Source organism: Neltuma alba, unplaced genomic scaffold, assembly GCF_004799145.2.
Source record: "Neltuma alba isolate B1F8T4 unplaced genomic scaffold, ASM479914v2 tig00013081_pilon, whole genome shotgun sequence".
NCBI classification, from domain to species: domain Eukaryota; kingdom Viridiplantae; phylum Streptophyta; class Magnoliopsida; order Fabales; family Fabaceae; genus Neltuma; species Neltuma alba.
In genome coordinates, this window is record NW_021637411.1 from 247,455 (window position 1) to 361,560 (window position 114,106).

General features: G+C 37.7%; 14 protein-coding genes and 1 non-coding gene across 26 annotated transcripts; 9 read left to right on the forward strand and 6 right to left on the reverse strand.

The window, feature by feature from the left end:
- Window positions 1–5,013: 5,013 nt before the first annotated feature.
- Window positions 5,014–7,470, reverse strand: LOC114734160 (uncharacterized). The gene is made up of 4 exons (XM_028921707.1): window positions 6,710–7,470; window positions 6,473–6,525; window positions 5,920–5,984; window positions 5,014–5,841 (listed from the first exon to the last, which is right to left on the reverse strand). Exons 1-4 carry the CDS (start codon window positions 6,980–6,982, stop codon window positions 5,183–5,185), a joined length of 1,050 nt encoding a protein of 349 aa, XP_028777540.1. The 5' UTR covers window positions 6,983–7,470; the 3' UTR covers window positions 5,014–5,182.
- A 4,382-nt stretch (window positions 7,471–11,852) lies between these two features.
- LOC114734161 (peroxidase A2-like) lies at window positions 11,853–13,926 on the forward strand. Its single transcript, XM_028921708.1, has 4 exons — window positions 11,853–12,247; window positions 12,382–12,576; window positions 12,683–12,848; window positions 12,974–13,926. The coding sequence occupies exons 1-4, from the start codon at window positions 12,032–12,034 to the stop codon at window positions 13,390–13,392; spliced, it is 996 nt and encodes a 331-aa protein (XP_028777541.1). The 5' UTR covers window positions 11,853–12,031; the 3' UTR covers window positions 13,393–13,926.
- Window positions 13,927–16,847: 2,921 nt separating this feature from the next.
- LOC114734159 (uncharacterized) lies at window positions 16,848–18,612 on the forward strand. The gene has a single exon (XM_028921706.1). The coding sequence runs from the start codon at window positions 17,128–17,130 to the stop codon at window positions 18,403–18,405; it is 1,278 nt and encodes a 425-aa protein (XP_028777539.1). The 5' UTR covers window positions 16,848–17,127; the 3' UTR covers window positions 18,406–18,612.
- A 10,756-nt stretch (window positions 18,613–29,368) lies between these two features.
- On the forward strand, window positions 29,369–31,372 carry LOC114734162 (homeobox-leucine zipper protein HOX11). Its single transcript, XM_028921709.1, has 4 exons — window positions 29,369–30,023; window positions 30,161–30,477; window positions 30,573–30,652; window positions 30,768–31,372. Exons 1-4 carry the CDS (start codon window positions 29,795–29,797, stop codon window positions 31,111–31,113), a joined length of 972 nt encoding a protein of 323 aa, XP_028777542.1. The 5' UTR covers window positions 29,369–29,794; the 3' UTR covers window positions 31,114–31,372.
- A 2,072-nt stretch (window positions 31,373–33,444) lies between these two features.
- Window positions 33,445–36,868, reverse strand: LOC114734132 (protein trichome birefringence). The gene is made up of 6 exons (XM_028921669.1): window positions 35,576–36,868; window positions 35,088–35,280; window positions 34,761–34,954; window positions 34,448–34,606; window positions 33,978–34,335; window positions 33,445–33,806 (listed from the first exon to the last, which is right to left on the reverse strand). Exons 1-5 carry the CDS (start codon window positions 36,547–36,549, stop codon window positions 33,978–33,980), a joined length of 1,878 nt encoding a protein of 625 aa, XP_028777502.1. The 5' UTR covers window positions 36,550–36,868; the 3' UTR covers window positions 33,445–33,806.
- An 8,563-nt stretch (window positions 36,869–45,431) lies between these two features.
- On the forward strand, window positions 45,432–47,049 carry LOC114734236 (thioredoxin-like 3-1, chloroplastic). Its single transcript, XM_028921811.1, has 6 exons — window positions 45,432–45,525; window positions 45,627–46,057; window positions 46,248–46,322; window positions 46,426–46,492; window positions 46,592–46,609; window positions 46,780–47,049. Exons 2-6 carry the CDS (start codon window positions 45,753–45,755, stop codon window positions 46,876–46,878), a joined length of 564 nt encoding a protein of 187 aa, XP_028777644.1. The 5' UTR covers window positions 45,432–45,525; window positions 45,627–45,752; the 3' UTR covers window positions 46,879–47,049.
- Window positions 47,050–47,178: 129 nt separating this feature from the next.
- Window positions 47,179–47,260, forward strand: TRNAS-GCU (transfer RNA serine (anticodon GCU)). The gene has a single exon. It is a non-coding gene; the product is annotated as a tRNA-Ser (tRNA).
- A 366-nt stretch (window positions 47,261–47,626) lies between these two features.
- Window positions 47,627–49,889, reverse strand: LOC114734147 (activator of 90 kDa heat shock protein ATPase homolog). 2 transcript variants are annotated; one of them, XR_003739138.1, is made up of 4 exons: window positions 48,808–49,889; window positions 48,644–48,723; window positions 48,265–48,558; window positions 47,627–47,992 (listed from the first exon to the last, which is right to left on the reverse strand). XR_003739138.1 is itself a non-coding variant. In XM_028921691.1 (3 exons), exons 1-3 carry the CDS (start codon window positions 49,678–49,680, stop codon window positions 48,465–48,467), a joined length of 1,047 nt encoding a protein of 348 aa, XP_028777524.1. In that variant the 5' UTR covers window positions 49,681–49,889; the 3' UTR covers window positions 47,627–48,464. The 2 variants fall into 2 exon arrangements, 1 of the variants encoding a protein (XP_028777524.1); XM_028921691.1 differs by having other exon boundaries at window positions 47,627–48,558.
- A 2,878-nt stretch (window positions 49,890–52,767) lies between these two features.
- On the forward strand, window positions 52,768–56,468 carry LOC114734242 (E3 ubiquitin-protein ligase SINAT2). Of its 7 annotated transcripts, none has more exons than XM_028921819.1 (5): window positions 52,768–53,056; window positions 53,165–53,192; window positions 53,454–54,674; window positions 55,513–55,899; window positions 56,045–56,468. In XM_028921819.1, the coding sequence occupies exons 3-5, from the start codon at window positions 54,456–54,458 to the stop codon at window positions 56,372–56,374; spliced, it is 936 nt and encodes a 311-aa protein (XP_028777652.1). In that variant the 5' UTR covers window positions 52,768–53,056; window positions 53,165–53,192; window positions 53,454–54,455; the 3' UTR covers window positions 56,375–56,468. The 7 variants fall into 7 exon arrangements, with proteins under 7 accessions (XP_028777652.1, XP_028777658.1, XP_028777655.1 ...); XM_028921822.1 differs by having other exon boundaries at window positions 52,769–53,056; window positions 54,353–54,674; XM_028921825.1 differs by lacking the exon at window positions 53,165–53,192 and having other exon boundaries at window positions 54,353–54,674.
- An 830-nt stretch (window positions 56,469–57,298) lies between these two features.
- Window positions 57,299–59,930, forward strand: LOC114734248 (probable protein kinase At2g41970). Of its 2 annotated transcripts, none has more exons than XM_028921831.1 (8): window positions 57,299–57,514; window positions 57,872–58,039; window positions 58,259–58,518; window positions 58,621–58,747; window positions 58,843–59,116; window positions 59,216–59,348; window positions 59,431–59,517; window positions 59,610–59,930. In XM_028921831.1, the coding sequence occupies exons 2-8, from the start codon at window positions 57,946–57,948 to the stop codon at window positions 59,733–59,735; spliced, it is 1,101 nt and encodes a 366-aa protein (XP_028777664.1). In that variant the 5' UTR covers window positions 57,299–57,514; window positions 57,872–57,945; the 3' UTR covers window positions 59,736–59,930. The 2 variants fall into 2 exon arrangements, with proteins under 2 accessions (XP_028777664.1, XP_028777663.1); XM_028921830.1 differs by lacking the exon at window positions 57,299–57,514 and adding an exon at window positions 57,693–57,747.
- Window positions 59,931–64,507: 4,577 nt separating this feature from the next.
- LOC114734200 (uncharacterized) lies at window positions 64,508–72,595 on the forward strand. Of its 2 annotated transcripts, XM_028921748.1 has the most exons (9): window positions 64,508–64,734; window positions 64,835–65,029; window positions 65,612–65,980; window positions 66,081–66,340; window positions 67,605–67,746; window positions 67,924–68,295; window positions 68,425–68,556; window positions 69,541–69,669; window positions 69,779–72,595. In XM_028921748.1, exons 2-9 carry the CDS (start codon window positions 64,907–64,909, stop codon window positions 72,032–72,034), a joined length of 3,783 nt encoding a protein of 1,260 aa, XP_028777581.1. In that variant the 5' UTR covers window positions 64,508–64,734; window positions 64,835–64,906; the 3' UTR covers window positions 72,035–72,595. The 2 variants fall into 2 exon arrangements, with proteins under 2 accessions (XP_028777581.1, XP_028777582.1); XM_028921749.1 differs by lacking the exons at window positions 64,508–64,734; window positions 64,835–65,029; window positions 65,612–65,980; window positions 66,081–66,340 and adding an exon at window positions 66,605–67,045.
- Window positions 72,596–75,087: 2,492 nt separating this feature from the next.
- LOC114734144 (calcium load-activated calcium channel-like) lies at window positions 75,088–76,049 on the reverse strand. The gene has a single exon (XM_028921689.1). It carries the CDS (start codon window positions 75,953–75,955, stop codon window positions 75,386–75,388), a length of 570 nt encoding a protein of 189 aa, XP_028777522.1. The 5' UTR covers window positions 75,956–76,049; the 3' UTR covers window positions 75,088–75,385.
- Window positions 76,050–77,484: 1,435 nt separating this feature from the next.
- On the forward strand, window positions 77,485–79,570 carry LOC114734187 (metal tolerance protein 4-like). The gene is made up of 7 exons (XM_028921736.1): window positions 77,485–77,653; window positions 77,795–77,967; window positions 78,078–78,276; window positions 78,407–78,585; window positions 78,709–78,859; window positions 78,984–79,117; window positions 79,385–79,570. The coding sequence occupies exons 1-7, from the start codon at window positions 77,485–77,487 to the stop codon at window positions 79,568–79,570; spliced, it is 1,191 nt and encodes a 396-aa protein (XP_028777569.1).
- An 8,952-nt stretch (window positions 79,571–88,522) lies between these two features.
- Window positions 88,523–100,349, reverse strand: LOC114734163 (kinesin-like protein KIN-7K, chloroplastic). Of its 2 annotated transcripts, XM_028921710.1 has the most exons (24): window positions 99,922–100,349; window positions 99,137–99,402; window positions 98,949–99,046; window positions 98,723–98,812; window positions 98,024–98,076; window positions 96,659–96,724; window positions 96,519–96,572; window positions 96,329–96,388; window positions 95,705–95,783; window positions 95,154–95,221; window positions 94,936–94,998; window positions 94,701–94,805; window positions 94,276–94,380; window positions 94,014–94,121; window positions 93,588–93,731; window positions 92,763–92,945; window positions 92,492–92,650; window positions 91,816–92,043; window positions 91,211–91,351; window positions 90,968–91,090; window positions 90,837–90,887; window positions 90,570–90,617; window positions 90,281–90,481; window positions 88,523–89,457 (listed from the first exon to the last, which is right to left on the reverse strand). In XM_028921710.1, the coding sequence occupies exons 2-24, from the start codon at window positions 99,382–99,384 to the stop codon at window positions 88,909–88,911; spliced, it is 3,024 nt and encodes a 1,007-aa protein (XP_028777543.1). In that variant the 5' UTR covers window positions 99,385–99,402; window positions 99,922–100,349; the 3' UTR covers window positions 88,523–88,908. The 2 variants fall into 2 exon arrangements, with proteins under 2 accessions (XP_028777543.1, XP_028777544.1); XM_028921711.1 differs by lacking the exon at window positions 90,968–91,090.
- A 6,296-nt stretch (window positions 100,350–106,645) lies between these two features.
- LOC114734168 (regulator of MON1-CCZ1 complex) lies at window positions 106,646–114,051 on the reverse strand. Of its 2 annotated transcripts, XM_028921714.1 has the most exons (14): window positions 113,982–114,051; window positions 113,689–113,790; window positions 113,235–113,386; window positions 112,946–113,132; window positions 112,460–112,719; window positions 111,612–111,765; window positions 111,375–111,484; window positions 111,197–111,284; window positions 110,276–110,611; window positions 110,128–110,202; window positions 108,807–109,345; window positions 108,198–108,306; window positions 107,930–108,109; window positions 106,646–107,215 (listed from the first exon to the last, which is right to left on the reverse strand). In XM_028921714.1, the coding sequence occupies exons 4-14, from the start codon at window positions 113,111–113,113 to the stop codon at window positions 107,039–107,041; spliced, it is 2,196 nt and encodes a 731-aa protein (XP_028777547.1). In that variant the 5' UTR covers window positions 113,114–113,132; window positions 113,235–113,386; window positions 113,689–113,790; window positions 113,982–114,051; the 3' UTR covers window positions 106,646–107,038. The 2 variants fall into 2 exon arrangements, with proteins under 2 accessions (XP_028777547.1, XP_028777548.1); XM_028921715.1 differs by lacking the exons at window positions 113,689–113,790; window positions 113,982–114,051 and having other exon boundaries at window positions 112,946–113,149; window positions 113,235–113,372.
- Between the last annotated feature and the right edge of the window lie 55 nt (window positions 114,052–114,106).

The window sequence follows — 114,106 nt, forward strand, 5'->3', positions numbered from 1 at the left end:
CTGAATCGTTAAAATATTAATCTAATAGTTAAAAAAAATGGAGAGAGAAGGGAAGAGGGAGAAGAGAAGTTATCAACAAAGTGGGATCACGTACGGCAGAAATCAATGTTCCTTCCGATGGAAAATAAAAATGACAGAAAGCAAAACCAGCGGACAATTCCGGCGTTTAAAACAGATAGGTTAAAACACACAGAATTAATTGCATACGATAGTTATACTTGCATATGTATATCCATGTCAACTTTGCCTTCAGCGGCATTTATTTCCCAGCGATCAATGCGAGTAACTTGGGAGCGAAAACCTCGAACAAAGTGGTCCTCTCTCTCAACGACGCAACCAATTGCCGCAGCAGAAGAGGAAAGACGCAATAAACTATGGCTCTCGATCGGAAGATATGGACTTCATGGTGCAAGAAAATCGGTATCTCCCTTTTGTTTTTTTGGGTGTTGGCAGTCAAGATTCAAAGCTGAGGAGAGATGAATATGGCTTGGAATTGAAAAGCCTTCCATGTTCCGTGACTGTTCTGTACTTGCTCTGATCATGAAAAGCCAGAATAATGAATTGTTTAGAGTAAAAAAAAAAATGATGGCCAAAGACAGTGAGAATATTGAAACACGACAATATTAGCCAACTCCATCACGTCAACAAGATACAAACGTATCTGCTACGTGACAGTGGCAACCAGCCCCAGCATGTGCCTGTTGGCGTTTCCATTGTCCACTCCATTGCTCAACTTGAAGGGTTGCATTCTGCGCATGAAATCTCCACACACTCACGCACGTTATAACCCGATATATTTCATCAGATCAGAATCGAATTAAAATGCGGTTTATATGCTTTCATTTTGATTTTCCAGAACTTACAAATATGTTTATATATGTTGCATTGATGAATTAATTGCGAATTGGCCAGCCTGCAGGATTGAAGTTTTAAATGAAAGCGAGTAATTCAAGCCTATCACTCTCGCCACCACAGAAAGCTCCGCAAGAATATCGGTAATATAATTCTACTTGGAGATTTAGATACGCATCAAACAGTTTTAACTCTTGTTTAGATGAGAATGTGATGGCTAGCGATTATGGGTGCGTAGCCCAGCTTACGATCGAGAGTGAGGAATCAGCAATCTCAACTACAATTCGGCTTCGGCATTTACACGAAGCCCGAACTTTAACGAAGCCAGTTAGCAATTGAATATGTGGCAGCACGCCTAGAAATTACTATGTCGATGCTTCTTGATACTCCTCCTACTGATATAAGAAGCCTATGCTACGATGATTGTTTGGGATTTGGTCCCCATCCTTCTTAGTTTTATTTTTGGTCTTTAAGCCCTCTTTTGTAACCTTAAAAAAAAGTGGCAGCACGCCGGCAAGGTCTTGAATTCTTGTACTCTGCAAAATGAAGTGCTCTCCACGAGAAACGGCAAAGGTTAGTAATCATAACGTACTTTCTGCGGCCTGAGCTATTGTGATATCATCATCACCATAATGTTGTCATTATTGCAGAATCAAAAGACACTAAGCCTGCACAGCCATGACAGACCTATATTAGCCGGACTAGCTACGGGGGAATCCCCCAAGAATAAGATCTCATTCCCCTCTTTGAAGCACTAGTGGTTCTACAACCACTATCTCACTGTTTCAATAAATTTGGCAACACATAAAGGAATCCTTCAGTTTATTAATTCTGCGTCTGTATTACACAGAGCCTAATGCTGAGCCGGCGGGTCCCCTCCCTGCTCAAAGCAACCAATTATCAAATCATGAAGCAGCCACATAATACAAATGCAATTCAAATGCTAATATATGTGTGTGCTCGAAAAGCTTGCGCCTTTGTGCTGTACGCACAACAGCCTGGCCATTGAGAGTACTATATACTCACTTCTCTCTCTCTCTCTCTCTCTCTCATCCTTTTTTTTTTTGGGGAGGAGGGGGCCGGGGTTTCTGAATAAACCCCAAAAAAGAAATGGGCAGTGGCGGTGGCTTTTGCCGTTAATGGAAGAACAAGAATTTTAAAACCTTAAACAAAGGCGAGCACAATCGAGGGCATTGAAGGTAAAAGAACTGGCCCGGCGGGGGTGTGTGTGAAGGAACATGAGTGTTTGTTAGCATTGAAAGGCCATTGGTGGGGGCGCCTACCCACATGCCATTCAATAATTCTGAGATCTCACTGTGTAAACCAAGCACGCCAACCCTCGCTTTGCTGTCTGGGCCCCTCTACCTTTACCTCCCTTTCTGCCCTTCCCCCATTTAACTAACCTCCCTCAACATCAACCAAACATGGCTTGTTGTAACTCCACATATCATAATTCTTCTAGTATATATCCCCTCTGATCTCTCAATTATATATGGCTTGTGGCTTTTGTTGAAATTCAAATTTCAGCAACCAAAACAGAACTCAACAGTATACGGATTAAGTTGGTTACTTTGCGTTCGGGGCTGCCGGGCAGTGGCGGATTGTGGAGAAGGACAGGGATCTGGATCCGTTGATTCGACATAAAATTTGTTGTAAGGAAAGCACAGTGTTTTTAATGTTACAGAGAGATCATTAATTAATCGACTTGAGGAGATAATAAGCTAAGAAAAGAGAGATACACACACACACATAAGTGAAAAGCACGGGAGTGGCTGAGAAAGTTGGGAGTCAATTTAGTGGGTAGGGAGGCAAGGGTAGCGTCGTATTCATCACACCATTGCCTTTTATTTATTCTTACTAAAACGCCCCCAGAACTCAAACCAAGTGATAACAACACCTCAACCACGACCCTGACTTTTAAACCCCCCAACGCTTTTCTGTTAAAAATAGTGTTACGTGATAATGATTCCACCCATTTCCCTCCATACCTCTCATCTACGTCCCACATGCCTTGTCCTCCCCTCATACAATATCGCCACCCACGATTCCATGTTCATCCATCACGTACGCCTCAAAACCACTGAACGTAACTCACCAACACTGCTCACACTTAATTTGCTGCTTCATTACATTCAGCTGTCTCAAACACAACCTCATCACTACATTACTTGTTACATTCCGCGATCGCGCAGACCTAAACCTTGGGATTCTCGCACCACAACATCACATCGGAATGCAAAAAGCAAGATGAGTCCAACGTTGGAGAGACCCACCAACCCCATGCTATAATATCTGTATCTATTTTATCTCTCCAGTTGAGTTCGAAAACTATAATCTGGGCGAGGGGAACAACAGGAGATGAATGAAAAGGTAACTCAAAAATTCTATACAAGAGTCACGGATATCATATCATCATATCATATCGCGCGCGCGCGCACAGATATACTGGATTCTGACATCCAAGAAACTTTTGACCGAACTTAAGCTTAAATGATTGTGTTGCCGAGAATTCTGCGTCCAATGTTATCGTAAAAGCAATTGGTACTGGCTAGGCACACAAGCATAGTGCTGTGTAGGGTTCTGCCTTAAATAACTATGCATGGATCGGACCATGCCATTACTCGTCACTTTTTCATGGAAATCACGGCGAAACGACGGTCACGTATATGCATTTAATTAGCATTCGGCCTCCTCATCACCCCTTTTGTTTCCACGTACTGTGTGGTGTCTTCACTGTAAATATATAGAAATTCCCGATGACTCCTGTCTACTCAACCTGAAATGCCATGTGTGTATATATATTATGCAAAACTCGAGAAAGTGACCTCAAATGACATACAATAGAATGGCCCCGAAGTCATACGGCGCAAGTACGTATGACACAACAAGCAATCCTGTTGAGAATATCTGATATCAATTAATTTGGCTGTATGTCTATTAGTCCCTCATTCCAGCGATGCTCTTCCTTCGATCCTTCTTTGCCTTTGACTAAAATGGTTGGTTTTCTGTTCTTTTCATGAAATTAACTTAATTAGGGGACACTCCATATGGATGCTTCTGAACAGGGATTAATCACGCTATTCACAGGGATGATGAAATTTGGAGTGCTTGATGTAAGCGGCAACAACCGGACGAAGGTCATATCACGCAGACGAAAAACAAAGCAGATGGGGTCCATTATCTCCATCAAAAGCTGCTCTCCAACGCAGCTCCCTAAATCTTTTTTTTTATTTTTTTATTTTGTCTTGTCATATAACCTGCGGAGTACATTACTGTGTTGCCAAGATATCCAGTCAATATCTTCGTTGCACAGTCAAGCGAAACAAGGTTTAATTCCAGATTTTGATATGGATATACTCTGCATCTCCAAATTTTTTTCAAAGAATCCTAGCCTATCACTCTAGTCCACCGCCATATAAATATCAAATGGTCCTATCACATATATAGTTCTGGAAACATCATATTTTGCTGCCATTGCTGCTTATCTGATGACCATCTCTGGCTAATTTTTTTTAGCTAAAAAAAAAACTGGCATCTTTTTCTTCAAAATTGTCACGTACAAACGTTTTAACAAAATCGCGTTTCAAAATTCAATTCATTTTTTAGCATGATAAACAAGGTTCCCGAATTAATAATAAAACAATTAATTTCTGTAACTCGTTTTTTCGTGCCATTTGGCGGCCCCGCCAGACACCTGAATACACAATATAATATCCGTAATGCAACTACGCAAGAAATATAAACGCCATTTTTGTTCACGAGCCATATATATTTCTGCAAAACAGCAATATGAGCTACAATGGCAGCTGATCTCCATTCCAAAGTGAAAAAACATAAGCTTCGTATTTCCAACTATGCAATGTAAACACCAGCAGGCTATTAATGATTCGCTTCTACATGTTTTTGGTAATTCTAAAACCGGGGATATTTGGGAGATTAGTTGCATATGAATTCGAAACCATGTAATTATTCGAATAAAATCCCATTCTACAATTTTTCGAGCGATTTGCTTGGTTAATGGTAATGGACACACACTGATCATGATCCAGTCCATCGATCGGGAAACTACATACGTATACTATATATAGCATCACGTTAGTGCCAGACAAAACAATGCGCTCGCAAAGTAACATAAATATATAGTAATTCTATCACGAGAGAGGAAAGGAATTTAACGAAGTATACGCAGGAGGAGGATGAAGATATGGCATGCTCACGGAAAGAAATAGCACGCAGTTGCACTGGAATATAAGTTATAGTAATAAACTTTGTTTGGAGGTGTCGAGACTCAAATACATGGGATAACAGTTCACGCTCGGTGCAATGGACCTTACTTGTCATTGTCATGTAGAGTGACTAGGGTGTTTGTCTGTCCGAGCAAGCTGCTGATGGACCGTGCTTTCACCATTCCAAGCTTCATTCTCTTCTTCGTAATCACTGCCGGCTTCTTCTCGTCAATGTCGTTGTGAATGCCTGAAGAATCACATATACTTCTCTTTTCAGGAGACGAAGAAGATGAAGCTGCGCACAATGAAGAGAGAGAATCGTTATTCTTTGTCGACGCAGTAGTTGCAGAAGGAATAGATCGGCTCCTGACGCTGGTGATGCTTCTGAGCCTTCCCTTGCCCAAATGATGCTCACACAGAGAGTAACCCACCAGTGTTTGCTGACAACACCTCCATCCCCTCCCGTTCACTCTACTGCACCGCGACCCCTCCACCATTACCAAACTTCCCCTTCCCCTTTTCTTGCTCGTATTCACATCCATATTCACTTCCCCTTTTCCTTCTTCTTCATCCTCCCCATTTCTCTCATCATCGTCATCATCATTATTCTGCGTGCATTTCTTGTTCATCTTCGTCTTCATCCTAGTCTTCATCTTCTTGCTGTTATTACTGTTGCTGTCCCTCGTGTTCATCATGTAGTCACCGCCTCTCCCTCTTCGTTTCTTCGGCGGAATCGCTTTCTCTCCGTCGCACCATTTCCCATCTGCATGCCGCGCTCAGCATGTTATATATGTGGCGTTAACAACACCGTGCACAAGCCGTCACAAGTAATAACGCTTACCTAGATTAGACGGTGAGGGTGGGATGACTTCGGATACGGTACCGGAACCCGAGATGACTCCTTTCCTAGCAAGTGACAAGCGACGCCCAGGATATACATACGAACAACAACCACATAATTACATAAATTTTAAGGAAGACGAAAGATAAAGTTGGGTGTAATGTAATATATATATACATAGAAAGAGCAACAAGTAGTAGAGATGATGGGGACCAGCATATCCGTGCTATTTGTGAGCCTGAGACGCATGGTGGTTAGCCAATTTAGAGAAAAAACACGATCCCCTACTCATAGGAGGGGTGTGGGTGGTGGCTACCAGTGCTCTCACAAATGACACCTTCCACAGTATTTTCCACTATCACTATTTTTTCTTCTTGCGCCTCCTATTTTTATTATTATTTCCCCTTTTCGATGCCGGGTAAAATCAAGTTATGGGTCTCCATGTTTTCTACCTTTCTTTTTATTTCTTTTCCATGAAACAAGAGACGACGACGCATATAATCCTATTTTAATTTATATTCATTCCTAACTTTTTTCTTGTCATCTTTCTTACCCGGTATCATTACGCTTCTCCCCTCCTCCGTCGCGCCCTCCCCCGGCCTCGTCCTGCAAAATCACGCACCAAATATTAGATCCGGAGATATAGGATTGACCCCGAAATGCGCCCCTCAGCAACTGTGAAATCTAATTCGTGTGGCTTGCGTGAGAGATTGGACATAAAGCAGTGCAGTCGTACGGAACTCAAAAGGCAAACGGAAATAGCAAACTCAAAGGAAATGAAATCACAAACCGAACGATCTGCCTTGGTGTGGTGATCGTGCGCTCCACTCTCGGCGACGATAGCGGCGGAGTGCCCGGGGTCCTCCGGTTTCCCCATCGGCGGGAGAGGATGAGTATGATCCAAGAGGGAGGCAGTGAGAGCAGCAGTATCGGGTTGTTGCTGGAGAAGAAGAGGAACAGAAGATTTGTGTGAGGAAGCATGAGGGAGTTGCACCATCGGCGACGGATGGATCGAACGGGGATCTGAAAGAGGGGGAGGGACCTGCCTTTTGCGGATCCTCATGGGGGGCGGTGCAGGATAGGATTTGAGGGTAACCCCACCAGATTTACGCCAGAAAGAGGGAAAGATTAGGAGCGGTGGGAGGGAGGAGAGGCGATGTAGAGGAAGAAGGTTCAGATTTGAGAGGCGAAAAGGGGAGAAGGAAAAGAGAAAGACACGAGGGAGAGAAGGGGAAGGAAGACATAGGCTACATGTAGAAGCTGCGAAGACCGAGAAAAATTGGGGCTTGGAAGGATTGAGAGCAGAGAAGCACAGTGTGTGTGGCTGGCTCTCGCTCTCCAAGGCTCCATGGGAGAGTCCACATATATTGATGCCAGATAGGGGGCTTGTGGGGAGGGGGGGTTTCTCTCTCTAACTTTTATTTAGTTGCACCAAAGAAAGAGAAGATGCAAAAGGAGGGGGAGAGAGAGAGAGAGCACGTGAGAGAGAGGGGGGGGCGAAGGAGGAGGTGGCCGGATGAGAAGGCAAGGAGAGTACGGACGAGGGAAGGCAGGGTGGAAGAGAATTGATGCGGAGGAGCAGGAGGAGGGAGTGGGTGGTTTTATCATTCACCCCACCCTCTTACTTTTATGACCGTGGGGGCGTGTGGGCCCCCCCTTCTTCCCCTCAACACCCTCCTCTTCTCTTGCCTTTTTCCTCACAAGTCACAAGTCCGTTTTTGTCTTTCCCTCTCTCAAACGATGCGTTTCCGTCCCCTCTTTCTCCATACAGGAAGGGACACGTTACTGTTGTTAATTAAATGCCCCTTTTGGTCCAACTCATCTTCATCTTGGTCTTGGCTCTCCCATAAACCCCTCAAAAGAGGAAAATCAAACCAAACCACTTGTGAATGGACTTTTTACACCTAGAGCCGCTTGGGGATCCCTTGACGAAACTTCATGTCTAATAATAGTGAGTGAACAGGCGAGGGGGCACTATTATTTGAACACACCCTTCTTTTCTCATGTTTAACAGCTACAAGTTGACAGCGCCCACCCCGCTTGCTTATGGCAACCGGGAAATTGAATATATGCGATCAATGACGTGGTGCCAAGAGAAGTGAGATAGAAATGGTGTGTGTGGACTGTGGAGCAGAAATGAACGGTGAAGGATGCTTTTCTGGAAAACCATGGTTGGATTGAAGCGCAGTTGATTTGGTCCGGTTAGGGAGACCCAGGGGAGAGGATGACAAGGGAGCGCATTAAGGCGTTGACACGACTTGTTGCGGCCCTTCACCTCACTTTACTGCTCCTACAGTGCGCCATCTGGTGGACTAAGTTATGCTTATCAATGATCATGTCATAACTTCTCTTTTCTTTGCCACACAATATCCTAACTGTTTGCACTCCGCACCCAACCGTGTGCTTCAACTTTAGACGGAGAAGGGCATATTCTTATCCTGTTAATTTCTGTTCACAATACATTATACGACCATCAATAACCACGCGGCTGACTGCGTGCCATGAGAGGGGCCCATTTCTAATATGATTAATGATAATTTAATTTGTAATGCATTTTCCCAATGGTTTTATAGATCAGTGATATAAATAAAAAAAATTTCTATGACACAAGGCCTTTTTTTAATCCCAAGCTTTTAGTATCTTTCCCTAACTGAAAAATTTTCTGTGCATTTTTTTTAAACACCTCCATAATTCTTGATCCACCCTATCATAATCGGTGTCTATAATTTGACATGTCAAGTTTTTTCACAACGGCAGCCTTAAAATTGATTGTCTTTATAACTAAAAGTCCCTTTAAGTAAATTTAACTGTACTAAACAGGACAAACATGAATGTCAGGAGAGTATAGTCAAAGCCCATCAGGATATTAGTGTGGAAAAGTGACTTGTTTTGGCAGAAAACAAGATAGTCAAGCTAATGGAACTTTGGTAACAGAATAGTCAAAGCCCACCCGGATTTGTATCCCACCCCATGGGCCAAATAAGATCCGAACTTGGGCTTCGACTATTCTGGCACGTGCAGCCCAACAAACCCGAACCCGTGAAGGCGAGAACCAAAGGACTATACCCGTCTCTAATACGTTTTTGTGCGAAGTGAAACCCTTTTGTCTTGGTTGTTCAATTGTAGTACTTTTCTTTGAGTGCAGTGACCAATACTAATTTAAAATTTTAAAATTCAACAGTTTTTTTTTAAAATTTTTTTTAATTGTGCGTCTGAAGTCAAGAACATGATTTTAAGCTACCATATAATGCCGATTCATAGTATTATTATTAATTACTACGTTCGGTCCCAATTATGAGACCTCATTTGTAGTCTACAAACAATATTTTATAAATATAATCAGAGGTATTATTAATTTGACTTATATCTGGATTCTATGGCTTTTTTTTTGGTGAATACGATATTGGTTTTGGTTTTGGTATTTCGTTACTGCACAAGGATGTGCAGTTTTGGTCCGAATATTAATTCTCTAATTTAGCATTTGCATGATTGAATACACCTAATTATAAGATTTCATTTGTAGGCTACAATGAGATCTCATAGAGATAGTAACATATAAAACATTTGGTTCGCGCTTAGCTGTCAACACAGGAAAATATTAAATATCGAGTGGGATTTTCGCGCAGTTTTCATGTTTACGCAAGAATATATGTAACGTTCGTCTAAATTAAACGTTCACAGGTGCATATCCGTACATATACGGACAACACTGCTGTTCGTATGGTTGGAGCGTTTAGTGCCATTTAATTAAATCTAACTAATGATTAGTTCGGATATAAAGCTACTTTAAACATGATTGATATCTAGTTAGGAAGTTACTACAGGTGACAGAGACTGGTTAGCTGCAAAACATGCACAAATAAAATAACTCGTGATTATGTGAAGCGATTTCTGATAACTGAACACCAACCAACGGCTTTATCACCATAATTATCACGTAATTAGTTTCTTCTAACTCAAATCAACACTGTCCTTTTCTTGGTGTCTTAATTTTTCCAGCGATACGCAGACAATATAAACAGACCTCGCGTATAGATTTCTAAACGCGAATATTACTAACAGTAATATATATACTTATAATTAACGTACAATCACCCAGTTATAATAAATAAATGATATCGACACATAACAATACATTTTTTAAGATGGGCACGCGTCTTCTAGATGAAGGAATTTTTGTAGGGTTCTGATAACACCAGAGGCCAATAACACACACGCGCACACACCAACCACCCACCCACACCCACACACACACACATTATCTATTCTTGTCCAAGACTACAAAACTTTATGTCCTATTTATTCGCTGGCCTGTGCACTTCTATTGTTATTTCTACCACCATCGCTGACATATCAAGAAGACAAGGAGTACAACTTGAAGACCCACTAGAAAGTGAAAAATTTTATATTTTGTAAAGGTGGAAGATCTGCTCCGCTAAAAATGAAAAGAATTAAATATGTGCGCTCGAGGAACACAGCACAGCGTTATTAGATCCAGATTAATTAAGTCCGGTCCGCAGCGAATAGGGGCTTGATTGATATAAGTTCAGGCTCTTCAATATTAATTAACAATGGTCAAATCAGCGCAGCTGTTTGAAGTATCTTTCTTCACGTGGAACCCAATTTTTGTGAGTATATATATTTGTTTCCTTTATGGTGAGACTTGATCACCATACCCACCGCCTACTGCTTTTTTAATCAATTATGCGTACTCAAGCAAACATTACATTATTTAAAAGGGTGTTTGAGAAGCATGGTCTTGGAAGTGCTTTTATGGTATACGAAGTAAGTATGTGGATGAGTTTGCATCGATTTGTGAAAAAATGCTTCTGAAAAGTGCTTACTGGTTTACCTAAACGCCCCGTAAGTAACTTTATTTCAGCTGTGTTATGCATATATATTTGTCTTGTATAAGTACGAGGTCTTAAGTTTAACTTTACCTGTAATTTCAAATTGTTACTATTTTTTCTAAATTTTTTGTAAAAAGAAAAGTTTGGACGTGGTTTATTGTTTCTTTCGGCGTGAAAAAACCATATATGGGGATGATACCTTTTACATTTAGAATAAAAGTTAAAAACAAAACCACAATAAGATGACATTATTATTGATTACCTAGATATCTAATAATGTTCTGTTTTTGGTTTGGTCTTTTTTTAAAATCTTTTTTATTCTGAATTTGTGGCTCCGCACATATTGGCCAAGTGACCTGGGAAAGAGAATTATCTAAATGTTCCACCAGCTGGAAACCAAAGTAGGGCGTCGCTAACCAATATTGACTGGACAGATATTAATTAATATAACGGACGTGTGGTGGTACTGCTCTGTTTCCTTTGGAGGGCGAGAACGATGCATAGTACTCCAATCATATCACGCACTGTTTTGGACTAGATGTCGTACCCTGCACCAAACCAAAACACAAAGTCAAGCAATCATATGAATTATTGACACCTTTGTAGCTCTTGGGTTACTTTCCTGCCTCTGGGAAGTAGGCCCCCAGAATCTTCTCTCTTAATATGGTTCCGAAATTGACTTCATATCAAACAGTCTCTTTTACTTTTTTCGGTGTCGGAAAACGCCTCCTAAAATGAATGAATCCAGGTACTTTCGGAATGCAAAAGTAAGAGGCAAAGGCAATTTGTGTATTATAATCGATTAGAAGAAAGAGACACGCGGTTGAGGAAATTAAATTACCGGTATTATCAACCCTTTGCTTAGTGACGAAGCAGAAGCTTTTGAACGAGCCGCTGCTAATGCACGAATCATTACAAGCAGCCCATATGCTCGAGAAAAAATTATTCAAATTGCAGGAGATCCCAATATCATATTTGATCACATATAGAGCACGACGAGTTTGTTAAGTGGGAAATGATTGTAGTTTGAATTTTCAACTCTGTTTCCGGGAATGCTGTACTTAATACGCATTAAAGATGATGTATGATTCATACATGCTTCTAAGCAATAACCAAAGGACGACACTTTATCAGCAAGGAAATAATAAAGCTGCAAAGACGCGACGTGCTTCTTATCATTTAGCAGTATATATAGGCTTCCTGCATATCACTCAGTGAACCCACCATTTCCTGTGAAGAAGGAAGAAATCAACAACTCAAAAATGCCTTGCTTTTCCTGTTACAAGCTTGTGGTTACCATTTTGCTTCCTGTTGCCCTAATTTATTCATCAAATGCTCAGCTGACTTCAACCTTCTATTCTAACACATGCCCAAATGTATCTTCCATCGTGAGCAGTGTGATTCAGCAGGCTCTGCAATCTGATCCCCGTATAGGAGCAAGCCTCACTCGTCTTCACTTTCATGATTGTTTTGTCAATGTAAACACCATACAAACATATATATATATATATTCAAGAAGAAGAACAGGCAACTTTTGATTATAGTCTAATGTGAAGACTTGTATATATATACTACGAATAATAGATCTTGTTGCTTATTTGTGTGCGTCCAGGGATGTGATGGGTCGGTGTTGTTAGACCAGGGCGGTAGCATAACGCTGAGCGAGAAAAGTGCGGTTCCCAACAACAATTCAGCTCGGGGCTTTGACGTGGTTGATAGAATCAAAGCCTCCATTGAAAACTCATGCCCTGGGGTGGTGTCTTGTGCCGATATTCTTGCCCTCGCAGCCGAAGCATCTGTGTCTCTTGTAAACTATATCAGTTTATCTTCGTCGTCGTTCACGTTCTTGCATATATTTCCTATCTCCGACTGAAATATTGCTCATGTTTTCTGTATCCTTGTGATATTTGCAGACAGGTGGTCCTTCGTGGAACGTACTACTTGGGAGGAGAGACGGCCTGGTAGCAAATCAGAGTGGTGCCAACACCGCAATTCCCACCCCTTTTGACAGCCTCGCCAATATCACGGCAAAGTTTGCGGCAGTGGGCTTAAACACCAACGACGTCGTTGCGTTGTCTGGTAATACTGATTCACCATTTTTCATTGCATAAAAGAAGTACTTTTTATCTTGGTAGCTGGGATACACACACACACACATGTTATTATATAGACACGGCTGAGAAAAAAATGGAACTGGTTTGAAGGTGCGCACACGTTTGGTCGAGCGCAGTGTCGATTTTTCAGCAACAGGCTATTCAACTTCAGTGGAACGGGAAGGCCTGATCCGACTCTGAACACCACCTACTTGGCCACGTTGCAGCAGAATTGTCCTCAGAATGGCAGCGGAACAACTCTGAACAATCTCGACCCTTCTTCTCCTAACGCTTTTGATAACAACTACTTCGCTAATCTTCTTACCAATCGGGGCCTTCTTCAATCCGACCAGGAGCTCTTCTCCACAAACGGTTCTTCCACTATCTCCATCGTTAACAACTTTGCGGGCAACCAGACTGCTTTCTTCGTCGCCTTTGCTCAGTCCATGATCAATATGGGTAACATTAGCCCCTTAACGGGAACTCAGGGAGAAATCAGATCCGATTGCAAGAAAGTCAACGGAAGTTGACGCATCAACTTCCAATTATTTGGGTACTCATTCATGCCTTCTTCCTGCACTGTTATTTACGTACGGTTGTATTTGATGACGTTTATATCTGCCTTCTACGTCGTATTTTGGGACTTGCTTCCTAAGTTATTATGCAGAGTTCTTGAATGTATGAATTCCTGAATAAGATTTTGTTCTGATAACTGGAAGATGCAGATCCTTCTGGCTTGTCTTGTCTGCCAAAAATGGTTGTCTGACAGATTTCCTGATTCCATCTGAATCTGATGCTTATCTTCTACATAACGTGAAGCCAGGTTGTATGCTTGCGCAGTATCAGTCAACCTTGCATCCGCAATTTTAATCCCTCAATTTGTTTTTGTCTCAATTTTAATTTTTAACCATTGGAAAGATGGAATGGGGACGAATTGTGATGGTTGTACGAATTGAGAGGATCATTTTTTACTTATTTATATTTATCTCAACGAAGATTTCAAATTATGTAATTGAGGTCCGAAAAGAAATGCAAATAATCCTCCCAGTTTTTATTAACATAAATTTTTTTCTGACATTATTTGTGTCATTACCATACGATGCTTTGGCCCACTATATAATTTACGTAAAAAAAATTAAATATTAAATATGAGTATTAGACAAGTCTAAAAGTCTTGTCCTCCAAGAGTTAAGATGTGGGTATTAGAATCACCATACGCTTAGATCGACTGATAAGGGAGTCGTTCTAGCTTAATAAAAAGTCTCAAATTCAAGTCCTGAATATGCAGTAGCAACAATATATAACTTGATGGAAACGAGTTGCCCTCTACAGTGAGCCTCATTCGGTGGGGGGGGGGGCGGGTGGGGAAGGGTTTGGGCACTAGAGCATGGGACATCTCCTAGCCCTGCCCTTTATTGCGTTATTTTACTCTATCATCTTTTAAATTTTTTCATTTATATTTTTTTGCTGCAAGGAACCTACTAAATTATTATCTGTTATAGGAGGAAGCAGGAAGAAATAAATTATTACCCGTTATTCTTTTTTGGGGTGCGGGGGAACATTTTCATTTCGTAGCCTGATGCCAACTCGTGGATTTGACGGCATGGAGAATTTTTGTTTGATATAAATAAATACATTTTTTTAAAAGATTATAACTAGTGTGCTTGGCATGCATCCCTAAAAAAATCATTTTAGATTTTCAGATAAAACTCTTTTTTATTTGATTTTAGATTTTGAATAGAACTTTTCTCACGTGTACAAAAAAATATTTAAAATAAGTTAAATCAAATATTATGTTTGACTTTAAAAAAAATACTACCTCTGGTCCTAATTATAAGAGCCAGTTGACTAATTTAAGGAGATTAAAGAAGTAAGTTGAGTTAGTTATTTGTCCTAAATAGGTGTTGTCTTTCCTAAAATATCCTTACTAATCAAGTATATTAACTAGAACTATTATTGTTAGAAGGACTACTTTAGAAAAAAATATAAAAATATGAGAGACAAATGGGTTGGGGTCTTATATTTAGGACCAAAATAAAAATCAAACAGGATCTTATATTAAAGATCGGAGGTAATACATATCAACCGCTCAACTATCTTTTACAGATATTCTCTGTATAGAAATCAACAGGGGATAGGAACATAAAAGTAATTAATACGAGAATACCTCATCATGATTGACGAACCTTAAGGCAGCAAATTTAATAAAACCAAAATAACAAGGGACAGTAAAGGGGGCAGGGTTTGGGTTTGAATACCTCGTATCCCCAAAACACTGTTCAGTCCCATGGTCCGTCGTCTGTCCTATCACATTGGAGACGTACCTGCCCACAAAAGCTTCATCGTACATCCACATCACTTACTCCATACTTCGCATTCACATTCTCCGTTCATTGGGACTTGAAATTTTCAGCCGGACGACCCTTAATAAAGCAAGCTCCTCGGCTCTTACTTCTTACTCTGCTTTCTGCCCTTTTCATCGCACCCATCTCTCTCTTAAACGCAGCCTATAGTTTTAATGCCTGTTTCTTTAATGATTTTTGACGTTAGCTGGGTTCTTTGAAGTGCCTCACATGCTTTCCTTTTTGTTCATCTTATTCTGAAAACCAAGCTGCCTCTATGTACTCTTTTGTTGCATCAACGGCAATCATACTGAGCTCTTATTCCTTTTTTTTTAAAAAAAAAAATTGAAGCAGATACAGCAGTTTTATTTTCTTAAATAAATTAAACAATTGCATTTTGCAAATCAATTTTATCAACAAATGTGAATCAAATAGTAATTTTTTATGTAACAAACAGCATCAGACATTTAAAAACAATAAATCATATTTTAAAAGTGCAAAATATCTTATACAGCTGAATATTTACTGGATGTGAAAAAGAGCAAGATTTGTACTACTTCCTCTTGTCTTTGTTATAAGGTTCAAATAACTAATTCATAAATAATAAATAATTAATTAACATTAGTTTAAAATAATAAATAGGTTATAAATATATTTTTGGTTTCAAATATGCCTTTATAATAAGTGAAAAAAAGATGAAAAAGAATGTGTAGGAAAAATATAAAAATAAAGAAATAATTAAAAGTAATATTAAAAAATATATTAAATGTTAAGAAAATTAAAATTAAAATTTATAAAATAAATCACACTCTTTATTAAATTTAAAAATTATAAATAAGATTAGAGGGAGTAATATTTACGGAGGCGGGTGGGGGAAAAAGTTCTGCAAGTAGCCAAATAGCTTGCTAATTGGCAAACTAGTTGGTCCAAAGTCCGAACTTGTATGATTATTATGAAAGGCCCTGATTCCGCAATGTATAGTAAAGTTGAGTCACTCCGAGTTACTATGTGCCCCTGATTCTGTTTTAACCCGAGCCACTCGTCACGACCGTGGACGCACCCTTCATCATGGCCGTTCGTGTCAATTTTTTGGGTAGGATCATAATCGCTCCCTCGTTACCTTCCCTCTCCTCTCCTCCCCTCCTCCCAGCCCCCTATACCCTGCGTGGTGGTGACTTCTCTTTCATTCCAAACACCCTACCTTCTAAACCCTCCTCCTTGTTCTCGCTTCCTTCGTTAGATCGCTGAGCCAAGGAGACCCAGAATGCTCGGCTCTACTCGGACCTAGCTCGGCCTAGGTCTCCCCCTCCTCCCCTTCGTCACCATTGGAGTAGGTCTGAGCTGATCGTCAACCTTCCCGGGTCACAGCCCAGGTTTTATCTCTCCCTCGCACCTTTTGTACTCATCCTTTTTTCTCTTCCCAACAATAAAAATTCCCGTCTTTCCTCTTTTTTCTATTCATCTGTTATCCCTAAACCGGTTTTCGCGAAACCCATTTTGGTGACTCTTCCACGTTGCTTTATTCCCTTCCGGAGATTTCCTCCGATGGCCTTTCAACACGAGGTTCTCGTAATTGAGTTGAATTCGAGCAATTGGGCATGGGGTTTCATTTCGATTGCGGTCAACCTTGGGTATTGGATCTGATTTCGTTCGTGTTTGTGCGGGAGTTAGGGTTTTTGACCAAAGTTGTTGCAAATTTGGGCTATTCTAATTCCTGATTGTTGAATTCTGTCACCAATTGAGGGTTTATCGAACCTTTTCTTTTTTCCCCAATTTGTAATTTGTAATAAAGTTGAGGTTCCGTAATTTAATTCTCTTTTCTTAAAATTTTCTCTGGTGGTTTCATTTCGTTATCTTCCTGACGCTGCATCGTCAGAATTCGTAATAAAGTAAGCCTTTTAAATCTTGGTCATTGAAATTGTAATGGGGGAAGAGACATCGGACGCGATGAACCTTGATTTGAATCTGGGTCCTGATCCAGAGCCAACCAACGAATCCGTCGGCTTAGAGGATTGGATTGAAGAGCCTAGGGTTAGCGAAGCATTTAGACATAGGACTCGACAGAGGTGGAGATGGCGGCATCTTCACATTAATCCTCCTGAACCTCATCGTAGGTTTGTTATGTTGCCTGAAGCCCATGATATCTCAATGCGATTGAATCATTTGCTGGCCAACCCTGGTAATGGAAGTGCGTTACAGGCTGGAGAAGGTAGCGTGGCAGCTGAAGAAAGAGCAGAGGTGGCACCAAAAGCATGCGAAACAAACAATGGTGTTATGGATGATGAAGCATCAGATAAGAAGGATGCTGTTGAAAAGGGTAGTGGCAATGATGGGAGTTTTTTTGATTGTAATATCTGTTTGGACCTGGCTAGAGATCCCGTTGTGACTTGCTGTGGTCATTTGTTTTGTTGGCCATGTCTCTATCGGTGGCTACATGTCCATTCAGATGCTAAGGAATGTCCAGTTTGCAAGGGAGAGGTAACATTTAAAAATGTTACACCAATATATGGTCGGGGAAACAATGTCCGTGAACTTGAGGAAGATCCTACTCTTAAAGTCCCTGTTAGACCCCATGCTAGGCGCGTTGAAAGTCTGAGGCAAACAATTCATCGAAATACATTTACATTGCCAGTGGAAGAGATGATCCGGCGTCTTGGAAGTAGATTTGATCTCTCTCGTGATGTAGGCCAGCCACCTGAGCCTGACGATGCCCGGGAGGCAGCTGACAGAACCAGCACCTTGTTAAATAGATTTTTGACCTCTCGGGCATTACGGAGAGAGCATATTCATGGGGCACCTGCAGATGATGCAGTAGACTTAACTCAAAACAACATTGGTGGCCATGAGGTAGGGGATAACGGCAGGGTCGAGTCCCTTTTACTTCGAAGAACACAGTCACATAGAACAACACTTTCTTCTCTTTCATCAGCTCTGAGTTCTGCTGAGAGATTTGTTGAGGCATATATCCGTCGCCATTCTAGAAGTAGAAACCAAGAGCAGCCTCCACCGGTGGATGATAGAGATTCCTTTTCAAGTGTTGCTGCAGTTATACACTCAGAGAGTCAAGTAGACACTGCTGTAGAAATTGATTCCATGGTATCCTTGTCAACATCCTCTTCCAGGAGGAGAAATGATGCGTCTCGGATTTCTGATGTGGATAGTGGAGATTCTCGAGCTCCCAGGCGTAGACGTTTGAACTGATAAAAATCTTTTTGATCGTTATTATCTTTCCTGTAGTGCACAATTTTATAATATTCCAACAGCTCTGTAAGTGCTACTTGCCTTTATATGGCTTTATATTAATTAAGTATTCACCTTTTACTTCCACCCTTGATAGTTGTAAGATGGTTTTAGAAGCTTCAGAATTGTCACTCATATCTGTTTAAGGATAGAGCTTTTGGGAGTCAATCATCTTCGGTTTGCCCCGCGAAGTAAGCTATGCAATTAAATGGCCATGGTACTCTTATATCCATATATAAATATTAGGTTGATTGGTTGATTATAGGGTACTGTTATATTTATAAGCATTTATGTTTATTCATGTTTAATTTACCCGTTGCAAATTTTGCACACAAATAGTTAATAACACAGGGTTCTGGCCAAAAAAATAATAATGATAACACAGGGCATGCCTATGTGCTCGGTGGTATGTTTTTGGCAAAGATTCCATCTGTTGAGTCATGAGCGTTGTAAGTTCGTGTAAGGAGGGAAGGCGGTCTTATAATTATTTTGTGTCATTACTATTGAGGCTATGTAATTCTAACCTTGTTTTTATATGTCCCAGCAAGCATCCTAATTGTTCTCAGTACTCAAGCATTTGCTTGGCTTCACTATTCAAAATAGAATTAATTAGGATAGAAAGTTCTCTTGAAGAATTTCCCTGGGGTAACCACAACTCGTTTCAAATAATTTGATCCCTATGACTGATAGTATCGGAAGGATCTCTTCTTGAAACTATAATCTGAATGTTTATTTATATTAAGCAGATATTGGATCATTAGGCTCAAGTGTTTTTTTTTTTTAATTACCTGCATATTTGACAGTCCCGTTTATCCTTGATGTCCAACAAAGGATCTGATGATCTTGCTCGTACCAACGAATGAGTTCTTGGTCTTCAATTTCGTTGTCTCAAGCTTGATAAGAATCTATCTTCAATTTCATTTTCGTAAGCCTGATCGGAATCTAAAGTATCTAAAAAACCCTGCGGTTTGCATAAATGTGTTTCTTTGAGCTGATGTGGTACCCTTCTGCCAAAACTTCTGTAAGATGACGAATGACCAGTCAAAGCCATGGCGGGGCACGTTTTCTGGTGAACGTTTTTTTTTTTGGGGGGAGGGATTGGAACAGGAAAAAATAAAGGGGAAAAGAGAATAGAAAAAAGAATGGGAAAAGGCGATAAAAATAGATCTTGTGTGTGACAAAAATGCAAATGCTTGTTGAAGTTGTTTAGCAGTGCGTGTATAAATTAATAGAAGAATGAAATTTTTAAATTTCACAAGATAAAAATAACTTTCTCACTCTCTCTTGATTCCTCTTATTCGTTGTGGCAAGCTCTCTCAATTCTTCTTCTTCTTGCCTATGGTGAGGGTAATATGAACAAACGAGCAGGCCAAGATCCAACTCCACTGACCACGGTGAGCATGGTTAAAAGTGGTTTATCGTCCATATTTGCAAAGGTTGAATTTAATAACATGACATTCTGGCGTTTCTTGATCTGATCGTCGGATAGACTTCAGGATGTGAATGCATTTACCCGTACGGCCTTTCTGTGTTTCACTCGGAATGGAACTCTTGCGAAGTGTTACGTCACTTGAAGAGCACGAGCCATTGGGTCATCGGCCGTCCTCTGTTCAAGTGCTGTATTAGCCAGGGGTTCAATCAACTTGGTTAAATTAACGAGTGATGATCAAATAATGCACTGTGATAATTATTTGAAAAAAAGGGCTATTGATTCACTGTAGTGGTAGGCAAATAAATAAACAAAAATTTGATATTATGAAAGAGTGCAAGTAACAAAAGAAGACAATTTTTCTGGCCAAAATTAAATGGGATAGTGGTTGAAAAATAATATTATAATATATAATTATATATTATTTTGGGCAGGACCAAATGGGCAAGGGAGTATATCTTACCTGCTGGTCGGCCCGAAAATATCTATTTTTGTTCGAGCCTCTTGTTATTAAACTAGATTAGGCTTTTTTTTTTTTTTTTTTACAGACTTGGACAGGTATAGCAGGTATCTAGCTCTCATGAACACCCCTGGGTTAAATGATGCGTTTTATGGTAAACTGTCAACAGGAATGCAAATCTTTAAAAAATGAGTAAACCTGAGGCTGAGCAAATACGAGTTTTGACGAGCCTTAGAGGGTATTTGTGTATCATCCACCCAAACCATGGTTTGGGAAAAATTTGTCCAAACACTCATAAAAAATCAATAACCATGGTTTTGGGTCAAAACCATAGTTTTGTGAGAAGCATTTTGCATCTGCTTCTAGAAAAAAAATGGGAGAGTGTCGGCTGGTTTCAGGGAGAAGGATTTTGACCAGACATATATACCCTTCGCTCCTTCACTGTTGAGAGGTAGTATATTGTCTTCGGTCCTTCACTGTTCAAAGATAGTATTTGGTCTTCGGTCCTTCACTGTTCGAGGGAGCATATTGTTTTTTTTTTTTTGGACCAAACAAGAGGTAGTACGTTGTTATTTATTGTTTTTTCAGCTTTTTTTTACCAGAAAATATTTAAAGCAAATTAATATTTTTCGAAAAAAATAATCATTTTTTATAAACATATTTAATCTTATAATTTATAAATATATATACATATTAATTATTTATTAATTATATTATCTTATATATTATTAATTATGTTAGTAAAAATTTTATTCCTTCAAATTAAAATATTATTAATTTGCACATGTAAAAAATGCTTCTGGTAACAACTATCCAAACACTCTCGCTTCTCAGAATCACTTTTTTACAAAATCTATTCTTCACAAATCTATTCTTCTCATAATCTATTCCAGAAACTATTCTCCAAACCATGGTTTGGTTTTATTTAAACACCCCCTTGGTCATAATTAATCAAGGGGGGCTTTTCAAATGGGCTGCTTCTGTTCTATGTATGTTCTGCTAACCACATTGAAATATTAGGGAGCGACTTAATTAATGGCATCATTCATCCTTGACCATTCGGCCGGGTCAATCAGCGTACAAGGGTGAGTGAGACTTGGAGGTATGAACAGACTGCGACATGGCAGCTTATTCATCCAAGGCCGCGGCAATGAACGTTAACATTCACCGAGAACAATGTCCAGTCCTGTAAGCCCAATACTTATCCTCCTCAAAGTAACAGGCCCAAGTTGCTCACAGCACACTAGACTCGCATTCTACAGATTGGATTCGTTATCCCTCTGTTTTGTCGCCTAGGGTTGTGTCGGCGAACTATATAGGGAAAGAAATCACAAGGGCCCGGTGCGGCACTATCGTTCCAATCAATATTTCCTAAAACTTCTCCAACATTAACCAGTCATTATTCGCCCATGTCTGTTCTTTTTCACATCAAGCAGTACTCACGCACTGTCTGCTGATGGAATCCACAGAGGCAAAGGCAACACTTTCGGAAGCACGAACTTGAATAATTTTCATCGAATCCAATTTTAAGCCGCCCAAACATGCATTTTCATTTCATTGCCCATTTTCAGTACTCATACCTTTGGTGAGCACCATAAACTCATCAGATTTGAATCATTCATATCTTATTTAAAAAGTGTAGATTTGATTTTTTATTGTTATTTATTTAAAATAAATATTTTAATATGTATAAAATCTAAAATAGTGATGATCTTTTAACTATCATTTTTTTTAAAAAAAAAATTCTATTTAAAAATAATTAATTAAAAATTTTAAACCTAAACTGTTCAAATCAGAAATAACAGTTCAGATCTGATGAGTTTAGAGTGTTAAAACCGATATTATTTCTTTTTGTAACGGCTGATGTTAATTATGACATGTATCCAGCACAAATGCAAGCCCTCAATACACTCCATTAACTTATGGCAACAGTTTTCAGCCTTTACTGCTCATCACCACACACCAGCTGATGCATTTTCCGCAATTTTCAAGCATGTTTCTTCTTGAGCGATCAAACTTGTTTCGTTTTCCTGGCATACTTGTAAACATAATTAATTTAATACCCTTTATGCAAAGGACAGACATTCCTATATCATTATGTACGCACGTATATCATTCATTACACCAAAATGGAGGGACTCTGCAGGCGCAATGGTTTGACGCACCAATGACAATATATTCACATGATGAGTGAACCTCGTTCGCAGAGACAGATGCTTGGACTGAAACGGCATACCAAGTTTCTCGATCGTGTAAAGATGCCGCTCCCTACTAAAGAAGCGGTCTCTCTTTACTCTGTGGGGTTCCAATTAGAGAGAGGCACTCATAGTTATAGCTCCAAAAGGACTCGTCCCCTCCCCGTCAGGAGCCTGAAAGTCTAATTCAAAGCAGCATGGCCCAGTTGCATGGGTATGGAACTCCACCTAAAGCCCAAGTTGAGGCTCAAAATCGACGCCGTGCGTCATGGATTAATTAGCAAGACAAGACTGTTACTCCAGTGAAACATCCTCATGGTTGCTGATGAGGTAGGTAAAGTCTGAAGGTTGTAATCGTGCCCATCGAGAAACTGTGTTGGTGATTTATTCTTTATCATTGCAGGCATGTTGAGGTATGGGAATTGCTCTGAGAGAAGGAGCAGGGAAGAAAAAAGGCATGATTGGAGTTGGACACGCACACACAGAAGCCAGTCATTTGGTGCATGGCATTTCATCTTCCGTCGCGTGTGGTCACTGGTCAACACTCAACACAATCCATACGCATCGCCGTTGCCAAACATCATGTCCTCTTTCTTCGTGCCCGAATTCTCTGTGTAGTATATACATATTGAAAAGCAAGATTCTAATATTATTCCTTTGATTTATTATGTCATGGTTATCTTTTCTGACAATCTTTAATTATTGTAGTCATTGTCGTTATGATTGTGGTGGTGTGCTTGTGCCCACTGCAAATTCAGGGATGCATGCCCGCGATTCCCTGCCCGCGATTCAGAAAGGGAGACTTTGCTCATTTAATTTGATCATCACTTCATCTTGATTCAGGATATCGACATTTGAGAGCGCTTCTAGTCAATTCACGTTTGAGGAAAACAACTTTCTCTGGTCAAAATAAACTTTAGACATTCTCTTTCGTCACTCGCTCCTTCCCCGAAAATCATGGTTGAGATTACTTTGAGATTGAAAGAAACATCATGACAGCGTTTCAATCTTGCTGAGAATCTCTGAGCGGATCCTATTATCTGAACATTGACGAAATGGATTGATCAGTCTCATAGCTCCCCAAATCATGAATTCCCATAATCCGTTAATACTATAGTATCCCCGTAAGTTACCGGGAAACAAGTTCATGTAACCCCGTAACCCCCATAATTAGTGGCTGTAACTCCAAAAGCTCCTCCACCTAGTGTTAATTCCATGCCTGCCCTAAACTAAGCATAAATAGGCCTCTTCTCATTGCGTTGAGGCATATTACCAAGCATGAATAAGAAACTCTATCAATCTCTCTCTCTCTCTCTCTCTCTCATATACTGAGAGTCTTCTCTCTTTTAGCGCTTCTGAGCCAATTGAACACGGGAAAGAATTTGGATGATGAGGCGGGCGAAGTCTGGTATTTGGTTGGGACAGAAAAAAATTAAGGAAATGAATATGAACCCGGCCGGTCGCCGCTATTGCTTATGAGGCAGCCATGATAGTTGGCTACCGACAATGAGGTCCATCATTATCTTTGGCATAAGGAAACGCAACTGTTTGTTTTCTCTGTATGGAATAATTTGACGAGTAATTGCTCATATCAGAAAACTTTTAATTGGGTGCACACGTACCTTTAATTTGCGTTGGATGTGATAACACTAATGTGTTATTATCTAGAAGAACGGATTAAGTTTTGGCCACACACAAAAAAAAAAGTTTTGAAAATGAGTGATTTGAGAGAAGCCAATAGAACAGGAAAAGACATCGTAAGCGCAGAATAATGATGATGTTGAATAGTGAGTGAAGGGCAAATAAAGATGTTTCGGGGTACGTTGTCCCACCCTTTGCCGGCATCACACAGCACCCCCGACGAAGAAATTGAAGATTATGATGGTGATGGATATCATTATTAATTATTCATGACAAATACTGTAAAGTAGTAATTAGAGAGAAAGAGAAAGACAGAGAAAGCAAGAGAAATGTGTGATAATGATGTGCGAGAAGGAAGGCAAAAAGAGCATGGTTTGTGGATGATTGCGTGCCATAGACGTGCTTTATTTATATACCCTGTATATGCATGCTGGCTTCATGGTCAAGTGGCAGAGCACACGTACAGATTAAACAATTATATATGCTGGATATCAATCAATCAGTGCAAAATATATTACGCTCACCATGATGTGTTTATAGTACTCCATATATGCAGCAATCATCATGCTGTGAGAAGAAGCATGCGGTCTTGATTCATACTCAGGGGCCCCGCACTGTGTGCGTACGTAGGTATATATACATATGTATGTATGTATACATACAAATAGGGTTTGTGAGGGAGCGGCGCCTGAACAGAGAGCCCCACCCGTGAAGCTTTGAAACATTCATCCATCACTGACTGCTGCTGACAACTAATGATCGTTAATGGGTGCATTAAAAGGTGCCTAGTCTTGTTTGGGCATCTCCATGACTCTATCGTACACACATATAAGAATAATAAATGTCAAATAATTAAAGCATTTCAGAGGAGAAGAATTATTGGAGATAAGGAAGGGACATGTATCTCAGCTACGTCCTGTGTGGGTTGATTCGTTGCTAGCAGCTATTCCTGGAAATCACAACCCAGAAATCACAACCCAGAACTCAGAATATAGCTGAAATCATCTGAGACCGATTGCCAGAAAGTGGCAATGGAGCCGAAGCCCCATTACCAACCCACGTGCTTTCACGCTGGCTGCACTTCAAATTAACAAACATGCTTCGATTATTATTCCCTGATCTTTGTCACGTATGAACTGCAATGCGCACTTTAACACCTCTCATTGCTAATACTACATTCCTGAGTTAATTTAATCAGTAAATGACACAGCTCGATTTGTAAATATAAAAACTGGACTTGCAAATATTAAATGTCTTACACTTATTAATGTTAAATAAAATTTCAAAATTTTATCATTTTAATTTTTTCTTTGAAATGCATGAATAATATTTTTTAATATATTAATTACTAAATGTGGGATAAATAATTATTCATGCGTGATGATAGAGCGATGCGGCCATTCTTTAAAACTTGATTAGTGACGCCGTAAAATGATTTGGTACTGGTTTCCTCAACCTTACCCCTCCCCTTTTTTTTTTCAAGAAAAAGACAAAGTGATAAATATTAAATGATAAGGGTCTTACAAGGAGCAAGTTAAAATGGGAAAGGAAAACAAGAAGACGTGAGACCGGAAACAGAATTGCAGGCAGGGCAAATGGGAACAGAGACTTATTTTTAGTTCCCCATAGAGAGTACTAGGGATTTGTTTATTTTATTAATTTCTTAAGGGATGAAATCAAATCCCAAATGTATCCGAAAAATACGAAGCTTTAATGGTTGAAGCCTATACTTGAGTTTCGTGCCCCCATCCGTCACGTCAGGCCTTTCAGCCTGGGACGAACCTCTAATCATTAGCCCCGCACGCCGTCCTCACGTGATTCTCCTAGCTCGGCAGAATCGTCAGATTTAATACTACGTACATGTCTCCAACAAAATCTTTGTAAATGGAAGAAGATCCCCGCCGGTGGCCACTGGCTAATATAGTAATATGACATTTAGTTAATTTATTATTTAAAAAAGTTAAACAAATTATTTATTTATAACAAATAAATATTATATTTTTTAAAATATTCTTACTAATTATATATCTGAGTTATAAATTTGATAATAACTTCTTAACATATATAGTTATTGTAGAGATTACTTTAAAAAAAATAAATATCACAACCAAAATAAATTACCAATTCTTATATTGGCGGGACATGCTTTCATCCGGAGAAACTTGAGTCCGTTGTTTAGGTATTCTTGAAAAGCCCTTCCGCGCAAGGGAGACATAGTCAAAGGACAATAATACCCCGGGGAATCCCGAAAACGTACAAGTAACGTTAGTTCAAACAAAGCGTTCCCACGTGAAGAACCAAGTCTTCGCTTCCATCAGGCTGTTAACATAAAATATAGCAGCAGAGTTAAATTGTACATTGAATTTGTGGCTAACGCTAAAATGTAAAATCTCCATATCTCATCAAGGTAATTAATTTATGAAGCGCTCTTGGTCAAAAAAAAAATAATAATAATTTATGAAGCGCCACCCAGTCTAGCAAAGAAGGAAAAGAGAGCGTGACTTCTTCATCCAGCTACTCATCCTGTTCCCTTCAGTCTTTTTCAATCCGTTTCCCTCTTATCACAGCCTGGATATATATTCAAAGTCATTATTCTTCATTAGTTAACGGACAGCATCAATCACTATTTGAAGAGTTAGACATATGAATTTTTAAACACACTAACACGACTTTCAAAGTCAATCCCATCTTGAGTAGTCATTAGTTGAGATGTCATCGATTCTCACCTCCAGTTTGCGTAAGTTCATGAACTCAAGGCTAATCTTTGACTAATCACGCACTAATTTATCTCCTACGAGAGCAGTATTTATAATACCAGTACATACTGACATAGGAATGAACGATGACATGGTACATTAAAAGATTGAAATCGTGTATACATTTTTGGCTCTAAATGGATGTTTGCTAAAAACTCCAATTTATCTTTGTGGTTTCGAAATTCTCCAAAATCACCTCTGGTGCGGAAAGTAGCCCGTTGACGAGGGGCAGGGGCACACATGTCCCTGTGTAAAAGAAGAAAGAAAGAGTAGTCAAACTGTGTCGGGGGGAGAGAATGGAAAGAGGGGAGGGGGCAATTTGGGGAATGAAGAAGGGGGAAGGGAGATGATGAAGAATTAAAGATGACGGGAATGGTTGGGTGAGGGGGCCACCCAATAATGCACACATCCTTCTCTGTCTGTGCAGCATTTCATTAAAGCGCTGCTTCTGCTTCACTTCAATTATTGCTCCCATCTCATTTCTGACCCATTCTCACTTCCCTCCCTCCTTTCTCCCCAATCCCTCCCCACGCCTCTACCTCTGCACTGCGGGACCACCTACTCCCCCCCCCCCCCCGGGTCTTAAATACCCCTCTCTCCTCTCCGGTGTACCCGTTTAAGAAAAAGAGAGATAAGTATTTCTATTATCCAAATCACATTAAAAATTAGTTAAAATAATTAATATACCAATGAATATTTTATTTCCAAAAAGAAAAATTCTTATTTATGTAGGGTGAGAGTGATTTTGAGACTAACCGCTCTGAGAAATGATATTAAAAGTAATAAATGTTTTGGATATTAATAAACTGGAATCATATTTTGATTGCTTAGAGACGTGCCCACGCTTCCTCTCATTGGATGCTCCCTCGATTTTATGATATCATCATTCAGCCGCTTCAAAAAGAACCTTCTCCTTTTGTGTTCTTAATTACTTTTACACTGCGCTTGCTTGTGTTGCCCAACCAAAATCAATGCATATATCCTCCCATGCCAAAAGCTGATAAAGTTGGTCGCCTTGTCTCCCCACCTTCTAATTTCATCTCTCCAAAAGTAAACCACAGCCATCAGTATTCCATACTAATCATCGGACCCAGCCTTCCCAATCATTTCTTTTTTTACTTTTTCTTCTTCCTGTTCTCTTTTCTTTTTAAATTCTCACATCACGCTTGTTTATTCTTTTAACTTCTAAGAAAAGATGGTAGGTTTTCCTGTTTATAGTGGATGACAAGGCTGATATCTGCAAAAGCAGGTGGCACCGCTGCGACTGGCCAGTTAGTGGCGGTCGTAGGTGGAAGCTACCACAGAGACTTCATTTTGAATTAAGGGGCCTCCCTCTCTAATCATGCTTAACCAATCTCACTCCATCGAAGACGGCAAAAACTCTTGGGTTCATGGTTTATTAGCCCACGCGCATGGTAGGAGTATATCAGCCAAAGGGAAAATTAGAGTCGGGGAGACCCATATGATTGGTTTGTTGTGCATTTGGGACCAAAGACAAATCGTCGTATTTGAAGACTTTTATCGTATCGTGATGCATGATGATGACAAGGATAGAGTAGATAGTTATGGGTTTAAAACCAGCACATATACGAGCTGCTCAATAAGACAACAGGTCTCTATATCTCTCTCGCGCCCTGCTGATATATCATTGTCCATTGTCATCATTATGCTTTCTGGACTTTTGTTTGGTAGAACCTCTTAAATTTGAGTCGTTCTTGTCAGTATCCAACGCATTTATCAATTCATGCTCAAGCAGTGAGCCCTGCTATTCACCCACCCAAACTCTCTCCCTCCATTATTATCTTTCCTGCATTTATATATATGCACATCATCATCTGCAGTTGTCTATCTAGCTAATTCAACATTTCTGTCCCTGCGTATTCGTAGGATCCACGTTGATAAGGCTTCTGGAAAAAAATGTTTATACAATTAACTTGGTACTGTCTCGATTTCAAAATCATAATTAATCAATTACCAGTAGATCAGAGCATGAAAAAGTAAATATGCTAAAGAGACGGGACTAGTATATATAAAACGACGACGTGGATTCATGCGCTTAACTTGAGAGATACGTAAATTCACAACTAGCATTATAGCTTTTCACGAATGTCATTTATACAGCTAGTGTGAACGAAGACATGATTTAAAATTTATGGCGATGTATATCGGATACGTCGCCCTCAAAATATTTAGAAATACGCATACAAAATGGGAGAACCGAATTAGACAAAGAATGGATATAAAAGAATTACTTAAAGGGTGTTTGGCAACCTCTAAACATGGTTTCATAAACACTTTTTCGTAAAACGAGACAAATTCCTTCACATATCTATTTCGTAAACTGTAAAAACACTTCTGAAACTATGATTTGATTTCTATTCAAATATCCTTTTAGTACGCAGCTGTCATACATTGACCCCTTCCTCCTCAATAGTGTGATACGATTTCCTCCCCAACCCAGTAGTGTCATTAAAAAGATACATTTAGTGCAGCATTAAAGTGAAACATGAAAATATGGTTCTGCCGTTTTGATACGCGAGGCGAAGGGGCTGTGCATTCAAATAACTACAAGTCACGTGCGCTTGTCAAGTTGGAATTGTGGGTCAATGTGTTGGCTCCCAGAACGAGGCAGAGCTGAGCAGAAATAAAAAGGGGGGCTGTTGGAGAGGGCCGGGGTTTCTGCACTCTCTACTTGTTGAGTTCCATCGCTTTTTGGTTTTTGGTTTTTGGTTACACTCCAAAGATAAAAGAACGTCTACTAGGGGGTAGCCTTCGCCTCCCGAAGCCTAAACCCTCCCCCTAATTCCTTCCCTCGCCGCTCCCTCTTATTTACCAGTACTAGAGTTTCCCCTCTTTGAAACAGATTGATATGGAGTTGGCCTTGAGCTTAGGAGACGCACCGAAGCCCTTCTCTTTTCTTGACAAGCTCACCAACATGCCCCTCGCCGCCAACCGATGGAATCATCACAGAGAAGGCAATGAAGACGCTAGGAGTTCGTCGGCTCCGCCTGTTCAGCTTCATCTTCTTCCCTTGACCCCTCTCCCTCCAAACCCTCCTCCACCTCCGCGCCTTTCAATTCCTTGGCTCTCCCGTCCATGTAACCTATCCCTCTCTCCCCTCATCTTCTCCTTCTGCTTGTTTCGCTGGCAACGTTGTTGTTGTTCTCTTTTTGGGTTCATGTGATATATGGTCATTCCTTTTGTCTGAGTCTCGTAATGTTTTCTGTAACGACAGTGGGTGGTGAAGAGATTTCGTCAGATAGAGTGGTGACTGCGAGGAGTTTGGATGTGAACAGCGCGCCGGCAGACGTAGATGAGGCCGACGACGCTACTGCACTCTCATCTCCGAACAGTGAGATCTCATCATTCCACCTGGACTTCCGCTTCAGAAATAGTCATGGCACCGGCGGCTACAAGAGAGAGCTCGAGGTCAACGCCGACAGAACCAGCGACGATGACGAAAACGGTTCATCTCGCAAGAAACTCCGACTGTCTAAGGAACAGTCTGCTTTCCTGGAAGAGAGCTTCAAAGAACACACCACTCTCAATCCCGTAAGTTTGAGTTTCCGGCTCTATGGCTTTCTTTCTCTTCGTGTTTTTCATCGTTGACCTGTTATAAAAGCAAATTTGTTCAACCTCATCTGCAGAAGCAGAAACTTGCTCTGGCGAAGCAGTTAAACCTTCGCCCTCGTCAAGTGGAAGTTTGGTTCCAAAACAGACGGGCTAGGTAAATATATAGAAACTGATTGACTTTCCCTTCATCCTTGTATTAAAAAAAAAAAAAAAGATCAATAGGCTGACTTGTTTTGCTGGTCCATTATCCATTAATGTATGTAATGAAGGACGAAATTGAAGCAGACGGAAGTAGATTGTGAGTATCTGAAGAGATGTTGCGAGACGCTGACGGAGGAGAACAGGAGGCTACAGAAGGAGGTGCAGGAATTAAGGGCTTTAAAGACATCGCAGCCGTATTACATGCAACTTCCGGCCACCACTCTCACCATGTGCCCCTCGTGTGAAAAGGTCGTCACCAAATCTTCGGCCGCCGGGACCACATCCACCGCGACGGCGACCGCCACTTGTACCAGCGGTGCTTCTCGAATCCCAGTAGCTTTGTCTCTGGGCGTTTCACTCTCCAACGGTCAAGCCCAAGCTCACGAGGCCCAGGCCCATCATAAGGCTTCGTGATCCAATTCTAATGGATCCACTTTTGATGTTTGCTTCGGTTATAATATGTCATAGATTCGGAACATAGAAGGAGCAAGGACAAGCGCTCGCCTGTTTTGCGCTGTACATAGTTTTTGTTATCTTCGTCTCTTCTTTTTTGTTTGCGCTAGCTCTTTGGCGATGGACTCACCAGGGATGTATGTACGGAACGATATTTTTTCCTTCATCACCGAGAAAAGACACCAACATATTTTTTATGTTAAAGGCTTTACGTGAGCAAGTCTCCTGTCTTTATTTTGGTTGGCGATTAAATGGAATTGGGATAGGAGTAGCGAAGTTGAAAGGGATGATTTAAAGGCTTGGGTTGAGGGAAATGGGAAAGGAAGATGATGATTGCAATAATGAACTGGGATGGGTAAAGTTCTGAAGAAAAACGAAAAAGCTAATAGGGAAAGCAGGTCTTTCTACAGGCTTTTGTTAGGTTGACATTTAAAAGGGTTGGGGGGCGTAAATGCAACGGACGGGTGGCACCATAATTATTTGAACGCCAGCGATCTTCTGTATATCACACTTTATGACTCGCATCATAGTTCGTAGGGTGCCTTTTGCAGATGGGGAATCTATATCTACATGAAAATAGGGTATCCAATAAATAAAGTCACGTCACTCACATGCCAATGAAATTTTTAAAATGCTTGGCATATGCAAACACGTGTTGAAGGATAATGCTGTTTCAAGAACAAGCGAGCAATTTCTTTTGCCGACTATGAATATAAAACGGTAAGTGTGAATCAAGATCAAAACCACATTTCAAAAACTCGATTTATGTTTGGGTGCCAAGAGACATAAATAAAAGACAGGTTAGCTCGTGAGAATAAGTCCCACACGATCTTTTATTATATTTCTCCCCTGGTTTGAGCAATTGAGGAATTCAGATCCAGGTGAAAATTTTTAATATCATTGCATCTGGCCAAAGGGAGCCCCTAAGCCTCTATATACAGTAACATACCATATATTACATCTAGACGATGTTACTTGATTGGAGGAATTGAGAGGGCATCACCGAAAGGGCTTCTTCGCGAGAGGTGAGAGGTCCGCATGGGCGGCGGTGGTATGAGGAATGGTACACAGAAAGTAAAACCTTAAAAAATAAACGTCAAAATAATCTGCAGCTGCTAACATTTAGCCTTATTTTAATTTTGCTCTTCGAAATTTACTCTACTTCTAATCGTTAGTCCTGCAAGTTAAATACAGTTTTAAAATATTAGAACTAAAAACATTAGTTTTAGATTTCAGAAACCAAAATCAAAACAGTTTTACATTAACTTTTAAAATAATGGCCTATAATTTGTTTTCCTTTTCTGTTCAGAGACAAACCTTTTCAAGGATTTTAACCTTCACATTCTTGTTTCCACGTTAAGGGAAAAACAACCCATTTCTTTGTATCAAGAGAAAACCCCATTTCCACGTATGTAGAAATGGGTGTTCTCATTTCAGCGCCCCCCCCCCCCAAAAAAAAAAATCCAAAAGCTAGAGAAGAAACAAAGGATCATTTACAGGCACATTTGAAGTTTGGGGAACAAAGGAGGATCACCCGCCTTGAATGTGGTCGTTAGCATGATGCTAGTCACACTATGTCCACATTCAACATGGCTGATATCTACAACAGCAACTGATAAGACTAGTTGAACTGCTCGTAAATGAAGATTGAAAAGGGCATTTATCCATTCTCTATAAGAATAAATCTCAAATATCTATATCAACATTACTACATACATACATATATTAAAATTTATAATAAATCAAACCTTCATTTATTATAAACAATGAAATCTTTAAAAATATGCTGTAGCAGTAGCGCTCACGGGTGGACGTGTCCAGTCGGAAGCACTTGAGGAGTGTCATGGTGTTCAGCAAATCAAAGGTGACATGAAGAGCGCCTAGTCCAGTCCACAGGACTAAATACACATTTCATCCAAGTCTACATGTATTCGTTATAAGGATACGTACCCTGTTAATCTAAAAAAATATATACTCCTCCGGTCCTAATTATAAGACCCAATTGACTTATTTGAGGAGATTAAGGAAGTAAGTTAAGTTGGTTATTTATAATAAATAAGTGTTGTCATTCCTAAAATATCCTTGCTAATTAAGTATATTGGCTAAAACTATCATTATTAGAAGGATTATCTTGGAAAAAAATGCATAAATATAAGAGAGAAATGGATTGGGTCTTATAATTAGGACCAAATAAAAAGTCAAATTGGGTCTTATAATAAGGACCGGAGGAGTACTAATATATAGTTATGCACAGATAATTAATTAATTATCACAGAGAGAGAGAGAGAGCTGTAACTACATCTCATCACCGTAAGTGATGTTTCGGCTTTTAACCGTCCTAAATAAATGGCCAGGGCCATCTTAAAATATCGAGAAGAATAAAATAAATGGGTGCACAATCAAATAATGTCAAGAATCTGTTTCAACATCAATTGATTAGAGATTTACAGCACGACTTAATCTTTCAGGAGAGGAGAAAAACTGGGAACCCAAGGGATTTACAACAACAGACAAAATTGCCCGTCTAACTCTTCCCTTTAAACGGTAGGAACTTCTATGGAAAAAAAAAATAATATTACAAATTTTAACGGTGCAATTCTCTCTCATTTTGTTTCCGCTGGCATATCCACTTGAACTTTCCAAATTTCTATACACTTTAAAAGGAAAAAAGAAATTAAGTAAAGATCGTTTCTTATCACCATGTATAAGGATGGTCCAAAAATAGGGTATTGCTATTTTTTTCTTCTTTTTTTTTTCCCCTTTTTCTTTTCTAATTTCTTATTTGGCCTTGCCTTAAGCTTGAAGAATTGAAATTAAAAGTTCACCTATTGTCGGTTTTGCTGCTGATGCTGATTTCGATGTTGTCTCAAAAGAAGCTCCGCATAAAGAATCTCATTCCATGTATCAGGAACACCTGGCAGGCACCAATGACTGCAGTCTTGGAACATATGTGGCGATCTCCTTTCTGCTGGCGATAGCTTTTGCTTCCTATACATTGAGGGATGCCCGTCCTTCCTGAAATCTGTCATTCTCGTAATATTTAGGTACGTCACATGGGTTTTCATATGCTTCAAAACCTTTTCCAACACCATCATTTTAGGCGGATATTCTCTCAAGTACTTTTCGTTCTTAATCGGCTCTGTTTCATTGTCACATTGCCCACCTGAATTCCATTGTCCACCACTGCAACGACATCAGAATTCCAAGGTTTTGTCAAAAATCAGTGCTGAAGAGATGCTTTCTCAATGGTCCTGAATTTATAACAAAATCCATCAGTGATTCAATATGAGTTTACCTGAAATGAGAGGCAGAGTAGCCTCTGAAGAAGACCAAAGACTTGGATGGATTTATGTTGGCATCAACCCATCTGCTCCAAGTTGTTATAGCTCTTCGAAACGCCTCCAGCACATCTAGTTCTTCATACACGTGACTACCTTCTTGGTAATAATCTTTCCTGTAATTTTCACGGGAAATTTGTTTTATGTCAGCGAGTTTTGGACTGAAAAATTGTCTCAGCTGAATTGGGGAAGAAGCAGGAAACTGGTAAGGAGATGAGACTAAATAGCAGCAGCATGCAGTGAAGAGAAAACAGCACGGCATTTAATTACCCTCTGGAAGTTTTTTCATGGGTCCACCAGTGGCCAGTGTTAAAGATGATAATATCTGCATCTTTGTATTGATCAGAAGCCCTCGTAACTAAATCGAGACGAAGAGTTTCCTTCTTTGTTCCTTTCTTGTCTGTTACCTCCCATTCCCGAACTAAGAATGGCGATACGAAGAACTCTATGGAGAATTTGTAATCCTACTCCATAATCCACAACCAAATAGCATCAGTGAGACATTCATGGAATGACACATGGAAAAGCATCTGCTCTAACCCAGAAAGAGAAATGAAAATCAAATTACGGAAACAAGCAAAAGAAATTAATACTCACTTCGAATATGAAAGAATAGAAGGCCTCGCCTCGGAAGTGAACCCTGCCATTTGCTTCGTAAACTTTTCTTTTATCTTTTGCAGAATTTCTCAGTATGCATACAAGAGATTCCCACATATTCCTATTGAGAGAATCGCCCACGAAAACCAGTCGCTTGCCTCTCAACAAGTCTAGCATTCGATGCCCATCCAACCTAAATATGCAAATATTTCCTCTCTTCATCAAATTGGGATCCCGAATAAAGAAAATGCAAGAACAATTTTACAAACTGACCCTAGTGCCAATCAACAAACTGAATGACCAAGATCAAATGGAGCAATGGGCAAGTCTTATCGAGTTTTACTGACGCAAACATTTATCAAATAGAAAAAGCGTAATGCCTACACACCTCCGGCTAATCATAGAATAACAGAATTCAGATAAAACCCAAATCGACCGTTTCATTCGAAATAATCGACCAGGCTTTAAATTTATCAAGATTAACATACCTGGGGAGGGTGCAGCCCTTAGGTTTCCACTTGTATTTCTGATAATCTTTATCAGGCCTGCCATTCCGAATACATTTGAACTGTTCATCGACCAGATCGCAAAAACCGTAAAGTGGATAGGAATCATCCTTCACCCATTCTCCATCAAAGAAATCACAATTCATCAGAGATTCCATCAAGTCATCTTTCTGTCTCGTACTAGTCCCATTGCTCGGTTTCTTTGCCAGGGAAGACCTATAATCACTCGATTTCCCGGGACTAGTATTGACTGGCGAGTTAGATTTCAATGCAGAGCTAATATTTTGAGGTGGGGTGTCTGCAGGGGCTTTTCGAGGAGGAAGAGCGACTAAGATTTCAGGTGGAGGTGCAGCAATTGTAGTTCGATTAGCCTTCAAAGACGCAGCTACACCAGACTCTCCTGAAGTCTGCTCATGACTCTGAACAACGGGTGGCTTCACCGGCGAATCTGCTGTCAGATTACTTAACTTGGGAGCAGTTGAGCTAGAAATTACAGTGTGATTGAAGCTCGGAAGCGGATCCTTGGACGAATTCCCTGAGCTTAGAGTCTGGTTGACGAGAGAGACTGGTTCGGATGAATCTTCCATAGTGCTGGGCAACTGAGAAGTGGAATTAGCAGATCTAGAAGTAAGGTTAGTTTGCGGGATAGAAGGGGAGGGAGGGAGAGGGAATGAAGTGGTGCTGGGGGAAAAGAAAGAGAAAAGGGGAGAGAAGTGAGAATTAGAGGAAGTAGGAGAGGAAGAGGTGGAGGTAGAGGTGAATATGTTGGTGAACCAGGGAGAGGAAGCATTCGGGGAAGGAGAGAGAGCAAGGAAAACGGTGAAAGCAACAAAAGCAAGCATGAAGCCATAGCCAAGAGCCACAGTAGTTCTGGTTTTGAGAAAAGAGAAGAAGGTCTTGAAATCGGACGGCGGGATTGCCCCACCAACAGGAAGATACTTAGCGGAATCAGCCATGGAGGATGAGGTTTTTCGGTTATTGGGGCTGAAGAAAACAGTAAAGGGGAAGAGTATCTGAGTGACTCAAATCAAAACCGAGCAAAGGAGAGAAGGGGCCATCATGTCTGGAAGTATGAATGTGCGAGAGAGGAGGGAGGAGAGATAACACAAGGATCTGGCTGGTATGAGCAGCGGTAGGACCAGGAGGATACGTTTGTCGCGAGCAGAATAAGAACAAGAAATTAGAGAGTAACAATAACGAATTTATAAAAGGATCGCACAGATCGGCGTCATTTGTTCATGTTTAATCATATAGCCGAGAAAATGCCACTGCTCGCGGGGACTGTGGTACGCATCAGCCAATCTACCCGCTTCTTCCTTTGTGCTGGAGTCCAGATATTAACAGCGTTTATTTTCTTCTTCAAATTAAATAATCAAACATGTTTTGCTGTGAATAAAACTGTTACTTTTACAATTTATTATGCAATGAACCCGATCCACAAAATTAATGCTGTAAAATTAAAATAACAGCATTTCCTGTTTTCTTAGCCCGGCCCAAGAGTGTTGGTGTGAATCCCAATTCCTCGAATGCAACCGTACCCGCACTTCCGTACGCGCCTATGCCCTCACCATCAGCGGCTTCCGTTCTATTCGACAGAAATAGTAAAGATTCGTCGGATCTCTTTTTAATTTTGAATGATCAAATCCACTGATGCGGCGGTAATCGAAGTGGTAATCCAAGTAATCCAGTAAATTAATAGAATGACCATATGTGAAGAGAAATACATTTAGTTAAAAGCTTTTGGTGTATGTCTTCTTGAGAAAATAAAACGTAAAATATAAACAATCTACTCAAAATTATTTTCATTGAAAACTATAAAATGTGAGCACTGAAAAAAAAACATATAATAATTTTCAATTCCGTAATTATCTGCGCCCTTTCTCTTTATAAATTTTAAAAAATAAAGAAAGCTGGATCCGGTAGCCGCATCGTCCTCATTTTGAAGTGTGTGGTCCCCCAATGCGCGTTGCGCTTCACTGGTGTCTCACACTCCCAGGCACCCCCGCATCCTTTTGGCCAAAAGAAATGAAAATAAAAATAAAGTATTTAATTTTCTTTTAAAACAGCTATTTAGTGGCGAAAATACGAAAGCACATACAGCATATATCAGCATCCCTTCTTGTGGGGGGAACTCACCTCAATTAGGCAATTAACTTTAATCAGCTTGGAAATTACTGATGTCTATATTCGATGTCCCAATTTGAAGATGCGTGCATTATATTAGTTAGTTTCTATCTTTGTTTTTCTAGTGTCTGATCATATCTGAATCTGAATCATTCATTAATAGCAAATCACAAATAGGTATAGCAAAAAATATAGATTAGTTTAAGTTCTAATGATATTATCATGGTTTTAACTTAGATCCAAACAGCTATGTTTTCCAAGCTGAGCGGAGAGTGCAGAGTGACCGAGTGAGCGAAAAGCAAGCCCCAAGGATTATAGATGTCGGCATAAGAGAAAATAAATAAAAGCAGCGTCAGATATCCGCAAAACCTTTTTTTCCTTTAAATCTCCATAATTAGCCGCTAATGATTAATTATATTGCTGGTGTTTTCCTCGAAAGTGGTTGCATTATAGTAGTATTTTTGTATCATTTCACCCATTCCACGTCGCCCCTCGCGTCTTTTACCCTGCATGAGTTGATATGCCTCTCAAATTTATGTTACGTGCACGTCAACCTTTGGAAGCCACCTTTCCACTACTGGATTCTCCTAAACCGATGAATGAATAGATAAATTCACTTCGTGTTCGTTGTCCTCGCAGAACATGCATTTCAGTATCATAAGTTTATTTATTAAATGCCATGTAGTTTGTAATTGGAAAATATAAATTGCATAAATTGGGCCGAATCCTGAAATAGATTTTTCGTTTGGCGCTTATATGGCGCTCATGCATGTATATAATTTCTTGTGGGTAGTACAGAATGTACGTTGACAAGATTTTTCAACGGAAAAGATACCACTCCCAGGTATCAGGCATTTGGTAATGAGAAATCATAATCTCTTGGAATTGTTTGTTAAACAAAAAGAGGCTGTTAAAACAGTGATAAGAAGAACACAGGAAGGGAGGAGCCTGAGCCTGAGAGGAGGAACGGGGCGAGCCAGCTCACGGTATCATTGAAATGAAAGGAGAGAGCATGGGAATGGTGGTGGAGGAGCATGCAGCTGATCATATTCTATAGTATTTGAAAAAAGAAGAGAACAAAGGGGAAGTAAAGGGACCGTACAGCTCTGGGAGTGCGTGGATGGACTGAACCGGACTGACTGTCAATACGCGTCAACTTTTGAATAGGTTGTTAGTGTGTCGGTGATCGCTTCTCTCGCCCTTTTCACTTGGGGCGGGCTTCCAATTTAATTTTAAATATAAAATATTATTATTATTATTATTCAATTATACCGTGCGGGCAAGTTTGTGGAACGCAAGTGAAAGCATCGGAAGGAAAGTGTCGTTTTATGACCCGCGAAATTAAGCACGGAGGAAGAGGGAAACGTTGAGATATACAACGGCACCGTCTAAGGATATGGTTGAAACAATTTATAAATAGCTTATAAGTAATTTTTTTAATAGTATTTCACGGAATATGAGGTAAGTATGTAAGAAGAGTCTTGTCTTAACTTATATAAAATGTGTTTATAAGGGATTTCTTAAATCCTCCCAAACAGACCTGAGTTGCAGGAGAACAGCAACGGAGTGTATTGTGGGGCTTTGAAATTTCAGGAGGTGCAAAATTAAAGTGTGGAATGGAGGAGTTGCAGTATGATATGGCTATCCTATCCCAACCACTCTAACCAAACCTCATACAAAAGTGGGATGGCAACTGGCAGGCATAGTGAACAATATATTGCGATGTTGAAAAAAAGTCACAGAACCATTGAACATGACTCGCTTGTCATTCATCCACAGCCGACCTCATGTGCTCCGCCCACTGCTACCCACATCATCATCAACACCACATATTACTGTTCTGGTCCTTCTGTGTTTTGTTAAATGACTAATCGCCTACACTATACATAACCTCACCCGCGTGCACTTACATATCATCATCTTATGCCAAACGCATACCTATAGCAATAAAATAATAAACACTCTTATAAGTTACATTGGATGCGTCATTCGATATAATAATACAGATCTCGTATTGTTTTGTTGAAACAAGGTATATTTACCCGTATTCTATAGTGAGAATTTATTAAATACCACTGGTTAATTAGCCACGTGCACTACATATTATTTCACTTCCCCTCTAACGATATTCCATCCCAGGCCCGTGGGAGGGCATTGTCCCCCCAAATAAACCAATGCCACTTCTGCCTACTTAATAGAAAAGTTTGTTGACTAATTTAAATATATTAATAAAATTTGTTAATTTAGTTTTTATAATAAATAGGCATTATATTTTCTAAAATACTATAGTTAATTATGTGTATTGGTTAGAATTATTATTTCATAGAACATTTAATATGTATAACTATTATAAAAATTAATTTAAAAAATAGATAAATATGAAATTTTTGTTTTTAAAACTAAATTGAATATCAAACTAATTCTTATACTGAGGATCATAAATAGTACAAGGTGATTTAGATAACAAAAGGAGGGCAACATATATCGTGCGCTATCAAATAAGACTAAATTCAAAAGAAAAATGGAAACATAGGCTATCGATCGTGTTACAATTAATCCAGACGGGAAGTGAAACTAACCAAAGGCACAGTGGTCATTAGTCATTAGTAAGTCCGACTCTTCTCCACCTCTCTTTGTCTGGGTCCGACCCTACCTACAAAGGCCTTTGACCCTGCTTTTTTCCAACTGCCTTGGATGACGAGTTCTTAATCAGATTTAAACAAGTGCGTAGTCTGCACAAGACCAATTAAACGGAATATATTTTAATTTACTCGACATGGTCAGTCAATTTTTTTTTTTTAATCCTATGCCGTTGCTTTTAGATAAGTATAGCATTTTAAACTACGTGTAGGAAGAAAAAGCAATGCCAACTACTCATTTTCTTTATTACAGCAACTTTAAAATAATTCATTATTAAATTATGTGCGTCTGTTTAATTTAGAAATTGAACACTGCCCAGAGGACTGTTTCCAAGGAGCAAAGCACAATTAATGCCAGTGTTGAGTGGGACGTACGACCAAGAAGAGGAGGATAAGCAGGCATGTGAAGGAGCACCTCCAAGGAGTGCTCTTAGCCTTATTCAACCATAAGAATATAAGATACTGACGTAACAACCAATAAGTATTGATTTAAGTAAAATAAGTTTGAGCACCTTAAGCATAATGTTTCAGGTTCAATTCTTAAAATAGTGTGTATGGAGAAAAAAAATTGTAAGGAGAAGTCCCTGCTACGATGCTTAACAGTACTATAAGAAATTGCTTGATGTGCAAGCTAGCAAACATTGAATACCTGGGCAATTTTAGAAAGCTAGGGCAAGGGAAGCAAGACCTGGATACAAAGAAGGATACCGAATGAATGGTGGGCAAGGGAGTGGGGGCAAACTGGCAATTCTTGACTTAGAAACCTAGATGTATCGATCGTTACCTCAATTTGATTTCAGTTCAAGTTATCCCCACCCCACCTCCTTCTTCCCCAAATGTCTAGATTTGCTTACTGATTTTGAAACCGATAATCAGTTAATTAAAATCAATTACAGCAATCAAGTCCGGGATCTTGCTTTTGTCCCGTCCGCTGCATTCGCTTGGATTTTAGTTCTTATTGGTATCGATAAACACACTTGGATTATGTCCATTATCGCTTAAGATGGGACAGGAGTTGAAACGGACGTTTATTGTATTTAATTTTGACGACGAACATCTCCATAGGCCTGGCGTCGACGTCAACCCAATAAATACCTGGTTGTTCACATTACATTGAATAACGGGCTTGAACTTGAATCGATCAACAATAAATGCGTTGGATGTATTCTGTCAACTTGGTCAAATTGTTTGACTTGATGATCGACCCAGATTTGGATTTTTCACACAATTCCTAGATCTATGCGGTGTCGGAACAGTTCTAAAGTTAACCAGTTTAAATTATTTTTGTATGTTTACCTAGCTTAGTTTCAATGTACTACTGTTTGATTTCTTTCCAATAATAAGCTATTCTTCGGTGCCATATAGATTTACTGCGTTATGCTCTAGGACACCTATTGCTGAAGTAGGTCTCCACCAGATCTGTTTTTATTATTAATTTCGCGTCTCATGTTGTCGTGTAAAAATAGCCTTCTCCTTTATCCTACAAAGAAGAGATATGATCCGAGCCTTCTTTCCTGCTATTCTATGAACTTTACCACAACAACGGCAATTGCATGTTTCAGAGGCAGAAGAAGCATCATGATTCCAAATGAACTTGTTTTTATCCGTACAATTTGAATTAATAATCCATCGCCCCCATGTGATCAGTGTCTGCCACAGTCACTAACAAATTAAAAAGGTTTTAAATAATAAACCGACCAGTTTTGGACTTTAACAATGAAAAGCAGTCAATTCAATGCACTCACCATCCTCGTCTCTACTGCCACCCTGTCTCTGCCTGATATCCCTTTCTGGCTCCCCATATATAATTAATCTAATCAAATCATCACCCCAATTATTATCTTCCTCATCAGTCCTTCTGAATCCTCCTTCATCCCTAAGTTTTCAATATAATTACTTCTACGATATATGTTGTCCATGCCTCTGCTACTGCATCCCAAAAAGTGCACCATAAGTCACAGGTTTCTTTCTTTCCTTTTTGTCTTCTCCCCATATTTTTAGTTCATCAAATGCGAGTTGCAGTGGGAATCTTCAACTAATTTTGGCATGTGATGTATATATATTAATATTGCTGCCTCCATTTCTTAATCCAAAAGCTATTTAATTAAGGGGTGTTTGGATGGAATCGAAACCATGATTTTAAAAGTACTTCTACTATATACGAAATAAATACGTGAAGGAGTTTGTTTCGTTTTGCGGAAAAGTATTTCTAACACCCTCTAAGTTGGGTAGATTGGAGAAGTCAAATGACTTTATTAATTATAACAAATATTACATATATGCATCAATTTATAAGTCACGTAAATTGTAAATTAATTTTAAAAAATAAATATTAGAAAGAAGGCAGATTAACATATCATATATTTACAGCTAAATTCAACCTGAATTAATTTTTTATATTAAGAATTGAATGTGATATAATTTTGTACTGAACAAAGCGTGTTTCTCTAAGACCAGCCCTTCGCCACATTTTGTCCCCGCGGAATATGAGTAGTCTATTAAAGAGCTAATTAATTTACGATAATGCTATTGTAGCAATTGGATAATACAGGCAAGGCAGGACCACTGATCAATTATACAAGTGCATTGTTGCCGAATTAGTTGCAAAATAACATGCATGGCTTTTATCACTACATAATGATTAAGTCGTTTATAATTATAATTATAGCCCGGGTTTTGTGGCTATTGTATTGGCAAAATTGGATCCTTCACATGTATTTTGAATTCCGGTAGTCTTACTTTCTTTAGATCTCATGATCTATCAAACAAACATAAAAAGTTTGTCTTTCACTCCAACGTGACGAATAAATAAAATATGAAAACTTCTTCAAAATTCTGCTAAATTCAGATTCGTGACGAACTTAAATAGAATATATCCGTCCCAGCAAGAGCAATTCTTCCTGGTGCATTACTTTTGACGTTTTACGTTGGAAGCCGCGGGATGCAGGAAACCGCAATCTGTTCTGCCATGACACTATACAAGCTTATCGACTGGTCCACGAAAATGTTTGGAATCATAATTACAACCATTTATAAGTCAAGGCAAAACTTTCATTGCTTATCAATCACTCAATCATCAATTATATTCTTAAAAACTTGTAATACCAGGTTTATTTTAAAAACAGGTCGGGTATAACATTAAGACATCCGAATATATTTAATTGATGAGATTTGAATAATATTTTGGTTGAGATTTATATATATTGAATTAAATGAGAAGTGTCACTATTAAATGGGATTTCAATTTGAGAGTCAAATGAAGGAATTAATAATTAATTTTGAATTTGAATGATATTTTAATTGGGATTTAAATATATTGAATTAAATGGGAAACATCATAATTAAAATAGTACGTCAACTGGGGACTTAAATATAAAAATAAATAAATAAATAAATTTAAATTTTTATATGGTCTTCTTAATTTTGGAATCTTTAATTCAAATCTCATTTGAATGAATAAAAAAAATTACACTTCTATAAAAAGTGAATATACTTTTGAGCTGTCTTAGATAATACAATTTATTATCATTTAAAATTTAATCAAATATTTTAATCTGTGCATCGTACGAGAAATAAATCTCTAATTTATCTTATATTCTGTAAATTATAATTAAAAAACTGTTTATAAGTTATTTCAAACCAGTCTAACATCCTCTTATTGTTGGCGCACACTATACGTGTGAAAGACTTTCATAAGAATATGCGTTTAGGCTGATTTTTCCTGTTGATTTTCTTTCTTGCTGCTATTTCTCTCATGCATTGCCTCTATATATATTTTTTAAGAAATACTACCTCTGGTTCTAATTATAAGAGCTAGTTGAATAATTTGAAAAAATTAAGAAAATAAGTTAAGTTAGTTATTTATGATGAATATATGTTGTCTTTCCTAAAATATCTTTGCTAATCAAGTATATTGGTTAGAACTATTATTATTAGAAGAACTTCTTTGAAAAAAAATGCATAAATATGAGAGATAAAATGGATTGGAATCTTATATTTATGATCAAAATAAAAATTAAATAAGATATTATATTAAAGAGCGGAGGTAATACATTTTTTTTTTTTTTGGTGTGTGAAAGAAGAATATATCGCCGGTCAATTGAGAGAGCGGCTTTTCGTTCACTCCTTTTTCTCTTTTTTTTTTTTTTTAAATGCAAGAACCGTAATGCAGAAGCAGAGCCAGCGCACTTTTGAGACTCTCATTAAATGGCCCGTATAGTGTTAAAATTAGTATCGGGCCTCTTTTTTGTTGGCCCATTTCCTTCATACAATATTGGCCCACTAGTTCATCCATGAAACAGGGAAATAAATGAGTATCATTTTTTTAAACAAACAAAAAAATGAGTATCATTTTTTCACCACCTCAGACCAGGCTAGACCAAGCCACGACCTCCTCGCTTCAAGGCAGATCTCAATGCCGCGATGACACCTGGTTATTGGCAATGGCAGGAGTGGATATTTTGTTTTTGTTTTTTTTCTTTTTGGTTTTGGTGAAAGAGGAGTAGATATACTCCTCGGTTCTTATTATAAGACCCAATTTGAATTTTTATTTGGTCTAATTATGATCCCAATCCATTTTATGTCTTATATTATACATTTTTTCCAAGATAATCCTTCTAATAATGATAGTTTTAGCCAATATACTTAATTAGCAAGGATATTTTAGGAATGACAACACTATTATTATAAATAACCAACTTAACTTACTTCCTTAATCTCCTCAAATAAGTCAATTGGGTCTTATAATTAGGATCGGAGGAGTATTGTTATATGGTTGGTCTACAACGGAATCCTATATTGTTAAATTATCCCGTGGAATCAAGGAGATTGTCAACGTCACGTCGTCCTAAATAAGAACTTGCAAATCCAAACCATATAACTGTAATAAAATCACAAAATAATCTAAACTTCCATCGTTAAAGGCAAGAAGCCTGTTCGCCTGGTCTATTAGTCAAGTACAGCAAAAAAATATCTTTTCCTTGGGCCCGAGTAAGGATATTTTGGTAGAGCTATTGGGGGGCTTTATCCGAGTTGTGTTGTGTGGACCCTGATTCCTTTCCCTCCTCAGAGGTTTGCTTTCCCTTCAACTAGAGTATGCAGACACATTTTGCCCGGATAACCTTTCCCAGCAGTCGCCCTGTTTTGCCGGTTTCCCCAATAACCATAACGGTATAACCCTTCTCTTTCGCCATCGTTACTTTTCCAATCATTAGTTTAACATATTTATGTTCTGAACGGAAATTCAACACCATCAGTTTCCCGTTTTACAGCATCCAATTCCACGAAAATGATTCTTGTTCAACACTTCTTATTTGTCATAAGCCCGCTAGTCTAAATTCCACTGGTTTCAACCATTTTCTGCCGATTTAAACTGAGAAACTCAGAGCGACAAGGCTATGTCTGCGATAGCGGTTTGTTCACATATAATCTGCAGAGAGAATTACCAGCATCAGTGGATGATCAGTAGCGGAGGAACTACTTTGTTTTCGTTGAAGAGTACGACTGGGACTAGTTGGATTGAACGCAGAAAGAGAGAAGGAGAAGGGAAGAGGAAAGGAAGGAGGAATGTACGAGTAGAAGCGCTCTGGCCAGATTTGTCAAGACCCACTGTACTTGAGTTGGAACCCATCACAGATACTGATCATCTCGATCAAATTCTTCTAAATGCTCAACAAAATTCCCAGCCCATTCTCATCGATTGGTATTTACTTTTTCTCAATTATTGTCATTCTGTACCATGATACTTTGTAGGCGGTGTCTCTCTCAGCTACCGCTTACAGATATTTTGGCGTGGGTGTCGTTTGCAAAGTTCTTGATGTCGTTTAGCTCTTGGGGTTCGGTGGCTTAGTAACTAACTTGAACCATTATTGTTACTTTGTTTTCTGGGATAGGATGGCTGCTTGGTGCAGGAAATGCATATACTTGAAGCCCAAGTTGGAAAAGCTGGCTGCTGAGTATCACAATAAGTGAGCCTTGTTTTAAAACTTAGTCTCTATGAAGTACAATTCCTACAATATCAGTCTATACATAAATCTATGGAGCTAAATTTGTCGTTTTGATGGCTGGTAGGCTCAAATTTTATTGTGTGGATGTTAACAAAGTACCTCAATCCCTAGTAAAGCGTAGTAACATCTCTGTAAGTCACCTAGTCTTTTGCTTTATTTGTTTTCGTTCTGAATGATTGTGTTTATGGCTCTGCTAAGAAAGGTTTGATTGGTTTCTTTCTTCCTGCCAGAAAATGCCAACAATTCAGGTGCGTCATTTACCATATTGATCTCTCTCTCTCACTCTCTCTCACTCTCTCTCACTCTCTCTCTCACACTCACACACACACACACACACACAACACACAAAAGGATGGTAGAGTGAGTAGTTTAGGGAGAGCTGGAAATGTGGAATTAGTAATGGGTGAATGTGATGCAGCTGTGGAAAGACGGAGAGATGAAAGCAGAAGTTATTGGTGGACACAAGGCCTGGATGGTGATTGAAGAAGTGAGAGAAATGATCCAAAAGTTCGTATAAGATTATATAGCATTCGTTGTCTTCTATTCCCAAAAGAAAACAGCATTCCTGTAATGCCTTTGACTGCTTTTCTATATGCCAGTGTTATGAAGCTGTGTATATCAAGGACGAACCTTGCAATACCTCGAGATAATTGAACATGGAAAAGAAAAAACAGAGTTTATATCGTAATTCTGTTTCTGTTTGACTTCGTAAGTCACATAATGCAGGATAAAATCCGTCGTCGTGCGGCTTTTGAAAAGTCAACAGGTAGCGGCATGATGTAATATTTTTAATAATGCCGGGGGCCGCAACAACCAAGTCGCTTTGGCCGAGTGGTTAAGGCGTGTGCCTGCTAAGTACATGGGGTTTCCCCGCGAGAGTTCGAATCTCTCAGGCGACGTTTGATTTTTTCACAATTTCCTATTTTATTTTCATCAACGTCTTTACAGTTTATACCAGTTTCCGAGAATCCGTCGTCATTTCATCACTCCTCTAACATATCTCCAATCACACGAGGAGAGATAAAGTTAAAAAGATGCGAGCCCCCCAAGGACCCAAATCACACAGAAAAAAGCAGTGTTAAAAAAGATGCTAGCCCAGGAGCGTTGGAGCTTGGAGGCCGAAAAATAACTCGGATTAAAATTGCTGGGAAGTGAAAAAATCAGATTAAAAAACAAAACAAAAAACAACAACATCGATGCTCAGTCAAGGTACAAGTCGAAAATTTCGTTGCAAATAAAAAAGGGACGGAAAATTCATTGGACTGTTTGAGAGATCATGTGCGTTATTGATTATTGAATCTAAAGATGCTGGAGGATTCCAATTTTCAACGTTGCTGGAGACCTCTCAATAATAAACATTTTCACTATGTTAGACTTCTAAAGGATATATACTCCCCACCTCAGTTCTTCTGGGGAAAGATTGACAAGTTATCTTGCAGGAAAAAGACACTGTCAATTGTCAAGGCACCCATCTCCTCTCAATCATCTTGTTTGCCTCATTTGTCAAACCCTTGGCACCATTAGTATTAGAGAGATCCTTAAACCAGTCCTTGAAATGATCATCAAACATCATTCACAAATTTGGGATTTGTGGAATGTCACTTGCAAAAACGTCAGCCAATTTTTCTCCTCTGCAAATATTTTAATGCGTGTTTACCTTCAGTTAGAATCTCACAGCATCAGATTGACAGATAGGGAGCTTTAATACCCACAATCACAGAAGCTTGTCAATCTAATTTTCTGAGGACAAGCTAAACCTTACGTCAGAGCTACGTTTTTCTGATGGTATCATCGTTTTTTTTTTAAATAAAAAGAGAACACTCTTTAGCTGGACACATATGATAGAGTCATTGACGACAGTTGAAACTTCTACAGAATCTCGTTTAAATCGAACCAAACTTACCCAAGTTAACTAAATCAGAAACAATGTGCATGGAAGCAGAAAACAATTTTCATAGGCTCTGGCAGCATTAACCAGGATTGTGGTAGTTCGCAATTCCGATGCCAATCCATTCATCTTTTATTGAATGGATTAGAATCCTTAATTTTTTTTTCTGTAAAAGAAAGATAAGAACATGGAAATACAACCGGAAAACGAAAATGCTACATTCCAAAGCCAAAGACAGTCTTTATCCTTTGGAAAATGAGATCCCGCCATCCCCTCTCTGTGTTCTCCACCACGGTTGCGTTGCCATATCTGCATTTCCAAGCAATCGGTTGAAATCCAAAAAAAATTCCATAGAAAAATCTACAAACAAATACCAAAGTTTTCAATTGCTCACCTATCTTCGATGGGAACATCAGTATGTGTCAGCTTGATAACTGTCACTCCTGGTTCAGGCTCCTCAAACACAAGTCTTACCTGCAACATTATCGACACTTAATCATATGACGCCTAATAACCCCACATTTGAAGTCCCGAACTGCTGAAGATATTAAAACTTACCAGAGACTGCACACCATCCGGCCAACTCTCAAACCTCCATTTTTGCACAATCAATTTAGCTTCCTGCAACTCCACATTAGTTCCTTTCACAGACCCATCAAAAATGCTAAACTCCCCCCCAACTTCTTTACTTATCATAGCATTGCTCTGCGTGAAACCTTTCCACCTATTCTCATCCATCAATATCTCATACAAATCGCTTGCCCTGCAATTTAATTTCTCCGTTAAGTTAATTGTTTTACACCCCTTCTTACTTTCTTTCGTCACTTCATGCTTCTCCACCGCATTCTTATTCTTCGCCGTAGCTTCGGCAGGGGACGAAGCATGATTCTGAGGCGTTACTTTCTTTTTCTCGAGGTTGTCTTGGACCGGTCCTCCTTTCGCCATGCTTTGCACCCAAACCTTAACTCTCTCCAAAATCAAGGGCTTCCCCTTGGAAAGCATTGCCTCCTTCAGCCTCTTCGCAACGGGTCCTTCGTCCTTAACAGAGACCTTGAGCTCGGGGTCTTCATCTGCGTTCTCGTCGGATATATAAGGGATCTCCACTGTGCCATTGACCTTAAGCAAGGATTTGCCGTCGGAATCTTTAGCTTCTCCTTCCCAAGACAGGGTGAGGCTGATCTCATAGCCGGGTATGATTTTACCCTTGCGAATGTTAACGTAGGCCTCTCCATCGAGCCTGTCGACTTTCTTGGTCTTGATGAACAAATCAGCCTCGCCGTTAAGAAGGACGACGTTGGACAGAAGGTCATTGAAGAAGTTGCGAGACCATTGGAGACAGTCAGTTTCGGCCCAGTGCCAATTGTGAACGTTGGTGCCATCAAGTCTCTCCTCCACAATCCAGCGCTTGTCGCCCTCACCGTATCTAGCCATGGAAGAAGCTGCTATTTGGAAGCCACTAAGCGAGATGACGGATCTGAGAGATGGAAGAAATAGGTAGGCTACAGGAGGCTGAATCTGGTTTGTTCGGTCCACTTTGGAGGGAGGAAGGGTCTAGAATTAAACAAGACAGAAACAGGTGACGAAGCTTCTCCTCAGTCCTCCAATTGACTAGGAATACCATGGAAGAATCTAGAAGACATGGAATTCATTCAGTGCCAAAATCGGGGGTTCAACAGGCCCAGAGCCAGAAGCATGACACCCCCCGGGCCCTCTATGAGCGATCTCCTTGTAGAAAAAACATTTTCACACACGACTTTTAATAATGGGCACAGCACCATGACCATCTAAACTCACACAATCCTCCATTCTTCCTGGAAAAAATCACCTACAATCTGTCAAACGACATTATGAGAAACATGAAAAAAGATTTAATGAAACGAAGGAAAGACGGAGGATTATTCCCACGTGAACAATGACCGATCCAACGGCACAGGCACCCCAGATTTTCAACTTCCTTTAGCATTTGTTTCAAAATTTGTTTGTAAAAAATTTGAAAAATTGATTTTAGCTCTCCCATATATAAGTAGCTTTTAAATATGCCCCCCATGTGTGCTACTCTAGATCCGTCACATTAATCAGAGTAACATATTGCAATATCCCATCAATGATCCACCAAGCAGACTTCTGGTTGTAGTTTTGAATCAGGGGTAGAAGAAAGTGCAAGTCAAAATGTCTCGCAGCGTGAAGGAATAATCGAATATGTCAATGGTACCAGAAGAAATATGCATGAAAGCAAATTTCAGAAAAGCAAAAGGTTTTAACTTTAAATGGAAAGAATCAAAATAAGTTGAGAATGAGAACAACCTGCGGTTCTGACTGGAGCTGGTACTAAACCGCAGGAACAAGTTGATAACGGGGAAAAACATGGGAGATTGCAAAATGCAAATTGCAATTGTGGAGGGTACTTGGTTGGAAGTTAGAAATTCACAATGGATGATGGAAAGCCCGGTCTAGCTGGAGCCACCGTCGTCTTTGGGCAGGAAAACCCTCAGCCGGCCCAAATGTTTGGCCTTGTACGTTTACGATGGTATTATGCGGATTATACAGTCGCTTTCTATTTATTTAAACATCTTTTCTTTATATCAACGCAATCTTCATCTGGCAAATGTTCTCGTCTATGAGATTCTCGCGTCATACTAAAATTTGAACTAATAGTTTTTAAAATATGGATAATATTTTTACCAATAGGACAACTTTCTTTATCTGATGTCATGTCTAACCCTCACAAGTAATAAATATGAATATTGAAAACCCTTAAGTTTCAGCAGCATAAAACATCTTCTTCTTAGTTTCAGTAGTATAAAGGATCTTCTGCTTGCAAATTTTTTTTTATTAAAAAAAAGGTGATAGGTCCAATCATGTGCTTATACGTGTGGATACGTGTATTTGAGTATTTACGCAGGTGGTTTTTTCCCCTACGGGCATCTCTTATCAAAAGTATTGTTAGACATGTAGGCATTTCTTTTAATGAAAATTTAAGTATTAATTCATTACGATATAAAATATTAGTCTTTTTTACAAAACCCAATTGTTGTTTTTATGAATTGAATTGTCAAGTTTCTATGAATATGCATGTTAGATGCTGGTGGGTCAGTGGTTTTGGCCCTCTAAGTTACCTTTGCCACTAGATGTCGGTTTTCGTGTGAAGGTGGAATGAATAAAAAACGATCACTCAGGGTTGGAGGTAGGGGTGAGCAAGTAATCTGAAACCTGGTCCCTCAGTCAACAATCCGTAAAGATTGGGCCCGTTTGAGTTTGCCCAAAAAAATAAAATAAACAAGTGGGACTCAATAATAAATAGGCAGGCTATGGGCATAGGCACAGGCCACCCGTACCTGCCCATTTAGTATTTATTTTTTGTTTGTTAAGAAATTAAAAGGAGAGGGAGACATAGTGCAAAAAGTGTCGTTATAGAGTATGGACTTTGATTAGTGAAGGTTATCCTATTTCATGACTTGATTGAAGTTTGAAGTTTGAACTTTTAATTTCAAGAACATGAGACCTTGGCTTGAAATTTGATTGTTGAATGGTTATGATTATTATCATATTATGTTATGATTGATTGATGCTTTAATTTGTTATTTATTGTATTTAAGCTAAACAGATTTAGCAAGAATGAGAATATAAGATAATATTTTAATATCTTAAAATTTAAAAGGTTTTAAAATTTTCTATATTAAACAGGTTCTCCAAAACCCGCCCGTTTAAACTCGCCTGTTAACAGGACATTTGTGAGTACGGACTAAAACAGGGGATCATGGGTTAAAGGCCGGGAAGCTCAACCTGCTCGTTACTCTCCCCTAATTGGAGGTACATGCAAGTGGGGTTGCCTAGTTTTCTGAGCAACATCCAACTTTACTTTTACCCCACTTGTATGTGTATTCATTTAAATTCCAATAATAATTCAGCAATGAAAAAGAACCTTTTATTGAAACAAAAATTACCATGATCAACACAGCCATTTTACGTTGTTTTCAGGAACAAACTACTATAACTACCATAATTTATCAGTATCGTGGTAATTTGAAGCATCAAAAGCGAGGTTATGTATAAGCTAATTTAGAATAGTTTATAAGTAATTTTTTAATCATAATTTATAGAATACAGGGTAAATATATAAAAAGAATTTTATCTTGATTGATATAAAATATGTTTATTAAATACTTAAATACTTATACAAGTAATGTCAAACAAGTACTGTGTGTGTTTTTTTCACGGGAAAATAACCTAAGGTTGTTTTTTTATAAGATCTTATCAAGTTGCACTGTTTAGTTTTATTTGCCTGACTAGCCGGCCAAAAGAAAATTTTGTTTGCCTGATTAGCTGGCCAGTTTCTATTCTGTCTTGAATAAAACCGGAGTTAAATTAATTTGATTACAAATATGGTGATACATGATTATTTTCGAAACAGGTCAAAAAGAGCGGAAGAAATATAAGACGATGGTTACTAATTTCTCCTATGGATTCTGATTGCAAAATCACGGGAAGGAATTTTTGGGGAGCAGATACCAACGCAAAAGAAATTAATGTCAACGGCCAAGACAAAAACGAGAAATCATATAAAAAAGCTGCTTGGTTTTTAAACGTCGCGTGCGGGAAGGGGCACTGCTCCACCGGTGGCAACGAATCGGGAGGGTCGACGGACAAAGGTAACAATATTCCTAGTTTTCAAAATCTCAAACGAGAACAGGGCCCGAGGGACAACGATGAGCGTTGCTGATTCGGCTGGCAGCACCGATACCGACAAAAAACCTCTTTACTTCGATCTCCATAGCGGGGCTATTCTGCGCAACTTCCGGAGCTCTTGGTACGAAAATTTTCTCGCCTTTTTCTTTGATTTTGTTTGCCCCTTTGGCCCCTTTCATATCTTCGAGCAGAACCCAGGTTTTATAGTTTTCTTTTGCTTGGGATGCAGACCTAGCGGGCTCGAGATTCTCAACTAGGTATTTATGTTTTTTTTTGTTCTTATTTCTGTTCATATCTTCTGCTTTTGTTTTTTCTTCTGATGGGTAATGGTTTTGGTGCTTGTGTCGGAATTTGTCTTCATTTTGCCTGTCATGTGCCGGATTTCATTGCACTGTGTTTCGATATATGGGCGTGACTTAATATTGGAGATTGTCAGTGTTGCAGATCATGAATTGGTCAAAGGGCGGATGTTTTCCGTTTTAAAACAATTCTCCCTTGCTTTTCCTTATCTGCTACAGTTTTTTATTTCATGGGTCGAGCTGGGAAAGATAGTTTCATGGCAAAGCCGTTCGGAACCATGTTGCTTGATTGAATCTCAAAGTTATTGTTTTCTTCCTGAAAATTTCTCCCTCGTTCGCATCATTGTGATGTCTACTTTAATTAAAATGGGAGAAAAGAATTCGCAGAAATGAGTGAGTAATTTCAAGCATAGCTTAATTCTATGAACATTTACCTTTGGTTGCACTGGCATTGCTTTGTTGCTATGCGAAGTTGGAGTTGTTTGCTTTCTCTTCTTCTTCTTCACCTCCCTTTATCAGGGCGATGAATGCTTTATTGGGGAACATCAAATTGATCTCGGGTTGTCCTTGGTTTCCTACACTATTCGTGAGTGTGCACTGTTATTCCTTAGGGAGCATCAATTTTTGTTTCGTTGGTCTTATTAACTCTCTCATCCATATTGAAGCTTAAGCATTGAAACCAGTAATCTCTGCAATTTGATAGCAGTTTAGCCCATAGAATTGCATGTAATCTGTCAGCTAAAACATATAATACCCCCAGATAAATGCAGAAAAAGATTATGATTTTGTTGTAATGCTTGTGATTTTCGAACAGAAATTAGAGGTTGCATTAATGTGGACTAGAAACACTCAAGAAGTCAAATAAGAAGTTGGTCTTAGTCCTTTTGTCTAAGAATGCAAGTTGGTTGGGTCACCATGTTGAAATTCTTGAGGGCAAAATCTGTAAGGTAATAAACATGGCTGAAAAAGAAGTATTGTCTTGAGAGTCTTCCCAGTTGTTGCACTTGCACACCTTGTTTTCCTAGATTATTAATTAAATATGAAATTTTGAATACAGCACTGGACTACTGCTTATCAATTTTTTATGCGCTGACCATTTTATTTGTGAGTCATGACAGATATACCACGCTTTTAGGAAACTCAAAGCAGATCAGACTAGACTAAAGCAGACTTTTGGGTTCGAGTCATTTTGAGAGAAATACTGTCAGGCCTGGATCAAAAATGGCTCCTGGAGTCAATGCTTGCAAAGAATTTCAATCTCATCTGACAAGTTCAGACTATGACATGGCCAAGTCCAAACACAATGCTAAAAGTAATAGTCCTCTTACAAAGTCTAATGCTGACTTTGGTGGAAGACATGGAAATAATTCGAAGAATGGTGTTCATGACTTACTTCAGTGCCCTAGTTGCAGGAATTTGATGTATCCCCCAATTTACCAGGTGAAGTACTTGAATTTTCATGCTGGTACCCCTTCTTTTTAACATATCATGCAAGCCCGTTGTACATATAAACATGATGAAAGTGTAATTGTTATTTTTAATTCTCATATTCCACATAGGGTAACTTCATTTGCATAATCTAGTCTGTCTCTGCTGCAAACTGAATGGCATAATGAATGGAGAGTCGTTGTGAGTAGGGTGAACAACTTTGATTGACGTCTTGGATCTTTGGGGAGTTTTGATTCGCTATCATGTTATGCTCATTACTTCACTAATTTATTGGGTTACCTGGTGACATTCTAACTTAGAGAAAAATTTTCTCCATCTCCTGTTAATTTTCCTCATTACATAAATGAATATTGCGGAGCAATATTGCGACTTTGTTGGTTATGATGTTGTGTATACCTTGCAAAAGACTGGTTGGTTATTCAAGTTTTAGATTCTGAAATTGTATGCTTAATTGTTAGTTGAAATCCTATGCATAGTTGTGTCAATTATTCCAAAGAGAGTGATTCTTCAAAGAGGTTTCTAAGTCAACGAACAAGTTGGATAAGAACCGTTAAAGAAACAGAAAACTGAGTTGTTCTTTGGACTTTAGCAGCTGCTATTTCAGTATTGTTATCAAAGAAGAATTGGATTGGTACAAACAACCAATGATGCTAAAGAATCTGAATTCCTCTGTATCTGTTCCTTGTATTCTTCCTTCCATTTACTATAAAGGATGTAATATATCAAAACCAAGGGAAACGCTTGTTTTCTTCTTTGACATGTTACTGTGAAATATGTTCTGTTTATATTCTTCTAATCTTTTCCGTAACGGATGAATTGTTTGTTGCAGTGCCCAAATGGCCACACTTTATGTTCAAACTGTAAGACTAGAGTGCATAACCGCTGTCCGACTTGTCACTTTGATCTAGGAAACATAAGATGTTTAGCCCTGGAGAAGGTGGCTGAGTCATTGGAACTTCCTTGCAGATATCAGAGTTTAGGTTGTCATGATATATTTGCCTGCTATACCAAGCTTAAGCACGAGCAAAATTGTAGATTTCGTCCATATGGTTGCCCCTACGCTGGATCTGAGTGCTCTGTGGTGGGCAATATTCCCACTCTTGTCAGCCATCTCAAGGACGATCATAATGTTGACATGCATGATGGATGTACATTCAACCATCGATATGTCAAATCAAACCCTCATGAAGTTGAAAATGCAACATGGATGCTAACTGTGAGTCATTATATGTCTTGTGCCATATATGGTTTGTTTGAAGAATTGTTCAACCATTCGTCACATGATGTCCTTTTGAAGCCAAATTCTACTAATCCTTTCATATTGTAGGCTCTCTGCTTACATCTTGAAATCTCCTCTGCAGGTTTTCAGTTGCTTTGGAAGACATTTCTGCTTGCACTTTGAGGCTTTTCAGATTGGCACAGCTCCAGTTTATATGGCTTTTTTACGATTCATGGGTGATGATGATGAGGCAAAGAAGTTTAGCTATAGCTTGGAAGTTGGTGCTAATGGCCGCAGGCTGATATGGCAAGGAATTCCGAGGAGCATACGGGACAGTCATAGGAGAGTTCGCGACAGTCAAGACGGGCTTATTATTCAAAGGCGGCTGGCCCTCTGTTTTTCTGGTGGGGATGGACAGGAGCTGAAGTTGAGGATTACTGGGCGTATATGGAAAGAAGATTCACAAATGTAAATTATTTTGTATGTCTCTGTGAGTGTACAGAGCCACAAACGATGATCTTGTTATTTAGCCCCTCTAGCAGAAAATGAAGCTTTATTTACCCCCATGTCTAGCTTTAAAATTTCGGATTTAATTTAACTACGCTTCTCGTGATTCCCTTTGAAGGGAAATAAATTTAACAGAAAAAAAATAGGGGTGCTCCCTCCGTCCCTAAATATGCTTCATTCATTCCCTTCTATAACAAGCAAATGGGAGTTTTTTTTCCCCCTTAAATAAGAAAACATTAAACCATTGTCTGTTTTATTTATTGTATTATTCTCATTATGCCCCTACTAATTATATGGAATGGTTAAGTTAGTGTAATTAATAGGTTATTATGTTGAACATTTAATATGAGTTTTTTAAAAAGAATTTTAAGTTTGTTGCACATTTAAAATGTTTAACTAATTTAATGTTTAACTAATTTTAATCATATCTCTCACTCTTGATAATTTGATTATTTCTTTGTTATAAAAAGTAACGGAGAGAGTAATACGAGGTTCAAATTTTTATGATATCCCATGTTTAGTAAATGATATATTTTTTTTGAAAAGTATATCTATTTAATCAGTAACAGATTTGACAAGGGAAAAATTTAGACAGAGACAAGTTTGTTGGTCTGACTGCTATTGACATTTGAAGGACGGACGGACGGAGCAATTCACTTTTCGAAGGAGAACCGTAAGTGGAGGGAGGTGTGTGTGTGTGTGGGCATTTGATATGGAGGAAAGAACGTGGGTCGGCGTGGTTTGACGAAATGACGGAGAATGAAGAAAAAGATAAGAAATGGGTTAAAATAGTAAGAGTAACAAGCGAAGGACGTGCATCGTGGGGGCACGTCCAGCCCCGGAAGGTTGGGACAGATATGTGGTTTCTGCGGTTCATCTCTTCACCACTTTCGCGACCTTCACGCCTAATACAGAAAGTTGTGCCTTTCTTCCCTTCCGGAGCTTTCTTTCAGGGGGTTTTGTTCATTCTAATAAAAACTCCCTTCTTCTTCCCCCTGCATTCCCTTCCTTCCCATTCATTATTGCTTCGTCATTTTCCACTTTCTCATCCTCCTTTCCTCCATCCATTATTTAGCTTTCTGGGTTCAGCAGCAACTCCTTAGAGGTCTGCATTTTCATAAGCCGACAAGGCTTTTTTATTCTTTAACGTGCTTGTTTCTTTATCATTCGTCTTCGTGCTTTTCTCTTCTTTTCCGGGGGATTTAATCAACTTCTTCCAAAAAAAAAAAAAACTAAAAACTAAAAATATCGCAGAAGTGCGCCTCGTGAGATTTTTTTTTTTACGACAGAAATTCTTCGGCAACCCACGACAGATTTAAGTCTTCTCCAGTTTTACGTGTGAGGGATATTCTTCTCTTGATGATTCGATTTGAATAGTAAATGGAAGCTTCGGTCTCGTATCTATGCTTTTGTTTTATTAACCCAAGAGGTTGAAAATTGTTGAGGCACGAAATTCTTGCAGGTAAATCATTTGATATAATTTCCTCTAATTAATGGGTTGCTGAGGCTGCTGCTGCTACGATACTAGTTTGAAGTATGTTGTGCTGCGGAGGTACAGAGGAAGAGAGCAGCGGCCCAACTGCAAACCAAAACCCTGCACCACTCAGAGGTGGTAATGCGTATGGAGAAGGTAACGTCTTTACTAGCATATTTTCAACGTTGGTTTTCACTAATCCCGCAACAACCATCGTTGAATAATATGCATGCGTTTCTCCCTTCTGATTATTTGGTTGTTTCTTTGTTTGTTTTGTCACTAAAACCATATATTCGACTGAGAATTACGATAACTGAGGTTTAGTCTCGTAATTAAATATAAAGCAGATCAATGACGTAGTCGAAATATTTACAGGGGGTGACAGAGGAGAGCCAAAAAGCAATGTTGTGAAGGCTGGCGCTCCCCAAAAAGTATTGCCAATTGAGACCCCTGCAATACCATTGGAGGAGTTAAATAGGTTAACGGGCAACTTTGGCTCGAGCGCTTTGATTGGAGAAGGTTCGTACGGACGAGTCTTTTATGCCAAGTTAAGCGATGGTCAGGATGCAGCGATCAAGAAGCTGGATACCAGTGGTTCTTCTACACCAGAAGAAGATGCCGATTTTGCCGCTCAGGTGAGGCTAAGACGTGAATGGCTGTATTCATCTCTTTAAAATGGGAGTTTTAGATTAAAGACACAACTTTGCATTATATATGCTACCGTGTGCACCATGCAGCTATCTGTCGTTTCAAGACTGAAGCACGATCACTTTGTGGCGTTGATTGGGTATTGTTTGGAGTCAAGTAACAGAATTTTGGTTTATCAACATGCAAGTTTGGGTTCTTTGCACGATGTATTACATGGTAGGCTAGCTACACATGCAACCAACTTTTCTACGAGGGAAAAAAGGCGTGTTTTTAAGAAGTGCTTAATTATTCAAGGCTTTCGGTGGGTGCAGGAAGAAAAGGTGTACAAGGGGCCGAACCAGGTCCAGTTCTGAGCTGGAACCAAAGAGCAAAGATCGCATTTGGGGCAGCAAAAGGCCTCGAGTTTCTTCATGAAAAGGTTCAACCTTCCATAGTCCACCGTGATATTAGGTCCAGCAATGTCTTACTGTTCGGTGACTATGATGCCAAGATTGCGGATTTCAGCTTGACCAGCCAGGGTTCTGACACAGCAGCTCGCCTGCATTCAACTAGAGTCTTGGGAACATTTGGCTATCATGCTCCAGAGTATATAATGCCTTTCATGATCAATTCTTCTCCCTTCCTCATTATTTCAAGTCAGTGTACTCTGAGTTTGTATCTGAAAACGCTTGCTTTCATACTCAGGTATGCCATGACAGGGCAGATAACCCAAAAAAGCGACGTTTACAGTTTCGGAGTAGTTCTCTTAGAACTCTTGACAGGAAGAAAACCAGTAGACCACACAATGCCCAAAGGCCAACAAAGTCTTGTGACTTGGGTATGTCATGCAGTCTTCCTTTCCAAGGCCCACCATGTTCACTCTGATCTTCTACTAATATGTGTTCTAATTTCTGTTACAGGCAACTCCAAGGCTGAGCGAGGACAAAGTGAAACAGTGTGTGGATCCCAAACTCAACAATGAGTACCCGCCAAAGGCAATTGCTAAGGTACACTCTCCTTTATTCTTCCTCTTAATCTTTATCAGTCTGCAGCCAACAAACTTAGTTGGAGGTATCGTTGACGGCGGTTAATGCTACAGCTGGCGGCGGTGGCAGCATTGTGTGTTCAGTATGAGGCTGACTTCCGGCCCAACATGACCATTGTGGTGAAAGCTTTGCAGCCACTTCTGAATGCAAAACCAGCTGGCCCAGAACCAAGCGCTTAAAACACTAATCTGAGTCACCATGATCATGTTCTGTTTCTGATCCTATTTCGTTGTTTTAGATTTTTATCAGCAAAGCATCATGATGTTCACTCTGCTTCACCTCCTCTTTTGTTGGGATGGGAACATATGTATATATTGTGTGCATGATGTATGGACCAGACCTGTAATTTTGGCCTGTTACAAGTTTTATTTGGAGATGCCAGGAGTTAATCCAGTTTAGTGGCCAGCAGAATGTTTCTTCTTGGTTTTTGGGTTTATGATTTTGCCCCCGACTCGGCTCCAATGAGTATCCAAGGTGATGGATAGATTGTATTGTGACCTTTCTGACCTTTCTTTATGAGTGACCTTCACTTCCACTAGTCGCCCATGTGCCTGTCTTTGACAGCTTAATTTCACCTCAGTGTGTGAATTCTGTAGAAAATTTGGGCGCTGGATTTTTCTTAAAGATTTTTATACAACAGCTTTGATATTTTATATCTAGCATTATTGAATTAGATTTGTTAATAGAGGAGCTAATTTGTTTAATTTGTTAATATAGAGCTAATTTGATTTTCAACTTGATTCTAAATATAAAACTACAATCCATTTTATCTTTTATTTTTATTTATTTTTTCAAGATAATTCTTCTAGTAGTTGGACATGATAAATTTTTCATCAAATAGTAGTTTTAACTCATACATTTGATTAGCAAGAAAATTTTGAAAAAAACAATATCTATTTATTTCAAATTATTAACTTAACTAATTTTTTTAATATATTCAAATTAGTCAATTAATTCTTAGTATCGAAATAGTATCATATTATTGTGCCCAAGTAGAGATATTTTTTCAATTTAATTTTCTATCAATAAAGATTTAAACTTATTATCATGCTTATCATCTAAATTTTTCTTGAGATCTTTGTGAGACGTACAAATTGGAGAACTTATCCTTTGTTCTCATGTCCTAACCCAACCCATGCCTCCCATCATACTTGAGTACATGGAAGCTCACGTTTGTAATTTTCCCTCTCGTCTCCTGTCACTCGTACTAGTTAGTTTATCTAACCCAGTACACTATTTTTTGTTTTGACTGCTATCTCCTATTTTAATTATAAGATCCCAATTGTGAACCTAGGTTAGATTAACTAATTAGTATGAGCTTTCATCTGTAAAGCAAGTAACTAGAAGAAGTTAATTCTGATTTTGACTGAAAATACCCCTGATCTCACAAGATATACATAATGATTATTTGAATTAAAATTGTTTGTGATATATAATAGCTCAGAGATATACTATTATTAATCTTTGCCAACTCTGAGTCTATGACCACGAATTAAAAAAAAAAAGTTTTAAAATCAACATATTAAGATTTAAATCTTTTATTGTTTTACACAATACACATCCTATTCGGTGTTGAAAGTTTTTTCCTCCTCTCTCTTTATTATTTTTCTTTCAAATCTTCCTGATTAAAAAAACGCCCTGAATGCTTTGTGGAGATTATGATGTGGCAATTATGTTTTTACTTTTACCAAACAAAACAACCATGATTACAGCCTTTCTTTCGAGCCCGAAACATTGTTTTATGCTAAAAATGTTATATTTTTCAAGATATACATACCATAATCAACAAGCACAGCATAAATCCAATAAAACAATATTTATAATTAAATTATTTTTAGTGAAAAGAGTAGATGATGGACATTTCTAAAACATGTCCTCTGTTTTGCTAATAGGAGATCAGTTTATCAGGAAAAGATCTGGGAAAAAAAAAACTCCGTCTTTTTTGGCGTTTGGGAAGTACTCTTTTTCTTTCAAAAAAAAAAACGCTAGAGAATTTCAAGAAAACAGTAATTATTTTTAACTCATCTTACTCTTTACCAATAAAATATCAAGAAGTTATAAATTTCATGAATGTAAAGAGGAAGTAAATTATAAGAATTGCAGGAGTTGCGTTTTTCCTTTTGAGAAGTTTAAATTGAAATGAGAGATATATTAACGCTCACATAAACGTTATATTGATAACAAATACTACCTCCGGTCACTTTATTTGACTTTTATTTTGGTTCTAAATATAAGACCAAATCCACTTTGACTCTTATATTTATGTATTTTTTTCAAGGTAGTCATTCTAATAATTGTAGTTCTAGCCAATATAGTTGATTAGTAAAGATATTTTAAAGATAATACATATTATATATATAAATACTAACTTAACTAACTTCTTTTTTTAATTTTTTCAAATTAATTAATTAAGTTTTATAATTAGAACAGGAGGTAATAATATTTATATAGTGCTCATAAGTCAAAACTATAAAGAATAGATTGTCTTGACAGAAATGGGTGGACATTGAAGAAGAGAAGGGAAAGTGATGAGAATGATTTAGATATGCAGCATGAGATTAAGACACATGGAGAACCAACAAGTGTTGGTCCAAGTGGAAGGGACTTGGGCACCTTAAACACATGTCCTGGGTTCGATCCTTGGGTAGTGTGTATGGAATAAACACTGTTGGGAGGGGTCCCCGTTACGGCACCCTGACAGTACTCCGAGAGATTAGTCTCTCACCGTTCGGGTGGGAGGATACTCTGAGCAACCAAAAAAAGACACATGGAGCATGGATAGCCGAGGTTGGAGAAGGACCACCACCATCGGTCGTAGCTTCTGGGATCTATACTAGCATAGTCCGGCCTAATATTGAGCTTGGAGATCCTACCACTCCAATTAGGGCATATTTATGCCCCGTTTGTTATCGCAATAACAAACATGTTTTATATTTCATATAGATTGAGACAAAATTTTTTATATATTTATTTTATATTATGTAAATCATGATTAAAGAGTTATTTATAAATTATTTCAAATATATCCTTAATTAATGCCAATATCATTTTTATTATTCCTTACATAGCTAGCCTAATATTGAGCTTGGAGATCCTACCACTCCAATTAGGGCATATTTATGCCCCGTTTGTTATCGCAATAACAAATGTTTTATATTTCATATAGATTGAGACAAAATTTTTTTATATATTTATTTTATATGTAAATCATGATTAAAGAGTTATTTATAAATTATTTCAAATATATCCTTAATTAATGCCAATATCATTTTTATTATTCCTTAACAATGAACGCTAGCCCAATTAATATGAGTATTTTTGGTCAAAAATTTAGTTGAAGAATGCATCGTTTTAATTAAGTCATATATTTTTTGTGAATAATACAGCATATTTAAATTTGAGAGATTCGTGGTTGTTCTAATTAGCTTAAATAAAGACGAGAGAATTACAATCAAGTCCAAAAAAAAATTACTAAGAGGTCCCAATAATAATATAAGCAGTGTGTAATGACAAGTTTTAGAGTAAAGAATGACAACTATTTTATAATTGTTTTTCTTCCTGAAAACCTTATTATAATTCTTCTAATAGACATGATAACGCGCTTGATTCGTATGGCTTTCATATTTCTAAACATGCTTAATAGAATTTTTTAATTTTTTTTGGGGGTCTTGTTATGTGATTTAGAGGGCGTTTGTTTGTTTTGAAAAAATCACTTTAAGACTGTGAATTTCCGTGTTGCCAAGTATTTACTGGCAGGCGACAATGTTAAATAGTCACTATTTGTTTATCAATCAAAAGCCCAGGTTGTTTGACCAAAAAAAAGAACAGAGAGAGCTCAGATTGGTACTATTTCTTTTTAGAACTCGATAACTGAGTGCGTGATTAATTATAAATTCGCAAATATTCCAATACATGCGAAACATGATTCTTATTAGAAGGCAAAAGTTTGAACTGCAATAAAAAAACCAGCACAATCAATTTTGTGTGTTATATTATGTACCAAAATATAAAGTTGTGGTTGGCAACAAAAAGTTGTGAATCTATGAGTTCTTCCAGTGGCTTGTAAATTTATTAATTCATTTATCAATTAACCTCACCTATAGATAATTTCAATTCAGGGCCTATTTGGGTGATTTCCAAAACCATGGTTTAGGTGGAATATCGCCTAAACAGCATCAATTTTGATATTATAATTGAAATCATGGTTTGGGTCAAAACTATGGTTTTGGAACCCAAAACCATGGATTCAGGAGAAGTGAATCCATTTTGCTTCTGGATCAAATTGGAGAGTATGATTGTGTCTGTCAGAGTAGATCTCAATAATAATATGACTTTAATATCCCTCAATTAATTTGTTATAAACATATTAATCTTATATCTTATAAATATATATACACATATTAATTATTTATTAATTATATTATCTTATGTGTTATTAATGGTGATGCCTGGCCTTTACATGGTGAAACGGGGAACTTTTTATTCATCTCCCCATTCCCTCCTGTCCCAAAAAAAGGCCAAAAACCAAAAAAAAATAAAATAAAATCATTCTCACGATTTTCCCCCCTTCTTAATGGTGATGAGTGATATAATACATTTTTCATCATTTAATAAGTCATATTCATGTCCTTAACAACAATGAACTCATCAAAAACATGTCTCTCGTAATACTGGTCCTTCGTATATTTAAGTTTCTACAAGAGTTCATATTCTAAATCATTTTTCCGGGGTATAAAAAACATTATAAACGAGACATTTAAAAGAGGGACTGGCTATCATCATCATACACACACGATATGATATTTAGTCAAATGGGAGATAATGGTCAAATTTTTTAAAGAAAATAAAATAAATTTCTCTCAGATTTAGTTATCACCACGTTAATTATGTGAATTGTGCTGTGAGTAACAGCAGAGGGCACAGACTGGGCCTCCATTTTCACCGTGCCTCGTTGTGCGACCATTGCCAATCCTGCTTCTCTCCCCACCTCGCTTCCCACATATACAACGCACCAACAAATCTCATCTTCTTCATCAACCAAAAACCCCTCCCTCCATCCGATTTCTCCCCCTAAATCTCTCTCAATTCTCACTTCGCTCGCTCTCCCTTTCTCAACCCAACTCCAATCCTATTCCCATCCAATCTCAACCATTTCGATCCTACCTCAAACCTTTTTCGGTCTGTGTACTATTCTTTTATTTGTTCATTATTTTATACTCTTGATTTGTATCCGATTCAGATAAATTTCGGAATATCAATTAAATTAGATCCTTGTTAGGCCTTATATGCGCTGGAATTGAGGGGTGAGTGCATGGAAGCATCGGTGAATGATTCTTCCAGAATTTAAAAAATGCCAGGATTAGCGCAAACAAACGACCGATTTAGTGATAAATCATCGGTGGTGTACTCGCTTTCAGCCAATGGATTTTGGTCTAAGAACCGTGACGACGTTAGCTACAATCATCTCTCCAAGGTAGAGATTAATTGTTTTTTGATCAAATTGCGATGGCGCTAGATCACTGTCCTGTATGTGTTTATATGTGGATATCGATGAGCTGTTTGACCTTGTATTGGATCTTGCAGTTGAAACCTTTCTTTGATTGCATTCATTTGTTTCATAAGGAATTATATAGCATAACTGCTTGCCATTTCCATTCTGCTTCATTCTCTTACGTTGGATGCATTTTAGTCTTGTTTATCTTTTCATCCATGCTGGGTAAAGGTAATAAGAAACTGATGTTGGTCATTTCAAAATCGTCAAATTTTTTATTCTAATTTCTCCTCGTCTAATGTGCAACAATTTTACGAACTTTAACAAATCCTGATGTAATTCCGGTTGAGACAATGAGGTGTCAATGCTTGTAAGGAGCTAACTAAACTTGTGGCATGAAGGGGAAGGAAAAGAAAGAATTAACTGAAACTGATATTTAAGTAAGAGATTTGAATATTGGCTTGAAAATCCATCACATATGTTTCCTTGTTTTATAGATAAGATCGCAACTAGTAACCTTCTTAATTTGTCTCTTATGTGTATTTTATGACTCTTGTGGCACAGTTCTGGAGTGAGCTGTCATCACAAGATCGGCAGCAGCTCTTGAAGATAGACAAGCAAACCCTTTTTGAGCAAGCTCGGAAGAACATGTACTGCTCCCGGTGTAATGGGTTGCTGCTCGAAGGTTTTTCGCAGATTGTTATGTATGGGAAATCTCTGCAGCAGGAGGGAGCCAGGGCACACTTTCCTTGGAATGGATCTCCAGGTGTGAAAAATCAACATAATAGTGGATCGAACAGTATAAGTGGGCACCAAGATGAATTTCAAGATCCATCTGTCCTTCCTTGGGGAGGTTTGACAACGACTCGTGATGGTTTGCTGACGCTTATGAATTGCTACTTGAATTCGAAGTCTCTGAAGGGACTGCAAATTGTAAGCACGGTTCACTTGACACTTGTGTTGATTCTCATTCAACTCTTTTCTCTCTCTCTCTCTCTTTTTTTGGTGGCAGCTTAACTTTTGCTCTTGCCAGGTCTTTGATGGGGCACGTGCAAGGGAGCGTGAGAGAGAACTACTTTATCCTGATGCCTGTGGTGGGGGAGGCCGTGGCTGGATAAGCCAAGGAATTGTGAGTTACGGCAGAGGGCATGGGACAAGGGAAACATGTGCTCTGCACACTGCCAGACTTTCATGTGATACATTGGTGGATTTTTGGTCAGAACTGGGAGAGGAGACTCGGCAATCTCTACTAAGGATGAAAGAAGAAGATTTCATTGAGAGACTTGCATACAGGTGTCCATCTACTAGTGTGTATTTCTCATATTGCATCTGACTTTAATAAGTGACATGTTATGACTGCTATGTTAAGATAAATGCAAGACCTGGAGCAGTTAAGCTCTTGAAACTGGCATGCAATGAGTGAAAATTTGAGACGCACTTGAAGACTTAAATATCTTGAATATGGATGTGTTCTTTGGAATCCAATTTTTCTATTTTGTGCCCCTAATAAAGGTGTTGGATGTATGATATTCCTTAACATTCACATGCAGGTAATTTGTAATGGACTAGCTATCTGTCAGATTATAGGACAGATGTTCTTCTGGCTTGATAGTAAAAAGTTGAATGGGGAACCCTCTGATAGGCATGAAGTTAAAAATTTGAATAGCATCATGCTTCAGATCAGATTGAGCTATGTAATGCTCCATTAATGGATTAGTTTGCCTCAGTTACATAATCAGGCGGATGAATGGATTTTGATTGAAGAAGTTTAAGGAGAACCATTAAAACAATGTCAAAGGTAGAATGTAAACAGGAAGCTGCATTGAGTGGTCAATTAGATGTCTCTCTCACTGACACACTGTCTTCAGTTAATCTCTTCCGAATGTGCATTTATTCTATCTGCTTACATATGGCACTGCGGCTCACTTACCCTGGGAGCAGCCACAGGCTGGATTTGTTAACTCACATGCCTTGTCCAAGCCCATCTGAGTTTTTAAGGTTTTATCCTAATTCTTGCTTGGAGTTGTTTAGGTATTGCTTGATATAAAGTGTTGCCCAAAATGGTTTCATGTTAAGAGTTAAGTGTGACGTTGAGGAATGGAGAAGCAGGGTGATTCAGACTGTCACTTGACACTCTTCGTTTGTGACACCTTGGATGGTCTTGGTAATTGGATAACAGCGGTTATATGTGAACTTAGACGCAGACAATTAGATGAAAAATTACAAGTTTGTAAGCGAATCATTGTCATGCAACATGAATTAACTTATTGTCTGTTTTGATGTGTTCTATGACCGGTCAGTAAAGGATAGATACTGAGCGAAGCTTTATGCTCCTTGCTTTTTACTCTAAAATTTTGACGACTTCTTTTTTTTCCTTTTTCTTTTACAACTTGATTTATAGCATGAATTAGTTTATTTTGTCATTATCTGAAATCCTTTCTTTTGCTTAATATTAGTCATGTCCTCGCTTATGAACTTGTTTAAATGTTTGTTTTTTTGTTGAGATTTTTTATCCCATTCTTCTGGTTTTACTAAAGAGCTTCCCTCTATCTGTCAGGTTTGATAGCAAGAGATTTTGCAGAGATTGTAGAAGAAATGTTATTCGTGAGTTCAAAGAGCTAAAAGAACTGAAGCGCATGCGTAGAGAACCTCGTTGCACCAGTTGGTTTTGTGTTGCTGACACGGCCTTTCAGTATGAGGTGCGACTTCCATGTTTCTATGCCGTGAAATATTTTGTGATCGAGGCTGTGCTCAAAAAGTTTATAGTGACATTCTTCTGGAAAGTCTTCTTTTATCGAGTCTATGTCAGGACTCAGGACTAGTTGCTAGAGTGGTTATTGTCTCTAATATAACATAGATCTATTTGCTTTTATCAGGTTTCTGATGATTCAATCCAAGCTGATTGGCGCCACACATTTGCAGATACCATGGGATTGTATCATCACTTTGAGTGGGCTGTTGGGACAAGTGAAGGAAAATCTGACATTTTGGATTTTAAAAATGTTGGAATGAATGGATCTGTTCAAGCCAATGGACTCAATCTTAGTGGTTTGAGTGCATGTTTCATCACCCTCCGAGCTTGGAAACTTGATGGACGTTGTACTGAACATTCTGTCAAAGCTCATGCATTAAAGGGTCAACATTGTGTACATTGCAGGCTAATTGTAGGGGATGGTTGGGTTACTATTACAAAAGGTGAAAGTATTAGAAGATTCTTTGAGCATGCTGAAGAGGCAGAGGAAGAAGAGGTACTTCAAGTTCCAGGAAAGATATCAATTTTCTTGGTCATGTTCATAATTAATGTAATTGAACAACCATCTTTGAGGAATATTGTTAAATTAAATTTCTTCTCTTATCATGCAAATGTGTGCTTTTAGGATGATGAGTCAATGGACAAGGATGGAAATGAGCTTGATGGAGAATGTTCCCTTCCTCAGAAACATGCAAAAAGCCCCGAACTTGCTCGAGAATTCCTTCTTGATGCTGCTACTGTTATATTTAAAGAACAAGTATGTTTAGATTTCGCATCGTGTTTGTACATCTTAGTCAATCTCCTTGCTTCCTTTCCATGCATCTTTATACATTATCATGTGAGGTATCTTTAAAAATTATCTAAAGACCCCCCGGGGGGGTAAATTGGTATTATCAAATATCTGTTGGTTTTTTTTTATTATGTTAAGGTAATGGAAATCGGTTTTGGCTTTTGGTTAGCATTAGGAATGGTAACTTTTACCTATGATACGTTATCATCTTCCTTTTGGTGCACTGAAATTTTAGTTCATGCAATTTAAGTCTTGGATGATTGGGTTTGTTAGTTAGATGTAATGAAGATAAAATGTTAATTGATCTGAAGTTACCCACTTATAGAGTGTCAAAGTTAGTTATGTAATCGTTGAATTTAATAAATTAGATCCCTTTGTAAAATTTATATTGCACAATCACAATATGTAAGTGGGAGAGGTTGTAATAGTAGAGCCTGGTGTTCTGGAAATGGTTTGAGTGTTACAGCAAGCCATCAGCAAGAGGGGAATTACCAGGTAATCCACTATGCAGTTAACTCCATTCTAATTCAAGATTAGAGGATTCTGTGTGTTCTGATTAATTTAAAATGGTATTTCACTTGGACTTGAAGATCAGAATAACTTTAGTACAATCTACGTAAATGTAATTTGAAGATAATTAAATGGTATTTAAGTACAAAGAATAGATCGTACATAGGCTATTGGATTTGATGGTGGTCGAAACAAGAACTTGTGAAAGCCAGAGTATTTAACTTTATCCATATTTTTTTGTGCTTTTTGGAGGAATGCTTGTGAGAAAATTGTGAATGGTGAAATCATGTGTTCAAAATTTGGAACATGCTTTGATTAGTAAGCAATGATCAAAAAATAATTTTCTTTAATGTTCTATTGGATCTGTTGCTGCGGTCTTGTCAGTGCGCACATGTGAACCTATCTGCCGTTTCAACTGCTGACTTTGTCCTATTCTTTTAGGTTGAAAAGGCTTTCAGAGAAGGAACAGCAAGCCAGAATGCACACGGCATCTTTGTCTGTCTTGCGTTAAAACTACTGGAGGAACGTGTCTATGTAGCGTGCAAAGAGATCATTACATTAGAAAAGCAGGTCTTCCCTTTTGTGCTTCTAGGAAAAGAATGATTGGGACAAAATGAAGAGGCAGAGTGCTAACTTATCTTATGTGATCACTTTCTAACGCAGTTTTTTGCCCCTGCAGATGAAACTTCTTGAAGAAGAAGAAAAGGAAAAGCGTGAAGAGGAACAACGCAAGGAGAGGAGGCGGACAAAAGAAAGAGAGAAAAAACTTAGGAGGAAGGAAAGACTTAAAGGAAAGGAAAAAGATAAATCAAGAAAAAGTTCTGAATCAAATGATGTTCCTGGATCTCCTGAAGCCCCAGAGGAAGAATTGTCAGCTGATATGGAGCAAACTAATGCTAATATCTGCAGGGATTCATTTATTGAAATGGGCGATGCTAATCTGTTGGAGGATGGATCTCCTGACATTCAAGATGATGAACCCTCTACTGAGTGTGCTACTTTGAGAACACAAGACCACTCTAGTGATAGATGTGATGGAGAAATAACCTCTCCAAAAGATGGGACTGATACTTTCACGACGGATCAATCCAATATTTCTCGGCAGAGGCTAAGATTTAGGAAAGAACATCAATTAGATTTGTCTCACAAGTGGTTTGACAGAAACCGATGTGCAGTTGTTTGGGAAAATGGATCAATGGTAGGAAGATCAGAACCAAGGCATTGTGGAGATAGTTTTGTGACATCATCCAGAAGAAATAATGGGTCAAACAGGCAATTTAGAATAAATCCTCCAAAGTCCTATAGTCGAAATGTTGGTATTAAGTATAATGAGAAGTTCCATAGTCCCAATAACCGGAATATTGACAGATATGATTTCCATTCTTGCAGTTGTAACCTAAATAACAAGTATAAAATGAGGGTTGATCAAAACTCTCCTATGACTCAAGTTAGTCACGAGATAAGACCTGCTGGTAAGTCTGAGTCTGCAATAAATACTTCTAAGCAGAATTATCGTGGTAGTAAGTATAATCAAGTAGACCATGTGCATGAGTGTTCTGTGAGACCCAAAAACAGAGCCATCTCAGGGAACTATCCAAGTAGGGAGTTGTTTCACTCGAAGAAAGTTTGGGAGCCTATGGAATCACAAAAGAATTATCTTCGTAGTAATTCAGACACTGATGTGACATTGACGTCCCCACCTTCTAAGGTTCAAGGAGTTCAATCAGATAATAACCTGATCAAGTCATCTGATGGTGAAGTTGGTGTCGACATTGATGATGATGATAGTAATCTGAAGATGTCCAAAGGTGCGGATGAAGGATCTAAGAATGAACTTCATCTGGAAGTTGCAGTTTCTTACAATTCCAAAGAATTGGCTGGTGAGGAACGTGGAATGATTCCAACTAGAAGTTCTACCTTGAGTGGTTCTTCTGATCAGAGTCAAGGTAGCATGTCCAATTCCGATAACTGCTCATTGTGCCTAAGTGAGGGTGACAGTAATACCTCTTCAAATCGTGGAAATACAGAATCATCAACCACATCCGATTCGGAAGATGCTAGCCAACAATCTGAAGGAAGAGAAATTTCTGCGGGTATTGAGAATGGTCTGTCTGGTTGTCATGAAGTTGGGTTGGGGAAAGATTACAATGCAAGTAGAGAGGATTTGGCCAGCAGGTCATTATTTGTTCCCTTTTCAGATGGAGCAGGGAGTGATATATCAGGGAATCCTGGGAGAGACAAATTTATTAAAGGTTATTCTGCCAGCAATCTGTGTTCTGAACCTCAAAGTATGCTTGCCCCAGGGTCGAACCAGAACATACAATTTCCAGTGTTCCAAGCTCCTTCAACAATGGGTTATTACCATCAAAATCCAGTTTCATGGCCAGCGGCTGCCACAAGTGGGTTGCTGCCATTCCCACATCCAAATCATTATCTATACGCTAGCCCACTTGGATATGGCTTAAATGAGGACCGTCAATTCTGCTTGCAGTATGGCGCCTTGCAGCAACCAATGCCTTTCTTCAGCGCTGCCGCTGTTCCAGTCTATCAGCAATTCAGCAAAGTTAAAGGCTTAAATGCAGAGGAACGGTCTCAAGCTACTAAACCTGCTTCAATGCAAGAGAATCTCAATGGAAATACTGCAGAAAGGGGTGTTCCAGCTGGATCAAAAACGGCACTGAGTGGAGAAGTTGGGCATGAAAGTACTGCCAAATCACAAGCGAATAACGGTAGTTTCTCCTTGTTTCATTTTGGAGGGCCTATAGCTCTTTCAAATGGCTGTAAATCGATTCCTGCATCTTCAAACGGGGGAACCGTTGAGGATTTAAGCTTGAATAGTCGAGTCGATTACCCTTGCAATAAGAAAGAGACAAACACCATGGAGGAATACAACTTGTTTGCAGCAAGTAATAGTTTAAAGTTCTCTATTCTCTAATTATCAGAGAAGGATAAGATGGCTATTTGGGAATTTAGTCCCCCACCTTTTCATATAAATGGAGGTTTGAGCACCTTCTAATTCGGGAAACAATAACCATCCTCCAGCAATTTCCGATTTTGGCCTATAGTTGAGTAGTGTCTGGTACACAATTTATCTTTGCTTTTCTTTTGATGTGGAGAGAGATTGGGAGAGAGCCTGTCATTTTTAAGGTTTTTTTATCTTCCGTGTGCGTTCAAAAATGCCTCCTTCCTGAGTTTCAGTGAAGCGTTTGTTTGTTTGTTTTTTCTTTTCCCCCTCTTTAATGCTTGAAACGAAACCATTTTGCATAGTGAAAGTGATGTCGGGGTTCTTGGACACAGTACCATCGTGCTTAAACCTATGATTCAGCTAGACCGTTCTTCTCACGGCAAATTAGCTCAAGACTTTTAGTGATTGCGAGGATATTTGTAGCGAGTATAAGATGAGTTGTATTATTTCATTACGGGTCAATAGTGCAGTTCTTTATGCTTCGTTTTATATTAATGATACAGGAGAATATCCTCTGCAATTTACAGATCATTCCAAAGTTGAGTGAATTTTTATTGATTCAATTATTTGAAATATAGTATCATGAGGTATTATTCAAGTACTATTGAGTCTAGTAGCTTTTTAACGTGATTTGTTATTTTACATATATCTATATATATTGATAAAATTTATATCAAACTAAAAGGTTTAATATAATATTTGGCTCAAGTTTGTTTTTATTTTAGTTTTAGTCTCTTGAATTTCAAATCATAAGTTTTAATCTCTAAAGAAATAAAATAGTTTAGATTTTTATTAGATTATAAGAATTAATGGTATAAATGAAAAAAAAAATTGAGAAATCAAAACTTAAGTTTTATGATTTAAAATTTGAGAGATTAAAACCGAAAGTAGATTTGAAGAAAAAAAATTGTATTAATCCAAATTAAAATGTTGACCCTTGTGCCAGGGAGAGAGCAGCAGGAGTGACCCATCTGTTGCATGGTAACTCAAGGTTAATCCATCCTTCATATACCCATAAGCCAATGGTTTAATGATTTTCTTTAAACAACTACTGTTTATAAATTACTTTCAATTAAAAAACTTTTAAATCTATTTAAATCTTAAAATTGAATGACTATATAACTCTATACTGGAAAATTACAATATATAATTTACACAATGATACATGGAATATAAAATTATATATTCATATGAAAAATTTAATATGATTTATAAATAGGATAACACAAGTCTCTAGCTTATAGGACAAGAGGAGTGCACATACAACATTGATTATGCTGTTTATATCTGGTGAAAACAAAAAGATTATGCTATTTATAAAATAAACAATATTTAGACGTTATCACTGAATGACCATTTAGGCACTGTTTGGTTTGTAAAATCATTTTTTAGGTTATGAGGAAAAGAATGAAAATAAAATGATAATGAATCTTGGTGAAATAAAAGTGCATAAAAGCCACTTGAGAGCAATGATGCGAGCAGTCCTAAACATATTTTCTATATTATGGATGAAAATAATATAGAAATATAAATAAAATATAATTAATTATAATCTTAAACATCCCTTAAAAACAAACTAAAGCATTAACAACAGGGCAGATAACAACCCCCCCCCCCCAAAAAAAAAAAAGATCAAGAGGTAATAACACTAGAGGATGGTGAGATGAGACCAAAATGAAAATGAGGAGTTAAAAAAGAAACTGTATATTCGCCGTGGTTGAGGTTGGTGGTAGAAAGTTTAGGGGAAATCTACAACATTCGTTTTGACACACAGTAATTTTACACAAGAAGAATGAAAAAAACTCGACTCCTTTACAAAATTAAAATCCCCATGACGAAATCCTCCATAGAAATCACCTGCTAATGTAATATGTCTAGGGTCTAGTTATATGACCATAGTTCGCCTATCACCACTCCCGTTCCAAATACTAAATATTCCAATAAGTAGTATGAACAAAGTAGTCATGCATCATAGCATCTCAGCCTAACCAAGCCTGTTTTCTAGTCCACAAGTGAAGACATATGAATATAGCACAGCTCGACAAGACTGTTAAATCCCTAGACTCAATTAAAGGAGGAATAAATTCCTTTCTCCCCCGCTCTTTCTTGTTTTCGTCCATCCAATCATTCCATTTTAAGGATAAAGCCTAAAGTGAACTTTAAATGCATAGTGCCAAAGTCATCGAGTAATTTCTCTTCAGCAAAAATAATTCTGCCTAAACCAGCTCTGGATTGGATGACATAAGGATGAGGTGTAGATGTGTATATAATGTAACAACAATGAACAATGATGCCTCCACCATTCCCAGTCTTAAGGAAGGAAAATACCTCCAACAAACAGATTTCAACATCTAAAATTATAACTGCGTGTGCCAGATGGTAACAGTATTTACACACTAAACAATGTGGTTAGCCGATAATTTCTGCATTTACGTGACTTAGATGCGACAGGCTCCCCGCTCCTAATAACAAAGTGGTGCTATTCTGTCCTCCAGGGGACTCCAACAGGCGGTTCTTTCTCTCCATGTCACCCCCCTTCCGCTATGGACAAGAAAGTTGTTCTATATGTTTCCAACACCTTAAACCAACCACGAATCCTTAATTCCTTATGACATAAAAGAGTCTATTAGAATTAGGTTCTAAACAGGCCAGTGAAGGCACAGATATTAACATGCACTACTGAAATCACCTATGATTATCCCAACGTACTGTCAGGATGCTTTTCAACCTACAGCATAATTCTTTCACCCCAAAACAAAAAAAAGAAGAAGCACTCTAACTGATAAGATAGTGAACGTAGTGAAATTCAGGGCAAGAACCATGCCTAACCAGTTTGTATTAAAACATGCAAACAAGCATTATATCCTAAAGATGAAAAGATCCATGTTCAAGCACAAATTGCAGCAGGCAATAAAATCTTTATAAGAGCTAAGAGCCAGCATATAGACTAAAATTCAACAACAAAGAAAAGCTTGCCGTATATGATTCATTTAAGAGTGTAGACCACGTATTGGGCCAGGAAGGAAAAAAAGAGTTTAAACCACTTAATATCGTTAACAGAAAAGACAGCGGGAGGAAATCAAATCACTGAATCACTAGTAACTTAAAAAATGATTGCCATTATTACGAATATATAAAGTTTCTAAAAACAAATTGTGATGGTAAAACCGAAGTAGAACATTTTAAAGATAAGTCATAGCAATTAACAACTGAAATTATACTCGGTTCCACTAGTGAATTGACCCACAAAGGTTCAGTGCGATTCCAAATTACCTCTAGCCTAGCGACATCGATAAGTTTTGCAAATAAAGCATATTTCACTCAGTTGGTCTTCGGATCCGGCATCGGGAACAGACCGGCACTCGCACCTCGTGGCGGTGCGAAACCCAAGAACTTCTGCAAATTTGTACGAATACTAATCGAACACAAAAAGTATAGAAACGCCATGGAACAATCGGTGGGATCGTTACCCTGCAACCCTCGATGGCTCATCTTCATGATAAGCCCAAATGGTTGAAAGGGTAATTTAGCGACTACCTTGCCTTCGAAGAGGGAATTGAGCAGCCCAAAGACGACGAAAAGAACGAGAGCGACGACACCGCCGGACTTGAACTTAAAGAGGGACAAGTCGCGGCTGGATTCTTTCAGGCTGGTCTCCACACGATCGATCTTTTTGGTCTTGGACTTCTTGGCGTTGATCTTGTTGCTGTCAACCTTCATGGTCTCGAGCTTCTTGGAGGCTTTGTCAATAGAGGATCGAAGGTTCTTGTAAGAACTGGTGCGGTAGATAAGAACCCATGAGATTGCCTCGCAAACAATCGCAGTGCAGAGAGAGATACCCACCACGGTAAGGCTATCCGCGTACTTGAAATTCGAGAAGGGAGATGCCATTGACTGCGAAAACCTGCGAGAGAATGCCGAGACAAACCCAGCTGGGATCTTGAATCTCAATTATTCCGGCGGTTTGGGACTACGGTTCAATTCAATTCTAATTCTAATATATTCATATACTGATTACTGAATCGAACCAACTGCCCTTTCGTGTTCTCCTGATCGGTTCGGTTCGGGTCGATGATTCCTGACACTGTAACGAACAGTCCAGCAAGATCACTGGATCAGCTTCTTCTTCTTTTGTAGGCACTTGGAGCCCAATAAGGCCCAATGACTTATCTAGGGCTGTACGGTCCATAATTTGTAAACAATTGAAGAAAACTAGAAAACCAGCCCAACGGAATGCATTAGGATGCTTTTAAAAAAGTTTGAATTTTACTTGTAACAAAATGATATCATACAAAACAGTTTACTATATATTGCCAGTAGTAAGTGACTTGGTACCACTTAAGTGAGGTCTTGAGTTCAAGCCTCAACATACACAGAAATTCCCATTGGGAGACTCATCCACTACAGCCAGGTGCACGACATGGGTCAGATCCAGATATAATTGGAGTAAGGTTCCGGTGAATTGGGTAGGCAACCAAAAAAAAAAGTTTACTATATTGCCAAGAAAAATCAATTATTATCACTAATTATTAGCAAAATTAAAGGGAATGAATAAATATTTATGCAGAGTCTAGGTTTTTGTTGCATGCATGGCTAATGAAATTAGATCACGAGTGCACGTATGATACCAAGTCAGAATCTCGTTATAATTTAAATTCCCGAAATTCGGTAGTCATTTTTGCTATATAGTATGATGTTAACTTCTTTATGAGATTCTTAACTGTCATTCTCTCTCTCTTAGTTGCCTGCGGTTAATAAATAATTGAAGATCTGATAAGGCTTAAGGTGGATGCGCAATTATATTGTTGTGATCATTGTTATTATAAAACATGTAATTATCTCTATTCCATAGTATACCACAAAATTGCACGAATAGTAAATGACTAAATCATACGTAGCCATAAAAAATTCCAAAAAAAAGACATGAATATTTTTTGTTTATTCAAGACAACGTTAATATTTTTAAATTATGAAAATGATTCAAAAGTTTTAAGATCTTTTTTGTTCTGTGAATTTTACAATATTTATATATGTGTCTGAATGTAATTTTACTGTCACTTTTTCCCAAATGGAGAGTGAGATTTGGCTGCTTTGCACCGGAATTAAGCGGTGAGCTGCGGGTAACGGCAACAACACACCTGGACTCAATGGAAGGTGTCTTAGGCTAAGCATTACCAGGCAGGCATTCTTGAACTTTCTTTCCTTGCGCCATCCCTTTCACAATTTCCCAGGAACACCCTTATCTGACAAGCGAACCCGTAAACTTAAAAAAATATATTTCATTAACCGACGACTTTCGGTCAGTTCCCAAAACATAAAGCAAATGAATATCTCATACGCATAAAAGCAAGTAGCGGGGCTGGGGTCGATGTACGTATCAGAATATATTTGGTGTTAGAGCTTGTGCAGGGGTATTAATAATGGAAGGTCATTTAGAAACTCCATTTTTGAGTGCTAAAGGAGAGAGCTATTCGGCGAGTGCTCTGAAAAGCGATTTCTTCTCCAGATTGCCTGATAAGCTTCGAAGTGCTCTCGACCCCGACCTACCTTTTCACCTTGACTTCTCCAAAACTACTTCCCTGACTAAAGGTCACTCTTCAAGTTTCAAGTTCCCTCCTCCAACTCTATTGTATATTACACCAATTTTCGCATTAGTTTGTTGTGTCGTCCTAATCTTTTTCTCCACACCGTTTCTGCCTCATATTTTAAGTTGGTATTTAATTTTTCTAGGGGAGAAAGAGTATTATGAAAAACAGTTGGCGACGCTGAGGTCTTTCGAGGAGGTTGATTCTAGTGAATCATCCCATGTGATCGAGGACGAGCGAGTGCATGGAGAACAAGTGCAGCGTGAGAGGGCAATAAACATATCTAATTGGACTAATATTTTGTTGCTTTGTTTTAAGGTTCTTCCCTAACTTTTTTGACATGGTTGGATCTATTTCTAATAAGCTACGTTCATGAAGTGTACGGTGCCTTGCTTTCTCTTCATTTTGTTTCTAGTTTTGTCCTACAGGTAGTGGCAACAGTGAAGAGTGGGTCCATCGCAGTTGCTGCATCAGCACTAGATTCTCTGCTAGATCTGATGGCTGGCGGTGTGCTGTGGTTCACGCACATTTCCATGAAAAGGACAAATATCTACGAGTATCCCATTGGCAAACTGAGATTGCAACCAGTAGGCATTATCATCTTCGCAGCTATCATGGCTACTCTGGGTATATTATTATTCCTATTTAACTATCGCTGGATTATATTTCCCTTTTCAATTAACTGCCCAGATAGGAAATTCGACGAAGAACTCATAATTCCACATTTAATAGCTAGAATAATTGTTCCGTTTTGAAGGATTTCAGGTGCTGATTGAGGCTGTGGAACAATTGGTCAAAGGCACACCATCTGAGAAGATGAACTCAGATCAGATGGTTTGGTTGTGCGTAATCATGCTGACAGCCACTGGAGCAAAACTTTTACTCTGGCTTTACTGTAGAAGCTCAGCAGACAAAATAGTTCATGCCTATGCACAGGTTTAATATATACTTCCTGTTTACACAGCTTGTGTGAAATCTTACTTGTACATTAACTTGATCGTCTCTATATAAGTGTTGGAATTTCATTGCTTCTCTTCAATGATTACTAGCTACCTGCAGGATCACTTCGTTGATGTGATCACCAACGGACTGGGTCTGGCTGCTGCTGTGCTTGGCGATAAATTCTATTGGTGGATCGACCCCATTGGTGCTATTATGCTCGCAGTCTATACGATCTCAAATTGGTCCGGAACAGTACTTGAAAATGCAGGTTCTCTCACTCTACACACACACACACACACACATCTAGAAAAGGAGAGACAACTGTAACTGTGATTTCTATTCTGTAGATTTTAATTATCTGTCTAAAAGTGGTTACCATTTGATGTGTGTAGTTTCTCTGATTGGACAAGCGGCTCCTCCACAAGTGTTGCAGAAACTGACATACCTTGTTTTGAGATACCATTCTCAAATCAAACGCATCGACCCAGTCCGTGCTTACACTTTCGGATTTTTGTACTTCGTTGAGGTAAGTTCATCTGCTCTCGTAAACTGCTTTTAGTTTGTTCAAAGAACCGCGCGCTGACTTCGATCTCATTCTGGGAGAGCAAATAAATCTGGCCAAAAGGCACCCTCAAGGCCTCAAGGCTTTCAAAAATGGGAAATAGCAGCAAATTATCAGATCGTTTGTTTACATATATAATTTAATTTTAACGTATTTTATTTAGTGGATGGTGTAAAGCTAGGGTTATTAGAATGACTATGTACGTACGTCTAAAGAGGATTTTTGGATAAGGTGGACATAGAACTACCAGAGGATCTACCGCTGAAAGAAGGACATGAGATTGGAGAGTCATTGCAGATAAGGATTGAAGAACTGCCAGAAGTGGAGCGAGCATTTGTTCATCTGGACACTGAATGCGATCATAAGCCAGAGCACTTTATTCTTACAGCGCTTCCCACCATCCACGCATCACACTAACCTCGTCTGCCACCACTTCGTCATCAACTCTCAGATGGTTCTAAGTGTTGCAATTTGAAGAATTAATAAAAGATTATAATTCTGTTAACTTCTTTTATCTTTGTTTGAATAATTTTGGGTTGCGGTAGCTAGATAGAATAAAATAATATTGCAAAATTAAATGATCTCTACACACACACACACGGGTTATATATTCTAGCTAGAATCAAATCAGAAGACAAAATCTCATTTGAAAAAGCAGAATCCTAACGGCTAAATAAACTTTTCTTGTTAATATACAACGTAACAAAAGGCTAAAATTTTTATTTTGGTTCTAATTAATTAGAGAAAGAGCAAAAAAAAATTCTGACTTAAAAAAAAAAAAAGAGCATGAGAAAGAAAGAAAGCTGAAATTCTCAGGTCTTGTAACAAACAAGCGTAAAACCCAGATGAATTATCAATTTTTTTTAATCTTCTCAATTAATATATATGGATTGTTTAAACTTTTTTTCCCAATATAAGATAAAAGATCCGGCAACGCGATATAATAATTTCTCAAATTTATCCCTTTCAAATTAATTGTGGTCTCAGCGAAAATGCACGTGACACTCAAGGACCCGTTATTAATCACTTAATCATGTATTTTGTTTATCTGTTATTTATATATCAAACTATAAATATAGTAAAATTTATTTCCTATAATCCTATTTATAAGACAATGAAAGATTGTATTTTTTATGCAATTTATAAGTCACATTATTAGATCTTTTACACGAATATATAATTTTACCTTTTATTTATTACTGTATATTATTATCTCATTAAAAATATGTAATTAAATATTAGTAAAGCTGAAAGATTATTATATTTTAAGACAAAGTCAGTAATGTCTTAAAATTTTTTTATTATAACAAAATATATTAGAAATGTCTCATAAATAAGACTGAAAAAATATGTACTCAATATCTTTAATTAATTAGACCTAATGATTCATTATTTGTCTAATCATCTAACGTGATCCCTAAAACACTTTATCAGAGGATGAATATAGGCTATCTTATATTTTTAGTTGTAAAAATAAGAGTACAATTAAACAAATGAGAACTCAGATTATTTTTTTGAATTATGAATAAATAAAAATAATTAAAAAAGTGATTGTGTGTGTTGGAATTAAACTAAATTCATTTTTGCTGCGTGAATTCAATTCAATTGATGGCAAATTCGTAAGCCATGCCCCGTCTATTTTTGGCTTTTTGGCAAACGTCAATGGTTGAGTCGGTGCTCGCAAACAAAAGTTGCAATTGCTATGTACATCCATTGGTGTCAAATGAAACCCAGTGGCCATAGAGGTGAAGTTAAGATTTAATTATGGGGAAATTAAAGTCAAAATTTTTTTAATATATATTTTTAATATAAAGTTTATACTCTTTCAGTTCTTAATATAAGACCTAGTTGTTGAATTGATTTTGGTCTTAAATATAAGATCTATTTCTTATATTTATCAATTTTTCCTAAATTATCTTTATGAATACTCCCTCAACTATAATCAACTAGAATAGAGAGAAAGGATATTAAGAAAGATGATTATGGTGTTTTAAGAAAAATATATCATATTTTTTATAATTAAGTAACTTACCTAATTTTCTTAATCTAATCAAATTAGTTAAATAGATCTTATACTATCTCCGGTTCTATTCTAAATATAAGAGCTAGTTGACTAATTTGAATAGATTAAGAAAACAAGTTAAATTAGTTATTTGTAATAAATAGGTGTTATCTTTCCTAAAATATCATTGCTAATCAAGTTTGTTGGTTAGGATTATTATTATTAGAAGGATTATTTTGGAAATAAATAAATAAATATGATAGACAAAGTGGATTTGAGTCTTATATTTAAGACTAAAATAAAAATCAAATGAGGGCTTATATTAAAGATCGAAGATAATATTAAGGATCATAGGAATATAAACTTTGAAGGTGGAAGAAAAATATTTTTTTAAAAAAAAATTGTGGCCACATAAGCTTACTCAATACTTTCCCTCTCTTTGCCGCCTACGGTTACTTAACCACACTATTGGGTTGAATATAATTCAGATTGTGTACGTAGTTCTCCCTAGAGTTTATCCATATTTAATACACTTAATAAGCATTCACTTGCAATAGACACCCCGCATTTATAATGAATCTTTTTGGAGATTTTCTCATTTTCAAATTCTCATCCTGGATTTTGGTTTTACTCTATACATTGTTATGCATTTCCTCACAAGGATGCAAAAACGGAACATTCATTATGACTAGACCAAATCAAATCCAACGAATGTAAATTTTTGGTGGCTATTGAAACTTTTATGTGAACTTTTTTTAAAAAAAATAACTTTTTATTAATATAATACAAAAAGCAAATTAAATTAACTTACGCACTAACTTTTTTAATGAGTTTATCATAAAACAACAAATCTGTTGTTAAATACTTCTTCCGTTTTTTTTTTTCATAAACAACAACTATCATTCTCCTCTTGTTCCAAAAAATAAACAACATTTACAAGTTTTTGTAGCAAATTTCTTATTTTATCCTATTAATTACTCATTTTAATACTCAATATATTTATTATTTAATTTTTCAAATCATTGCCTCTCTTCATCACCCATTCTCTTTCTTTCATAATTCTTGTTATTATAATAATTTTTTTATTCTCTTTCTTATACTTTCTTTCACCTATAAATATTTTGGAAAAAGAATTTTTAATTTTTACTTATTTATTATCTTTAACTAACTTTTTTATCTACATAACCAAGTCCAAGATTACTTATAAAAAGGGACGGAGGGAGTAGCAGCAAATTTCTCCCCAGCCATTAATCAACACACTCTCGCAATTTACAAAAATTTAAGCTAGCAATTACAAAATTTAAAAATAAATAATAATCTTGTCAACACTAAATATGTGCTTAGTAGCGAATAGACCTGGGAAAGTGGGCTGGCGGTGCGGATACGGGCCAGCCCGCCGCGGTGCGGGCTGAAGTAGCCCGCACCTTGAAATGCCAGCCCGAGCCCGCCAGCCCGCCTAAATTTTTTTTTTTTAAATTTATTATATTAGTATGAGTTAAGCCTAATTTGAAATGTTGAAATTAGGCTCCGAGTTTTAAACTTGAGTAATGGATTCTAATAAAAAAAAAAGAGAATTAATTTATAATATTAGAAGAAATTTAAGAAAAACTAACATATATATTTTTTATAAATAATTAATTTAACTAGTTTTTTTATCCAAATTAATTAAGTAAATCTTTTATGTGTGTGTATGTATGACTATATGAAAATCACATATTTATCTAATCTTATGAAGCCGTGCATACTAACGACAAATAGATATAAAAATAAAAGATGGATAGTGCTCTTCATATAACCATACATATATATGACTTCACCAAAAAAAAAAAAAACGATACATATATATGAAGTGCTTAATTAATTATATATATAATGATATGGATGAGATAATGTCCATATGAAATTTAATGGTCAAAATCATCTAACTATATTATATAATGTATTAAAAATCAGAAAAAAAAAAAAAAAAAAAAAAAACGGGCTGGCGGGCTGGCCCGCCAACCAGCGGGCGAGCCCGCGGCGGAGCGGGCCAAAAGCGATGCGGGCTAGAGTAGCCCGCACCATGGCGGGCTGGGAAAACATCAACCCAAACCCGCCTTTTTTGGCGGGCTGGGCCCGCGGGCCCAGCCCGTATTACCGGCTCTAGTAGCGAACATACCTCTTAATTCCCATTACACATATTGATATATTGATAAATTGTAAATAAGAAAATAGTAGCAACTCTGTTTTCAAGTTTTGCGTTATCCCCAAAAAAAAAGTGTAATTAAAAAAAAACACACACACACGCACACACACAAGGACTTAGACCCCGGTCCACACCTCCAAAACCCAATTCCTCTCGATAAATATCCGTATCACTTGGCTCTTCTTCCCCACTCAGCCACCTTGTCTCTCTCTTCCTACACAGAGAGAGCGTAGCTTCATCGGTTATCCTTTTGCCTTCCTAAAAGTCTCTCTTCAGAATGAAGCGCGAGATCAATTTCTTCGGCGACTCAAACATGTCCGATGCCCACCCTTTTGGGTCCGAGACCCACTCGAACTCACCGTCCGAGATGGGTATGTCTCAGCACCGTGGCGACATGAACTTCATGGCCAGACAAATGTACAACATCGCAAGATCACATGCCATGCAAGCCTATGAGACTGCGATGATCAGGCAAGAAACTCAATCGATCCATCATCCAGTACTCGGGTTTCAGCAGCCCGCAGCTGCATTTGGAGCCCCGGCGGTGACCATGGTTGTGTACTTTGGAGGAGGTGTTGCGCATGCCGCTAGGTTCGCCGGCGACGTCCCCTTCATGTCGGTTTGGAATGGGGTTCACGCTGCTCATTCGTACCACATGGATATGCCGAACCCAACCCCCTCTGATGAAGAAAATGACGACTCGGGAACGGGATTGGCCACCAGGAATTTTCTTGGGGCAATGGAGCAACCGCTGAATCCAGATTATGCGAACCAGGCGCCGCGGCCCGAATCTCCAGAACTGATGACGGTGACTGACCCAGTGGTGGACCTGGATACTGAGGAAGTCGACTTGGATTTGAAGCTCTAGGTCTAGGCGCGCGGGAATTAATTACAGTTCATAATAATGTCAATATGTCGCAGTCCTTTATTTTCTGTCTTTTAATTTTCCTGCGTCTGGCTTTATGAATATATATGGTCCAAAGTTATATATATATATATATATATATAAATATATATATATGTGGTGTCTACTATGTCTGGTGTTTGAGCTTGCCTGCAATGATCTTTCTTCTCGTTCAAAAGAAAATGATCGATATGGATGCTGTGAAACTGTGTGTCAGCCATGATAGTGCAGAAGCATACATGCTGTGCAGGGGCAAAGAAAGGCATTGATGGAAGAAGCAAAATGGTGGTCGTTGACTAATTATAGCTAATAAGGACGGCGTTCACCGATCCCGATGGAGAATATATATGGCTTTTATGTTAATGGTGTTTGGATGTATTTGGTTCCAGAGGGAATTAAATTAAATGGACTTGATATCTGCAGAAGAAGCTGTAATAATAACTATTCAGAAGTAATATACTAGTGTCATTATCCATCTTTGCTGCAGCATCATCAATTGCATAACACCGCTGCTCTTACATTGATACAACACAATTGAAAACTTACGATGAAAGAATCTCAATCAATCTCAAAGCAAAATTATTTATATTATTTATATTATTTACACGTGTTGAGTATTCAAGAGAGTTTCAACTCTCTACACGTTTGGATCTTCTCACGTGTTTGGATTTTCTTGTGCATACGTTCATATGGTGCTTGAGGTGATGCAAACGCTATCCCAAACCAGAGAGCAAGTTGTCTGCCAAAACCTTGGTTTAGACTGCAAAACTCTATGCCATGTTTGACTTTGGGCAGAAAGGCGTGCGACTGCGTAGTCTTATATATATAACTCTACACATTTTAACTCAAAGCCAGTGCATCCACTGAGTTTGACTCCAAAACTACTCAATCAACCAAGAAAAAAGAATATCAAGAACTAAGACAACCACGAACTATAACATGTTCGATTTTTCTCTTCAAAAAAACAGGAGCGCGCAGATATATATAATCAACACGTACATAATACATAAAACAAAGCATAAACGCTCACCTTATTGTGTTTTCCTTATGTGCATAAATTTTAAAACGCGAACATTATTTTCGTCTTAATTATTTATATACAGAATACACATACGACTCTGAACCCAGCTTATACACCCCAATTGGTTTCGTGCATATATTGTCGTCTCATTAATATCTGGTATTTATGACCGGCCGGGGACGCTTACGGTAAGAAAGCATGTGAAGTTTGAAAACGTGCACGTGTGCGCTGCACAGTTATACCGGATATCATTTATAAGCAACATAATTATAAATATAGAGAGATTTATTTAGTCTTTAAAACGATGGACATCGTCTGCTAGCTGGCCGCAGAACCTCAGGCTATATATCAATCTACGTATAAGAGAGACCAACCGTACCCTTCAATTAGATTGAATATTGTGAGGGGTGGGAGATTAACTATATTTGTCATTTGTTTATTTAAAACATCAATGAAGTACAAAAATGGTTGTTGATGTATAAAAAATCATAAAAAATCATGGCTTATATATGGAATGAAAGCATGAAACCACGAATTTGCTACGTACTCTCTCTATATATATCTTGCATGGCGTTTCGATGCAAATCAAGAAACGAAAGACGTACGTGAGATTCATTCAAGTCGATTGATTGTAGCCTGCAATATCTGGCAAAATAGATAGTGGATTCAAAAGTCCCAAGTTCGAGTGTGTGTGAAAACGAATGTGAAAGTTCTTACGGTGATTGGATCTTCTAATTGTTTTTTTTTTGTAATGTTCCATATTAAGAGAAATAAAAAAGAGGTACTTTGTGTCTAGGACATAGCCAGTTGGTCTCTCTCACTTTTATTCTGCTCTTATTCTTTCTCTAAAATTCATAGAAAATTTAAATAGCGGATCTAATTTCATTCTCTCGGTATATTTTCAAATTTACATAAATTATTTGACAGAAAACGGTCTTTTACGGTAAAAAATTGCCATGTTATATTTTGGAAAACATTGAATATTGTGGAAGTTAACTTTATAATTTAGTCATAGAAAATTTTTTTCGCAATATTTTAAATATTTGGGAGACAAAATGATTTTTTCAAATTATAAAATAAATTTAAGTTAGTGGAATTCGTTGAGAAGTTTCTATAATTATGGGAAATTTCAACATGTTAATTGATATGATTAATATCAAACAACAAATTGATCCCCATGCAAGAATTTTTAAACAAAATTATTGTTTAAAGTAGCTACAGCATCATTGCCCGTAATTCAGTCATTTGCACACCAATCCGTTCGATGATGTCATGGCATGACGCTAAACAGTCGGGCCGGGGAATTTAAATAAATAAAAACAATAACGAAAACAGAAGACATGCCTCAACTGAGGCAACACAAATGCTAAGATGGAACCTTGAAAGCCTAAAATCCTAAAGCATCGTTGGAAACTAGGAACTAGATCCTTCGGGTAAAAAATCCTAAAGCGAGACGCACAGGCAATTGCTAAAATGGCATATCTTTTTTTAACAAAAGCAAACCAAATCGTTATTAAGCAATTATAAGAAATATATTGTTCTTAGGGTATGATCCACAAAAACAAAAAAAACGCCATCATCCATGCCCACAAGTATTTTGTTCAATTTTAAGGGTTGTTTGGAACAAAAAAAGTAATTTATAGAATACCAAATATATATATATAAAATGTTTCAAATTATGTGAATAAGTGTTCTTAAAAATCTCAATCATAATCTTAAAGAAGCACTTAGATGTTGAAATATTTACAAAGCATGACGGGCCAAACTATAGAAAGGAAGGAACGAAAGAGGCGAAGATAAGACCTGCGCATCATTGGTTAGGATTAAAGAAACCAAGGTCACGAAAAGGAAGCAGCCATTATTTGTATACACAAACAGGAAGCCCTTGCTATGAACCAAAATCGAAAGCGATGGCGGGTGAAGAGAAACGCACACTTCCCTGCTAACAACAATCTTTACACACCCCTCTCTCCCTACACTACTGCGAAAAGCCATCTATCACAATGGATCAATTGAAATCCACTATATCACAAGATTACATCAGATGTCAAAACCGTCCACTTGCAAAGTCTCTCTAGTCAACCTAGAATCGTCAGTTTCTGTTCCTTGCGACTTTTTCAACTTTGCCACGAGAACCCACATGTTGGCAAGTTCATTTTCCAAGTACGCTTCTCTTTGTTTTGACTCCTCAATCTTCCTTTGAAGCTCAGCCTCTTTGTGGTCCTTCTCCAAAAGAGCGGCTTCGTATGACAGTTCCCTCTCTTTGCTCAGCGCCAGTTCTCTCTTAACATCCGAGTTTGACACCCCTTGATCAGTTCGTTTAACATGGCTTTCCCTCCGTCCATTTCGGACTACTGTACTGTTCCTACGTTGGGTGGGGGAACTTTTGGATGCAGTCAGCTCAGCAGCAAGTTTCTCATTATGGTTCATGAGTTTGGCTACTTCTTCTGATAGTGCCTTAAGCTCAACCGCGGCAGCTGAGGCCAATCCTTTGGCATATGAACTCTCTTCTGCAAGTTTCTGGTTCCGAAGTTCCAGCTGCTCCTTTGATTCTGTTAATTCTGCCACCTTCAGCTTCAACTCTTCTATCTGGTACACCCAATCAGTAAGTAAACAGTCAGTAAAAATGCCGACTCAACATACAGGAACTAAGACCACTTTATATGATAGAAGCATGACGAGAGATGGAAACAATTTATCAATTAATAAAACAAGAAAACATCTCTCCAAGGTTCTTTCCTCCCTTCCCTCTTTCTTTCTAAGAAAACATCTCTCCAAGGTTCTTTCCTCCCTTCCCTCTTTCTTTCTTTCTTTCTACAGCATCATTGCCCGTAATTCAGTCATTTGCACACCAATCCGTTCGATGATGTCATGGCATGACGCTAAACAGTCGGGCCGGGGAATTTAAATAAATAAAAACAATAACGAAAACAGAAGACATGCCTCAACTGAGGCAACACAAATGCTAAGATGGAACCTTGAAAGCCTAAAATCCTAAAGCATCGTTGGAAACTAGGAACTAGATCCTTCGGGTAAAAAATCCTAAAGCGAGACGCACAGGCAATTGCTAAAATGGCATATCTTTTTTTAACAAAAGCAAACCAAATCGTTATTAAGCAATTATAAGAAATATATTGTTCTTAGGGTATGATCCACAAAAACAAAAAAAAAACGCCATCATCCATGCCCACAAGTATTTTGTTCAATTTTAAGGGTTGTTTGGAACAAAAAAAGTAATTTATAGAATACCAAATATATATATATATAAAATGTTTCAAATTATGTGAATAAGTGTTCTTAAAAATCTCAATCATAATCTTAAAGAAGCACTTAGATGTTGAAATATTTACAAAGCATGACGGGCCAAACTATAGAAAGGAAGGAACGAAAGAGGCGAAGATAAGACCTGCGCATCATTGGTTAGGATTAAAGAAACCAAGGTCACGAAAAGGAAGCAGCCATTATTTGTATACACAAACAGGAAGCCCTTGCTATGAACCAAAATCGAAAGCGATGGCGGGTGAAGAGAAACGCACACTTCCCTGCTAACAACAATCTTTACACACCCCTCTCTCCCTACACTACTGCGAAAAGCCATCTATCACAATGGATCAATTGAAATCCACTATATCACAAGATTACATCAGATGTCAAAACCGTCCACTTGCAAAGTCTCTCTAGTCAACCTAGAATCGTCAGTTTCTGTTCCTTGCGACTTTTTCAACTTTGCCACGAGAACCCACATGTTGGCAAGTTCATTTTCCAAGTACGCTTCTCTTTGTTTTGACTCCTCAATCTTCCTTTGAAGCTCAGCCTCTTTGTGGTCCTTCTCCAAAAGAGCGGCTTCGTATGACAGTTCCCTCTCTTTGCTCAGCGCCAGTTCTCTCTTAACATCCGAGTTTGACACCCCTTGATCAGTTCGTTTAACATGGCTTTCCCTCCGTCCATTTCGGACTACTGTACTGTTCCTACGTTGGGTGGGGGAACTTTTGGATGCAGTCAGCTCAGCAGCAAGTTTCTCATTATGGTTCATGAGTTTGGCTACTTCTTCTGATAGTGCCTTAAGCTCAACCGCGGCAGCTGAGGCCAATCCTTTGGCATATGAACTCTCTTCTGCAAGTTTCTGGTTCCGAAGTTCCAGCTGCTCCTTTGATTCTGTTAATTCTGCCACCTTCAGCTTCAACTCTTCTATCTGGTACACCCAATCAGTAAGTAAACAGTCAGTAAAAATGCCGACTCAACATACAGGAACTAAGACCACTTTATATGATAGAAGCATGACGAGAGATGGAAACAATTTATCAATTAATAAAACAAGAAAACATCTCTCCAAGGTTCTTTCCTCCCTTCCCTCTTTCTTTCTAAGAAAACATCTCTCCAAGGTTCTTTCCTCCCTTCCCTTTCTTTCTTCTTTCTTTTTTTTTTTTTGGGGGGGGGGGGGAGGGCGGTCAAAAGATTCCGATGAGTCTACCAGCTATTGACTACTGTTAGATTATGAGTTCAATGTAGTCTCGACTATTATGGTAATGCTTGAAAAACTAATCAAAAGAAAATTAAAACACAAAGTTGACACATTTCAACTTTGACACTTCTCAAAAGGCCCCCAAGCTGTCAGTTATGATTGATGTGCTACAATTCATAACACACGACGACATAGACTATTTTCACACATCAGTTGATACCATTTGGAAATCAAAGCCCACCTGAAGTAACAGATTTGCATGACCTTTTATAATGAAACTGAAATTTTGTTTTGCTACTTTTACGGAAGAAGCCATAGCGTTGATCAGTAAATATTGAACGCTCAGTATACGCTCAGCACACTTTGTCCACACGAAACTTGTGGCCTAGCATAACTCATTCATCTATTTGGGCCCACAAAATAAGAAAGCACGAGTCAAGTTGGGCAAGACCTATGTAACTTGACAAATTTCAAACAGGCCAACAGCCTAACAGGGAATGCGTTTCAAATTGCTACGGGACAGTCTAAAAATCACGTATCTCAAATCACGCACCTGTGCTTGTAAAAGAAAACCTTCGTTGGACTGGTTCTTCATCACATTTTCTTTGTCCAAGTGACTTTCACCATGGTGCTCTTTCGTTATAGAGAAATGTTGCGAATGATCTACAGGGAGAAAGCTTTTTAACTCAAGTGCATCTGCAAGCTGCTTTTTCAGGGAGTCAATTGTTTCTTGAAAGCTTTCACATTCACGTATCTGATGATGGCAAACAATTAGCATAGCTGATAACATTGCATAATACGAACAATTTGAATTTCATAGTGACTTGGGCAAGATTTTGCACCTTTTGATTGAGCTGCTCTTGAATTACACGGTTATCTGCAGCTTTAACCTGAAAATATGCAAAATAACGTAGAGCATTAGATAAACACATTGCTCATGCGCTGCTTTCATATTTGACATTTACAATGTCCATGCTAGATAATCACAAGATCACCACTGCCTTGCATTATCAGAGCATTTCTTAAAATTCACTCATAAATTGAAGTTGACAAAATTTCTGTGCAATGTAATGATTAAGTTGGCAAGTATTGGCAAAAAAAATGATCACCTCGAGTTCAAATGATTTCTCATTTAATTGTGTCATTAGTTCCTCAACAGTCTGCAGATGAAATAACCAGCATTAAGTAGGTTCGCTAATAACACATGAAACAGAAAAACAGTGATGTCAACTGAACATACTTGTGATATTCCTGATTGATCTATCTTATCTGAAGTAATGAAGGAATCAGCAATTTGTTTTTCAAGCAAATCTATTTGTTTGTTCTTAGCCTTTATCTCATCTTTCAGTCTATTCATCTCCACCTGAAGTTTAAAACAGCGACGGATGTGTAACTTTCAGGCATACTAAAGTGATAGTATCAGTGAGTCCCACACCCACAACCACACCCCCATCACAACAGACAAAAGAATATAGAAATATACTTGAATCTGATCCTTCCCAGGACTTTTTGCCGCTTCCTCAGATAGTCTTTTCAGAGCACTTGAATGAAGTGCCACCTCTCCGTACAAAATCTTTTGCTGCTCCCTCAGAAGATCAATTTGATCAATCGATTTTATGCTCGTCTAGACAATAAAACAAGAAAGTGACATCTGAGAAGAAAAATTTAGAGGTTCACAAGTAATACAGTCTCCACAAATGTCTGTCAAAATGATCACCAGGATGAAGAGCTAAAAGTATGATTACAAACCAAATTACGGGTTACTCTCCACATCAGGACATAAAAAATACCTTGCTTCATACTCATCTCTTGAAGAATGACAAGGGTATTATATGCACTTGATGATGGCTACGCTCAGTACTTACAAGCATATATGCGTTACTAACAGAATTCAGGTCAGTTGTGGTTGCTTTATAAAATGCAAGCGCTTTGTGATACAATAATTGCTGTATCGGTTTATGACAACACACATAGGGCATAGCATGTGGTGTTTTGTTCTGTCCATTATGATAGCGAATATGAGGCATTAATGCTAGAAACTAGCATTTCTCTGCAAAGCTGCAGTAACAAAAGGAACTAATTACATACCAAAGGTGTCTCTTGTCCCAACAAGCTATCCTCATGATTTTCTTTGTCCTCTTTAGCCTCCAATATAAGATCCGCAGATGGAGAACTTTCCGTAAGTAAAGAATGGGAAAGCCTGGACTCTGTATGATTGCCACTTTCTGCTTGAGGGGTGGAAGGTGTACTAACAGATTTTGCCCCACTGGATTTATCACTAGTGCCTGTCAAGGCACTAGATCCACTGTCTCGTTTCTGATCATGACAATAAATGCACAAGCTTAAACAAATAGAAAACTAATCCTCGAAAATGAGTTCATTGTGACGAAATCAAGCGAAGAGCCATTTTATTAAAACTTCACTAAATTTATTTATTTATTTATTTTTTTAAAAAAAAGATATATGTAACCTCAGGCCCTGCTTTCCCACAAAACCAAATTCACCAATGAAGATGAAAAAGTCATCGGGAGACCAACCAAATATTAATTATTTTTAAAATCATGATCTGATGATCCGCAATCCCTAAAATTGGTGGTGTTATAAATATAATGGAGAAGCAGAGAAAAAATGAAGTTTGGTTTGATACTTTTTAAGATGAAATTAATAGATGCATTCAATATATTGAAGACATGCAAGTAGCATTGTTAATGAGTTGCCAGGTAACAATTTCCCAGCATTACCAAACACCCGTGGAACACCTCACCCGTAACTTCAACCAATTTAGGAGTCCGTGCTTCTTTGTCTTTTTCTCCTCCTTAAGAGAGTCATCAGCTGATTCTGCATTTCCCTCTAGATTAACATATAAATCAATATTTTCCTCATCTAGGATTAAATCCCGCCTTTTGTATGGAAGGTATGCCAGCTGTAAACATAATGTATAATTAAAACATGTATGAACAGGGAAACAATTAAACAGAATGTCATTATATAGCCTGTGTTAAAACATGTAATGTAAACTACTAATTTCAACTGACCTCTTCCTCGCCAAATGAATGCCTTCTTCGTGGACCAGACCGGTTAGGAAATCTTGATGAGTGTGATGCTTTTGTGGAGACCAAAATTAACTTGGTCAACCGTTGAATCCTGCTTAGTAAAGCAGCTTTAGCTTCCTCTTCTTGCTCCAGTCGAGATTGCAGGGCAACTTGACCATCTTCTAGCTTCGCATATCACATGACAATAATTGAAGCATTCAACTTCAGAACGTGGCATTTCAAAGAAGAACAATGATGAGAAGTCCAGAAAACATTAAACAATTTCTGATTTCCTCAAATCTGATTACAAAACAATGCACAGTAGGATTAACATGCCTCAAGGACACCCTAATGATTACAGTCTACAGGCCAGTGTTAATCACAAAATGGTACCTCCATTGCCTGGCTAATTGGCTACGTGTGGTCATATGGTCACACACTTCCTAAGCTGATTCAGCAAAGTTCCAAAACATGGATACTCGTGTAACAAAGAAGCATAGAGAACAGCAGCATAGCTAAAAACACACAAAAACATAGAAATGATAATTCCCACTCATCGAACAACCAGTTGTAACATAATTTCAAGTTATAATCCACCACACACACAGAAGTTCATGCTAAGATTACACAGTTTTCCAAATACATGCAAAATGACTTCTGCTAACTAGAAGAAAAATAAATTTATGCTGGACGTTTTAGAAAACCACTGGATTGTTCACGTTCAAATCAATTTTGAGCCATGGTAAAGCCGCTATGTGTGCCAAGGCAAAAAAAAGGGGGGGGGGGCGCACAACGAGCAGGACTCTGAAAATTGTGATATAACATTACCTTTTGTTTTAGGAGCACGATGTCAGCTTCACCTGTACCTTTTGGCTGAACTGTAACAATGCCCCTCTTCAATTGTTCTAACTCTTCTTTCAAGCATCGAATTTCATGTTGGTATTTCTTAATAAGCGACTTCTCATCAATTATCTGCGCAGGTTCAATGTTTTATGGTTCAATGATATGGAAAGGTAAAAAGAAAAGGACTTAATAATGCTATTTCTCAAAGCAATGAAGGGGGGAAAACAAATGAAGTGATTGGCACCAATTGAAGCAAAGAATTTAATCTTATTTCCAAGCACATGAAATGGTCTAACATTCTGAATAAACCTTTCCTCCAAACACACGCAGGTCCCTAAGATTTCAGCCTGAGGGAATTATAAGAAAGAACTTCAATAGAAAGGAAATTTAAATCCCATGAAATGTGCTTACCTTGTTTTGGGCTGCTTGTATTTCAATGTGCTTTGCCCGGTGTGCAAACTTCAACGTATTATGTGTTTCTTCACCACTACTTGATGAAGGAGTTATGGTGCAAATGAGCTGTATTTCAAATGCCAACAAAAGAATAACCAAGAGGATTGTCAATTTATTTCAAGTTCCTCAGCCACAGACTGATCTCATGTCATGAAATTATTTTTCACAAAGAAATCCATGCATAGTCATTCTGCAAATTTATAAACAGGGAAAGCCTTACAGAGACACGTCCATGACCACTGAGTGAAGACTGTAATAATCTGGTCAACTTGGAGTCCCTGTAAGGTATGTGACTAGCTCTCCCTTCAGTCAATTTCGAAATAACCTGTACAGCAATGATGCAGGTATCTCGGTTAAAAAATTCAAGTTCTTCAGTCAATTTGAAATACCACCGCAACATGTCTAACCAGTTCAACAGTATAATTCACTGAAAACAGGGGCCCATGAATAAAAAGATAGGGGCTTAGAAATGAAATCATAGCAGATAATTTCCAGGCTCTAGCCAGTCATGTATAAGTTAATTAAAAGAAATAAATCGCTGGCAACAAATAAAAGAGTGACACCCTCAGATTAGGCTCATCTAACAATAAGGTTTGAGTCCAGGCCAAAAAAACAAAAAAACACCAACGAAGTTTGAGGCCTCACAGTGCCAAGAGTTAGCAGACTCTTGTTGATATAAGATCCTTCTCTCCTTCTCATTCCGGTTGTTTCAGCCTTTGAGCTTTCAGAACCTGCCAGATCGATGAGGTTCTGCATGTATAAGTAAAAGATTAAAATAAAAAAAATGTAAGAAACAACAGACAAATGTCAAGCATTCACATAACATGTGCAAGCAAATGAAGTGCAACCAAAAAGTGATAAAGCAATGTTCAATAATTACCAGTTGTGACAGTGTTACAGCTTCTCCTTCACTATTTTCACCACATGGACTGCTCTCGACAGTCTGTTACAAGATATCATAGAATTACAACTCATATGAATGAAATGGTATTTTAGATATGCAAACAGGTAGCAAGAGGTACTCTAAGAGCATAAGATAAAATCCCTGTCAATCAATTTAAACAAGACCAATCTTCCTTGAAGGTCCAGCAAACCCACCAGGGTAAATATGGTATGGCTCCTGCTGCTAAGTATGTTGAAGTTTGTAGACCCAACATGTCTATGCTCTGTCAGCAAATAAAGATGGTCATGGTAAGCAAGAAAGGAACATATAAAATGAAAAAACAAAAAGTTGTTTTATCAAGTAGAATTGCAGAACCCAACTATGATTATCATTAGGAAAGTAGCAAAATAGATTAATTAGTTTTGACCAACAACCCATCAAGAACATGACATAAAAACAACATCTTTCACTATATGCTTACTCTTTTTTACATGTAAAACCTTCCCAAAAAAATCCAAACAAAGCAAAAGCAAGGAGATAAGTAAGGAAGGTTGTGTCTTCTACCAGGCTCCTTAAAGCAAAACCCCATATTAAAATTACTTAAACAGCGCCTAGTGATAACACAAGACAACAGGACGAAATTTTTATTGCACATACAAACAAATTAATTAGGGTATCTCACAAGATTTTAACCCCCTAGAAAAAAGCAATTCAAAAGGATGACAAAAAATTAATGACAATAAAATAGAACTAGTCAATCCATTACCTTCTCCAGCTGCTATAAGGGAAAGTGCGTGAGCAGGGGATAGAACAACCTCTTCCTTTATTCCCTCAACAAAGGTGCCCTGCGAGTCAATCAAGATATTGTTGAGAAAACTTTTCTTGAAACAATAGCTATTTAGAAAACTCCAAATAAACTATGTCCGACAGTGCCAACACCAAGTTTTAGGTAGCCTGTTTTGCCAAATTCAGCTATCTTATTTAAAGTCACCACGTACCCTTTTAGCAGTCTCTAGCTAAAGGACAAAAGGAAATGGAGATTCAAAAATGTTACAAGGCAAACAAGTTGTTAAGAAAAGATGTAGTGCTTTAATAGCCAAATTATCGTGAAGCAGTTAACATGATAAAAAGAAATCAAGCTACTGACATAATACACACTAATAAGTGTATATGTTCGATATCCATGATGCTACATACACCCAGTGTCTTAAATTGAAGACACATGATATATAAGTTAACATTTCACTTCGTTCAATGAACTTGGCTATCAAAATTAAACTTGAGTAAAGCAAACAGAAAAAGTCATCACATTCAACCTTTATTCCTAAAATAGCTATGCACAAGAAAGATAAAGCATATAAGAAAAAGGGAAGAAAATTCAAGTCAATACCTGAGTATCCTCTCTGATTCTTAAGTTCTGTCCGGCTGGGTTTAGTAAGTCATTAACCACCTGGAAGGGGGGGAAATTAATGGACAGTAAAGCCACAGAGAAGTAAAGCATCAATTAGAAGTCAATTTATGTTGAACAGTTTCATTTGTGAAAAACAATATTTACATTATTAGAGCAAAAAGAAGTGTACCTCATTGTAGATCTCCAAGTATGAAACTCGAAGGAGAAACTCTCGGTTTGGAGTCTGGGGTGCCAAAACAGTATACATAGTAATTTCTACTATAAGAAATACAACAAACACAGGCAACAGATAGCTAATATCTAACTTACCTCTTGGATAATGCTAAATGCATCCTTCACAGCAAGAGGTATAATTCCAGGAGATCTTTGATCACCCTACAATTGTGGACTCCATGAGCATATATTCAAAACATTCACCAATCCCAGCATTAACTTTTTTTCTCTCTTTTCTTTTCAAAAGAAGGAAAATTATGAGCGAAAAGAAGGATGCCAAAAGGAAGGATATGAATTCCTCCAAGAACCAAAATAGAGAAGGGGGGAAATTAGAAAAACAAAAGAAAGAAAAATATCTTAGAAGAGCCCTCCTAGTTCCAGGCTTATTACTATAGCCATGGGCACAAACCAGACAGTATTTGTTAGCACCACACATATTACTAAGTAGCCACGAAAAATGATGCAGAAGTTTTGCTCCGCAATTTTACTATGCTTAATGTTCAGATAAAGAAACGAGTATGGGAATGCAACCTTAAACTTGAACTATATTACACAAACTAACCTAAGGCCATCTTTACAAAATCACCCACCACCAGATCTCCCAATAGAACCAAAATGAGCTTATGCAAGCAGTACTTATTTTTAATGACTAACTGACTATCAGGTGCTCTAATCAGTTCACACAACACTAGCTGTTTTAAAAAAGTGCTGCTGCAGATTTTTGAGAAAGGAAGGTGTAAAAGATTTTCTATCTAACGTCAAATCGACTTGTTGAGACTATGGAGCTCAAGAATTTAAAATAAAATAAAATAAAAAAACAGAAGATGGAACATTTTCAACCTAACTCCATTAGGACGGTACTAAACATAGTGAGTGAATTATGATCATTTAACATAAGAAGAAGCTAAATTAGCCTATTTTCCAAAAGGTGAAATATTTATAACTAAGGGTAGGACCACAGGTCAGACCTGATATTAGACCCAACTGCTCTTGTTATCAACTTACTACTGCATACTTTCCACACCAAATTCCACGGTAACCCACAAAACTTAATGCAAAGCAGCCATGATGTGCCATTGATATGGATACTTGCAATGTTAGTTCTAGTCCTAGTGGTCAGAAGATGCGGTGTCAATTCAATGAGTTATACATGTTGCATGATACAGAGGCTAAAAGTTGTGACAACAGCTTAAGCTGAATCAATTTGAGGCTACCAAGAAAGCTCGTCTTAACTCAATCTTGTGTATCCAAAAATCATATACTCCCGCTAAGACACATGACATCTAGTAACCAACACATCAGTAATATTTTGGAAAAAGAAGATTTGTAAGTAAACAAAAGGACAATTCCTGACCTAGTATTAATCCATTAAAAGACCTAAAAGTATGATACATAAATGTTTAATTAAAAAAAAAAGCGAAACAAATAAGATGAAGACTGATAAATCAAATATGGCCTCACATGCATTGTATGAGTCTTTCCGCTGCTTGTTACTCCATATGCAAATATTGTGCCTGTGAAGAAAAACAAAAAGGAATTTATATACAAGTTATCCAACATACCAGATCTGCAAACAACCAAGTTCTTCCGCCACATGTCCGTTTGCACAGTGATTTTTAATTGGCATGGTCAATGACGGCCACCTAAGTGGAATGAGAGACCCTTCCCCAAAATCTAACTATAAAAGTGAGACAACTAACCAACTTAAATATCCCATGAAACTTCCCATAGTACTCAATGCGAAACTAAAGTATCTCATACTACCCTAGTCTCCACCAATTGGCTCCCTTTGGAGAGTTGATGTCTCAGTGGCTATACTTTGTGACACTTAATGACCTCACCCACAACTAGAACTCTCCACTGATCAAATACCTATGCAAGTAGCCCTTTTGGAGCCGTTAATTGCTAGCTTAACAAGTGTGAAAGGAATTGGCACCCAACAAATAGCTCACGGGCTATCTCATTTTACAGTAAATCACACGATAACTTCCAACCTAATTAGTTGCTGTGAGACTTTTAAGACCTGTATTGTTTCAAAACATATATCCATCACCCAACTACAATAAGGAAAAAGAAAGAGCGACTTTCTGGCAGCAAGCGTATATTTTAAACTTCAACCATATGAATAGCTAGCGAGCATTAAGTTAATATGTCACATACCGTTGACGCCCTCCATAGCACCATTAACGATATGCTGAGCAGCAACATCATAGACATGACGTGTTGTAGTTGTAGGACCAAAGACACGATCTGGAAACAAGAAACAGAAAGATCAATGAACTGAGTTAGATATAACTGAAACGAAAAAGAACATTTCCTGAGCTTGAACTGCGCATAAAAAGTAAGTATAGAGAAAAAAACTCCATTCTTAAATGTCATACTTTACCATATGCATATGCTATGGAAGGATTATACTCATTTCGCACAACAGTTTCTCCATCCGCGTACCATGCAATCTCCTCTCCTTGACGTATTTCTCTTGGACTGTCCCAGACGTAGACCCAGTCAACTTAACAGCTGTATGTAGATTGAAATCCAAGGATAACAGATATAGTTTAGAAAAGCAGCACTCACTTCAGGGGGCGAAACCGGACTGTCACTGTCACATTTTCTTTTGCTCTTTCTGCATCTGAAGGCATACTTTCCGAGTAAAAATACTGTGGCTTACTTCGAGCTGATGAAGATGCTGGTGAGCTGAGACCATCAATAGTGGTTTCCAGAAATTGTTTTGACGATGATGTGGTGGAAGATGATGGGGAATTGGCAGTTTTTGAATTGTTCGATCCTAATTTTTTTGACTTTGCACCATGCCTTGATGCCATGGCCGTTTCCAGCCGAGCCTTCAATACAACAAAGAGGGAAGAATTTTGAGAGATTTTGATTCAGCATCAAATGCTAATTTTTATCAATCTAATAAAATTTAAATATCATTATTAAAAGAGAAAAAGCCTAGAGAAAGAACAAACAGACCGGACTGAGCTTACTTGAACTTATTAAGCTTCCATGAGGCATCGCTACATTACACATATAGAAATAAAACAGGAAAAAGCGGTTTACGGAAGCCATTATCTATGATCCTAATCTCTAATTTAGACCCGAAATTTAAAGGAAAAAGGTGTAGAACGTGTATTGCTTCGGTTAGTCAGTCCATGTATGCCATAGAATGAAGAATGCGGGAACCAGAGATGGTCCGTACAGAAATTAGCTCCACTGTCAAGAAATTCTGCTTTCCTTTCTCACGAGGGGCAAAGTAAGAACGAGAAAATAAACAAATTAACTTCGATTCCTCCTAATATAGTCTAATGTTCTTGTTTCTAGGGAAACAAACAAGCGCCCCAGAGATAGGACAGAAAAATCACCTTGACAAAAATCAGACAGACATTGGAGAGCTGCGGAACAGCAAAGAGAGATCCTGCTGGCCGCTAGAGGCAGATCGGGGAAAGAGAAAGAGAGTAAGGGGGAGTAACCGAAAGAGTGAGCCAGACTGAGAGGTCGAGGAAAGAGCGCATCATCAGAGGGCATGCATCAATTAGAAGAGTGGGGACTTGATGAATTATGAAAGATTAACAGTAGAGTTTCAAGTTTCAACTTTCAAGTTCGAAGGGGTTGGATAGCTGCCTTGCCTTGGAAGCGATGCCCCTCATCAGTGCAAGAACTCATTGTCAATGCAGACTGACTTTTCGAGGGTAAGGCATATTTAATTCAAGATTAAGACCAAAATTAAAGTCTAATTAAGGATGTAAGGGGAAGGTAAGAAAGTCAGAAAGCGGTATTACTTGTTCCTAACGGAGATGGGAAAGAAGGAAAGAAAAGAAAGGAAAGCAGCCTTGTTTGTGCGTAAGGGATGGCTAGAATTATAGAAAGACGCGAGTGGTGGGTCTGCCGGGAAAATTTTCCACGATTCTCGCTCATCTTTCTCTCTCAACCTTTTAGCTGCTGGGACGGGAGTGCGCTGTCACGGGAAGCGCGTGCGACAAGCGACGCCCAGAAGACGTTGGTAATTAATCGGGTTCAACCAATCACGCTCGGCAACGTGTCAAACGAGACGAATTAAGGCGCTCTTTTTACTAACAAACAACGTTTTCGTTTGGCTGTGGGAACTGGGAATAGCCCGTTAGTTTCTCATTGTTTTATTATTATGATTATTTTCTGATTTTTTTTTTTGATCAGGTTCTGATATCTATTTGAAAGAAAACACGTTGATTGATAACAGTCCAGATCTTCTGAAAGCTGTCGAAAGTTGGAGGGAATCAAACTGCATAGCTCTTAGCTAGATAGGCGTCTCGTCGACGAATATCCTGTAATCCATGTATTGTAAATTTCCTGGTGACTTGAGGACCTCATAAACTACACAATGTTTTTCACTTGGTTTGGTTGTTTTTATTGTGGAAAACAAGCCATCTTTTATTTAAAAATTTGATTTAATCATATTTTACAGATCAATAAATCTTGAGATAAATTTCATATGTGAAATATAATATCTTAGTTTCTACTTACAAAGAAAAACTTGGATACTGACCATGAGGAGAATCATTATTAAGAAAAAGTCTACTACGCCAATATGAAGTATACTAAAAAAAGGAAAAGAAAACTGTAATTATAGCACAATAATATAGATGACGCATGTTGGCAAAAATAAGATGTATGTGACGTAAAAAACCAAAGTAATGGTCGTACGAGCAGTTCTCTTCTTCCTCCTACGTGACTTATTAGAGCTCGTTGGCCGGGAAAAAAAGGGAGAGATATCTAAGATAATTTCATTACAAATAAGTAAAAATATTTTTAAAAAGTAACAAACTCAATTAATTATATAATTTTTACATTTAGTACTTAAGAAAATATTTTAAATATTATCCAATAAATTTGAAAGTGCTTCTTCCACCTATAAAATTTGGGAGAGGGCCGAAAACACAGCTCACTATTGATATCACAAATCTTCTTCGACATACTCCTCCTGTCTTTAATATAGGATCCAATTTTTGAGTGGTTTTGGTCTTAAATATAAGACTCATTTCTCATATTTATCAATTTCTCTAAATTACCCCTATGGATACTCCCTCAACCATAATCAAATAGAAGATGAAGACGAGGTATTAAGAAAGATGATTATGGTGTTTTAGGAAAAACGTGTCACTTTTTCTATAATTAACTAACTTACCTAACTTCCTTAATATAATCAAATTAGTTAAATGGGTCTTATATTAAGGACCGGAGAATATATCCAAATGCTTTTCTTGCCCATCTATGAAAGGAACAATTTAGAAAAGCACAAGACCCCAAACTTTACATGCCATTATTGTCATCCTTTTTCCTTAAAAAAGGGAGAAAAAAACATTGCATCGGACTGGCAAATTTGCATTTCAGTCGAGCTGGACTTTAAATAGATAATCTTTTGTTATCTACAAAATCTCAAAGCATTGTTTTAAAGTTTTGAATTTTTTAATGTTACACCAAGTCCGATTCTCATCAGCGCATGGCAAGAATAAACAAACTAACTCTAAATTACCGCTGGCAAAAAAAAAAAAAACTGTAAATTGCCAATCCCATACGTACGGGATCCCTATATATATATATATATATAAATCAAATCTATAAAGAAATCAAATTTATTGCTGTGAAAAACAAACCAAGCATGTACCTTAATTTATCAGTGAATTCCGGAAACATACCAGAATGAGGAACTACAAAACAACGGAAACCAATCAAATGCGGGGGAAGAAGTAACGACAAAGCAACACTTGATATCTTTGTGACAGCCACTAATAAAAAATGGAGGGAGAACTAAAGGAAGATTCTGAATTAATAGCACTGCTCACTTATATATTCCCCTCTTTCTAAGCATCGAAATTCCACCACCTTTAGAAAAGTCTCCACTCTCCACAAAGCTTCAACCAACTCTTTGTTTGTTCACAAGAAGAAAGGGCAAAAAACAGACAATCACAAAAAACCTCGTAAACACGCACACACTACAGTAATGTGAATTAAGTCAGGTGAGGAATATTAGTTTCTAAATTATTAGCCTCCAGCGTTAAGTTGACAGCGATATAACTAATGTAAGACGTCCCTTTTCTGTTTTGATTTTTAGTATCTACCAAACGGGTGCTTACTGCTTGCTGTAATTTGTGCGTGTGAAAATGAAATGATTGGGAAGGAACCCGCATAGAGCGACCGGCCTGTTGGAAAAGCATTGTCCAGAACTGTTCACTTTGTAGTTTTTTCCACTTCAATTTTATTTATAGGGACAATTTCATTTAAGGGCCGCAGAAAGGAATTTATATCAGTCAACCCTCAAAACATTCTGAAATATCACTGCAGGACCAAGGGACCAAACTGAAATTAAACTAAGAGTAAAATTACAATAATACCCCTCACTTTTATTTTTTTAAAAAAATAAATATTAATGGACGTGACTGTTCCGGTTACCGGAGCTGCAGTAACGGCCACCGGAGGTCCGACTGCCGGCGCTCAAGTAATTTACAAGTGAAATTCAGCAATTTACGTCACATACATTGCCTAATTTCCAAGTGAATTTTATTATGTTATTTGTAAATTGCTGAATTTCACTTGTAAATTGTCTAATTTTAATTGTTCATTTACACTCAAACACTTATATTATGGGTTGTCAATTCTCTTGTATTTTTTGTGAATAGCCAAATTTGGGTTGTAAATCTTTAAATTTCACTTGCTCATTTACACTTAAACACTTGCATTTGGGATTGTGAATTTTATTATGTTATTTGTAAATTGCCTAATTTTTGTTGTAAATTACTGAATTTCACTTGTAAATTGTTTAATTTCACTTGTTCATTTATACTTGGACAATTATATTTGTTTTGTTATACATATTTTTATTTGCATTACATGATTGAATGGCTTGCTTGGCTTGGTGGTTACATCACTTTTGGTGAGCCGGAACAGTTACGTCCATTAATATTTATTTTTTAAAAAAATAAAAGTGAGGGGTATTATTGTAATCTTACTATTAGTTTTAATTTCAGTTTGGTCCCATGATCCTGCAGTGATATTTCAAAATGTTTTGGGAGTTGACTGATGTAAATTCCCTTCTGCGGTCCTTAAATGAAATTTTCGCTTATTTATAAATAATTTGTACTAAAAAAAACTTATTTCTAAACATAAGTCACTCATAAAATAATTAATGTGCTTCTTTAATTTTAACTTTATTGACTTAATAAATACAAAGAGAGATGAAGTAAAGAGGTGGAAAATATAAAATTTATTTTTAATACCCATTTCTTTAATAAGTGCAAGTGAAAAAGATTATTAATTTAACGCATTTTTGGATTTGTGCGTTTGGGGGGCAAGTGGAACAGAATAATATAATACAGTATTATACCACTCTATTCTTATTTATATTTGTAGAAAAAAACTTTATTCCTAAACATAAGTCACTCGTAAGGTAATTAATAAGTTTTCTGTTGATTTAATAAGTACATGAAAAGATAAAATAAATAGATAAAAAACATAAACACAATTTTAATATTATTTCTTTAATAAGGGCACATGGGGAAAAATGATCAAATTAATGCATTTTTTGATTTGGTAAATAGGTTAGAGTGACATTATTGAAATGCATCACTACCGGAGTTTTCTACCTATCTTTTTTTTTTTTTTGTAATAAATAGGACAAGGACAGGAGCTAGGCTTGAGGTTACATAAAACAGAAAAAAAGATGTGAAACGTGCATATTCAAAGACTCGGTGACAAAATGTTAGCACTTCGATAGGAATGTTTTGGCCAGAAAGGGGGAAAAAACTTTATGGAAAAAAATCCTAAAAGAATAAATACACGATATGACATTATATTCAATTATTATATATAAATGATGGCAAAAAAATATTACATATATAATTCGATTATTCAATCATTATTATATAAAACGGTGGGTAAGATAAACACACACACACGGACACACGAACCTTTTCTTTTATTTATTGCGTTCATATTGTTGCTTTGTCTCTATGATCAATGACCTGTCCTTTCAGCATTATTTCTTTGTTCACAGAATTTGTATTATGAAAAAACCATGGATAGAAAATTAAATCCCACAATTCTCTCTGCTTTTTATCAGTATAACGAAGCCTATTAATGCTTTAGCATAAAATAACGCAAAAAACTTGACAAATACATGTCCAGTAATAGGTCATTTTCTAACCCTTCGGTCGTTTTTCTAAATGTATCCTTTTTTTATATATATATGACACAAGGTAGAAAATAAAGTTGGTGATATTTGCATGATGCTAGCCAGACCCAACCACTCCTCGTGTATGGCATATTGGCATCTGCGCGTGTGTACTTTAAGCCATCTATTAACTTACATTATCATCACAGGGGCCCCCCTCGTATGATTTCTCATTATTTGCTTTCATAATTGCAATTATGGTATCCAATTTCAATTATTTCGACTTGTCTACCTCTCATAAATTGCAAACAGTGAGCTGCAAATTCAATTAGATGGAATTATTAGCTGTTCCTTGTCTTTGTAATTAACATTATTGACGCCTATTTTTGCTGCTGGCTATGTGGATTTGGTTGATGTTCCCGTAGAATGTATCACTTCTTAATTTCTAAGGAGATCACGAGACCGCTTCTCCTATGATAAAAATTGAAGCTTGACCAAAACAATCACCATTGCATATTATAGAAAACAGACGGAAGAAATTCTAATTTCTTAGACCTGATTCTGTAATAAGCCTTTTCCCTAAAGGAAGTTAAAGAAGCAAGAGAAAAATAAATTACTTATTGATACAAGAGTTGTTTTGCGTATGTTTAGCTTAAACATGCCCAGCATTATGTTATACTCCTCCTGTCCTAAATATAAGATCCTTATACTAGTGTGTATAAGAGTTTATATTTAGATCTAAGAGTATTATTATAGGGGCGAAACTCTTGTTTGATGGAATATTCATAGATTGGTTATGCTAAGAAAATCTCACTCCTTTTCGTCATTTTAATATTAGAGGGGCCTACCAATTTATACAGCTGCACGTGCGAACCTGACTGATCTCCTAAGCCTTCCGCAGCATGTAAAATGCCACAATATGCATTATGCTTTGCACGTACGGTAAATTATGAAGGGGCAGTGATAAATTAATGGTGTTCTTTCTAGATGATTACAACTACAACATTAATGAAATTAGATTGTTCAATTGATCTCCCATGGAAGCCGCATCTGGGTGTCTTGAGTGTGTCAATGGCTTTTATGTGACGACGCATAAGCACAGTGGGGTTCCATTTTATTGGTGGCAATGTATTAAGAAATCCCTCATGAGTTTTAGAAAATAAGGAAGGCGACGTGCCGACAAGAGAGAGCGGTCTTACTTGTGCCCACTATCTGGTCGCTGAAAGGGATGGATTGCCGTTAGGTCGCTCCTAATTGGAGCTGCAGCCAGGTTTGTTGAAGTGATGCTTTCGTATTAAAACATTATTATAATTCCTTTTCGTTTGAAAAAAAAAAAAAAAGGGATATCTCAAACTATTGTCAATTGTTCAAAAATTTGTCCATTTGATTATAACGATACATAAGCAACTTTTTAATTATGATTTACAAAATATAAAATAAGCATATAAAATATATTTTGTCTCAACTTATAAACACTTAAATAAGCCAACCCAAACAAATCCTATATCCAAGAGTTTTGCACAGAACCTTTTTATCCGTTATCCATGTTATGCTATGCCTGTTAAAAGAAAGATTTCACAGTGATATTTATGACATATTAACCTAAATGAGTCTAATCTACTCGTAATGGCATGATTTTAAACTGTGGTGACTTATTTAAAAAATATATTAACCTAAACCAGGGGAGATTCTTTTGGTTCGCTACGCTAAATGCAAACACTTATCTCAGTAAAAATCAATTGACTCCACTAAACCCAACACCGTTGCTAAATTAGAGGAGATTTAAATGTTAAAAAGATATCAACCCGCAATCCAATGCCTTTGTTTGCATTTTCAGATTTCTCCAAGACGCAATTTTCTCTTTCCAGACAACACAAGGCGGTGGAAATTTTTCGAAAGTAACAGTGGAACCAAACCTTTTTAAGGGCATATATGCGTTTTTCTTTCAACATAATTTTTTTCTTGGGAAAGAATCCTAATAATTTTTCTCACCGGTCGTGTTGGAAAATACTGTGCCCGGTATCACTACAAGAACGAAAATGTTATCCCAAATCCCTGCAGCCTACTTATAAGCATACATTACATGCATTACAGTTATTAACAACTAAAGACAGGATTTTTTTTAATAACTATACTAGTGAAGACAACATAGATGAATGTTCATAATCCAAGTGGTCTAATAGTATTTGGAACAGATTAACCGCCATTGGCCCATTATTACATGAAGAAACTCTGGGCAGATTTTCGATGCCGTGTACCTGAAGAAGGGCATCCAACAACAACGGCCTAGTGTGGTGGTGTTCCTCCATAGGAACAATTGATCCCAACAAAACTCTTCAAACAGACACAGGCGTGCTCATGTCATTAAGAATGCGGTAGTATCTATTATGCTCTGAAGTGTGTTTAAACCCAGGAAGGAAATCCGAGAGAAATCTGAGAACTGCAGCTAGATGTTGGGGATCCTTGGAAACAAATGCTGCTTCCAGGAACAACGACGGCCGGATCGTATCCACCTGAAATTTGAAATTGATTCTGACAAGTGTTATCTGTGAAGTTACAACTCACAACTCGTCCCAAAATCACAAACACCAGCATCCCATGATCCTCACTTGCTACTAACAAGCAGTTATGTTGATCCTTTTTCGACAGTAGGTGGTGCCACACTTCATTATGACCATAAATTTTTTTCATTATCGTACTCTAAAGACCTCGGCAATTTGACCAGTACATTCCTTTCGCCGTTATCATCCCCAGACCAACTCACCAATAAAAAATAAACTACAGTACTCCTTTTACCAGCATCATGATCCTGATAACTTCTTCGCTCATTTTTTCATGCAAAAGAATCATCTTTCAATTCTTAATTATTTTATAACAAACTTAGCCACCAAAGGGACATGTCCTCTATTTCAAAAATCAATATTTCCTTTCGCTATGGAAAATACTAATTGGAATATAACAACAATCCATTAGATCTTATTCAGCAGCGTAGACATTTCCTATCTCGCACAGCTACAGTTTCCCAGCAATGCACTATCTAACAGAATGATATGATCAGCAGAGAAAAATGGCAGGAATAAATAAAATTCTACAACAAAGAAGCCTGCAAAATTATTAAATTGCTGCAGCAACAGTGTTCCACAAATTTTCATTATCATGCCCTCCTTTTAGGCTATTATTGCTATTAAAAGATTAAAAGCATCCAATAACTCTATGATAGAAATTACCTTGTACTTCCGAGCATATCTTAAGGCTTCCAGGTAGTATCCATCTTGCACCAGCAACAATACATACTCCTGATGTAAACCAAGCTGTCTCAGCATATCCAACCCAAGTTTCCTAGTTTGGGAATTCTGACGACCAGACTCTAGGAGTTGTACTGCAACTTCCCTAGAGGGCTCCAGAATCTGTAATGAGAGGGACTTGGGATCAAGCTAATCATAGGTTAGATGAAGACCATTCTCCTCCCTAAGAATAGACAGAAGAATTGCAAACCTTGTTTATGACAAACAACCCAAGTTCTGCATATCGCTCATTACGGGCCAGCAGTTGAATTGTTAGAGCATACAGATTTGGGAGCACTCTAACCTTTTCTGCATTAGCACTGCATCAATGGATAGATCAGCATTTGGAAGCTGATTCAAAAGGAACTGGGGTAAAAGCTATGATCAAGAAAACAGAAAGACATATGCAACTTTCATCATTTCAAGTCACCTATTCCAACTGGCCAACTAGATTTGCAGGTTATCCTGAATCTGATTCTTAGTACAGGTTCAATAGATAATCAAGCTAAAACATTTCAGAAAGACATGACCTACAATTGAGATAACTGGTTTTAAGTCAGAAAACACAATGTTTTCTTTTCTGACAACAACTTCTAACAATTTTACTTATTTAAATATTGGAAGAATTAAAGCTGAAAGAAAGTTCCTCTCAACATGCCAGGGTCAACAATTAGCAGCGATAATCTCCATTCAAGTCCAATGCACATATAACTAAATTTCACATAGAAGTCTACACATCTACCAGTACGAGATTAACAATATAACTAAATAAAAATGGCATTCAAAGCCAAACCACCTCTTAAAATAGGTAGTTGCCTACCTGTGAAGGAACTCAATGATGATGGTGACCAAGTACGAAGGATCTCCAACCGTTTCTTCATCAACTGGAGCGAAGACAAAGCTGTACATCTCATCGGGTGAAATCGCTGGAGAGCTAAGTTGGGGCTCTTCTTGCCCAGACTGCAAAGATGATTGCGTAACATGAGCACTGTGAGCCTGGGTCTCAGGTGTATAACGCCTTTGTGTAGCAGATCTGGCCTCACCCTCAGAATCCAAACTCAAAACAGTTGAAGATTTATGAAGAGATCCACTGTCTACTCTTGCAGCAGATTCATGCATAATAGATTTTCCAAGTGCATCTGCTCCCAAAGCAGACACAACAGCACCCGACAAAGGGCTAACAGCATGTTGTGCACCTGTAGCTGATGTCTTATCTGATTTTGTTCCCCTTAGATGGGGATTGGTTTTAACTGAATGGGAGTAAGAGGTGATTAATACGTGTATAGCCTTGGCCACCATAGATACAGGCCTACGCTCTAGAATAAGGGTGCGTACTATACCCAGGCACAACTGTTTGGCCTGAAAGAGTCAAAAATGAGGTCAAGATCTTTCCAAAAAATAAAAATAAAAAGTTCAAAGATCATTTAGTTAAACCAAGTGAGTACCAGCATGAATGGTGAATGCTAATAATTTATGAACTAAAGTTTAAAGCCACTTAATGCAATATAAAATATAACTCACTTCCTTAAGGGCCACCTTGAACAAGAGACTTTTCTAAATTCATAAGTTCAGTAGGAAGATTTTTTTGGCATCCAAAACTCCCAGAAAGCACGAAATATGACTTCACATAAAAATACTGAACATCCAGTGGGATATACACTTAATTAATCAACTTGTGCATCTTCCCATTTTCTAAACAACTTTTCCGGGCCAAGCATAATCATCAACTAAACTAAAAGATACATTCTTAGAATTTTTATCATATGACAAGTGAGAATCTCAATTGCCTATCCACTGTACTCTAATTCTGATAATAACTCGCATAATCAATACTACCCTCCATTACCTAGGGAAGATACCCATGCCCATACAAGGAATTACAGGCCAAAATTGATAGATCATATTCCAGCAACTTAAAAAATGACTAGAATCCAATTTGCCACAACTGTGAACTAAGCTAGCAAATGTTTCTGCATCCCCTAGATGCACATCAAATAAAGTGGTCAAAATTCCAACAGAAAACTAATAGCTAGACCACAGACTGAGTTCAAATAATGGACAGCCATTCACAAGTGCTGCTATAATGCACCCTGAAGAATTATAAAACATGAAGCAAAGGAGAAAGTGAAAGGAAAATATACCTTGCTAGCTTCCAACTTACGCCTTTGCAAGAACTCTAATACTGATGAAACCTCTGAGCTACTGGCAGAAATTGCCTGCCACATAGGTCAACTTATTAAAGAAAGCCCCCCACAAATCATACTGAATCATAAATGGAAATAGACTTACCTCTAAGTCTAATTGGATCTTCCACAATAACTTATTTGCCCCATCACATATCAGGTCAGGAACTAGGAAAGACCACGCATCAGCATAGGTGACCGCCCCATGATTACTCACAAGATTAGCATCCAAACTCTCGCTTTCTCTACCAGTTGATCGAGATGAGAAAGAATTGGACCTTGGGAGACCCCTTAACAATAAAGGAAGTGGTGCAGATATAGGAGCACGAGAATCTGCAAAGATATCATATAGTATAACAACCTTTGCATCAACTTGATGAATAAGAAGTACATTGTCCACCACACTCACAGCAATCTTGCCCGAATAGATTGGCAAAGAACCCTGCACATACCATGAACATCATTTTGTCAAGAGATTCCATACAGCGAAGAATGTTGCAAGTGACAACTACTGCAATCAAATGACATGCAGCATGGAAATGAACCTCTAATCTATTATCAGTGCACCAAGTTAACAATCCTGTTATAAACCTATGAACCATTAAAACGGAGAAAGAAAATATCATGAGTTTAAAAGTACGAGAAACTATAACATGGGGATAAACAATTATTGTTTACAGTCGTGCGTTGCAAGTCTTGAAAAGTATAAAAGCTGATGGCCAAATAAAATTATAAATGTTATGAATAATAATACTATAATTATTATACTGTTAATAACATTAACAAATTTGTCACAGAATGTTGGTCCTAATTAATTCTTATAGAAACTTTGTCTTAATTTTACTTAAATTTCCGGCTCATCAAATCTTTGACTTCTTTTGTGCACCTCTCTTCCTATATTTGGAACAACCCAAGAACACTCCTCAAAGAAAATTAGCATTTGGTAGTAAGGATATTTAGAACTAGAATTGGAATATTATTTCATGTTCTTCAAGTTTCGGGACTGAGGAACTTTAGAGAAATCTACCTGCGGTATCACAGCATCACGGTACAGCCGATATGAATGGAGAAGCATAGCAACTCTATCAAATTGCAGGCAGTATATCCTACCATAACTGTGAAGGATCATAGCAAGATAAGCAAAGATGGAGCTGTTAGTTACGTTACTATGAATATCCCAGCACGAGGTTATAACTGATACCTACACAGTAACAATATAGATGTCTTCAGCTGCTAAAACAGGCTTGCTATTTGCTTCAGATTTGGCCATAACCATCTCAAACCTCGGCAATCGAACAATATCTGCAGATGAAATCTGAAAAAACATACTGTTGCATTAGGCAAATAACAGACCAGAGGAAGAAGATATAAGGATCCTGTCTGGGTAATTTACTATATTCTCTGCCCTATAAATTTACAAGAACAAGTAAACATAACACTACCTGAAATCCATGAAATGTCTTGCACTGCATTCCAGTTGCGAGAAGAACCAAACGACTTTCATGTGTGTAAGCATACCAACTAACATTCAATTTCTTTGCCTCCACTAACTGCAGTGACTTTGAATCAGACTTGTATGCATACATGTCCAGTCCACTGCAAACAAATAATTTCCCTTGAGCATATCTCTGAATAAAAATAACAACAAAACTCTCCTAGAGTTGCAGGTGATCGCAGCAATATGATGTAATTTACTGGGGCATGATACAGGACCTCTTGGCAAGTTCAGAGCATTTCAATCCTCATGGAATAGAGCTTCTATTGTGTATCCTTATGGTGCTCAGCAATGAAATTTGCTACACCTATCCTTGAGATATGTGAAGAGTGGAAGGTTGTATTCTTTTGATGAATTTTTAAATTCCTTCTTATAATTCCCACCTTCATGATATCAGAATATTATATCCTCATTATAGTACTTACTCTTTCCTATTCTCTTAAAAAAATAAAAAAAATAAAAAACAAAGAAAAGAAAAGAGGAAGAGGGGATTAAAAAGGCAAAAATCAAAATACTACTACTGTGTTCATCATGGTTTTTCCCAAAAAAATAATTTATTAATTTAAGACAAATTCCAGGATAGATACAATAGGAGTTAAAAGATTCAGATGGAGACCAAACTTCGAAGGGTTTATTAAGTGGAAAAGAACCCGGACCAAAAAATCAATTTCAGAACAGGAATAACTCACCCAATGGCATAAACACAGAGAATGAGCACCAACTTATTTAGTCCAGAAAGGATTTTTTTTTTTTTTTTGAATGGAGATTCATTTGAAAAAAGGAAATTTAGTATACCTAGTCTTAACAAGAACAATATCACAGATATGACTATCTGTCCAAAAGAATCCAAGTATGCTTTCAGATTCTGTCCTGCATGTATGAGTAAATGTTTCCCCAGTCTCTCTATTCTGAAATTGTATCTCATGATCTGACCTTTGGATTGCTATGACCTTTACATCTAAAGAATACCGAATAGATATGATGGGGCCTTCAGTTATTGAATCAATGGTGGGACCAACATGAGGATCAAAGGGAACAACTTTCCAAGAGAAGACCTAAACACAAGAAATAAAAACCCACATTATATGACTCAAAATCTCAAAACTTCAGCAAGATAATCTGTCATAGAAAATTTATAAGAAACCACACCATTCGTGTATATCCTATCAAATTCCATGCAAAGCAGGGGTCCACAATTTAGTTACAAATAATTCTGATTTTTGAAAGAACTTCAACAACTTAATGTATGGTTTCTGCATCAAGTTTACGTAAAAATTATACCTGATCAGATGTTGGGGAAAGTAGAAGTTTATTTCCGTCATCATAAAACAAACCCTTTGATCCAGGATTGTTGCACTGTAGGGGGGGATACTGAATATAAGCATGTGAAAGACCACCAGATCCACTCAAATCTATGTTGGGCTTTGAACTTGATGCTGTCCCAGACATGTTTTTAAGCCCTGGTTACCTAGAAGAAGATGAAATCTTAAACAAAGACTTTAGAATGATTTACATTAGACAGTATAAAGAATTACAAGAAACTTATAAGAGCTAAAGGAGAAACCTTTACCCACAAAAGTTGCTATTCCTTCCTGTGAATTATTAGGTGAAAACTTCTTATCAGCAAATTTCTCTTAGTAGCTTCCAAGCTTAGTTGTTTGCTTATTCAATGCCTCAAAACAAGGACAAAAAACTGGTGCACTGTCAAGCCCTCTTTTTGAGCTGTTTAGATCAACATTTATTGATAAGTAATATATATTAAGCAAAATAGCAAAGAGATGTAACAATTACACAACAAATATAAGATCTCAGACTTCAGCAACAGACTGGAAGAAGAATAAAAAGTTAACCGTCAGAACGAAAAGAGACTCAGAAAACCTTCCTATAAGAGAGGATGATCCTGATCATGACTGAACAGAAAAAAGTTCATAAAAGTTTGTCTTTAATCATTCCAAATGAGATATTTCCTATTTAAATGCTATCCCTCAATGACAGTATGCTATATGTCAATACAATTGCAGTACCACATTCTGCATGCAGCTTTTTAACGCCAGAAATTCCTTTGCACACATATCACGTTCAATCTCTGGAACTCTTGTTGCAACACAGCTTCCATATTCTTTTGCCTAATTGGTGAAATTTAACCAAATTAATTTATAAACAAATGGGAAGAATAAAAATCCAAAGAGAAAAAAGTCAACACCTATTAAACAACCTGTTTCCTCCCCTCCCAATAACAAGTTCTGTGGGACAAAGTTGTTAAATCCTATGGATGTTTGACCACCCAAATGACAAATCAGTGAGATAAAAATCAAACCTGAGATGCACAAGTTGTTAAAATACGCTGGAAAATAGAAGTAGTGTTCTTTTCCTTCATGTCCACAATACTGCGAAATACACATACACAAACAATTATTCACTTTTTAATAGAGGGTGGCACAA

What these genes read in the sequence shown, in the direction of transcription:
- LOC114734168 (XM_028921714.1), bottom strand. Translation starts at nt 113,113, where the DNA reads ATGTCTGGGACAGCATCAAGTTCAAAGCCCAACATAGATTTGAGTGGA. An exon ending in GACATCTATATTGTTACTGT is followed by an intron (nt 111,285 to 111,374) that starts GTAGGTATCAGT and finishes GATCCTTCACAG; the next exon opens with TTATGGTAGGATATACTGCC. An exon ending in GTAAGTTGGAAGCTAGCAAG is followed by an intron (nt 109,346 to 110,127) that starts GTATATTTTCCT and finishes TGACTCTTTCAG; the next exon opens with GCCAAACAGTTGTGCCTGGG.
- LOC114734159 (XM_028921706.1), top strand. Translation starts at nt 17,128, where the DNA reads ATGGGGGAAGAGACATCGGACGCGATGAACCTTGATTTGAATCTGGGT.
- LOC114734187 (XM_028921736.1), top strand. Translation starts at nt 77,485, where the DNA reads ATGGAAGGTCATTTAGAAACTCCATTTTTGAGTGCTAAAGGAGAGAGC. An exon ending in TAGTTCATGCCTATGCACAG is followed by an intron (nt 78,586 to 78,708) that starts GTTTAATATATA and finishes AGCTACCTGCAG; the next exon opens with GATCACTTCGTTGATGTGAT. An exon ending in GATTTTTGTACTTCGTTGAG is followed by an intron (nt 79,118 to 79,384) that starts GTAAGTTCATCT and finishes TTTTTGGATAAG; the next exon opens with GTGGACATAGAACTACCAGA.
- LOC114734162 (XM_028921709.1), top strand. Translation starts at nt 29,795, where the DNA reads ATGGAGTTGGCCTTGAGCTTAGGAGACGCACCGAAGCCCTTCTCTTTT. An exon ending in TCCTTGGCTCTCCCGTCCAT is followed by an intron (nt 30,024 to 30,160) that starts GTAACCTATCCC and finishes CTGTAACGACAG; the next exon opens with TGGGTGGTGAAGAGATTTCG. An exon ending in TTCCAAAACAGACGGGCTAG is followed by an intron (nt 30,653 to 30,767) that starts GTAAATATATAG and finishes TATGTAATGAAG; the next exon opens with GACGAAATTGAAGCAGACGG.
- LOC114734161 (XM_028921708.1), top strand. Translation starts at nt 12,032, where the DNA reads ATGCCTTGCTTTTCCTGTTACAAGCTTGTGGTTACCATTTTGCTTCCT. An exon ending in CCGAAGCATCTGTGTCTCTT is followed by an intron (nt 12,577 to 12,682) that starts GTAAACTATATC and finishes TGATATTTGCAG; the next exon opens with ACAGGTGGTCCTTCGTGGAA. An exon ending in CGACGTCGTTGCGTTGTCTG is followed by an intron (nt 12,849 to 12,973) that starts GTAATACTGATT and finishes ACTGGTTTGAAG; the next exon opens with GTGCGCACACGTTTGGTCGA.
- LOC114734200 (XM_028921748.1), top strand. Translation starts at nt 64,907, where the DNA reads ATGCCAGGATTAGCGCAAACAAACGACCGATTTAGTGATAAATCATCG. An exon ending in CTCTGAAGGGACTGCAAATT is followed by an intron (nt 65,981 to 66,080) that starts GTAAGCACGGTT and finishes TGCTCTTGCCAG; the next exon opens with GTCTTTGATGGGGCACGTGC. An exon ending in ACACGGCCTTTCAGTATGAG is followed by an intron (nt 67,747 to 67,923) that starts GTGCGACTTCCA and finishes TGCTTTTATCAG; the next exon opens with GTTTCTGATGATTCAATCCA.
- LOC114734248 (XM_028921831.1), top strand. Translation starts at nt 57,946, where the DNA reads ATGTTGTGCTGCGGAGGTACAGAGGAAGAGAGCAGCGGCCCAACTGCA. An exon ending in TGGTAATGCGTATGGAGAAG is followed by an intron (nt 58,040 to 58,258) that starts GTAACGTCTTTA and finishes AAATATTTACAG; the next exon opens with GGGGTGACAGAGGAGAGCCA. An exon ending in ATGCCGATTTTGCCGCTCAG is followed by an intron (nt 58,519 to 58,620) that starts GTGAGGCTAAGA and finishes TGCACCATGCAG; the next exon opens with CTATCTGTCGTTTCAAGACT.
- LOC114734132 (XM_028921669.1), bottom strand. Translation starts at nt 36,549, where the DNA reads ATGGCTGATTCCGCTAAGTATCTTCCTGTTGGTGGGGCAATCCCGCCG. An exon ending in AAGGGCTGCACCCTCCCCAG is followed by an intron (nt 35,281 to 35,575) that starts GTATGTTAATCT and finishes TTGCATATTTAG; the next exon opens with GTTGGATGGGCATCGAATGC. An exon ending in TACTCTGCCTCTCATTTCAG is followed by an intron (nt 34,336 to 34,447) that starts GTAAACTCATAT and finishes ATGTCGTTGCAG; the next exon opens with TGGTGGACAATGGAATTCAG.
- LOC114734160 (XM_028921707.1), bottom strand. Translation starts at nt 6,982, where the DNA reads ATGAGGATCCGCAAAAGGCAGGTCCCTCCCCCTCTTTCAGATCCCCGT. An exon ending in ACACCAAGGCAGATCGTTCG is followed by an intron (nt 6,526 to 6,709) that starts GTTTGTGATTTC and finishes GTGATTTTGCAG; the next exon opens with GACGAGGCCGGGGGAGGGCG. An exon ending in GAGAAGCGTAATGATACCGG is followed by an intron (nt 5,985 to 6,472) that starts GTAAGAAAGATG and finishes GTCACTTGCTAG; the next exon opens with GAAAGGAGTCATCTCGGGTT.
- LOC114734147 (XM_028921691.1), bottom strand. Translation starts at nt 49,680, where the DNA reads ATGGCTAGATACGGTGAGGGCGACAAGCGCTGGATTGTGGAGGAGAGA. An exon ending in CGGATGGTGTGCAGTCTCTG is followed by an intron (nt 48,724 to 48,807) that starts GTAAGTTTTAAT and finishes ATAATGTTGCAG; the next exon opens with GTAAGACTTGTGTTTGAGGA. An exon ending in GATGTTCCCATCGAAGATAG is followed by an intron (nt 48,559 to 48,643) that starts GTGAGCAATTGA and finishes TTGGAAATGCAG; the next exon opens with ATATGGCAACGCAACCGTGG.
- LOC114734163 (XM_028921710.1), bottom strand. Translation starts at nt 99,384, where the DNA reads ATGGCATCAAGGCATGGTGCAAAGTCAAAAAAATTAGGATCGAACAAT. An exon ending in TGCTATGGAGGGCGTCAACG is followed by an intron (nt 98,077 to 98,722) that starts GTATGTGACATA and finishes TTTTCTTCACAG; the next exon opens with GCACAATATTTGCATATGGA. An exon ending in CTGTAACACTGTCACAACTG is followed by an intron (nt 94,806 to 94,935) that starts GTAATTATTGAA and finishes TTATACATGCAG; the next exon opens with AACCTCATCGATCTGGCAGG.
- LOC114734242 (XM_028921819.1), top strand. Translation starts at nt 54,456, where the DNA reads ATGGCTCCTGGAGTCAATGCTTGCAAAGAATTTCAATCTCATCTGACA. An exon ending in TGTATCCCCCAATTTACCAG is followed by an intron (nt 54,675 to 55,512) that starts GTGAAGTACTTG and finishes TGTTTGTTGCAG; the next exon opens with TGCCCAAATGGCCACACTTT. An exon ending in ATGCAACATGGATGCTAACT is followed by an intron (nt 55,900 to 56,044) that starts GTGAGTCATTAT and finishes TCTCCTCTGCAG; the next exon opens with GTTTTCAGTTGCTTTGGAAG.
- LOC114734144 (XM_028921689.1), bottom strand. Translation starts at nt 75,955, where the DNA reads ATGGCATCTCCCTTCTCGAATTTCAAGTACGCGGATAGCCTTACCGTG.
- LOC114734236 (XM_028921811.1), top strand. Translation starts at nt 45,753, where the DNA reads ATGTCTGCGATAGCGGTTTGTTCACATATAATCTGCAGAGAGAATTAC. An exon ending in CAGCCCATTCTCATCGATTG is followed by an intron (nt 46,058 to 46,247) that starts GTATTTACTTTT and finishes TTTCTGGGATAG; the next exon opens with GATGGCTGCTTGGTGCAGGA. An exon ending in GCTGCTGAGTATCACAATAA is followed by an intron (nt 46,323 to 46,425) that starts GTGAGCCTTGTT and finishes GATGGCTGGTAG; the next exon opens with GCTCAAATTTTATTGTGTGG.